This window comes from Phocoena sinus, chromosome 4 (genome assembly GCF_008692025.1).
Source record: "Phocoena sinus isolate mPhoSin1 chromosome 4, mPhoSin1.pri, whole genome shotgun sequence".
Taxonomy (NCBI): domain Eukaryota; kingdom Metazoa; phylum Chordata; class Mammalia; order Artiodactyla; family Phocoenidae; genus Phocoena; species Phocoena sinus.
This window is the reverse complement of record NC_045766.1, coordinates 2,876,743-3,019,902: the sequence shown is the minus strand read 5'-3', so window position 1 is coordinate 3,019,902 and position 143,160 is coordinate 2,876,743. Positions and strand designations below refer to the sequence as shown.

The window sequence follows — 143,160 nt, the reverse complement described above, 5'->3', positions numbered from 1 at the left end:
CCGTGACTTTTTCTAGAAAAGACAGGCACTATGGCCACAGTGTACCTGACAAAACACACAAGTAAGCAGCCCAAGGAGGGGGTCAATGGGCATCTTTAAGTCACTGCCTTTCAAATTTAAAAAAAGTTTATTTGCTCTCAACTTGCCTTCTTGTAGGTCTGGTTACATTTCTAAGTCTGTCAGCTGTGATATAGTTTTAAAAGGAGCTCTTATTTTGTACTGTTTAAGTCCTTTATACTCACCACAGAAAAGGTACAATACAGCACAGGAAAAGAAAAAAATCACTCATAATTCCCATCCAGAAATAATCACATAGGAACTTCCCTGGTGGTCCAGTAGTTAGGACTCCGTGCTTCCACTGCAGCGGGCATGGGTTCAATCCCTGGGAACTAAGATCTCACAAGCCACACCATACAGCCAAAAAACCTAACAAACAGAAATAATCATGTAGAAATGATTGGATATATGAAACTTTTAAGGCATGCTGTGTTCAATACATGTATGTGTGCAATACCCATGAACAATGAAAGCCCACCATCTCTCCCCCTGCCAAACCCCTGCCAAACCTTGTGTAGGTCCTCTGAGGCCCAACCAGAGAGCAAAGACAGCTTTTTCTACTCTTTGATTCCCAGTATATAAATAGGGGCTGTTCCTGCTGACCTCCCCGACTCCACCACTGGGCAGGCAGCAGGGGCGCCAGGCAGAAGCCACCCTGGCTGGTCAGTTACTGCATCTCAACTCCACACGGTAATAGTGATGTCTTCAAAATTGGGGGACGAAAAAAAGCAAGGCATGGGTCCCTCTCTTTAGACCCGCGTGTATTGGTGTTGAGGCACAAAGGCTCAGGGATCTCAAGGAAATAAAAGAAATGATGGAACAGCAAACAAAATTCTAGGGCAAAAACTGGATGGTCCCAGTAAAAATGGCCAACATTTAACAAGCACTGCTGTAGGCCACTCGTTGTGCTAAGGACCTAACTTTTTTTTTTTGCAGTATGCGGGCCTCTCACTGTTGTGGCCTCTCCTGTTGTGGAGCACAGGCTCCGGAGGCTCAGGCTCAGCAGCCATGAATCACGGGCCCAGCCGCTCCGTGGCATGTGGGATCTTCCTGGACCGGGGCACAAACCCGTGTCCCCTGCATCGGCAGGCGGACTCTCAACAGCTGCGCCACTAGGGAAGCCCCAGGACCTAACTTTTTATTCCATCCTTCCTACAAGATAAAAGCTGTGAGTACTCTCAGTTTTCCATAGTACAGGAGGCTTAGAGGGTATAGCAGACACTCCAGTCGCTCCACCCATATCTCCTTACCATTTGGGAGCAACTCAGCCTGGCTCCCAGTGGCCTGCCCCTGTATCTTTGTGAGAACCACCTTTAGGCTGCAAAAATCCACTTTGCCCATGAACATGACAGGCCAGAACTGCCTGGCAGTTGACTACCCCCTTGGGAGGCCCTTAACGGGTATCCAACATGTATGGGGTATACGTACCCCAGCCCCTTCACCCCTTGGCTGGGATGATTGTGAGTTTTGTGTTCCATACTGCTTCCTGGAGTTTCCCTGCAGGTTGAAGCTTCCGTTGCCCACTGCGGTAGCTGACTTAATAGTGCACCCTGTTGGCTGCTTCCATAGACTGAATGTTTGTGTCCTCCCCAAAATGTATATGTTGAAACCTAACCCCCAATGGGATGATATTTGGAGGTGGGGTCTTGGGGATGTGATTAGGTCATGAGGGTGGAGCCTTCATGAGTGGGATTAATGCCCTTATAAAAGAGACCCTTGGGAGTTCCCTGGTGGCCTAATGGTTAGGATTCCAGGCTTTCACTGTCATGGCCCAGGTTCAGTCCCTGGTCAGGGAACTGAGATCCCGCAAGACGCGTGGCATGGCCAAAAAAAAAAAAAAAAAAAGAGAGAGAGACACTAGTTGCAAACTTCCAGTTATGAGATAAATAAGTCATGGGAGCGTCATGTACAGCATGGTGACTATAGTTAATAATACTGTATTGTATATTTGAGAACTGCTAAGAGATTGGATCTTAAAAGTTCTCATCAGAAGAAAAAGAAATTGTCACTATGTGTGGTGATGGCTGTTAACTGAACTTACTGTGGAAATCATTTCACAATACATATATCAAATCATTATGTTGTATACCCCCAATACAATGTTATATGTCAATTATATCTCAAAAATTTTTTAAAAGGCCCTAGAGAGGGGCTTCCCTGGTGGCGCAGTGGTTGAGAGTCCACCTGCCGATGTAGGGGACACGGGTTCGTGACCTGGTCCGGGGAGATCCCACGTGCCGCGGAGCGGCTGGGCCCGTGAGCCATGGCCGCTGAGCCTGCGCGTCCAGAGCCTGTGCTCTGCAACAGGAGAGGCCACAACAGCGAGAGGCCCGTGTACCGCAAAAAAATAAAAAATAAAGATAAAAAAAGGCCCTAGAGAGCTCCGTTGCTCCTTCTGCCACGTGAGGACACAGTCTGTGACACAGGAGCAGGCTCTCATCAGACACTGAAGCTGCAGGCGCCTTGATCTTGGACTTCCAGCTTCCAGAACTGTGAGAAACAAGATTCTGTTGTTTATAGGTCACCCAGGAAATGGTACCCGTTAGGGCAGCCCAAATGCACTAAGACAGCTGCATTTCCCCCTTTCCCTGGCCTGTTCCTGCACGGACCAAGTCGCTACTGCCCCAACCACTCATCTGAGGTCGGCCTCTGCAGGGACTCGGCTACAGAAAAGGGGGACGGCCTGCCAAAGGCACCGGTGGTAACAGCGCCAAGGTTGCAATTGTGAGGTCTCTCCAGAGCCAGCTCCCATAACTTCAAAGATGAGTTGCTTCCCCAACTTGGGGAACCCCACGGGGCTGGCAGGGATCAAAGAGCTAGGGGGGAGGAAGTGGCTTTCTCAGGCTCTGTTCAGAGGCCCTGCTGCTCAGCCCGCAGACGCCACTACTTCAAGCCTCCCCCAGAGAAGGAGACACCCCTGGGCAGTCCTTGCGACACACCTGGCAGGCCACGCATGGTCCTCTGGTCTGTCAAACGAAGCTGCCTGTCCTGGCCTTTCTAACCTCACTCTGCGGTCCACGCCTATGTCTGGAGTCAAGCAGCCAGAGGGCGTGCGGGGACCCGAGGCTCACACCTGGGCCCTGGGCCCACTGCTGGGGCAGGAGCAGGGCTGTCTTTGTCCCCGAACAGTGTCCCCGTGGCCTGGGGCTGGCAGGATCCAGGGCTTTGCCCTCCGTCTGGCAGATGGGCAGAAAGTCTGGGCAGTCTGCGTGCCTGGCCCACAGCCTAAAAGGACACACAAATGTCTTTGTGGTGGATGCCAGGGCTGAGCCGTGCCACGGAGAGCCGTGCAATGCCTTTAGAAAAAAATGAGGCATCTTTCCTTTCAAAGGAAAGCCCGTGTTTCAGAACCTCTAGGGAGTGAGCAGCCGACAACATGAAATCATTACCCTCTGTCCCTCTGGGACAGGGAGTGAGGTGGCAAGTTTCCCAAGGAAAGCATGTGATTCCTTTCCTGAAGGCATGATTCATTCCAGAAAAGTCCACTTTGTTCTCCGAGTGATGGGGAATTAGAATCAGTATCTTGAACGTAGAAACCAGAGCAACGTCCCCCTGTTGTCACATAACAGAAAGCATCCGATTTGGTAGGACTCTTGGAGGGAGGAGGGATAACGGGGCTCAGGGTTTTCTGAACACTGTTACTATCTCAGATTGTGGGAAGAACCATTTTAGGCAAAAGTCTCTACCGTACATTAAAATCTGCTTTAGCGCGGGTTATTACCTGAAACCTATTGTGGCAGCCCTGACGGGAGCACCCAGTGGCACGTCTGAATTCGCAGGAAGGACCCAGGTCTGTGTGGAGCAGTCGGTGGCCCTCCACTCACAGGCCAGCCTGCCACCCGCCGCCTGGGCACCACCCCACTTCAGGATAAGCTTCAGCTGCAGGCAGCCAGGCCTTGCTCCTGGGAGAGACCACCTCCCGGGGCAGGTCCCAGCAGTCAGATCCTTTCCTCTCTCCCGCACCCCCCAGCACCGTCCTCTCTGGCTCGTAGCAGCGTCCCTGCCTCTCAAGCCTAGCACTGTCCTCCCAGCTTCCCTTTGCTTCTTGTCCTTTGGAAAAGCCCACGGGCCCTTTTCACAGGATGCTCTCATCACGAATTGCAGGGAGATGCACTAGGAGAAAGAAGATCAACAAACACGGGAAAGATTTTTTTTTTTAAACCATCATCGAATTACAGAATGGCTCTTGTGAGGATTAAGCAAGGTTATAGAGAAAAACTATTCAATGCAAGTAAGTAAAAGAAATGGTAGAATTGCAAGGTTCTGATATGGGCCATGCCAAGCTGAGCTGTCTCAGTACTAACGGCCACCTCTTTTTTTTTTTTTTTAAGGCCGCACCGTACGGCACGCGGGATCTTAGTTCCCCAACCAGGGATCGAACCTGTGCCCCCGGCGGTGGAAGTGCGGAGTCTTAACCGCTGGACCGCCAGGGAAGTCCCACTAATGGCCACCTCTTAATGTTCCCAGTCTAGAGGGCCAAATCAGAGCCATCCACAAGAAATATAATGCAAACCACATATATAATAAAATGTCTAGCAACCATATTTCCAAAAGTAAAAAGGAACAGGTAAAATCCATCTTAATAGCACATTTTTTAACCCAGTATTATCATCTCAACATGTATTCAATATAAAAAATTCTTGAGATTGTTTACCATCTTTTTTTCATACGAAGCCTCTGAAACCTGGTATTATGTTACACTGAGAGCATGTCCCAGTTTGGACCAACCACACGTGGTTAGTGGCTGTCACACCAGACAGCTCTGGTCTAACGTGTTATTTTATTTCTCCTCTCTTCGAGCTGAGAACAATTACCACTCCCATTTTACAAACGAGGAAACTGAGGCTAAGAGCTGTTTAGTAACCTGTCAAAGTGATCAGCAATGAACAATGGTTTGATCATTAAACAAGGTCCCGTTTGAATCGTGGTTTTGCCACTTCTGATTTCCGTAACCTCTAGCAGGCTGTTGCAAGTCTCCCAGCCTCAATTTCCCCGTAACTGAAGTAAAAGAGAAGAAATAACACTGACTCTTCGTTTGCAGGGATTAGAGGTCATGTACGTGGCTGGCACATTTTTAAAAAGTTGAAGGAATGTTGTCTATTCTGGTAGTAAGGACCGAGCAGAATATCTCCTCTCGGGGTAAGTGACTGACTGCTTCCCTAGGTCTGTGAGCCTAAATGGGCACCTCCCCCTTTGTCGATCTGTCCTCTGCGTCCTCGGCACCCTTGTGCAGACCCAGGCTGCCCCACCCACCGGTACCTGTCCCCCTGGCAGCTCCCATGCCTCCCCTGGGATGCAGGAATCTCCCCCATCCCTGTCTTTTTCCCTGTGAGACTCGCTTTCCACTGGGTGACCGTTAAGCCCATGAACCTCAGTATGTCTGGTCTAGTTGTATATGACTGCATAAAAATGACCATAAAACTTAGTGGCTTAAAATGACATTTATTTCGCTCACAAATCTGCAACTTCAGCATAAACTCAGCTACAAAATTTGAGAGTTTTGTGTGCCTATTCAGTGCCAGGCACCCTGAAGTTGTGGACATGGAAACGAGTCCTCCCCCAGGGGTGACTGCCCACTCCCCCTCTGGCAGGTGTTCTACTCCTCAGCGAGGACACGCCTCAGAAATTCCGGGTCCCTTTGTGGGGTGGGGTTTTAATCCAGGCAGCAGCTGTGTCTGCACTTCTAGGGACCTGCAAGCCCATGGCAAGGCAAGAAGCACTGAAGTGTGGAGAGGGTTTGGGTGGGACCTTTGTTTCAGAAATGTACCAACAGCAAGTCCCACTAAGTACTTTCATTTGAATCCTGAAGCTGGAATTTCTTTTCCTCAGTGTTTTGTTATTTTTTTAATTTTTGTTGAAATATAGTTGATTTACAATGCTGTGTTAGTTTCAGATGTGCAGCAAAGTGATTCATTTATACATGTATATAAATATATATATTCTTTTTATAAATTCTCTTCCATTATAGGTTATTATAAGATATTGAGTAGAGGGCTTCCCTGGTGGCGCAGTGGTTAAGACTCCGCCTGCCAATGTAGGGGACACGGGTTCGAGCCCACGTCCGGGAAGATCCCACATTCCGTGGAGCAACTAAGCCTGTGCGCCACAACTACTGAGCCTGCGCTCTAGAGCCCGTGAGCCACAACTACTAAGCCCATGCGCCACAACTACTGAGCCCATGCACCACAACTACTGAAACCCACACGCTCTAGACCCTGTGCTCTGCAACAAGAGAAGCCAACGCCATGAGAAGCCTGCGCACTGCCACGGAGAGTAGACCCCGCTCACCGCAACTAGAGAAAGCCCGTGTGCAGCGACAAAGACCCAACACAGCCAAAAATAAATAAATAAATAAATTTATTTTAAAAAAAGAAAAAAAAAGATTTTAAGCAGGACTTAAGGTTTAAAAAAAAAAAAAATCGAGTAGAGTTCCCTGTGCTGCACAGTGGGTCCTTGGTTTATCTATTTTATATATAGCAGTGTGCGTATGTTAATCTCAAATTCCTAATTTTCCCCTCCCCGCCCCCTTTCCCCTTTGGTAACCCTAAGTTTGTTTTCTATGTCTGTGAGTCTATTTCTGTTTTGTAAATAAGTTCATTTGCATTGCTGGAATTTTTTTTTAACTTAAGAAAACTTCGCTGTGCTGTTGAGAGAGGAAACCCTAGGAGTTCTCATCCCACATGAAGTCATACATAACAGGACAAATAGAGATCGTGATGAGTTCTGTGAAGGAATGAAGCGGGTGTTGAAAGAGAGTGACTGGGAAAGGGAAGGCTTCCTGGGAGAGGTGACATTTTTAAGAGACACTGAACCAGAGAATAATCCAGCAAAGTGGGGAGCTGTAAGACTCCCTCTTGGGTTGACAGAAAGTAAGCGCAAACTCCTGGAAGAGGAAAGGGGGCTTAGCATGTCCAAGCAAGAGAAAGAAGGAGCAGAGGGAAAGGCAGCTGGAGCAGGTGGGAGGTGTTGGTCTGAAAGCAGAGTGTTTGAAGTTGACCTTTGGTACCATGACTGGTGTTGCCAAGTCAAAGCTGCGACGGGGGATGGATGCCGGGGAGGGGGAACAAATTACTGACAGTCGGCGGTACTGAGAGACCCTGATGTGGGTGTCGAAATGACCAAGAATGGGAACAGGAGTCAAATGGAGAGGAAGACAGTACGCTGAGAAAGCAAACCTTCAGTGAATAAAGTACGGCAGGAAGGCAGCTGGTTGATGGCTGCGTGGGGTGATGCCAGGAACAGAGGGAAGCTGACAAGACCTTCCTAAGTCATTTAGGTCTTTGAGAGAGAAAGGAGGTGGGATGGTTCGGCCATAGCTCTGGGGAGTGAAATGGACATCTATTCCCCTCCCTGGCCTAATGGACATTTTTTTAACACCTCGAAAATGGTCTGGAATGACACACATCCACTAGAAAGGAGGGGCTCTCTGTGTGGCCCTAGACCAGGGGAGGGGTTGTGGGGATTGTCTCTTTTGACTCACATAGTTGTGTTTTGTTTGTTTCGAACAAGGAGTGTCTATGCACCACGTGCGCATTTTTAAAACAATGAAAACAAAAGATAGGATTCGTGGGGTGGGGGGAGCCAACATAAACACTACACCACCCCCATCACAATTAACAGCAGAATATTCACAGGCAATCAATGGGTCTCAGGGTAGACGGTAGGCAGGACAGGTTCCCCAGACCCTGGAAAATCAGCCACTAGACTTCTCTGACGGAGGAGCTGGGCTCGTCTCCAGGTCACTGTTTTCGTACCAGAAATGAGCAGTATGGAACCAGAATGGGTCCAGAGGGTCCACTATAATCGACTGGGTAGTTCAAGATAGTCTCAAATTTTAAAAGGAGGTGTCCTTATCAATCTATCATCTGAAAGCTTATCTTGACAAGATTAACAAGAATTATCTTCCCATCATCACCAAAGAGAGTCTGCGAAATGTTGGATGCTTCCGAGAGGGTCTATTAAAGTGCAGTATTTGGGGGTGTTTGCTTCTCTACAGTTCCCCATCTGCCCTCCTTTCTGGGGAGATTCCTTTGTTGGTTCCCAGGAGAACATTCCAGAAGAACTGTCTCAGTGCCAGAATCTCTAAGAAGCCTCGGGGTGGAGTTTGTGGTTTCGGGCCGCTTGGGAGGAGCTTGCATCTCACACTCCCAGGGCGCTGGCTTTGCAAGGCCACTCTCACCCCCAACCTGCCCCCAAATGTAAGGGATCCAGATCTTGGGGGGTGGGACCCAGGAATCTACACACTTTTAACAAGATTCCCTCGGTGATTTCCTCTGCACCATAAAGTTTGAGAAATATTGATGTAGGGGTTTGACTAAAGTTTTGAAGGGTAATTTCAGAGGCATGACATCAGTTCATGAAATAAATACCCTCCCTCCTTCTTGGGCTTGTAGCTTGACAGATGCCATTCCTGAAATTCAACGATACACTTAATAAATATAAAGACGGAAAGGAAACTGTTAGGCTGGTGCATCGCTAATGAACTTAGACAATTTTTGGTAAGGAAGCTAAATTTTTGGTAAGTAAGCTAAACTGAAACGCAGCCTAACTGTTACGTTGAGTTTTGCCTGAAGCTATGGATTTTCAAAAAAAAAAAATGTTTTAATCAAGTTAAGAAAAGTCATCTCCCAAACCCCTGAGTGTTTTGAACCCTGGCATTTAAACTTTAGCCCTGTCTGAGTTTGGATTTTCATTTGAAATAAAAAAAACTGTAATAAAGAATAATAGAGAGGAACACTGAACTGGAAGAATGGTGATGGAACTATAAAAAAATAAAATCATACCGTTGTTCTTTAAGAGTTATTCAATATTCACGAAAAAAACCCCAAACAAACAAGTAAGCTCCCCGCAAGGTTCTAGGCACTGGACCACAGCAGTAGAGGAAACTAAACAAGCATCCTTGTTCTAATGGAACTTCTATTCTAGTTGAGAAGGAGATACATAAACAAATACATTAAATGTCATGTGATGAGAAATGCTATGAAGAAAAATAAAGCAGGGTTGGGGGTAGAGAGTGGGGCAGGGGATTTTTTGGCAGGGAGAGGGAGGGAGAGTGTTATTATTTTTAGGTGGGCCAGGCAGGGCATTTGAGCAGAGCCCTGAGGGAAGCGAGGGAGTGAGGCAGGGTGGAACCTGGGGTGGGAACAGGGCAGATCTGTTCAGGCAGCTCAAGTACAGTGATCAAGGGGGAAAGAAGCAGGAGGTGGAATCAGAAAGGTGGCTGGGAATGCCAGATCGCACAGGACCATGTCGATTTAGATTCAGATTTTGCTCAGAGCCGGACAGCCACTGCAGGGTTTTGGGCAGAGCAGCGACCTGATCTGACTTGAGATTTGCAGATGCAGAATGTTTGGGGGCTACAGTGTGGCAGGAAGGCTAATGAAGGGGCCACTGCAGGAATCGGGGCACACGGTGATGACGGCTGTAGTGGGGTGGCTGTGAAGGCAGTGCGTGTTGCACTCCTCGCTTGCTGTTGGCTGTCAGCTGAAGAGCTGACTCAGAGCATTAAGATTCCCTATAAAGGGGACTTCCCTGGCCGTCCAGTGGTTAAGACTCCGAGCTTCCCATGCAGGGGGCCTGGGTTTGATCCCTGATTGGGGAATTAAGATCCCACATGCCGTGCGCACAGCCAAAAAAATTTAAAAAAGCAAAACAAAACAAAGATTTCCCTATAAAGACAAGGCACAGAGCAAGTCCAAGTTCACCGAACCCCTTCTCTATTCAGGTGTGCCGTCTACCCAGTTCTGCTTTTGCCACTAGCCCTTCCCGGAGCAAAGCCTCCAGGTTGTAAGGGTCACACTGCCCCATCCAGATTATTCCAGCCTTGCCAGGGGTAACAGTGTCACCCCCAAAGACCATTCACTGAGAAGATTCTACAGATCTCTCTGCTCCCGCCATTCCTGGAGCTTTTTAAGGTAAAGTCTCCTTGCTCCTGGGGACAACAGCCTTAATGGGCAGATAATTTATGAATATTCAAATGGACAGAAAACTTAGTTTAGGAAGCTGGCTTACCTAGAATATTATTGACCATGGTAAACCATAGGAAAACGCTTTCTTAAAATCCCAACATCAACATATTTGCAAAAGGCTAATAAATGACACAGGTAGCCCTCCCTGGGATGCTCGTTTGTGAGAACAGGCCTTCAAAGACTGCTGCAAGAAGTAATCTCATGGTGGAACTGGCGGTGTAGGTGGGACCAAGGAAGAGTGGCAGGAGATGCCTCAGCTGTAGCCTCAGGCGGCTGCCCACCTTCTCTGCTTCCTTCATCGTTCATTCACCAACTCATTTACTGACCCATTCATTCATCCATCAAATTTACTGCATCCCTACTCTGTGCCAGCACAGTGCTGAGAGCTGGGGCACAGAGACTTGAAAACAAAAACGAAAAGCAGACAGCTCCTACTTGGAAGGAATGTGCACAGCTGGAAGCCCAGCTTTCATTCCTCGTCCCACAGGCGGAGTCGCTGAGATGCCCAGAACAAACGTGGGTCCCCTGCAGGGCTCTGCAGTCTCCTGGGCCTGCCTGCAGAAGAGCTCACCACCTCTCTTGAGCTACTCGCTCGAAACACATGCGTTTATCTCTGAAACCCTCAAGCGCAGGGCAGTCCCGATCTTAATTCTTAAATCGAAGTAGAAGGAAATAAAACTAGATGGGAAGATATGATACAGCAATCCCACTCTGGGGCATATAGCCAGACAAAACTCTAATTTGAAGAGATACAGGCACCCCAATGTTCATAGCAGCACTATTTACAATAGCCAGGACATGGAAGCAACCTAAATGTCCATCGACAGAGGATTGGATAAAGGTGTGGTACCTATATACAGTGGAATATTACTCAGCCATAAAAAGAATGAAATGATGTCATTTGCAGCAACATGGATGGACCTAGAGATTATCATAGTAAGTGAAGTAAGTCAGACAGAGAAAGACAAATATCATATGATATCACTTATATGTGGAATCTAAAATGTGATACGAATCAACATATCTAGGAAACAAACAGACTCACAGACATAGAGAACAGACTCGTAGTTGAGGGTTGGGGGAGGTAGGGGAGGGCTGGAGTGGGAGTTTGGGATTAGCAGATGTAAACTATTGTATACAGAATGGATAAACAACAAGGTCCTACTGTATAGCACAGGGAACTATATTCAATATCCTGTGATAAACTATAATGGAAAAGAAGATGGAAAAGAATATATATATATATGTATAACTGAGTCACTTTGTTATACAGAAGAAATTAACACAACATTGTAAATCAACTATACTTCAATAAAATTTACCCAAATAAAAGCAAAAAACAAAAATAACTAGATGGAAAGAACTTTCTGACTCAGAGTCTGAGCCCAGGAAGGCAGCTTGTGTATTCACGAGCTTAAAGAATTTTTTCAATGAGAAGAGAAAAATTTCAGGGTGCAAACGTATACATACAGAATGATCCCTATTTGTAGAAATAGTATATTTAATCACAAACACATATACAGAGAGAAAATACTGGGGGAAAAAATGCAACTAAATGTTTCCACAGTTATCTCAGGATAGTGGATTTATGGGAGAATTTTATGTTTTCTGTATCTTTTCTTTATTTTCCAAATCTCCTATACTGAGTGTATATTACTTCTATTATCATTCCAAAGTAACTTTTTGAAAGTCAGATTTTAACTTTTTGAAAGTCAGGTTTTAATTATGCCATTTATGTAGCGCTGTTTACAGAAACTTCAAAAAAGCCTCACAGAGACCTTTAGAAAGCGGCTGCTAAGTGCCACTGACTTCTCCAATCTTGTGACCATCTTCATTGTAGAGATGAGCAACTGAGCCTCCGAAAGGTAAAAAGCAGGGCCCGTGAGGGTCAGAATAAGACCGTGGACCCAGGGCAGCAGGGGAAGGTGTAGGCAGATCGCCCAGGGGGAGAGGGTGGGTGAAAATGCAGATTGCAAACGCTGCAGGTCCAGGATCCCACAGGAGAAGCAGGGCCTGGGGTCAGAGGCCTGTGTTAGGACCCCGGCTCTAAGACTGATTAGTGGGAGACTCAGTCTAGATCCTTTGCTTCTTTCGGTCTCGGCTTCCTCATCTGTAGATCAGGAAGATTCATTTCTACCTCGTGGGGTGGTTATGAATATAAAACAGGAAGATGGTGTCCGCAGGGCATTTCACACAGTGCATGGTCCCCCGGTTACACCATACTCACTCCTCAATACCCGCCAGCCTTACTGGAATCTATCAATGCCTCTCTTATTCCAAGTGCCCCAAGCACAGTCTCAACTCACCCACATGTAGATGTAAATATTGTCTAAGGGGCCTCTGTTTGCAAGAAGGCCTGGGAAAATACTAGGTCTTTCTTTGCTGGAGAAACTTACTTTGCACTTTTTAAAAAAGGTAAGGGATCTTTGGTTGAAATGTTTGCTTCGGGGCTGAGAATTAAAATGTATGTTCCTGAACCCACCAAAATCATTTGCTGTGAAAATTCCAGTTTTAAAAATGAGTGCCAAGAACGTTGGAGGAAGAAAAGAAGACAGCGTTGTGGTTTGTTGGTTTGTTTCACAGATGCTTCAAGGGGTTTCCTCTTACACAGATGGAAGCAGGGGGTGGTGACAGGGAGCACAGCAGGGGATAGAAGAGGGCTACAGAAGACCCAAGGGAGAAGCATGGTTTATTCACAAGCTTCCCAGCTCACCGTGCTGTCCTTTCTCTAAGGTCTGCCTGTCGGCACAACGGGGCCTCCTGAGCAAAGGCTAATGGTCACGCGTGCTCAGGTAAATCCCAGCAAGGAGGAAAACAAGTTAGGATGGGCCGAGGACAAGTCACCTGAGTTTTGTTTTCCCTCGTTTTGCCCTATAAGGGTGGATGAGGAGGGGAAGGTGGGGCGCTGCCTCTCTTGGTTCCTGGACCAGCCACCTGGGCAGGTGCTGTGCTCAAGCCCAGCATTTCTCTTAGCGATTGCCGTCTCCAGGGTGATTGCATGGCTTGATTACACAATCAGGTTGTTGGCCATCCGTCTAGACAACCACGGTAGTGACGGCTGAAATGGAGACCAGGAAGAGCAAGGGGACTCCTAAGGTTTCTGGGGCAAAGAGCAGGGGTCAGTAAATGCAAGATGATGACAGCGTCAGAGCACTGCCCCACGTGACCTTATTTGATCCTTAGGACAACCTGGGAAGGATAACTCTTTTCTATCATAAATGGTTTATTTGCTTTTTTATATTATTATGGAAGTGTTGGAGACATAAAAAATAAATAAATCATTGTTAGTCAAAGGCAATAGCTGTCATTATTTTGGTATTTATGATTCCAGATTTTTATTTTATTTTATTCTTTTTGGCCACTTGGCTTGCGGGAGCTTAGTTCCCCGACCAGGGATCAAACCAGGGCTCTTGGCAGTGAAAGTGCCGAGTCCCAACCACTGGACTTCCAGGGAATTCCCAGTTCCAGATATTTTTAACGTTATAATGTAGGTTGGTTTTTTTTTGGCGGGGGGGTGCTTGCGGGAGGGAGGGATAACTTAATAGCATCGTCTTAGAGAGCAAGGATGAGATGTTGTGTCTGGACCCAATCACACAGAAAGTAAAGTGTGGAATAATATTGAGGTCTCCAAGTATGAAATGTGAATAAATCATATGATATCTAATACAGAAAAAAAAATAAACATTCCCCAATTTCATATGAAGTTTGGTGAAATTTATACTCTGGTCAGGCTGAGGCTGTTTTAGGCCGACAGCTTACTATTTATGGACCTCTGTGTACTTTTCCATTTGTGACTGGTTTGATAGTTGTTTGTCCATTCACTCATTCATTCATTCGTTTATTCATTGAACAAATAGTTACTGATTGGTTGCTGGGTGAAACGCGAGAGGATGGGAAAGGAAGACGCACTGCCTGCCAGAGCTTGGAGGGGGGGAGAGGAAAAGGGAGGGATGCCCAGCAGCTGCGGACACCCGGGTAGTGCTGAGTTCTCAGGGAGGATGCCCACAAGGGCTCCGGAGGGCGGGGCGCAGGGGGGCCCTCGGCAGTGCTGAGAATCCTCTTCACAGGAAATGTGAATCTAAGTCCAGCTTCTAGAAGCTCCGTTTTGCAACTCAATTCCTTGCGTGGAGTTGTTCTAGGTTCAGCACAAGGCACTCTGCTGCGTTAGGACGTTGCATGTTCCTAGGGGTTAAAATTCAGTTGATGGAAGTGGTAGTCACTATTCTCATCCATGGGCGGCCGGGGAAGTTGGGCCCTGGAGTCAGCCCTGAGTTTGAATTCCGACTCTGCCTCCCAACAGCTGGGTGACTCTGTTTGAGTTATTTAATCTCCCTAAGCCTCAGTGGTCTCATCTGTAAACTGGGGGTAATAAATGCATCTGCCTTAAAGAGCTGTTGTAAAGGCTAAGTGAAATAATGTAGATGAAGTGCTTAGGACATAGTAAGCAATCAGTACATCCCAGCTGGTATTTATAACACTGTACAGCCCCCCAAAAGATCATTTTTAGTAGCTTTAGAGTGGAAATAGGCTACGTGAAAATTTCAAGAAACCATGTGTTTCTTTTTATAACCATCCGGGCATGATAAATGATATTTTTTCAACTTTGTGATGCAGTTACCTTACCACAGCTTGCTGAGATCTTCACTGGTGATCTTCGTGTCTCTCTCCCATATTAGACTGATGTATATATATTTTAAATCTATTTCAAAGATCTTATTGGCTTTTATATGTTATTGTAAATATTTCCAGGGTTGGGATTATTACACTTACCAAATTCAACGTATTGTAATTCTGATATTTGAAGTAGAATGAAAAGGCTGGGGTGGGGGGAACTTCGTAGTGACTTCAGTGGCAAAAATCGTTTGAAGAATGCCCACAGTTTTCACAGCTATCTTTACTGTGTGTGGACATAAAATGTGATGGCTCTGGCTGAGGGTTCTGGGGGTTTAGATGCCATTTGCCAAGTATGATTTCACACCTTGGAGAGGACAGATGGTCATCTGAGAGGTTTAACCCAGAGGACCCACTGATGGCCATGCCTTTTTTAGATTGCCTTACGCACAGCCTTTAAAAAAGAAATCACGTGGTCATCATGTTTGGGTATGATTGACCAACTAATTCTCTTGATTCAAACATCCTGGGGAAAAAAAAAACCCCAAAACATCTTTTACAGAAACAGCAGAACAGATCCTTCCAGAAAGCACAGGGTCTGTTAATATTGTTTTAGGACCAAGTGAAGCCATTTGGAAATCGATATTTAAACATTTTTATGAAGTGAGCCATATGTCAAATGAAACAGGACACAAGGAGTAGAGCCACGAAGAAGCAAATACAGAGTATCTGTATATGGCATCACTTAACACGTCTTTTCCTCTAGGCAAAGTTTTTATTATTGTTGATGTGATACCTTTTATTCTGTTGTCAGAACCACCAGCGAGCGCAGGTAAGTAATAAGTGATTCTGATTGTTATTTTATATCCATGCTGTATGTCTTCCTGTGTAAATACCTGTTCATGTCGTGGCTATTCAAGTAATAGGATAACATCAGTGAGAGTCTGAAAGAAAACAGAAGAACATCCTCTCCATTCGCTAAGGCAACACCTGGTATTACTTGTGACGATACTTCGCTTTTCTACGGTACTTACGTGATTTCCCGTTTCCCACGTGGGCTCTGCAGTCAGGCTGATTGCGTTTACATCTCACCTCCTCTTCTCACCAGCTCTTTGACCTCAGACAAATTGCTTCAACGTGTGGTGTGTCAGTTTCTCACCTGTACAATGGAGATGATAGGAATAGTACCTCCCAGGTTTCGAATCCAGGGATCCAACCAATCGCAGAACAGAAATATCTGGGGGAAAAAATTCCAGAAAATTCCGAAAAGCAAAACTTGAATTTGCTGCGTCCTGGCAATTATCTACATAGCATTTACTTTGCATTTACAACTATTTCCATAGTAATTTACATGGTATTAGGCATTATAAGTAACCTAGAGATGATTTCAAGTATACGGGAGGATGAGTAGGTTGTATGCTTATACTACACCATTTTACATAAAGGAGTTGAGCATCCTTGATTTTGGTATCTGTAGGGATCCTGGAACCAATTCCTACTGACTGTATGGGTTTTGTCTCTAGCAAGAAATTTGAAGCGCAGTGAGGCTAAATGACCTTCACAGGTTCTGAATTCAGGGCCAGTGGTATTTTTTAAGACACACGAGAGGACTTCCCTGGTGGCGCAGTGGTTAAGAATCCGCCTGCCAGTGCACGGGACATGGGTTCGAGCCCTGGTCTGGGAAGATCCCACATGCCGCGGAGCAACTAAGCCCGTGCACCACAACTACTGAGCCTGCGTTTCTAGAGCCCGCGAGCCACAACTAGTGAAGCCCGTGCGCCTAGAGCCGAGCCCGTGCTCCGCAACAAGAGAAGCCACCGCAATGAGAAGCCCGCGCGCTGCAACGGAGAGTAGGCCCCACTCACCGCAACTAGAGAAAAGCCCACGCACAGCAACAAAGACCCAACGCAGCCAAAAATAAAATAAATAAAATTATTTTTAAAGAGACACATGAGAAATGGTACATGTTTCTGCTGCTCAAGAGATGCCTTTTAAGGGAGAAGTCATTGCCTCTTGATGCGATGCAACGGGAAGTATACAGGGTCACCTATGACTGGACTGTCTTGCCCCAAATGTTTAACTGGAATGAATCACACCTTTCTACGAAACCTCGAATTTACAGGATACAAAAGGGATCAAGGGGTCACGTAAACGGTACCACAAGAAAAAACAAGCAAATCCTGGACGTGGGAACATTCTGCAATACAAACTCGTTGTGTGTTTTCAACAAGCCAATGCTTCAGTTAAAGAAAGGCAGGAGACGTGGAACAGCTGAGGATGGTTCTGGGTTAAAAGAGACAAAACAAACCCAATGTGCGTGGTGTTGAATAGGATTCTGATTCGAACCTAAAGGGAAATCAGAGACTTGCCTGTGTACAGAATATTTAGACGATACTACAGAGTTATTGCTAGTTTTGTCAGTTGTGATAATGGTTATGTGGTTATTTTTTTGAAGAAGCAGGTTGAAGAATTTAGGGGTAAATTGTCCTGATATTAGTTTACTTTAAAATGTTTTAGCAAATAAAAATACATAACAGGGGAATTCCCTGGAGGTCCAGTGGTTAGGACTCCACTCTTTCACTGCCAAGAGCCTGGGTTCAATCCCTGGCCGGGGAACTAAGATTCCACAAGCAGTGCAGCACAGCCAAACAAACAAACAAACAAATATGAAAAATATGATCAATTCTTGAATGTAGGCAGTGAGGTGAGTGTACGGGGATACTTGTACTATTCTTTCTACTTTTATGAATGTTTGAAATATTCATAATAAAAAGGAAACAAACGAAAAAGACAAAAGTGGAGCTTTTTAGAAAGCAGAAGCTGTGTGTTAAAAGTTGTTGCAGAGATGGCCCAGCACAGCACACGTCCAGATGTCCACACAGTGATGGTGACACACAGGATAGCTCTGCCTGCCACATCTTACACATCATGTATGTTTCATAAGGCAAGGACACAAAAGTCCCATTTAAAAAACAAAACTGAACTAAAACACCCTATACTCCTAAGGAAAGCCTCTCTAGCCATTCCTATAAAGGGCCAAACCTAAACTGTCTGTAGTATTTAGATGTGCAATAAATAAACAGCGGGATGGTATCAATAATAATACGTGTGTTTTATGTAAACGTCTTGGAGCACCAAGCAATTTTTTTTTTTTTAAATTAAGAGGGTGGTTGATGATTTTGGTAAAGATGGATCCATAAGTGGGGACAGAACTAAGAAAAATCTATAGAATTTGAACTCCCGATTCTGGGCTCTGCTCTAAGCCACTCATTTACAAGTGAGAAAGTTTGAGCAAAGTAAATGTATTCACCTCCAGGTGCATAAAATCTTGATTTTACTCTCAAGCCAAGTTCAAGGAAAATCACAGGTTTTCATTTCATTCTCTAGCAGTTTCCAAAAATAACATCTCAGATATATACCTCTTAGACCAACCCACCATCCCAAGGATTTATTTTAAGCGAAGGCAAAACCGGAACTAAATAAATTCTAATTATCGGAGTGTAAATCTCAGTCTTCGGAAGGATCCTTCTAATTTTTCCGCCTCTATCACTCAAGGACACAGCAGTGCCAAGGAGTGACCCAGAGTTGTGAGTAACTAGCTTTTCCACTGTTGGAGGGTTTCTGAATATAAATCTCTACTTTATGTAATTATATGAAAAAAAATCTGTTTTCAAAGAAAAGGTATAGCTTTCAACCCCTGAATATAGTAAGAATTTAGAACTCTAAGAAGAGGACAAATATTACCCCAATTACCGAGTTCTAAATCTCTCTCCTAGGTTGGACAGAACCTCAATAGCTCATAGATGTTACCAAAAAATGACCTTTTCAAACCAAAACTGCCGATTATGATGGTGTTATTACTTCTGGGAATCCAATGTGTAACTCTTACAGGAGGGAAGAAACACGTAAGGAGACTAAACATTTGCACCAACATTGTCCATACTTGTCCATACTGTGATTGACAAGCTTCCTAGAGAAGTTCCTTGCGCTTTAAACTTCTTTGAAAATCCCAGCTTGCACACCATCGGTTTCCTTTCAGGACTCTTGATTTAACACTTTGAAGAGGCCGGACTAACCTGCCATCTAAAGAGAAAGAGAATGAATTCCGTGCAACAGACACAAATCCTCTGGAATGATCCTTCACCTGACAGTTTTCCAAACAATTTAAGTGGGAGCATCAGGTACTTGGGCCATTCTGACTCACTCATGGAAAGAAGAACGTTTCTGGTCAAACCCAGATGTTTTCTGACTTACCTGTTTGTTCGGGATTTTAGAGGCTCGTGCCACCCTGACCACCAATCAGCAGGTGGCCACACAGCTCCCAGGGCGTGGCCTTGGGCTGGAGCTGGAATAGGGCAGGGGTCCCCCCCTTGCAATTTCCCAAGCGACAGGAAACAACCCAAAATAGTATACAGGTTGGCTGCGTGTACTTCCAATTTATTAACTCTGGAACAGCCAAAGAAAGTCTGAGCTCACTGGATTAAGTCCTGAAAAATACTAATTAGACCAGGACAACGTGTTAGATTCGACCGATGATAGCTTAGGCCATGCCAGGCCCTGGACTAAGCAGTTTACAGACATTTCTCATTTAACCTTCTGAAAAATCTTTTTTTTTTTTTTTTTTTCTTTTGGCCGTGCCACGCGGCATGTGGGATCTTAGTTCCCCAGCCAGGGATCTAACCCGTGCCCCCTGCATTGGAAGGGCAGACTCTTAACCACTGGACCGTCAGGGAAGTTCCCCAAAAAATCTTACGTGGATAAACAACAAGGTCCTACTGTATAGCACAGAGAACTATATTCAATAGCCTATGATAAGCCATAATGGAAAAGAATATGAAAAAAGAGAATGTGTATAACTGAGTCACTTTGCTGTATAGCAGAAATTAACACAACACTGTAAATCAAATACACTTCAATTTAAAAAATGAAAAAAAGAACCTTATGAAATGGGTTTTATTATCCCAGTTTGTTCGGCAGGTTGGAGAACTTTCCAGAGTTCACTGCTAGTCAGAGGGAGTGTGGATCTGGAAAGAGGTCTGCTCCTTCCCTAACTGCCCAGCCCTGCACTCCTCCCTGAGGTGGTGGAGTGGGGAAGGGGGAGGCAGGGGAGGAAACTGGGCGAAGCTGAGTTACAGTGCTGTGTTCATCTCTGCTGTACAGCAAAGTGACTCAGTTATTCATATACATGCATTCTTTTCCATGATGGTTTATCAGAGGATATTGACTATAGTTCCCCGTGCTATACAGTAGGACCCTGTTGTTTATCCATCCTATATATACATCTGCTAATCCCAACCTCCCACTCCATCCCTCCCCCAACGCCCTCCCCCTTGACTACCACCAGTCTGTTCGTAAAGAGACTTCTTAAAGTCAGAAATGAGGAAGGGCATGTAGGAATCTTGGCTTGCAGCCTCACAGTCATGTGGGGCAAATGTCTATCCCCACTTCACTGTAAGATTAAGGATGGCCTTCAGTTCAGTGAGTGTAATTCAGGAAGCAAGGTGTGTGTATGTGTGTGGGTGTGTGTGTGTGTGCCCGCACACATGTGCTGGATTAATGATTCTGTGCCCGGCCTGATGTCCACGGCTGAGGGGATGTGGCAGACAATGACGCAGAGCAGGTCCACGGAGAGCAGTGCCGGGTGGACAGAATGAGAGCGCGCTCGCCTCCTTGGAGTTTACCTCTGGTTGCTGGGGTCCCCGCGGGCGCCCCATGTTTGAGGTGTGGATTTGGCTTCTGCAAGACCCCAAAGTCCACTTGCATTCCTCCAAGGGAGAGGTCTTGGTTCTGCTGTTAACTAGGTGCCTGACCTTAGGAAGCTCACCTAGCATTTCTGGACCTCAGCTTCCTCCCCTGTTAATACAACAGGGCACACTGTGTGTTGCTCTCCAGAGCTCTTCCAGGTCGGCATTCTGTAACCCTGATGTCAAGGCTGGGATTCCTTTCCATGCTGGGGGGCTAGGAGTCGCTTCAGGCCTCATCTTGGGGCCACTCGTGCTTCCCCGGGATCAGCAACACAGACCCCACACATCCCTTATCGAGGGCTTGATGGTGTAATCACACACCTGTGAATGATGGAACATTGGAGGAGGTGGGATAGGGGAGAACAACACTATTAAAGCCAAGGATGGTGGTCATTTCCTGCGTTCTTTTTTTTTTTTTGATGGTACGCGGGCCTCTCACTGTTGTGGCCTCTCCCGTTGCGGAGCACAGGCTCCGGTCGCGCAGGCTCAGCGGCCATGGCTCACGGGCCCAGCCGCTCCGCGGCATGTGGGATCTTCCCGGACCGGGGCACAAACCTGTGTCCCCTGCATCGGCAGGCGGACTCTCAACCACTGCACCACCAGGGAAGCCCATTTCCTGCCTTCTTTGGTTGTGTATTGCATGCCTACCAAGTGCCAGGCACTGTTCTAGAATAGTTCTAAGCAGACATGTTCTCCGCTATCACAGGATTTAAATTCCCAGAGCTTCAGCATTAAACAGTGATTAATGAGCACAGAGAATTAGGAATTAGGAGCTGCTTCCCTGAGCCCAGACTCCTCTAAGGGCTTCTTCCTGGTTTCCTGACTTCTTCCCCTCCTTCCTGGCTTTTCTATCGAACTAATCTTCTTAAAGCAGCCTTAGGCTAAAATACCTCTAATGTCTTTTTCTTGTACTTTTATCCTGTAATGAAATCCAGGCTTCTCAGCTCACCGTGGAGCCCTCTGCAAATTCGAGGTGACTACGTTTCACCCTTCCAGCCACCGCTCACTTTTCTAAGTCCTTCAAACAAATTTGTCTACTCACGGCCTCCCCAATCACTTCCTGAGTTTTTCTGCTTCCATATATTTTTCTTCTTTAAAGATTTATGTTTTCACCTTTTTTTTTTTTTGATGTGGACCATTTTTAAAGTCTTTATTGAATTTGTTACAATACTGCTTCTGTTTTATGTTTCAGTTTTTTGGCCTCCAGCCATGTAGGATCTCAACTCCCTGACCAGGGATCGAACCTGCACCCCCTTCACTGGAAGGCGAAGTCTTAACCACTGGACCACCAGGGAAGTCCCTGGTTGTTCGATTTTTAAAACGTACTAAAAGGCGGCACACTTCTGTTAAGAAGTGAAACAGTACAGGGATATGTAATGAGTTGGCAGTCTCACCTCCATTTTCCCCCATTTCATCCCTCTGAGGTAACCACAGTTTGTCCCTCCAAATTTACAGGAAAGTCACAAGAATAATTGATACAGAGAACATTCTTCCACATATCCTTTACCCAGATTCACCGATTTGTAACATTTTGGCACATTTGTTTTCTTCCTCTCTCTCTCTTTCTAACACACATATCGTCATCTGTTTTTCTGAGCTATTACAATAGTTTTCAGACATCCTGCCTCTTTACCCCTTGATGTTTCACTGGGTATCTCCTAAAAACAAGAATATCCTCAGTATAGTTGTCAACCTCAGGAAATTTCACATTGGTACAATACCTTTATCAAATCTAACTTCCATACTCCAATTTTTTCAGTGGACCCAATTATGTCCTTTATAATTGTCTTTTCCATTTTCCATCCAGTACAGGATCTGTTCCAGGATCATATATTACACTTAGTTCTCATGTTTCTTTAGTCTCCTTTCATCTGGAACCTCAATTTGTGTTTGTCTTTCATGCCAGCGACACTTTTGAAGAATAAGGGCCAATTTCTTTTAATTTCCGATAATAAAATATTTTGTATTTGATCATTTGTATATATTTATATTTTAAAAGTAAAATGTTTTGAATCTTCCTGATGTTTTCCATATCTTTTTAAATGTCATTTCAGTCCCTGGTGATGCCTCTCCATCTTTTCAAATCCTACTTGTTCTAGGTTCAGTTATAATCCTTTCTTCCCTGGCCTTTGCTAGAGGCCAGAGAATACCCTGTAGACTTTACGTCTGCCACGCACGGGCACTGTGCTTAGCATACACAGGGCCGTTAATACATATTTGTTGATTAATTGATTTGGGGCTGAGACATGGGTACCGTCTGCTGCAAAGACAGAACGCATCAAGCAGGCTTAGCAAGTCAAGATGGGTATCTTTGCTGCGAATTGCTTCTGGGCCTTGCAATTATCGAGGTAACTTTTGGATTCAAAACTGGATCCTTGATTGTAGATTTGCCACACCATGGAACGGTGGGGAAGTGGATCTTTTTTTTAAAAAGTTTTACAATAGATAATCAAGAGCGTGAAATAAAAGTAACTTTCCATACTATTCTATTCCTCCAAATTTCAGGAAACTGAAATAGTGTTCAGTTCAAGAAAAGGTTTCAGAGACTAATGAACCAAACAGTATATTCGAATACAGTCTGTGCTTACGTTATCAAAAACGTATAGGAGGTTGAAGGCTAGTGTGTTCAGAGGATAGGCCCCTCAGAGGAGATGCTAAATTATAAACCGAGAAGAAGGCTTTCATCCTAAGCACTATCCATTTGTCGACATCAAACCAACATTTTTGCCCTTGCCCAAGAAAGCTTTAGACTTATCAAGTCTTGGTAAATTGTGAAAATCACATGGCTGTTCAATGCCTCCATGTGGTAGAAAAAATAATTTAGCTCTGTCCTAGCTTCCTGTGATAGCAAGGTTCAGGACCAATACAGTCGCACAATGCTTAGGGTCCTTCAAAGGGATCAGTGCTTTTTGATAAAGAGGCCTGTGGAAGAACGACCCGAATTGAAGCTAAAAGCCCCAGATCTCATTAGGCTTCATGAATTGACCCTTCTTTGCAAACCTTCCTTATCCTTCTGTATAAGGAATGGCTTTTTCAGCAAAGGAGCATCATAAAATAAAACAAGTGGACTGAAATCCACAGTGAACCCACCTTTTCAGAAAAGCTTTACAGAAATTCTTTTTACGTGCCAAACGTAAGTTTTTTTCTTTTGACAAAAAACAACAAAAAAAAAGGAAATCCTTTCTATCCAGCCATAGGGTAACTTAAAAATACATATATGTATATTAACAAATGTTAATATATTATTAACAAATTTGCTTGGCGATTCTTTGGATGTGCAATTGGCCAAAGGTGCAGTTCACCTTTATGAAATATTTGAAGTTCCCTGTAAGCAACAAGCCAGAAATAGGTGTGCTAGAAAGTCAGACGGAGTCTCTTTCTTTTGAATCATCCGTGTCATTTCACCTCCTAGGGATCAGTCAATACCTTCATCTTCAAGGGCTTCTACTTAAACGTACTTGATACTCTAAAGATGGCTTGAAGAAGAGGATTGGATCACTCTGAGAATCCGGAATAGGCAGTAATAAAAACTGGAGCCCACTTTTTCAAAGCCCAGGGACGTCACAGTGTTGCACCACATGGCCTCTGTGGCTGAATGCGTCTTTTAAATGTAGATTGAGCCTTCCTATCAAAGCAGCCACTGTATATGGGCACGTTAGCCTGCACTTGACTTCCCCAGCGTTGGGGGCAGGGGCCGAGGGATATTGTCGTGGTATACCCTTTGGTTTCTTTAGGATAATATAGCATGAGAATGTATTACCTACTTAAAATATACCCGTCAATATGAAATAAAGAAATAATAAGGATTATTCTCAGAATGGGGAGTAGGGAACTTCAATAGGGGTCATTAGTTGATTCAAGTCAATGTTATAAATTCAGTGATTCCCTTCACTCGCTTCCATTTTTTTCCACTTTCCCACCTGTCTTGATTGTTAATATGTTCTTTAAAATATTATCAGAATTCTTTTATATTTAATATATTGTTCTTCAGTGTAATTGAGACTCTTTCCATCACCACCCCCGTCCCCCAGCATTGCCAGGACTGGCAAAGTCATCATGGGCCACAGTCACAATTCCGCCACTGACTTACTGCTTGACCTTGGACAAGACACGGTGGCTTCCTTTGCCTTAATTTCTTCGTCTGCAACATAAGGAGTCTGAACTCAAAGCTATCTTAGGCCCCTTCTTGGAAATAAAATCCTGTGATTCCTCAACCCGATCTTTCTCTTAGAAGGTTTCCTATGTTGTCATCAATTCTAAGTCATAAAGACACCGTGTCCTAACAAAATTCCTGAGAAGTAAAATAAGGGTGGGATTATTAATACTCTGAGTAACAGTTAATAAACCACTTTTTACTATAGATACACATTTGATCCTTCTTACAACCAACCAGCGAGTACAGCGCAGGTATTGCCCTTCTTAGCTGAGGAAAGGGAGGCTTAGAGAGGTCAATTTATCTCCTTAGGCCTTGCAGCTAATAAGTAGAGAGCTAGAAGATTACAAATGAATTATTATTTTTTTATGACGGAGACAACTGTATATGTAAAATAATCTGAATATAAAAGAATAGTCTTTCCAGAGCAGCGGATTCTTTTCTAAACATTTTGAGGTTATCATTCCCCCTCGGCAGGTCATTCCCGAACCATAAAGCACTAACCAGGGTTAGAGATAAGAAAGACTGGTACACAAAGGAGAGCTAGTGTCCCTCCAGACTAGCTTGGGAAAGCGCTTCCCTATAGAGGAGGGGCCCTCCCATTACATGATTTATTTCCCCAGGGACCAGTCTCATCCAAGCATCAACAATGCAACACAAAATACTACGTTCAGTTTTTTTTAAAAGTATTATTATAGTTAGTATCCAAATATATGATTTATGCCAACCAAAGTTAAAGAAAAAATTCATCCACCGTCCCAGTCACATCAGCAAATCAAACCTCTTCTTCTCCTGTATTCTCTGCCAGCTCTCGTCTTGATACATATATGAGTTTTTACTGGTTGTACTCACAGTGTGGACATGTATTTTAAAGTATCAGGAACCCAAATTTTTCGTAAGAGGAAGTCTCAATTTTAATAACTGTCTTCAGATTATGTTTTTCATGTTTGCTCATTGTTTTATCTCAAATTTATGGGTTTTTTTCGTCAGAAGTACAAAAAGTATACAACCTGGTTTTAAGGAGATTTGGGGGCGTTGTTTTCAAATAACATACAGCAGGGAATGTTATTATTTTTATATCCTCTACCAAGACTCCTGAAAGCAAACACACGCCTGGCATCTTTTCAAAATTTCTAGGCATTTGAGTGACTGAGGGACTGCTCCGAGGTAGGAGGCTGAAATGATGACGGGTTTTTCTCAGCTTTTGGACCCCTTGATTCTATGACAGTTCTTGGTAGATACAGCTTTCCTGGTAAGGATTGAACAAGAAGTCTGCACAATTACTTTGAGTCTTAATAAATGTGGAGTTTCCTGTTGAGTGCTAGAAGGGGTTGAGGTGGGTGGTAGTAAGAAGTGGATATGCCACGGGCTTTATAGCTTGTGTTGTCCTGTGGTAACTGAAGCCACACTGTTGCCATGGAAAAGGATGGTAATTTGAATGAGACAATTTAGAGTGGCCCATGGAAATCTGACTGGACAGCTGCTGAAAACACCAGACCTAGTATGCGTGACACCGCACCTATCTCTTCAATTCCCTTCAACTGAAATGACCAATGAGTGAGAAACTAAATTGTAATTTGATGTCTTAATCTTAAAAAAATCAATCTTCGTAAAAATACTAAATAAGGAACAATTCAGAAGAATTAGGACTATTATAGAAATATTATGATTACTTGAATAGCATTTATATCGCCGCTGCAGAAGGTACAGCAGGCCCCCAAACTTTAATCCAATTTCCGACACCAAAAATTCTAAATCCAGTCTCCTTCAGTAGTATAGGGTTTATTCCCATTGATTTCTCGCATTTGTGAGGCTGTCACAGTCGGTTGGTTTTACCTGTCACGAAATCCTTTGTATCCCTTTTATAAAACACCACCTCTTTCTATAAAAAGTGACTGGAAGAATCCACAATCGTAAAATTGCACGTGCCTGAGCAGAAAACTCCTATCTTGGGATTTTCTCACAGGCGTGCCTAAACCGACCTCTGCTCCTGGAAGGTAAGTTGCCAGAGGGAGAAGCCAGGGTCAGCCCACAGGAAACCCTGTTGCAGGATTTCTAATTTCCCCCTTAAGCTGATCACTTTTTTAGGAGTTCCCGGGCATTCTCTAGTCCAAAGTCCTGGCCACCAGATTACCATCATTTTTTTTTTTTTTTACCAATTTGCCATCCCCGCCCCTTCCACTAGCCCTTTTGGGAAGAACTGACTCTCGTGACTGCCCTATTCCATACAGTTCCCGGCGCCCCCCCGCCCCCCCCCCGTCTCGAAACGGCTTCCCCGCTCCAGCCCAGGAGCCGGGGGTCCGCAGACCACTTGAGAAGAAATTCACAGCCCTCGCCCCCTGGCTCGGCGTCCCGGGTGGTGAGGGCGCTGGACTTCCCGAGGTCCCCCGAGCGCTGCTCGCGACCCGCCGGAGGTGTCCAGGGGGCGGGGAGCGCGGGTGGGTGGGACCGGTCCAGTGGGGGAGGGGCGGGGAGGAGGAGGAGTGTGTGCGAGCGTGTGTGGCTGGGGGAAGCCATTGCCTGTTTAATAGTTGCTGTTGCTGCACTTCCGCTTCTCTCCCAGCGAGAGAGAGACACGAGTGGCCAGGCCCAGCCGCAGCCGCAGCAGCAGCCGCCGCGGCGGCACGGAGCAGCCAGACACAAAGAGAGGTACGGGGATCACCCCCGCCGCCAGCCGCCCCCCGGCCGCGCCGCCGGGCCTCGGGGACACTCCTCGCCGCCGGGTACGGGGCCGGAGGGTCGGAGAGGGGCCGGGCCCGCCCGCGGGGGATGGGCAGGGAACCCCGGGCCGCATGGGGTGCGGGGGCAGCCCGCGTCGGGGCCGGGGGGGGGGTGCCGAGGCTCGAACTGTCAGCGCTGCCCCGGGAGCCCCCCGCTGGCCGCCGAGGGGGCCGGGAGCGGGGGAGGGGAGGCGGGGGAGCCCCGTTTTCCCCCGGGGCGGGGGCCCGCGGGGATTAACCCCTTCTGGGCTGACGGGCTCATTGTTATTCCTCCGCCGAGGAGGCCGAGTCCCCCCCCAACCGGGGGTGCCGATCGGGCGTGTGCTCGGGACCCCCGCCCCGGCCGCGCAGCCCCGAGCCGGACGGCCGAGGGACGGGCGGCGCGGAGGGGCGTCGGGGCGCGGCGGGGGCCTCGGGCCTCGCCGCCTCGGCCCCCCCCCCCCCCGCTGGCGTCTCCCTTCCCCCACCCGGGCACCCGCTCCCCGTCTCCGACCCCACCCCCTTTCGGCTTCCTCTCCGCCCTCCTCTCTTCCCGACCTCGCCAAACTCCGCTCCCGGCCCCCCGGTCCCCCGCGACCCCCGGAAAGCCGCCGAAAAAACAGCCCGAGGCCGGCCGGCCGGCCGCCGGGACCTTCCCTGCCCGCTCCGGCCGGGCGCCCCGCGCCCGCGCCCGGCTGGCTGCTCCCCTCCCTGCCCCGAGGGGAGCCCCGGGGGGCGAGGGAGGGGCTGCTCGCTACGCCTCCGACCGTTTTCCCACTGCGTCCCCCAGTTGAGGCCAGAGATAAGCAACGTCCGATTTGCAAAAGCCGTGATGGGCCTGAAGACTTTGGAAAGCGAGTGGCGGGCGGTGGGCGGCCGGGTGCACCCCGGGCCAAAGCCCTCCTGACAGCACCCGAGTTCCTTCTGTACACTGGCTGCATGGTTTTTGTGTTTCTGTTTTGTTTCCCTCCCCCTGCAGGGGCTGTTTGCGGGGTGGGGTGGGGGGTTCGCTATGTCGGATGACGATTCGAGGGCCAGCACCAGCTCCTCCTCATCTTCGTCCTCCAACCAGCAAACCGAGAAAGAAACAAACACCCCCAAGAAGAAGGAGAGTAAAGTCAGCATGAGCAAAAACTCCAAACTCCTCTCCACCAGCGCCAAGAGGTACCGTACCCCACCCCCCAACGCCAGCAGGCTTCCTATTTCCCGAACGGACTGCCTCTTACTGCATTTGGTCTGCCTCCAAGGAGGGTAGCTTAAACGCTCCCCAAGGGTTATGTGTTTTTAAAAAGGAAAAAGAGGGCCTTGGAAGCCCTAATGGTTTTTCTCTGTTGCTTCTTCTGTTTTCTCTTTTAATCATGGTCCACATGCAGCTGTTGTGGCTTGCCTTTCCCATATCTTCCTGCAGTTTGTAAGAATCCTTGTTAGTATTATTAGTGACCCCTAAATCTGATTTCAGATGATTTGTCCTATTATAATCACTAATCTGTGACCCTCCCCAAGGCTGGCATCCACTTTATTACTAATACCTGCCCGGACAGCTCTATCACAGCGAATTCTATTGCCATTTTACTTCCTTCTCACCTGTTGCACATATGATCTGTTTCACAAATTGCATGAGGAATAACTAACTCACATTAGCAGAGTAAAACATGTAATAGGTGGAGATAGATGTTTTCGGATGGAATTTAAAGAGATGTTTCTGATTTAGAGAGTTGAGGCAAGTGGATGAATAAATAAACGATGTAAAATGGTTATTTAGGCTATTTGGGGGATTCTTTTTTGTTCTCTTTCAGAACTTCAGTTTACCAAATTTCAGGGGAACTCACATTTTTTTCATGCTATTTTCTCTTAGGCTGTACAGTTGTTTTTTGGTTTTTGTTTACAAGATGAATTCAAGCAGTGGCTCTTTTTCTTTCCTCTCTTCCTCTTACGTCTCTGGAAGAAGCTACCTTTTACCTTAATCTTTTTTCAGTAGCAGTATCCTCTGATCCCATGACCCTTAAAGTAATCTCTAGCAGATTCCTGGGAACCCTCATACCTTTTCATAAATCCTTCTGCTGTCAGGTGTACAGTCATTAAACTTTAAAGTGGCAAACCAGAAAGATAGTAAGGAATCCAAATGGTAGGTTAGAGAGAGATATCTGTCTTAAAGAATGTAAAATAAAATGGAACGTGAGGCTTTAGATCTCTCCACTGAGTAGTGAGCCAAAACTCTCAGAGTTTGAAAGTTTGTCCTGTCATTCTCCCTGACTTGAAATTTGGAAAGTTGGTAAAGTGCTTTGGTGACCTGACCATAGGAGGTTGAAGGAATGACTTCAGCTTATTGTAAACAGCGTAGAGGTGTAGAGTTAAGTGGCAAGATGTCTTGGCAAGATTGTTCTCATTTTCAGAGGGTTAGTTTGATTGCGTCTCAGCTTCCCAGGAGTCCTGACTGGCTCTCCTTGATTAGCCCTGTGCTGGTTCTCCCCCAGAATTTTGGCTTCTACCCTGCCCACTTTGGATGGGGCTTTCCTTAGTCACCGCCCCCCCTCGCCCCAGCTTCTGGGCTCCCTGTCCAAGCTGGGGCAGCTTTTGGCCTGACCTAAAGGTACAATATGTGCTTTAGGTCATTAGTATTTTCATATTTTGCTGCATATCCCTGGTGTACATGAATATATTTGGGGATAAAGGCACAGGCATCAAATATAAAATAGTCTGCTTTGTGTCAGCAAATTACAGAGGGGATTTTTTTCATTAGACACAATTTGTCCATATATGCTAAGGAGGTTAAAAACTCATTTGGAAATGCTTGAGAAAGAGATGGTAGGTGTAAAACAAATGAAAGGTGGGAAGCTACCAACGGTACTTTTATGTATAAAGTTAACATCAGCTTCAGCTCCCTGGGAATCTTGCTGAGAGAGTGGCTGTTAGTGCAAAGCAGAGCTATGGTTAATGGTAAAGGTAAAGAAGTGGAGAGGAACAGTGTATCCAGGAAAGAATAAGGGGAAAAGTGATGGTAGTGGGACCCTGTAGATGCTGCTCTGGGAAATGGGTTAATGATTTGGAAGGTGGGTGTTGCCCATAGAATTGGAAAAGGCACATACACCAGGAGATAGAATGAAAGAGAAACCTGAATTGGCAGACGGAAGGTTACTTAACTGCATGTTGGAAACGGCATGTTGGTTTTGAGTCCACGCATAAAGGAAAAGCCCCCATCAAGGGTGGTGTGGACAAGAATGACTTTGGAACGTATGTGTGGGTTACTCTTACGAATCTTTTACAAGTACTCTAGAAACGGTGCGGGTGTTGGTTGTAGAGATGAAGTGGACAAAGCTGTCTGGCATTATACTTTTTAGGTATTAAAGAAGCAGCTACCTTTTCAGTGATGAATGTTTTATAGGGAGAGGTTGGGTTGACAAGGAGAAGTGAAGTCAATGTGTGTTTTTATAAAAGTTGTGCTCAGGGGGAGGTTATTTTGGCCCGTGTACATAGGTCTTAACATATACAGTTATTCTAGTAGATAAAGCAGGTAAAGAATCAGGAAGCCAGGGTTCCAAACTTTTAGTCTGACATGCAATAATGAGTCAAACAGCAGGGATGCCAAGGTCTCCGAACTGAAAAGATAATTGATAGCAATAGAATTGAGCAGGACACAGCTAAGTAGGTATCAGAGATAGTAGTGAGCAAAGCCCTTTCTAAAGTTAACCAGAATTTGTAGGGGACAGGAAATGTCCTTCAATAGGAAAGTTGAAAGAACTTCCCTAATCAGCACCCCAATCAGAATTAAATTTCTCTTTACTTATAAATGGAAAGAACAGTGTCTTCTGAAACCTATATTCCTCATTGCATCTAGCCAGCCTTTCTACCTTCAGAAAACCTCTGGGAAGAGAAAAGCATCCATTTGCGATTTTATGTATGTGTGTGTGTGTGTGTTAGTTTTTTACTACTGTTATGCCTCGGTGAGATTTTTAAGTTGTAACGTAGCCTTTTAGGGCTTTATATGATAGGAGCAGGAAAGGTTATAAAAGTAGAAGGCTCCATTTAGAAGGTGGAGGAGGCTTAAAGTGCTCAAACTTTGTCGTAGGAATTGATGCTCGAAGCGCCTAGGTAAGCTGAAGACAAAGGCCATGGCTCGGTGTGAACTGCCGGGTGGCGTCGGCCTAGGGGTGGGGGATGGGCTCTTTGTAGAGTCGAGGGCCGTTGCGGAGATGGGAAACTGGGTGGGGGTCCCGGGTTCTGAGCCGGTGTGGGGTGCAAGCCCAAGAGAAGTGAGAGGGTGTCCGGGCTAGAGCAGGGCCGGGCAGGTGAGCCGAGAGGGCGGCCGGTGCACCTGTGCGGGCCGCGGGCCGGGGTGTCCGGGAGGCAGGCGGCGGGCGAGCTGTGGGATCCCCATCCTGGCCCGAGGCTTCGTCCGCGGCCGGCGTGCGCGCGGGCAGGGGGGCGGGGTCGCCGGCGGGGGCGGGGCGGCCCACCGGGGTCCGCCGTGCGGCTCGCGCCGCCCCCAGCCCGACGGCGGCGGCTGGTCAGCCAGCGCCCGCGGGCCTCGCCGGGAGCGGCCATGTTGGCTTCGTCCCCGGGGACGCGGGCGGCCTGGGGGTGGCGCTCTGGGGGGGGAAGGGGGAAGCACCCGAGGTGCCGGACGGCCTGGGGGGGCGCTCTGCGGTGGGGGAGCACCCGAGGTGCCCGTGCCCGGTTGCCGGGGTGGGGGGGCGCTCTGCGGGGTGGGAGCACCCGAGGTGCCCGGCGGCCCGGGGTGGGGGGAGGGAACCTGAGGTGCTGGGTGGGGGGGGGCGACCGCGGGCTCCGGGGTGGTGGTGGGGACGTGCTCTCTCGCCCCCCCGCCCCGCACACATTGTGATACAATTCCGGAAACTAGCTGCGAGTGAGGAGCTTCGAAACGATTTCCTAAGTGGAAATTGGTGAGAAATAGCCCTGCCGTAGTGCGTGAGGCGGGATTCGAACCCAGGGCGGTGGAGGGCCGGTTCTTTTCTCGCGGGGTGCAGGTCCTGTTCCCCGCTAGCTCGGTCCGCGGCGGCGGGGTGGGGGGGGTTGTCTGCCCTGCGGGGCGGCCGCCCACCCCTGATTCTCTCCCCCCCCCCCTTCCTGTCTCCAGGATTCAGAAGGAGCTGGCGGACATCACTTTAGACCCTCCACCCAACTGCAGGTGAGTTCCTTTTACGTTTTTTTTCTGTTTAAACTTCTAGGGTTTTTTTCTTGTCATTATAAACTTTTGCTTCTGTTGTTTGGTTAATGCTTGTTTGGGTGCTGACATAAAGTTAACAGCTGAAATTGAATAACCTGAGTATAACGTTTTGATGAGCGTCTGACCATGCAGTCTCATGTCGAAGAGAAGTGGTGGATTTATTTGGAGTGGATCCTTGTACGTATGTGTAAAGTGAATTCAAAGATGTATGATCGCCTGGTCAGGGATCTTTGATAGGTCATTAAGGATGATGTAAAACCTTTTAGATGCTTAGGTACATTTTAGTTTAGAAAATTGCTTTGCTGTCTTAATCTGTTATTCATGCTCTCTACTAAGCTGATAGAGTATAGAGTTAAATCAAGCACTGGATCCTCAAACTTCTATAAATTTTGTTGGACTTTGGGCAGACCTATTCAGGACATAATTTGTGGCTTTGATAAAAAGGTTTTGCCTTAAATTATTGTATAGATTTAAACTCTTCCATGGGGATATTCTTCCTCGAAATTGCTTTACTCAGACTGTATACATAATGTGTGTTTCAGTTTCAAAACAATTTGATACCAGCTTTTGAAGGATTTGGTGATGACTTGATTTTATTTAAAATAGCCATTTGGTTACTGTTGAGTCAAGGTGGAAGACTTGATGATTGTACTAAATCAACAGTGAAGTGAGGAGGGACTTAAATTACAACAGAGCCATTTGAGAGAGATTAATTGTTCCATTCTATTACTCCCATAGTTTAAAAATTAAGTATAACAGTTAATCTAATTCTCAGTTCTTAGGATTGTTATTGGAATGGGATGTGAGGTTTCAGAAGTGTCCTAAACTTGTAGAGGTAGAGGAAGAATTTGTTACCCACAAGAAAATATTTAGTGGCTTTACACAGAATTTAAAGGGAGCCTGTGGAAATATTCAGGAATATTGAAAAGCGAAATGAAATATTTTGCTTATGAACACTGAACTTTATAAACTATGGTTAATGGAGTAAATGGAAGCTTTAATACTGCCATTTTGGTAACATGTTCTTAATGTTGGTCAGATGTGGGATGTTCTTTAGTAAAATTTTGTCCCTGTTTTATAAGGAAAGTAAGTCATTTTCAGTTTGAAATGCTCTTAAACTATAGTTTGTAACCAGTTAATCGTTCTGGAGGATTTTTCTTATGGCTGTTAAGAATCTTTTCAGACTGTCGTCCTGAACAGTGGAGAAATGGGTCAGGCTTAGGGCTGGGATGGTTTCGTTTTTCATTTTAGTGTCATCGTTGTTCTGATGGAGGCCTGGAGCTTCCCTTGGTTGGTTGTGTTGAATCCATGGGCTTTCCCTGTGGTAGATCTGCGCTGTGTACTTATTGCCCCTGTCTGGTATGACGTCTCTTCCATGTGTCTCTTGTGAGTTCAGACAGCTTTAGCTGGTCAAGTTATCAAGTTTTTAAAGCATGGTTTCAAAACTTATAACATATATCAAGGCATAAATGGCTTTCTTATAAGTGCAATGAAATTTAAAATTGTAAGCAATTTGAAGGTTTTCATGGAATTAATCACTTAAAAAAATCAGATAAGTATACTTTTATTTCATACCATTTTAGCTGAGTTCACATGTGAGAGATATGTGCTGCTGAACATGTAGAACTTCTTATCCCTGGAAAACCCTCCTAATTACCCCTTCAAGGTGAAACCTCTGATCATCACCTGTGGGTCAGGCGAAGCACCAAACTGGATGGATATTGGGTTGGGGGGGGGAGGAGACAAACTTCGACATACTTAAAACATTTGAAAAAATATCTCTGATTTCAGAGAGAACACCAGGCATTTTTATTTTGTGAGAGAAGCGTGTGTTATGTAGACTTTTAAAAGTAAAACCTGCTTTATTTTCTGAAGACTTTTTCAGTAGGGCTGCTTAAGTCATATGAACTGCAGTTTCCACTTTTGGCTGGCTTACTAGCGTTACTGACAGAATGGTATGTAGTAACCCCGATATTCAGCTAACTTAGGTGAGTTTGGTTTTATGTTTTGTGTTGGTACCTTATAGGATGGAGTTATTTACTCTTTTAATGTACATTGTTTCAGATGGAAATGGATAATTTACGGATACTTTTTGAAGTTAGCTTCCAGTTAAAATGTGAATTAAGTGATCTGTTGAATGTGTGCATTTTTTTGTACTTAATGTCATTCTACATGAAAGCTTGGTTCTTATGAAGTTGTAATTTCACCAATTGTAAATTATATTTTGAATGAGTTAAATAATTAGCTTTCAATTAACGTGTTTTATCCCCTAAGCTTTTGTAGAACTGCCTTTCTTCAGTCAGTATTCAGTGTGTGGTTTTAAATTTAAACACGTTACTTTATTAAAATACAGCAGTGGACACATAGGAACCTCTCAATAAACCATTGATTGTTGCGAATCAATGGGAGAGTGCCTTCTCCTGAAGGTGTACTGGATGTGTTCAGTAATTTTAGCACTTGGCAAAAATATTTGAATTCGAAGTTATTGAACTTCAAAGCTTGTGTGAAGTGCAATTTCTAAAGAAGTTATAATGTATGAGCACATCAAGTTAAATCCTCAGTGTTTTATATTATGTCAAGTAGATTTTTTTAGAACAAAATGTGGAATATAGGGCTTCCTGGTGGCGCAGTGGTTGAGAGTCCGCCTGCCGAGGCAGGGGACACGGGTTCGTGCCCCGGTCCGGGAAGATCCCACATGCCGCAGAACGGCTGGGCCCGTGAGCCATGGCCGCGGAGCCTGCGCGTCCGGAGCCTGTGCTCCGCAACGGGAGAGGCCACAACAGTGAGAGGCCCGCGTATCGCAACAAAAATAAATAAGTAAAATAAAATGTGCTGTGTCCCTTTAGGCTGTACTTACTAAAAAAAAAATGTGGAATATATTCAATGATGAGGTCAGAAGTATTTTAAGTGAATTTTAAAAGTTGCTGTATATTGCCATTTAAGTCACATTCCTTGGTATCTCTGGACTGTTTGGTTATATTTATATGTACAGATGTAATAGTCTCTCAACTCATGTACCATGCTTTTGGTTTGTTAGGCTTTTTTCCCTGCATTTTGACTCTTAATCATTTAGGAAAAAAATGCTGTTTTAATTACTGTAATGATTTCCTACAGCATTGGATTGTAAAATTATGCCTTTTAGATAGCTGGTGAACTCTGGGCCACTACATTTGGTTTTTTTTTTTTTTTTTTTTTTTGCGGTACGCGGGCCTCTCACTGTTGTGGCTTCTCCCGTTGCGGAGCACAGGCTCCGGACGCGCAGGCTCAGTGGCCATGGCTCACGGGCCCAGCCGCTCTGCGGCATGTGGGATCTTCCCGGACCGGGGCACAAACCTGTGTCCCCTGCTTCCGCAGGCGGACTCTCAACCACTGCGCCACCAGGGAAGCCCTACATTCGGTTTTGAAGCTATTATTTATAGCCTGGGGCTCAAGCTTTGCTTAATTGACTAGTTATAGCTATGTAACTAACCTGTAGCCATAAATGTCTGTAGGCAGTATGTCTGCACATAATAAATGACACATTTTGCCCAAGTCCTTTAAACTTCAGATTTCACTTAATAGATATATTGGAATTATGAGTAAATGCTCACTTAGTGCCTCGAAACCTAAAAATTAAGATTGGGAGGGGGTTCTGTTTAGGACAAAGTGTCTTCAAGAAGTCATTAAACACTTCAAGCATGGTGGAGAATAATAAAAGTAAGATTTCCTTTTATATGACTTTATTACATTTTGACCATTATTTTTCTGTTTCCTAAATATATAAACCTAACTAAGTCAATGCTTTTTATTTTGGGGGGAGAACTAGAATGTAATCAGATATAGTTGGTTTTAAAGTTTTACAGCTAAATCGCCCATTTTTAAAGATGATGTAAAGGTTCACATGAAGAGCATTAAAAAAAAATGTCAGGCAGTTGTCTAAGAAGCTTTTTCTCAACCATCTTTTCCTCATTTACTAAAAGGGCTGAATACCTGGCTGGCCTACCTCATAGCATTGTAAAGTTCAAATGAGATTAGAGTTTTCTGACTGTGTTAGGTGGTGACATTGTTGGAACTGCCCATTTAGCTCTTTTTAATAGCTCATCTTTTTTCCTAACATTGCCTTTTATTGCTTGTATTTTAAATACAATTTTAGGCCATTACACAATTATGATAAGAATGTGTGTTTTTGAAAAGCTGAAATGCAGAAGTTGTGGAGTAAAAAGTGGGAGGATCCCCCTCATGAGCTCTTCTGATCCTGCCCCTTGCACAGAGATGCTCCAAGTTAGCACAGATCGTTTCTGTGAATTTACATTGTCATATTTTGTGGTTTTATAAAACCTCCTGGCATTGGTGGTAATAATCATGAGATGTCAGTTTAGAAATCCCAGGCTGCTAACCTTGGAGTGAAAAGAGATGATCCTTTTCTCACAACAGTAAAGGCTTATACATCTCGTCCAAGTTTAGCATGTTTTGTATGCTTGTTTGGGTTTAAGAAGTGGGTTCAGCAGAAGTCATCCTGTACAAAACCCTGTATCATCTTACCTGCTAAAAAATATCCTTCCTTTTAAATATCTTTCATTCATCTGCTAATGCCTTAAGGATATCAGTGTGACTTCCAGCATCTGAATGATGTTTAGTATCATCATAATTGTCATTTGGAGTTACTGCTACAGTGTGCTTCCCTGTGTGTGCAAAAGGTAGTGTGGAAAAATAGTGAGAACTGGGAGACTGGCGTGGCAACAGATCAAAGTGGCACCCAGAGCAGGGTCAGGTTCCTGAAATTAGATCATCACCTGGGGCCCCAGTGGGTAGGGAGGAAGGAAATCTGTCTAAAAGTGAATTGTTTCCTAAGTGAGTAGGAACTCTTGTGGCTGTTGTGCTTTACCGAATGACCACGTGTGTGGATTGTAAAACTGTACTGCTGCTGTTTCTCATAAAGTGAAAAAGAACTACCGTAGGGGGACTTCCTTGGCGGTCCAGTGGTTCGGACTCCACGCTTCCACCGCAGCGGACTGGGTTCCATCCCTGGTCGGGGAACTAAGGTCCCGCGTGCCGAGAGGCGCGGCCAAAAAAAAAAAAATTACTGTATGACCCAGCATTCTACTCCTAGGTGTAGTCCCAAAAGGATTGAAACCAGGGACTCAAACAAATATCGAGTCAGTGTTCCTAGCTTCTCATAGTAGCCAAAAAGTGGAAACAACCAAGGTCCGTCGACTGACGAGTGGATAAACAAAATGTGGTCTATACACATGATGCAACATTATTCAGCCATTAAAAAGAATGATTTTTTTTTTTGGCCGCACAGCATGGCAGGCAGGATCTTGGTTCCCTGACTAGGTATTGGACCCACACCTCCTGCAGTGGAAGCGCAGAGTCTTAACCACGGGACCACCAGGGGAGGTCCCACGGAATGAAGTTCTGATACATGCTATACCATGAATGAACTTGAAAATACTACGCTGGGGAAAATAAGCCAGACAAAAGGACAAATATTGTATGACTCCACTTACATGAAATACCCAGAATAGGCAAATTCATAGTGACAGAAAGATGAGAGGTTTCCGGGGAGGGCGAGGGGAGAATGGGTAGTTATTTCTTAATGGGGACAGGGTTTCTGTTTGGGGTGATGAAAATTTTGCAAACAGATAGTGGTGATCGTTGCACAGCATTGTCAGAGTGATTAATGGCACTGAATTTTACACTCTCAAATGGTTAAAAATGGCAAATGTTTTATATTTTACCACTCCAAGAAAGTAAAAATAATAAATAAATAAGACTATACTGCTGTTAAAATGTTATCGGTATTTTGAGGGAAAATTGCTTATAGTTTAGGAGGCAACACTTCAGTTTTTTGGGATTCGTGTACAGGATGCTAACGTTAGGTTCCTGTCACAGACCATGAGTGCCTGTCACGTGTGAAAAGTCACTTCCTTCAAGGAGTTCGTTGTCTAGTAAGCATGGTGAGAAATGCCCGTACAGATTTGGGATCGTACTTGGAAACGCGAAAGTTACTTGGAAAGTATTAGTAAATGCAGATAACGTATTTTAAAGGTTCAGAGGAGTGACGTATTGCTCTGACCCGGGTGCGGGGGGTGTGTCTGGAGCAGGGGAGGAGATGAGAAGTGGGTGGGAAGAGTGAGGGACACCTGTGGGGGGAGACCAGCGCAAGCAAAGGCATCGCAGAGGAAAGGCACGAGGGTGCTGCTGGGCGGCAGGGAATCAACCTGCGGCCAAGGACAGGAAAGAGCGGGGGAACCAACGGATAAAACGTGCGTCCTCAGTGTCACCGGGGGGCCTTGACGTGTTTTACTGATACTGGAGAATAGCTGACACCCTTTTGAGCTGGAAGTGTAATCCAGTTAGAGCTGAGCATCTGGACAGAGACAGAGCAAGGGCTGCGTGGAGCTGCTGCTGCAGTAGTCCAGGTGGGAGGCCAGGTGGGCCTGGGTTGGGGACAGGTGGTGGCCAGCAAAGTGGAGAGGGGAGAGAGGTGGGTGGGCAGCAGTAGAATCAGAGAACTTGGCCGCTGATCTACATGTGGAGGACTTGAAAGGATCAGGGGTCTTCGGGGGTCGGGGACGGTGGTGGCGCCCTTAGCAGCCGTAGACGAGGTGTAGTAATGTGCTTTGTTGGCCGCGCAGAGCATGTTGCTGCTGCTCAGTAGGCGCTCGGGAAGTACTTGGTTTCGATTGTACATTTGAGCTTATTATGAATCCGTCATTGAACGCGCAGATCCACCTAGCCTACCTTTAGATTAGACAAATTAAATAGGTTATAAACTCCCTAAAAGGCATGAACCATGATTTCTGTCTTTGATTCTGATCCTACCTGTTTTTTCCCTCAACTTTTTAAATTTGAAAAATTCCAAACCACAGGAGAGTTGAAAGAATACTGCAGGGAACAGCAGCCTTCACCCTGATGCATCAGCCGTGCACGTTTCACCTTGTTTGCTTTGCCTCGGTCCCATCTCCATATATTTACTTTTGCGGAACCATTTGAAAGTGAGGCACAGGCATCGTGACGCTCGTGTGTTTAGGTTTCCATGCGTTGAATCTGAGGTGGGCTGGCTGGGGGCTGAGGCTGGAACCGGCCTTGAGTGTCTACATTAGATTTGAAAGTGGGTGATAAAGTACATACACCCTGTCGCCCAGGGAAGAGGAGAATTGAGACTTGTGCTCTGAAGGATGCCGCAGACGAGGGATGGGAAAGCAGAGAGGACCTGGAGAAAAAAGATGCAAGGTAGGAGGAGAGCTGTGAGCCCTAGGGGAGGTTAAGGTTAAAGTTATGCTTTGCAGACTGAGAGGAAAAAAATGAAAAGGCGAGAGAGGGAGATGCAGTGTTTTTTGAACACGATTGTAGAGAAGGTAGTAGAATATAGAATTGAGGCTGTAAGTGGAGAGCGTGTATTTTGGAAGGCTGGTGGCCTGAACTTGATGATGGAGGAACAGTTTCTAGAGGACTGGAAGCCTTCGTGGTCCTTGACTAACAGTCCAGCTACTTGAAAAGCAACATCTGTCCCCAGTGTTCTTTGGTTTGTTCTTTCCTGGGAGACTTCAAGTTCCTTGAGAGCAGGGGTTATGTCTTTGCATCCCGACATTATCCGAGAGAGTGGATAAACAATAATACATATTTGTTAAATTAAAATACAAACACAAAAACCTAATTTGGGTCTGATGATTTAATGGAACGTCCTCATTACCCTCTTCAGAAAATAATGGCAAGAGCTGGGGAAATTGCTGTTGCATTTTACTGCTGTCCGTCGCTGGCAGTCTTTCCAAGTTGGCACCCAAGCGCTTTTGGCAATTTTCACCTTCCCGGAATCACAGAGGAGCTCTGGACTGCAGTGTGATACAAAAGATGGTGCTGTGGGCTAGATTGGGAAGATGTATACAGAAAATGCCAGTACCTGTGATTTGCATGCTTTGACTTTTTAGGATTATTGTTTGCCAACAAATGAGCATGGGTTTAGGGGTGCTAAGTAAATTGGGCTTTCCGGAGACGTTCCTCACATCCCAGGGCTGTTCCAGAGTGGGTTATGTCGGAGATGCTGGCACCGCCTGAGACATCTGACACATTCCCCATCATCAGTGGAGTGAGACAGGGCTTCATAATGGGCCCATTCTTATCCAGCCTCTTTTTTTTTTTTTTTTTTTTTAATCCAGCCTCTCTTATGCAGTCATGCTCTAACGTGAAACAAAGGGCCTAGTAACTGGTGTCAGAATACGCTTCTAATCCTCTGGGAAACTTCCTACTCTAAAGGCTAAGAAGCTCATCAGAGCTCCTTGCTGGAGAACTGTAATCCAGGAACTGCTGTGTGCTAATGGTTCCTTTCTTGAAACATACATGCGAGTGACAGTGAATTGCTTGTAGAGTCCATGCCACACTGCATAGATGACAGACTTGTAGGCCAGAGTGATGTCTCACTCAGTCAGGAAAGTCCTACAAAGCCAACAGTTTTCATATGCCAGACATAACTGAAAGCTATCACCGGGTTTTGCTACTTGAAGCAGCATACTGTACCCTAATACTTGAATTAACAAAGTAGTCAAAAACTGACCTCTGTCTGCTTTCTGAAGAACCTGAACATGAGAAAGTGAACCAGAACGTGACCAGGCCAGAATAGAGAGACTGTGTTATCCAGCTCTTACATAGCATCAGCATTGCATTTGTTGCAGGTGTCACCTCTGATTGTCTATAATGACCTGTGTCAGTACTAAGTTTTAAATAGTAATAGTCAGTGAGAGGTCCCAGTAGGGTCGACCACCGTTGAAATGATGACCGCTATGTGTAAGACCAGGAAATTGGGTGTTTGTATCTATTTAACTTGATAGATGGAAAATTGATGTGGGATGGACCCAAAATAAGTTCTATAGAAAAAGACATTGAAGCACATTTTCAAATAGCAATAGATGGAGCAGCTTGGAATGACTCAAAAGTTTTAGAGAGGGTACAGCTCAAGGAGTCAGAATTATAATCAGGAAGCAGTGCTGTGGAAGAGTGACAGCAGTGTGAGTGAATGAGATCGGATTCCTTTCAAATGCAGGCAGACCTTTTATTGCGCTTCACGGATACCACGGCTTTTACAGATTGAAGATTGTGACAACCTCGCGTTGTCAAGTGATGATCAGCATTTTTTAGCAATTAAGTATTGTTTAGGGTGTTTACGTGGCTTTTTTGGACACGATGCTGTTACACACTTAGACTACAGTGTAGTGTAAACGTAACTTATGTATGCTCTGGGAAGCCAGACAGTGTGTGTGACTCTCTGTGTTGCGATAATTGCTTTATGGCAGTGGTCTGGATCTGAACCTGCAGTATCTCCAAGGTGTGTCTTCTGTGTGCTAGGCTCTGTGGGTGACTCCACAGACCTGGCCTCTGGCTTGTGCAGCTTGAGTTTTAGTAGGCAGTACAGACATTAACCAAGTTAGAGGATTAGTAAGTACAGGTTGTATTGACTTGTAGGAGAGAAATTAACAGTGCGGTGGTAGAGAAAAATTGCGGAGGAGGTTACTTAGAGAAGGCTTAGAAAGACATTTAGGCAAACACCTGAAAGATGAGAAGAAAGGAGATGTCCTTGTGAAAATCAGAACACATCCTTGGGAAGAGCATCCCAGAGGGAAGCACACTCACAGGCTGTGGGCTGCGGGAATCACATGATGCGGGATCTTGTAAACTGTTTCATTCCAAGAACAGTGGGAAGCCATTCAAGGTTTGGAAGCAGGGAAGTGACATTATTTAAGTAACGATTTAAAAGTCTTTCCCCACCCTCCTTGCTATGTGGGAAATAGCTGGGAGGAAGGCACGAGTTGGATAAAAGGTGACCAGGAAGGAAGGTGTGGCTTTATTCCAGGCAGCTGGTGAAGGTAGTTGGGACTTGGGTAGTGGCAGTGGAGGTGGGCTTAGAACCCCTGGACCTGTTGATGGGTTGCATTTGGCAGGTGAGAGAGGACTGAGAATGGCTCCAGGTTTCTGTGGTTTTAGAAACTAGGTAGATGATGGTGATGTTTTACTGGAATAAAGCGTGTGTGTGTGTGTGTGTGTGTGTGTGTGTGTGTGTGTTGGGATGAAGCAGGAAAGGAAAATGAGGTTTTTTTGGATGTGTTAGGTTAGGTTTGAGATAGATGCCAGTGATACATCCAAATGAAGGTGTCAAGTAGATGTTAGCTGTAAGTAATTGGAGTTCAGAGGAATATGGTGAACTCTAGACACATTAAAACTTGAGATAGGTATACACTTGGGGGACGTCAGTATATAGAGGCTCTTGAATGTTTGGGGAACACCTCTAGCTCGCCTGGAGAGGAAAGGTATAGTGAGAAGAGGGCTCAGGATAAAGACTTGGACATCTTTAGTTAGAGGTTGTAGACTCTGAAGGAGAAGCCAGCAAAGAAGGCTGAGAGAAAGGAGGAAAATCAGGAGAACATGGGGTCAGAAAGCAGCGAGTGGACAGGGTTTTGAGGTAGAGTGATGATCAGCTCTGAAGTAATCCTGCTTGAGGTGGAAGAACATGAAGACCAGCAAGTACCCATTGGATTTTATGACTTCACATTGGTTGGTGACCTTCACAAGACAGATCCAACAGAGGGGCTGATTTTTGAGACGGAAAAGATGTTTGTGTTACTGTTCCCAACTAGAAGATTTCGTTGTGTTTATCAGGGAAGTGATTCAGTATTACCAGATTTTTTACACTAGTGTAGAATTTCTTAACGTATATTATTTCTCTTGGAGGCGGGGGTCTGTCATATTCAGTGAATTCTCAAAGGATTGGAGGGGGGTTCCTTTTCTCTCCCCCTACCAGAAAAAGTTCTACTTTACTGGATTCAAGGCTTTTGTGATCTTTACTGCTAACATTGTGGTATGGATACCATATGTAAATAGTGCAGGATTCATATATTATATCTTGATGAATCCCTTTTGCTGGACCTAATTTGAAAATACTAGGCAGTGGATAAATTGGAAAATCAGTGCATTGCTGCTGCCATCCTTAAGCGTTTTTACATGCTTTGATTTGCATCAATATTGTGTGCTCTTCACACTTGTGAATGCACTAGAATGAGGGGATTATATGTGTTTACTTTTTAAAAAAATTAATTATGTATTTATTTTTGGCTGCATTAGGTCTTTGTTGCTGTGCGTGGACTTTCTCTAGCTGCGGCGAGCGGGGGCTACTCTTCCTGGTGGTGTGTGGGCTTCTCATTACGGTGGCTTCTCTTGTTGTGGAGCTGGGCTCTAGGCGCATGGGCTTCAGTAATTGTGGCACGTGGGCTCAGCAGTTGTGGCTCACGGGCTCTAGAGCACAGGCTCAGTAGTTGTGGTGCACGGGCTTAGTTGCTCTGCGGCATGTGGGATCTTCCCGGACCAGGGTTCGAACCTGTGTCCCCTGCATTGGCACGCGGATTCTTAACCACTGCGCCACCAGTGAAGCCCTACGTATTTACTTTTTAACACTGCATAAGTTATTCATCATAGTATTTTTTCATCCTTTTCAGATTGACTGTTAATGTTTTGGTACATTAACTAAAATTGGATAATTCCAGGTACATTGAATGTACCTAGAACTCTTAAAGCATCATGTAAGCATCATCTTTCCAGTCATCTACCCGTCACGTTTTATTAATTTGTTTCAGATTATCCCAGGCACTCTGGGTCCTGTGTAACTTGATAATTGATATCCCGTTTTCAGAGATTGGTTCTCAAGGCACGTAATTGTAAATTACAGTCAGCCAGGGGACGTCAGGACACCTAGAGTGATTGCTGAATGTGGTTAATAGTTTCATATGAGAGAATGTCCCACAGTGCAAATGTTTATCTTAGTTCTTCCCATCAGCGCAGTGCGGTTAAATAGCAGCTGTGTAGAGCAGTCCGACGCCAGATTCCCGTTCAGGTTTGGGGGTGAGGTTGGGGGAAGCGCTGCACAAGCACCCTGGTGACCTGCTTGCTGTCTTTGTAGTCACGTCACAGAAGTTGTCAGTCGAAGCACTACATTGTAGCGTCACAAATACGTTACACTTCATTGACATTAGCTGTGTTCAAAGGTGGGTCCTTTGGGTTATGTATTTATTTCGCATCTTCAGACAATTAGAGGTTATTTTCTCGTATGCCCTTTTAGCAGGTAAGTATTTGGAGGAGAAATTTTTCATGATCTCTCCTATTCAAATAACTTCGACAAATTTATGAGTTAAAATTGACGATGCAGAGGAATCCGTTTTTATTTGTATGACGTGAAGCTTCAGACTTCAGTCCTGTTGCTGGGTCCACCTGGTGAGATGCGGGTAGCCAGTAATGGTGTCCTTTGGGTGAGTCGGTGACTCAGGCTGTCTGGAGAAGTGAGAGCAGAGGTCTGGGAGTGTTGACCGTAGAATTTAGAAATTTTCAGGATTGGGAGACATTCTGCTAGTTCAGAGTATTCGTTGGAATCGCAAAAGCATTAGGTACTGCCAGAGAAAAGCAAATGGTACCTTGTGGAGCTGCAAGTGTTTTGGCTACATGGCGCTTTGCTCCCCAAATAACTTAAATTTCTCCTACCACCACTCATAACCCTTCCTCCTTTATGGGAATACATCTCAGTTTTTTAAGGAAATTTATTGGAATTGGCTTTGTAGAATTTTATTTCTTAGCAGACTTTGCTAGAACACATTTATCCTAAAGAAAAGGAGATCGTTGAAATTGGTGTACATCAAAGACTCTGAAAGAAAGCATTTGTTTTACAACAAGCACCCAGGAGGATTTTTTATATAAACATGAAAGATAACTTTCCTCTAACCTAAGTAAATAGTTCAGTAAATGTGTGTTAAGTATTTATAGTAATGTGTGAGCAGAGACTGGGAGTAAAGATAGCAATGCCTTCTGTTATTTAATAGTATATGATATTGCTTTGGCCTTGGTCCTTTTTCTGAATAACTTTAGGAAAGTCCTCAATGCATAGCTTTATTCTTCAGATTGGCAGCCCCCCCAGAAAGTGCTGCTTCTTTGTAGCTCAGCATACTGAGATGTTTCCACATCCAAAATGTATTTATTACATAGTAGACATTGCCGAGTGATATGGACCAGTCCTAAAATAAACCACATATTAAGGACGCAATTCTTGTTAGAACCAAAAATTGAAATTGGTTTTCATTCTGTCCGGCCACACTGCTGGATTCCGTGTAGATGTAAGGATTTCTTCTACTGTATTTTACTGTAACTATTTGCATTTAGGTATATTGGGAGGAAATTCTGTACCTGTAGTACCTGCAAGTTAAAACACATGACTGAAAAAAACCCTAAAAAGTATTAAGGTCTTGGAGCCCAAATTAATTGTTATGATGGAAATTTTGTAGCTTGGAGGATTGGATGCTCCCTCTCTCTGTTTCTGTGTCCTGTTTACTATGAGATGAGTGAATTTTCATCCACAGATGACTGGTGGTATGTTTGTCTTTTTCCAGCGCCATTCTTGAAACCTTTCTACATTTAGAGGTTTGTTACAGTCCAACTCTCATTGCTTTCCAAAGGTTTATTAAACTTCCCAGCCTGGTAGTGAGGCCCTCCAGTTCTGAAGCTTCTCTGAGATCCCACAAGCCCCTAGAGAAGTGTAAGGTTTGCTGATGGTAACATTTACTCCTTGTCATTTGACCTGGAAGTGCAGGAGAAGAAATGCTGTCTTGTTGCTGAAAGGGCTAACTCAAGTCTCCGATACTAATGACATTGCCGCAGGCTTAATTTGCGATTCCCTTTCTGGTTGCAGTCTTTGTCGGTTCACTCTGGCATCTCTGGCCCCTCGTAGCCTGCTGTGCTGCCTTCTCTCCCGGTCCCTTCAGAACAAAACAGCCAGTTGGGTGAAGTTTTCTTGGTCTATTCTGAACATACTCACTCGAGCCAGAAAACAGATAGTTTGTGACACTTGACTTTTTGAGGAAGAGATACGATTGTGTGCATCCAGATTATATATGTGAATTGCTGTTGACCTAAACTTTGAAAGTATGATTCATTCCCCAACAGGTATTTACCAGGCCCAGTAGATTAGTAATTGTGTTTCTTGAATGAGTTTTTAAAATAATGTAACATACTGAAAGCACATGATTTGCATCATGAGAATTGTCTGTAATAATAACAGATTTTTGTTTGTTCCAGTTCAGTCTTATTACTAGTTTTGCAAGTACATGAGGCCTGGCTTGGTTATCAGTGACTCAGCTGGGGTGGGCAAGGCGTCTCCTGCCTGCCCCACCTGTGTTCCCCGCCTGCCTGTCTCCCTGTGACCCAGGCTGAGCAGTACAGCTCATTGACAACACTGCCGGCGCCTTGGTCTGCGTCTGCCTTGGCGTGTTCCATGCATGGCCCTCTGACTTAAGACAGAGCTGTGATCAGCTGCTCCTCAACCATATTCAGTCGCTCATCCTAACATATCGTGGGCATTTCCTGTCGTGCCAGGTACACAAGATCAGTGGAAAAGCTCTCGTGGAGGTTACATTCATATGGAGGGAGGGACAGTTTTAAAAACGTACAAAACAGTTCTCATCACAAGAAAAAAACTTTTTTCTGTTTCCTTGATTTTATGTCTGTATGAGATGGTGGGTGTTCACTCAACTTGTGTGATAGTATTTCATGATGTGTGTAAGTCAAATCATTATACTGTACACCTTAAACTTATACAGTGCTGTATGCCAATTATATATCAAAGAAACTGGAAGGAAAAATGTACCAAAAAGTAATTTCAGGTAACAATACTAAGAAATTAAAACAGAGAAATGGCATTAGTGAGTGACAGGGCAGGTGGGAGCCTTGGTGATGCCACTTGGGGGAGATGGCCCTGAGTGATGACAAGGACCCAGCCATGAGAATGGCATTTTTAGGCCCAAAGACAACAAATAGAAGACTGGACGTGTTATGAGTGAGGGTGAAGAGTAGTAGAAGATGAGGTAGGCAGGGGTCCGATCTTAGTGATTTCGGTAGAAGGCCATTGAAAGTTTTAAGTAGAGGAGTGATCTACCACTGTGCTTGGCCTGTATTCAGACAAAATTTCCAACTCATAAAAAGAGAGCTTACGGAGATACTCTTTGTAAATATCCTTGGTTTTTGTTTTTTCTGTTTCTTTGGGTTTTTTCGGCCTTATGAACAGATTCACTGACATTTCTTTATATAGCAGTTCTGTTTCATCTGAATGTAATAGATCTATCATACCTATTACATCTAGACGTAATACATAGAATATGTAATACATAGAATATTCTATGCTGTGCAGACTTCAAAAATAGAATAAAGCTTAAATAGTGATTATAGCAGCTAACACTTATGTCATTATTATTGTTACTCCCCTTTTTACAGATGAGGAAGGAGAGGCTTAAAGCAGTTACCCAGCTTGCCCAAGGTCACTTAACTGGGGGAGCTGTGTTTAGGCCCCAGCCTTTCAAAGCCTGCATGCCTAACCGTCCTGCTCATACAGTAGCCCTGAATTGAACCTTACGTCACGATATCGCCTGTTCAGTTTTTACTCCACAGAACTGTGTTTAGATTAAAACACAGCTTATTTCACAACTTAGCCACTGACATTGTTGCATCAGGCTGGCCACTTACCCCTCTGTATGTTCTCCAATGTAGGTTTCATCATCATGACATTCCTCTTTTAAAAATCGAAGGACTCCAACTGCCCTTAGAGTTAAGTACCCCAGTTCTTTATGTGATGTAGAAATCCTTTACAGCCTGATTCCAGTCCACTTGATCCTCATCTTGTTACTTCTGCACCCTCACCCCGCCCGTAACTTAACTACATTCAGCCTGCTCCCTGGAGCGTTCTTTCTCCCAATTTCTATCCTTATTATTTTTCAAAGCACAGACGAAGGGGCTTCACCCCACACAGCTCTCTCATCTGTCCCCCATTGGCACTTTATACTTACCTCTTTACAGCATTTATCACACTCACCATTATTTGTGTTTTCTTTAAAATGCAACTGTTTTATTTCTTGAGCCTAACACCAGGAGATGCCTAAAAAGTTTGAATGATTACTGAAACAAATTATTTGACTAGCAGTAGTTGTATAAATGTTTCTTCAGATGTTAACATCAGTCACTAAGAAATTACATAGTCAAGTTGAAGTGATGAAACCAGTTTTAATCTTTCATTGGTAGAAACAAAACAAAGTTATTTCTGCTACTTTGTGTAAATGTAATGTTTGTCCTTAAGATTTTAAATATAGGTGTAATTTTTAAGAAAATTAAAGAAAATATGCACTATACCTAGTGATTTAAAATTTAGATCAAAATGAGAAGATGGAATCATGCTTTGGATATTTACCAGTGTTAGGTGATGCACCTGCTGGTAAAGGCATTGAAGTTGCTGCATTACAGATAGATGTAAAGTTACTTTTGCAGTAAAATATTAGAGTAACGGCCACCATCAGAAAAAAAGATTTGAAAAGTTTTTTAAAGATGTTGGGGGTAGGAGTTTATTAATTTATTTATTTTTGCTGTGTTGGGTCTTCACTTCTGTGCGAGGGCTTTCTCTAGTTGTGGCAAGCGGGGGGCCACTCTTCATCGCGGTGCGCGGGCCTCTGAAAAGTTTTGACTAAAATGATAAGCTGAGCATTTATTTATGTGTCTCTCTCTGTGTGTATAGCACTGAATTAGATTGTGTGCCGATAGATGCTCTCAACATAAAACGACATGAAACAGGTAGTGAACAAGACACTGTATATATTAAGGTTCGTTAGTGACCTAAGATATTACTGTTTGATTTTTTTCTAACCATAGTTCCCTTTCATCTAAACCTTCTGTCCAGTGATCTGCAGTGATTGCCAGTTGAGCCCCTGTTGCAGCACACCTGCAGGAGAGGGACTAGCCTGCCTATACCGGCCTTGCTTTCAGTGCTGAGTGGAGGGGAAGGGAGAGGAGCAGTTAGCTGGGGGCTGGGAGGTAAAAGCTCTGCAGTGGTTCTGAGGGGCCTTGGAGAGGGAGGGGGGTGGCCTGAGAGGCAGCTGCTCCTTCTTCTCTTCTCCTCTCAGGGTGAACCAGGGGAAGGCAGTATGAACTGAAGGGTTTACAGACCGAGGGAGTCGAAGGGAAAGGTGGTCCTTGGGAGGCTCTGAACCGAGAAGGGAAAGGGGTCTAAAGAGAGGTGACCTATTTCTCTCGAGGTCAGAAATGGGGTCTCGCTTGTTTTTCCCCACAGGCTACATTTACATCCCCACATTTGCTATTTTGTACAAAAAAGATACATCTGAAAGAGAAGCAGAAAAAAGCAAAGGAGAAACCGTGGATTGATTGGCTCTGCTGGACCTGGGTTCCTGGGAAGAGGAGCCCCAGAGTTTGCCATTATTTCAGAATTCCTAGAGAAGCCCCAGCGCTGTAAGATTGTGGACATGCTACACGCTTCCCGTCTCCCCTCTCCTTTTTACTACCTCGATGGCTGCACACCTGGAATTTTGGCTCTAGAATAATTTAAAACACATTTTTGCCAAGAAAATATCTTTGGAAAAAATCATGTATGTATGATTTTTTTTTTAAAAACTACTTCCTGGCCCTTCAGAACTCTTTGTTTTTTCCCCTTTGCCTTTCTTCCTCCCTCCCTCCCTCCCTCCTTCCTTCCTTCCTTCCTTCCTTCCTTTCTTTCTTTCTCTCTCTCCTCCCCCTCCCGTATGTCTTTCTGAGGTATAACTGACATACAACATTATATTAGCTTCATGGGACTTCCCTGGTGATCCAGTGGTTAGGACTCCAAGCTCCCAATGCAAGGGGCACAGGTTCGATCCCTGGTCGGGGAACTAAGATCCTGCGTGCCACACGGCCAAAAAAAAACACAAAAAACAAAACGTTATATTAGCTTCAGGCATACAGTGTGATGATTGGATATTTGTATATGTTTTGAAATGATCACCACAGTAAGCCCAGTTAACATTTGTCACCGTACATACTTACGGAATTTTTTTCTTGTAATGAGAACTTCTGAGATATACTCTATTAGCAGCTTTCAGCATGCAGTAGTGTTAACTGTAGTCGCCATGCTGTGTATTGCATCCCTATGACTTATTTATTATTGAAAGTTTGTGCTTTCTGACCACCTTCACCCATCTCCCCCTATCCCCCAATCACCGATCTGTTCTTTGCAGCTATGAGCTTGGTTTTGGGGTTTTTGATTCCACATAAAAGTGAGATCATATGGTATTTGTCTTTCTCTGTCTGACTTATTTCACTCAGCATACTGCCCTCAGGGTCCATTCACATGATTGCAAATGGAAGATTTCATTCTTTTTTATGGCAGAGTAATATTCCAGTGTGTGTGTGTGTGTGTGTGTGTGTGTGTGTGTGTGTGTGTGTGTACACATCCCACATCTTTCTTCATTCATCTGTCAGTGGGCACTTGGGTTGTCTCTGTATCTTGGCTGTTGTGAATAATGCTGCAGTGGATGTGGAGGTGTAGATATCTTTTCAAATTAGTGTTTTCATTTTCTTTGGATAATACCCAGAAGTGGAATTCCCAGATCATATGATAGTTCTGTTTTTAGTTTTTGGAGGAACCACCATCCTCACCAAATGTTTTCATTCCCACCAACAGTGCACAAGGTGGAACCCTTGATTTCTTTCTTTTTTTAAAAATTGAAGTATAGGGCTTCCCTGGTGGCGCAGTGGTTGAGAGTCCGCCTGCCGATGCAGGGGACACGGGTTCGTGCCCCGGTCCGGGAAGATCCCACATGCTGCAGAGCGGCTGGGCCCGTGAGCCATGGCCGCTGAGCCTGCGCGTCCGGAGCCTGTGCTCCGCAGTGGGAGAGGCCACAACAGTGAGAGGCCCACATACTGCCAAAAAAAAAAAAAAAAAAAAAAAATTGAAGTATAGTTGATTCATGATATTGTATTAGTTTCAGGTATACAACATCATAATTCAATATTTTTATAAATTATACTTCATTTAAAGTTATTACAAAATAATGCTATGTTCCCTGTGCTGTCCAATATATCCTGTTGCTTATCTGTTTTATACATAGTAGTTTGTATCTCTTAACCCCACACCCTAACTTGCTCTCCCCCATCCCCCCTCCCCTCTGGTAACCACTAGTTTGTTCTCTGTGTCTGTGAGTCTGTTCCTGTTTTGTTAATTCGTTTGTTGTATTTTTTAGATTCCACATATAAGTGGTAACGTAGAATATTTGTCTTTCCCTGTCTGACTTACTTCATTTAGCATAATACCCTCTGGTCCATCCATGTTGTTGCAAATGGCAGAATTTCATTCTTTTTTATGGCTGAGTCATATTCCATGTGTGTGTGTATATTATATATACATACATTATATATATATATATATATATATATACACACACACACACACCATATCTTCTTTATTTTTTCATCTGTTGATGGACACTTTGGTTGCTTCCGTATCTTGGCTATTGTAAATACTGCTGCAGTGAACACTGGGGCGCATGTATATTTTTGAATTGGTGTTTTTGTTTTCTTTGGATGAATACCCAGGAGTGGAAATGCTGGATCACAGGGTAGTTCTATTTTTAGTTTTTTAAGGAACCTCCATACTGTTCTCCATAGTGGCTGCACCCATTTACATTCCCACCAACAGTGCAGGAGGGTTCCCTTTCCTCCACACCCTCTCCAGCATTTGTTATTTGTGGACTTTCTGGTGATGGCCATTCTTACAGGTGTGAGGTGATATCTCATTGTGGTTTTGATTTGCATTTCTCGAATGATTAGTGATGTTGAGCATCTTTTCATGTACCTGTTGGCCATAAGTATGTCTTTGGAAGGATATCTGTTCAGGTCTTCTGCCCGTTTTTTTGTTTTGTTTGTTTTTTGCAGTACGCGGGCCTCTCACTGCTGTGGCCTCTCCCGTTGCAGAGCACAGGCTCCAGACGCGCAGGCCCAGCGGCCACGGCTCACAGGCCCAGCCGCTCCGCGGCATGTGGGATCTTCCCGGACCGGGGCACGAACCTGTGTCCCCTGCATCGGCAGGCGGACTCTCAACCACTGCGCCACCAGGGAAGCCCAGAGCCCTCTATTTCTTAAAGGCAGGTGCTTGATCTCTGGGCTGCACTTGGGCCATGCTTAGTCCTAGTTCATTGAGCCCTTCGGGATGGTGTTCAAATTTATTCCAAACTCTTTACATCGAGTCTTCTAATATCCCCCTGACAGGACCACGGATGGGTTTAGTATCTCAGTTGTTACCTATTATCAATAGATTTAAGTTTCACAGATGTTGGTAGCCTGACTGCCCGATCCCCATTACATGCGAAAGTAAAAATCACAAATAATGAAGAATTGTAAAGTTTGTACCGGTCGGGGTGATTGTTTTGGCAAGCTGAAATCATCTGCTGAATCTGAAAGCATGCAGAAGCCTTTAGGTTTAGAAGATGAGCGGAGCAGAAGGGAGGGCCGTGGTGGGGTCTGGCTGGGTGGTGCCTGGGGCTGTGGGTCACCCAGTACTGCTTTTCTGTCTCCTGTACTGCTCTTCCCCACTCAGCAGTCGCGGAACCTGCCCCAGCCCCTGCGTGAGGGTGGCCCTGCCCCCCCCCCCAACCCCATGCTGTAGGGAACGTGTGGAGGGAGCCAGGTGAGGGGTCTCAGTTGGAGCATTAGCTCCTCCGTGGAGTTGTGCTAATGGAACAACAAAAGCAGTAACTCCTGTCAGCAGTTACTATGGGGCAAGCTTTGTTTGCTTTGAGTGTAGAAACTCATTTAAAAGATTTAAACCATTCCTAGTGGTGGGTACTGTTGGGCCCATTTTACAGATGTTAAAGTCAGGGCCCAGGCTCTGTGTAGCTAGTGCGTGGAGGGGCCAGGAGAGGTGCCCAGGCAGTCTGGCTCAGGGGCCGTGTTCTCAGCAGCTCTACTCTGGGGGGGGGAGTCAGGGAGTCCGGTCTGATTCCACTTTTGTTATTGGTTAAGACTCTTTATGTTGCAGGTAACAAAGTCCAGTTTCAACTGGTTTAAATAAAAAGAGGAGATTATTGTAAGGACATGCGAGTGTGTGACTCTATCAGATAACTCAAGGCCTGAGCTGTTCTGGGTCACAAACAGCAGAAGCAGGGATTCTTTCGGCTTCTCACCTCTGCTGCTCTCTGCACGTGCGCCTTGTTCTTTGTCACCTGCCTGGAAAACAGAACCACAGGCACTCAGAGAAGCTGACTTTTTTTTTTTTGGCCAATTCTGAAACTTCTGGATGGGGGGCCGGTTAGTGCAGTTTGATTGACTTCTGGGCCAAGCAGCTAATTTGGTGACTGGTGCAGAGGACACCAGCGCTGATGGTTAATTTAACAAGATGGAAGAACCCTGTTCCCTTGGCTCTTCATAACTGGCCGTGGAGGTTCCTCAGTACTGAACGCTACGTGCTAGCCCCCTAGCCGCGGAGCGCTTGGGAAATGGTAGCTGCCCAAGTGTTTACTGAATGAAGGAAGGAAGAAGTGAACGGTTGTCCTGAAAAAGGAACACTTCTAAAGACAGCATTTGGCTTTCTGATGATTGCCCACGGCGTGGCATAGATGCAGATAGTCTGTTTGGAAGACTTTCCAAACAGGGGGGAAGGGGCTGTTTTTCCCGGCTGGGAAGTGTTAAGGTGTCTTTTTTTTTTTTTTTTTTACGTCTTTATTGGAGTATAATTGCTTTACAATGGTGTGTTAGTTTCTGCTTTATAACAAAGTGACTCAGTTATACATATACATATGTTCCCACATCTCTTCTCTCTTGCGTCTCCCTCCCTCCCACCCTCCTTATCTCACCCCTCTAGGTGGTCACAAAGCACCGAGCTGATCTCCCTGTGCTATGTGGCTGCTTCCCACTAGCTATCTATTTTACGTTTGGTAGTATATATATGTCCATGCCTGTCTCTCACTTTGTAACAGCTTACCCTTCCCCCTCCCCATGTCCTCAAGTCCATTCTCTAGTAGGTCTGCATCTGTATTCCCGTCTTACCCCTAGGTTCTTCATGACCTTTTTTTTTTTTTAGATTCCACATATATGTGTTAGCGTACAATGTTTGTTCTTCTCTTTCTGACTTACTTCACTTATATGACAGACTCTAGGTCCATACACCTCACTACAAATAACTCAGTTTCGTTTCTTTTTATGGCTGAGTAATATTCCATTGTATATATGTGCCACATCTTCTTTATCCATTCATCTGTCGATGGACACTTAGGTTGCTTCCATGTCCTGGCTATTGTAAATAGAGCTGCAGTGAACATTGTGGTACATGACTCTTTTTGAATTTTGGTTTTCTCAGGGTATATGCCGTCTTTTAACTCCGTAGCACCACAGCTCCCGTTTCTTTCCTCTTCCTCTGCTTTTTGCTCAGTCTCTGCATGTTCACCTCTCAGCACTGCCTTAGTATACAGTGGAGATAATTTGGTTTTCATTTTGTATTTCTTAAATAGAAGTTTTGTGCTGCCTGTTTCTAACCTAAAAAAAGAGTAGTGGGTGTGCCTCCCTTGAAAATGAACCATTTGATAGTCAGATACTAAAAAGTAAGAATGTAATAGACTATCCCAGCAAGGAGGATTTGTTTCCTAGACACCTTTGGAAGCAGCTACATTAGTTAATTAATTTACAGGTAATACGTAAATGAATTTAATTTATGATGGTTTATTCTTTTTGACAATCATTTCTTTTCCCCATTTTGAGATTATTGGTAGTGATTCAGAAAACCGCGTGCCATGTGGTCTGAAAGCCGTCCTGGATCAGTTGTTAAAGTATTAAAAGTCATGGGGTAGAAAAGGATGCTGGAAAGCAGTGGCAGTGTGAGCAAAACTGGAGGGAGGGTGAGCTTCTGCAGTTAACAGCAAATTTTGTTGCCGATGTAAAGAAAATTACAGGCGTGACTGTGAAGAAAGAGGCTGATTCAAGATATCAAAAGCTTTATATCAGGAAATGTCAACTTTTGGTATTTATGACTTAACAGCTTGACTCCTGGTCCGTGTGCGGACGTTTTTTGAAAGATCTTTCGGCAAGGCCTACACTGCTTCGTTGTTACAGAGCTGTGCAGTTACCTTTGCTGTAATAAGAGCTTGGTTTTGAGTCTCACAAAATGTTCATTCAGGTCTTAACTCTGCTTCTTGGTAGCACTGTAACCTGGGGCAGATTCACTTAACCCCTCACAACTTTATTTTCTTACGCATAAATTGGAGATAATAACCCCTATCAAAGTCTCCTTCAGAGGGCAAATCTTTGTCACCATTTAGGGTGGTTTTTCTAAAACCTGTCAAGTTGTTTTACTTTCGCACTTAAGGTCCTTCCTCTCCCCTTCAGGAACCTGGAGCAGGTCTCCACCCCGCAGCTCTTCTGAGGTCACTGCTGACGTCCCTTCCTCTAGTCTTCTGTTCCCTTTGAGATGAGGAATTGGATAATTTTTTTTCTTACACTTTTATGTTTTACATGTTTTAACTTAAACTGTTTTTATGATGGGAGAGTGCCCTTCGGGGACAGTTCTTCAAGTAGGACACTCTCTGGGTGCTGACTGCATGCAACGCTCACAGCTTTTCGGTTGAGTCACTGTGCCTTTACCTAATATGTAAGCAGAAAGACAGGCCAGGGCTCGAACCTCTTGCTTTTCTGACTTTGTAATGGACGAGGAGGACATGTTTCAGAAACTCAGTTTTAGTGAGTATTATTCCCTTTCTCTTCTTTTAAATTAAGGAATTTCTTTTTAAAGTTAAATTTGTACTGAATTTTGTTTTAAGACTTGTGGTATTCCCTGGAATGCACACAAAGCAGTGTGAGGAGGCACTACTCCAGTTGATAGTACTCAAGTTTAGAAAAAGACACTGAGTTAATTACTTGCCGGAAGTAATTGCTTAAAGCAGTCTAGCATTAAGTGTCGTAGTTTAGTGCAGTGGTTCTCAACTTCGTTGCTGTCTCAGTTACATGTAGCATTTAAAAAAATATTCAGAGGCCAGAGCCCACCCCAGTGAAGCATCATCCATCTCCAGGGGGAGGCCCAGACGTCTGCATTAAGACAAAACGCACAAGCCAGGGTAAGAAGGCATGTAGTATGTATTTTGCATAGAGTATACTTCTGGCCCTAATTTCTGTTTCTATAATGTAATCATAAGTTATTAAAACAAAGTAAAAAGGTAGTCATTCAACTTTAGAAACTTATTTCATTTTTCAGGCTTTTACAAGGAAAACCTCAGGGCGTAAAGATGTATAGCTTTATCAATTCATAAATAATTGTTTCAAGAACCCTGGTTAATTGAGACTGCGTTAAATTTGAGTGTGTGGTTCTGTGCATAATCTACGGAAATAAACCTCAAAGTAAATGGTTTATTTCAACATTGTAATAGCTTTATACTTAAAGGCATTAGGAAAAAGGTTGGCAGGCTGGGGGCGGGGTTCAGTACCTGTTCCTCTGAGTTTTAAGCTGTGTCTGGTGACTTTTCAGCTGCTGCTTTTATGATCTAGTTGTAGCATAGACAAGGTATATGTATTTCAGAAAAAAGTTTTGAGTGTTTACTGTTGATGTTATGATGACTTTTTATGCTCCATGGGTCTTCTGGAACAAAAGCTGCTTTAGATGTAGGTGAAAAATATTGAAACAGCAAGAACTAAAGCATTTTTAAGTCCTGTGAACGAGTCTTTAAAGCACAGTTTTTGTAACTAAAGTAAATAGATATATCTAAAATGAACATCCAGCTAATAAAATTAGCCATCCATTCATAGGATTTAGGAAACAGCTGATTTAGAGTGCTACATAAAAATATTTCCTCGTTTCACTTACTGCTCACAAGTTTTCACCTGTAGTGCATTCACTCATTAAACATCAGATATCTTCCACAAATCAGGTACATTGTTGGGGGAGCACATGTAAACAAGACAGGCTAGGCCCAGGCCCAGTAGGAGCTCTTATTCTGGGGGAGCAAGGGAATTTAAACAAGAAATAAAAGGGCTCTAAATGTTGCTCTGAAAACTACAAGGTGCTTCGATTCTCCTGGTCAGAGGCAACTCTTTAGTTCTTTTTTCTGAAGAGCGATATTGGCTTTTAGAGCTGAATGGAAACTTAGACCTAGTGCAGTTCTTCATTTTACAGATGGGAACACTCAGGTCTAGGGAGGTGATGTGACCTTCCTACAGCAGCAGAGCTGAGGACTGGTGTGGTTGGGAGAGAGCACCAGCCTTCTGATTCCTGCCGGAGTGCATCCAGCACCTTCCGTGGACCTGCTTTATACTCTGTGCTGGCTGCTGGGATTACTCAAAATGAAGGGGATAGAGCTCTTGTTGCTAAATAGTTCACAGTTTAGAGTGAAAGACAGGCAGCTTTGAAAAAACGTTTATAAAGGAGTTACTCGTTAAGCATATGGATTAAGATGACAAGTTCTGAAATTAGACTGAGTTAAAATCGTAGCTCCCCCCTTATTAGATATGTAAATTTGGGAGAAACATAAATCTCTGCACCTCAGTTTCCTTATCTGTAAATTGGAGATAAAAATGCTTATTACTGGGGGCTTCCCTGGTGGCGCAGTGGTTGACAGTCCACCTGCCGATGCAGGGGACATGGGTTTGTGCCCCGGTCCGGGAAGATCCCACATGCCACAGAGCGGCTGGGCCCGTGAGCCATGGCCGCTGAGCCTGCGCGTCCGGAGCCTGCGCTCCGCAACAGGAGAGGCCACAACAGTGAGAGGCCCGCGTACCGCAAAAAAAAAAAAAAGCTTATTACTGGGTTCACCAAAAGGTTCGTCCAGTTTTTTCCGTACGATGGCTCTAGTAGCACTTAGTTGTCTTTAACTTTATTCGAAATAGTTTTGTTAGATTGCACGTGACAGCTGTCATATCAGCGTGCATTTAAAAAAAGACCACAATTGGTGAATTTTTGTGCAGCCATTGTAATACAGAAGATGGAAGAAAAGCAACATTTTCGGCATATTATGCTTTATTATTTCAAGAAAGGTAAAAACGCAACTGAAACACAAAAAAAGATTTGTGCAGTGTACGGAGAAGGTGCTGTGACTGATCAAACGTGTCAAAAGTGGTTTGCGAAGTTTCTTCTGGAAATTTCTTGCTGGACGATGCTCCATGCTCAGGTAGACCAGTTGAAGTTCCTAGCGATCAAATCGAGACATTAATTGAGAAAAATCAATGTCATACCACGCGGGAGAGAGCCGACATACTCAAAATATCCAAATCAAGCATTGAAAAGCACTTGCACCAGCTTGGTTATGCTAAATCGCCTTGATGTTTGGGTTCCACGTAAGTTAAGGGAAAAAAAACCTTCTTGACTGTATTTTTGCATGCGATTCTCTACTTAAACGTAATGAAAACGTTCCGTTTTTAGAGCAAATTGTGACGGGCGATGGATACTGTACAATAATGTGGAATGGAAGGGATTGTGGGGCAAGCAAAATGAACCACCACCAACTACACCAAAGGCTGGTCTTCATCCAAAGAAGGTGATGTTGAGTATATGGTGGGATTGGAAGAGAGTCCTCTATTATGAGCTCCTTGCAGAAAACCAAACGATTAATTCCAACAAGTACTGCTCCCAGTTAGACCAACTGAAAGCAGCACTCAACGAAAAGGGTCCCGAATTAGTCAACAGAAAACGCATTATCTTCCATCAGGATAATGCAAGACTGCATGTTTCTTTGATGACCAGGCAAAAACTGTTACAGCTTGGCTGGGAAGTTCTGATTCATCCGCCGTATTCACCAGATATGACACCTTCGGATTTCCCTTTATTTCCCTTATTTATTTAGAAAATTCTCTTAATGGAAAAAATTTCAATTCCCTGGAAGACTATAAAAGGCACCTGGAACAGTTCTTTGCTCAAAAAGATAAAAAGTTTTGGGAAGATGGAATTATGAAGTTGCCTGGGAAATGGCAGAAGGTAGTGGAACAAAAGGGTGAATACAGTGTTCAATGAATTTCTTGGTGAAAATGAAAAACGTGTCTTTTATTTTTTCCTTAAAAACTGAAGGCACTTTTTGGCCAACCCAATATGTCATAGGTTTTTAGTATTTAAATACATAATTGTATGCAAAACACTTGGAACAGTGCTGTGCTCATGGTGAGCACTCAATACGCAATAGCTATTATCTGTTTTTTAAAAATTTTTATTGGAGTATAGTTGATTTATAATGTTGCATTAGTTTCAGGTGTACAGCAAAGTGAATCCGTTATACATATACATCTGTCCACTCTTTTTTAGATTCTTTCCCCATATAGGTCATTACGGAGTATTGAGTAGAGTTCGCTGTGCTATACAGTAGGTCCTTAAATAGATAACTAATAAAAGCATTCTCTTTAAAAAGTTACACTCTTCTGGTTGTCCTCCGCTTTACAGAAGAGGAGGCTGAAAGCATAAAGTTAGGTAACTTGCCCGTGATCACACAGCTAGAAATTTTGGGAGCCAGGATTTAAAAACAGGAAGTCTAACCACGTGCTCTGTGTAGATTTAGGGGGCTGAGCCCGAGTGTGTTCCAAACTTACTACCGATACTAGAAAAGCTCTCAAAATTCTAAGCATCCAGGATATTGGTGTCACAAAAAGATAGTAATGTGTTAACTGTGAAGTGTTTAGTGATACATCTGCTTTCTTCTGAAGAGAGGAGGGACTATATTTGGGGAATATTGCCTGCTTCACCCAAGTCCAACTTGCCATGTATTTTATTTTTAGCTGTTGGTTTATCCCAACTTGAAATTCAGAGGATTTCTAGTGTGTTAAAAATTGCGTCTTGTTGGATTTTCTAAATCATTGGACATAGTACTTGGTTGGTTTTGGTTTTGGCTTTTGTTTTTTAATAGTAGTAGCCTACATCTGATTTGAGTGAGAATGGTTTAAAATAGCTTTTTTTTTGGAGGAACTTTTGACAAAAAGAGGATTAGATAGTATGTAGTAGTATGTACTTTCAGTAGAAGACAGACTCTGGTAATATAGAGAATTGAATATTATAAATCTTTATCATTCTCTTATAAATTTCCCTTTCTTTCCACCCGCCCATTAATCCGTGTTGCTTTATACTACACGTTGATACTTTTAAGTCCCTGCAGGAGAAGTTTTTCATATTGATTAGTACGTGTCTAATAAGTGATAGCTGGTACATGAGTTTTTAATATTTAAATATTTCTTTTAAGCAGCATGTAGGGACTTCTTTTCCAATTTGACACTCTTTGTATTTAAATCGGAATGTTCAGACCATTTACACTTAATGTTATTGTTGATGTGATAGGGTTGAAATCTGCTGTCTTACTATTGGTTTTCAGGTTATCCCCTCTGTTCTTTATTCCCTGTTTGTTTTCTTCATGCTTTCTTTTGGGTTGAGTTTATCTTTTAATGATCACATATGCTTTGTTGGGTTACTGGCTGTAACTCTTTTTTTTTTAGTGGTTGCTTTAGAGTTTGTAAAATATGTCTTGAGCATACTATAGTCTGCCTTCAAGTGATGTTATGCCCCTTCCTTATAGTACAGGATCCTTCATCATTTATTCCTCCTAGCAGATGTGCTATTGGTATCATAAATTTTATTTCTACAGATTATAAACCCCATAATACTTTGTTACTATTTTTGCTTTAAATACTTATCTTTTAAAGCGATTTAAGAAATAAAAATTTATATTTTCCAAATATGTTACTATTCCTGGTGTTCTTTATTCCCTTGTGTAATGCCAGATACACACCTATTATCATTTCCTTCCACCTGAGAGATTGCTGATGAATTCTTTCAGTTTTTGAATATCTGGAAAAAAAATATTTTGCCTTTGTTTTTGAAACATTTTTGCTGAGTATAGAATTCTGTGGTAACAGTTTTTTTCTTCATGTATTAAGGATCTTGCTCATCTGTCTTCTGGCTTGCGTTGTTTCCTACGAGAAGTCTTATAGGAAAGACTTATCCTTGTTCTTCCATGTATTGTCTTCCCCCCCCCCCCCCCCCATGTATTGTCTTTTTTCTCTGTGACTGCTTTTAGGATTTACTCTTTATTACTGGTTTTATGCAGTTTAATTATGATCTGCCTTGTGTAGTTGTCTTCATGTTTCTTGTGCTTATGGGTTGTTGAGCTTTTTGTATCTATGTGTTCATAGATTTCATCAGATTTGGAAATTTTTTTGGCCCTTAATTTCTTTCAAATATTTTTTCTGCCCTTTCCCCCTTTGTATATTAGGCTATTTGAAGTTGTTCTGCAGCTCACTGATGCTCTCTTCAAAGTCTTTAATTTTTTTATTTTTGTCTGTTTCATTTTGAATAATTTCTATTGATGTGTTTTCAAGTGTATTCATCTTTCCTTTTGCAGTGTTTAACATGCTGTTAATCCCATCCAGTGTAATTTTCGTCTCAGATACTGTATTTTTATGTCTAGAAGTTTGACTTGGGTCTTTTTATAATTTCCTAAATTATAATTATATATTTATAATATGTAAATTTTTAATAATATTATAATTTATAATTATATATTACCTAACACTCAGGTATTTGTCAGTCATTTAGAACTTAGAGAATAGTCATAAATGTTTATTGTCTTTGTCAATTAATTTTATTATCTATGTCATTTCTGGGTTTGTTTCTGTTGATTAGTTTTTCTCCTCGCATTTTCAAACTTTTCCATATCTGGTAATTTTTTATTGAATACCAGCCGTTGTGAATTTTACCTTTTTGGGTGCTGGGTATTTTTGTGTTCTTAATATATTCTTGAGCTTCATGGTTGAGATGCTAAGTTACTTGGAATTAGTCTGATCCTTTTGAGACTTGCTTTTTAAGTTTTGTTTAGAGTGATCAGAACAGCTGTGAAGCTTACTTTTCCCCTTTGCTGAGGCAGTACCATTCTGAGTATTTTACCCAGTGCCCCGCCTTCTCTAGCAAGTGGGAATGCAGACTATTAACCCTGAGGGAGCCCCGGGGCTGTCCCCTCTTTCCCTTGTGGGTGTTCTTTCCCTGCAATTGCGTGTGCCGATAAGTACTCATTCGGACCTCTGGAGCTCTCTTCCTGGGCACCTCTTCTTTTCCAGCAGTTGTGTGCTCTGGCCACCTGGGTTCTGTCTCTGTATCACAGGGACAACTGTAGCTCTCCGTGTGTGTATGTTTCTTTCTCAGGAATCAGCTGCCCTGAGATGCCTGACATCCAGTGTTTAGAAACTATTGTTGTTTCATGTATTCTGTTTTTTTTTTCTTTCCGAGTTGTTTAAAGCGGTAGGGTAAACTTGGTCCCTTGTTACCCATCTTGGCCAGAAGCTGAAGTGACTTAACAAGGCCAGGACATTTTTTTTTTTTTTTTTTGCAGTACGTGGGCCTCTCACTGTTGTGGCCCCTCCTGTTGCGGAGCACAGGCTCCGGACGCGCAGGCTCAGCAGCCATGGCTCACGGGCCCAGCCGCTCCGCGGCATGTGGGATCTTCCAGGACCGGGGCACGAACCCGTGTCCCCTGCATCGGCAGGCGGACTCTCAACCACTGCGCCACCAGGGAAGCCCCAGGACATTTTTTTGTAAATAAAAGTTAGTCATTAGAAAGCAGTACATTTATGTTATTCCAGTTTTTATACATTTATTATAGTAATACTTTTAGAAATGTGGGTGAACTGTTTGAAGATTGGAAAGATATAAAGTTACTGGATTCTTGTCATAATGATTGGGGGAGGTGGAAATTAAGTTCATCTAAAATGGCTTGTGTTTCAAGGTTTATCTGCTATAAATGAATAAGAGATTTTATTTAAAATTTGTCTTGACATTTGGAGACTGGTACTATTTCTAGCCATATCAACTGCACTTTGCAATTAGAGTTTTTAGTTGTTTCAGACTGTTGGTTTATTTATACTCCTCTACTCTTATTGACTTAGGGTTAAGTGTGCTTTGAGTACATACTAATTCTAACATGATTATAGGTCAGGCCACATCAGAAAAATATTATGTGTTGATTATAATAGGACTTAAATGGCTACATTGTTACAGATTACACTTCTGTTTTCCACAAATTTCTGTTGGATTTGCAGATGAAATATTCTGAATCTGATAGGGAGAAAATGTAAAGGCCATATATTCACCTCTTGCACTTCTTTCATTTTTAAAAATTGCCTTTTCTAAACCAGTGCCATTCAGTTGTGGGATTGTGGAGCTACGTTTGTAGTCACCATTAGCCAACTACTTTGAGCACAGTGTTGTACTGTACTGTTCTGACACAAATTTGAAATCCTGTTGGTTGCTGAGTGAAAGAGCCACATGCAGCTTAGAGTCCCAGTTTTATATCATTGTCCTAGATCTTCTTGTTTTGTGGAAGTGTGTTTGGGTGGTGGTGGTGGTTTGCGGTTCCGGTGGGAGAGGGCTGAGGGCATTCTGGGGGAACTGCTGTTGGGGGGCAAAGAAGACTTGAGGCACACGGTTTAGTACTGTGATTATTCTAGCAACTGTTAACACTGTTAACTGTTAACAACTGTTAATTTACCCTAAAACGTTTACTGTAACCAGATAAAAGTAAATCTGGTTATATAACTTTTCGTTTGACTGTAATGGGTGGTAAACCTCAGACTTAATAGGCTTTATGTTGGGATCAGGTAAGAAGGTAGATTTGAACTATTTCGTAGCTCATTGGGGATTTTTTTGATTTTGGGTGAATAGCAATTTTTATGGCATGATGTCGCAAAAGTTTAAGTATATTTTTAGATTATTAAAATTGGATTGTTAAAGTCATACATAAGATTTTATACTTTTTGAGGAAGGGAAAATTCCTTATTGCAGAGGACTAAATGGAATAGATGCTTACAACTTAGACTTTCCTGGAATAGCTGCTCAAAAGCTTTATTTTTCTTTACCTGATTTACGACCTCTGAGGAAAGCAGTGGCTTATTTTAGTTACGTAAAGAACCTTATCATACTATAGTTATGGTAAAACTACCATAAAGTATACTGTGTGCTATTATAACATAGTATATATTCTATATGTATAAATATGTGTAAATATATAAATATAATACTATACACTATCGTATACAATACTAATTATTATTGTAATACACCATAGTATATATACTATATTATAGGTAAATATATATTTGAAAGTATGTATTATAGCAATATAAAGTATGGTATAAAGCTGTTTTTCTGGCAAGAGCACAGTTTGAGGACAGCTTCCTTCAGATTTCTAAGATTACAATTGACTTTCTGTCTCCCCAGAGTAGGTTTCGTTGGGGGTGGATAGAGGGGCAGAGGGGTGTCCATAACACCTTGACTTAGTCTGTATAATTGTGAGGTTCATGCCAGTCTTGTTAACCACAGGCTGTGCAATTCCTAACATATTGTCTAGCACATAGTAGATGTTAAATATTTATTGACTGACATTCTGAACTGTGCACAGTATTTGCTGTCAGTAAGAGTGAGTCAGGGCCACTGCATCGCACAACTCTGGAGCACCATTCACATAGTAACACTCTAGATTTTCTCAGTTCTTTGTTTGCTTGCAGAAATCTGTCTTAAATCTTTGGCGCCTACTGCTGTTAAAGTAGAATATAATGGCATGTGAACACAGAGTTATGTATTTAGTCTTTATTACACGTGGTCAACTTTGAGTAAATGAGAGCTGCAATAATTTACTCCCTGCCTTCACTCTCACGTTCCACAGTCATTTCCTGCTCTGCCTCCTAGTGGTTTGTTTTGTTTGAAAACCTCCCCGAGCATCCGTATCATTAGCATCCTGTACGTCTTCCACACCACCGTCATCTTTAATAACTCTGTGGCAGGTAGAACAACGGGCAATCCAGATGACTCTCAAATGCATGTCCAGCCATCCTTGACTGTCCTCTGGAGTCGGTGCTTTCAAGCAAACATTGGAACTTAAAAGCAAAACATGTCTAAAATTATCTAATTCTTCTTTCACCCAAATACCATTCTGTTGTTCCTTTATCTCTTAACCAGTATCATATTGTTTACCCAAGTTAACAGATACTGCCGTCTTTATCCTGCATTCTGGTTATACCAGTACCAGTTCAAGGTGTCTTTTTGATATTTCTTTTTACCATTTATACTTTCTTATGCTTAGGGCTCCTTTAATAAAAGTCTGTTAGACGTGAAACTGGAGTATGTAGAAATACCCAGCGGTAGAGCTGTGGTGTGTGCCTGTGTTGCTGTGGTTGGGTGGCGTCTGCAAGGTGCAGGCTACAGCAGCTAACTTGGTGGGTGTTAGCGCTCTCCCACCCCAGAGTCGAGGGTTCGTATAAGCTAGGTTCCTTTTTCTCCTCGTCTCTTCTTGCTTGTTTTATTCCATTTTATCCTCATTTTCCACCCGTGTTAACCCCCAGAGCACCCATTCTGATGTGTTTCAATATATCATGGGTAAGTGCTCTTGCCAGTGTATTCAGTGAGTTTGTGTTTTTAACTTACGTAAATGACGATGTCATTTACGTAAGCACAATGCTTTAGGCTCTCTCGCTGTTGCTGTGCACAGGTCTGAGTCATTGCTTTGGTCCGCTGCGTGGCACTCCGTAGGGTGTATCCATTCTGTCCCCACAAGCCCAGCTTGCCTGGGCAGCTCTGTCCCCACCGGCAGGGCCACAGCAAGCGTTCAGTATGCATCCTTTCATGGGCCTCCGTAAGAGTTCAGCCAGGCTGCAGGGGATCGTAGGGTCGGCTTTAATTTAATTTAAGTGGTGCCAGGTAGCTCTGCAGAATGGCTGTCCCCATCTCCATGCCCAGCAGTAGCAGGGCGTGGCAGTTCTTGTAGCCCCGTATCTCCTGGGAGGGCTCTGATTTTCTAATTTTTGCCAGTCTGCAAATGTAAGGTGGTATCTTGTAGTCTGATATGTATTTCTTGGATTATGCCACTTGCTAGCCTCTTGTCCTGTACTCGTCACATTCTTAGGCATCCTAGTCTGTATATTGCCTGGTCACCATTTGTCCACTTTTCTACTGAAGTGCTGTCTGATGCCTCGGATATTAAACCTTTGTTCCACATTTTGTAAATATCTTCTCTCTGACCACTGTTAACTTTATAATATAGAGATGTTAATTCTCCCCCTTATAAATTTAATTCAATCCCAATTTAAATTCCAGTTGGAATTTTTTTTTTTTTTGAGGCAACTCTATAAACTTAGTCTAAACTTATATATGGAGAATATATCCAGACAACTAGGTCAGTCTTAGGAAAAAAAAAAAGCAGCAGTTGGGTGGAGGGCAGGAATTGTTGCTTTACCAGATGTGAAGACGTGCCCCAGTACTACACTGTTTCCCCCCGGCCTTGTGGTTAGGTAGAGCACTGTGGTAGGTTTAGAGTGCTTAGAGATAGACACATGCACATGTAGGATTTTCATATGTGATTACAGTGGCACTGGAAAACCAGTGGGGGAAAGGATGGATTGCTTAATAGATGGTGCAGGGGAAACCAACTCACCCTGTGGAGGCAAATAAAACTGGATTCCTACCTAATACCATATATGGGGAGAGAGCAAGATGGATTAAAGGCCTACCTTGGAGATGTAAACTATAAAGTTAAAGAAGAAAATGGGACCCATGGGCTAGGAAGGACCTTTTAAGCACAGACCTTAAGGTGAAATGAAATTAATTTATCACATGAAATTAAAACGTCCCGCTTAGTGGACTTCTCTCTCCCTCAGACCTTATAAGTGCCTGGCAGCGTGCATGGCGTGTTCTTTTGGAGAGGGGGCCGGGTTGGCTGTGCGTGTATGTACTGTTGGCAAAGGGCAGGAAGCCTCTGCACTAAGTTCTCCCATCTTGCTCAACTACGAAATTAGAAGTCTCCACGTGACACGTCCCCCTTCACCTGGGCATCTGTAGAGGGATAGTGTGCAGAGCAGTGTTTTCGGAATAATACAAGGTCTACAACAGAATTACCCGCGGTGGCTGTTTAAGATGAAAAGGCCTCTTTTCTCCATCTCTCCCTCCCCTGTTGTTTCAGTAAATGGAGTGGAGAGGATCTGCCTTTTCCTGAAAGCCTCTAGAGCAGGGGATGACAAACTTGCAAAGTAAAGGTCCAAATGGTAAATATTTTAGGCTTTGCAGGCCGTGTGGTCTCTATTAAAACTATTCAACTCTAACCATAGTATAAAAGCAGCCATAGAAAATAATTCATAAATGAAAGAGCATGGTGGTGTTCCAATAAAAATTTATTTATAAACACTGATAAAATATTAGTGTCACAAAATGTTCTTTAAAAATTTTTTTCAATTATTTAAAAATTGTAAAATTCTCCATTCTTAGCTTGCAGATGGAACAAAAACAGGCAGTAGGCCCGATTTGCCCCGTGTGTGTGTGTGTGTGTGTGTGTGTGTGTCATAGTTTGTCAACCCTGCTCCAGAGTGGTCCATAGGCAACTGAAGTTTGAAAACTGGTGCTGTAAATTACCTGATATAATTGTTATTGTTGGGGGAAATGTCTTATTTCATTATAACAAGAACTTCCAGGACCTCTGAGGGGGAAGTATTATATTGTTTTTGTTTTTGTTTTGAGTATAATTGCTTTACGCTGCTGTTAGTTTCTGCCGCACAGTGAAGTGAATCAGCCACACGCATACACACACACCCTCCCTCTTGGACCTCCCTCCCCGCCCATCCCACCCAACTAGGCCATCGCAGAGCACGGAGCTGAGCTCCCTGTGCTATACAGCAGGTTCCCACGAGCTATCTATTTTCCACATGGTAGTGTATTTATGTCAGTCCTAACCTCCCAGTTCATCCCACCCTCCCCTTACCCCACTGTGTCCACACCTGTTCTCTACGTCTGCCTTTCTCTTCCTGCCCTGCAGATAGGTTCATCTGTACCAGTTTTCTAGATTTCACATATATGCGTTAATATACGATATTTGTTTTTCTCTTTCTGACTTACTTCACTCTGTATGACAGACTCCAGGTCCGTCCACCTCACTACAAATAACTCAACTTCGTTTCTTTTTATGGCGAGTAATGTTCCATTGTATATATGTGCCGCATCTTCTTTATCCATTCATCTGTCGATGGACACGTAGGTTGCTTCCATGTCCTGGCTATTGTAAATAGTGCTGCAATGAACATTGGGGTACATGTGTCCATTTGAATTATGGTTTTCTCAGGGTATATGCCCAGTAGTGAGATTTCTGGGTCATATGTAGTTCTATTTTTAGTTTTTTTGAGGAACCTCCATACTGTTCTCCACAGTGGCTGTATCAATTTACATTCCCACTAACAGTGCAAGAGGTTCCCTTTTCTCTGTACCCTCTCCAGCATTTATTGTTTCTAGATTTTTTGATGGTGACCATTCTGACTGTTGTGAGGTGATACCTCATTGTAGTTTTTTTTTTTACATCTTTATTGGAGTATAATTGCTTTACAGTGGTGTGTTAGTTTCTGCTTTATAACAAAGTGAATCAGTTATACATATACATATGTTCCCATATCTCTTCCCTCTTGCGTCTCCCTCCCTCCCAACCTCCCTATCCCACCCCTCCAGTCACAAAGCACCGAGCTGATCTCCATGTGCTATGCGGCTGCTTCCCACTAGCTATCTACCTTACGTTTGGTAATGTATATATGTCCATGCCACTCTCTCACTTCGTCCCAACTTACCCTTCCACTTCCCCATGTCCTCAAGTCCATTCTCTGGTAGGTCTGTGTCTTTATTCCTGTCTTACCCCCCTAGGTTCTTCATGACATTTTTTTTTTTTAATTTGCATTTCTCTAATGATTGGTGATGTTGAGCATCTTTTCATGGGCCTCTTAGCCATCTATGTCTTCTTTGCTGAAATGTCTGTTTAGGTCTTCCACCCATTTTTTGATTGTGTTTGTTTTTTTGATATTGAGCTGCGTGAGCTGCTTGTATATTTTGGCGATTAATCCTTTGTCTGTGCTTCGTTTGCAGATATTTTCTCCCATTCTGTGGGTTGTCTTTTCGTCTTGTTTATGGTTTCCTCTGCTGTGCAAAAACTGTTAAGTTTAATTAGGTTCATTTGCTTACTTTTATTTTTATTTTCATTACTCTGGGTTATGGGTCATAAAAGATCTTGCTGTGATTTTTGTCAAAAAATGTTTTTCCTATGTTTTCCTCTAAGAGTTCTATAGTGTGTGGTCTTAACATTTAGGTCTTTAATCCATTTTGAGTTTATTTTTCTCTATGGTGTTAGGGAGTGTTCTAATTTCATTCTTTTACATGTAGGTGTCCAGTTTTCCCAGCACTGTTTATTGAAGAGACTGTATTGTCTCCATTGTATGTCCTTGCCTTGTTTGTCATAGATTAGTTGACCATAGGTGCGTGGGTTTATCTCTGGGCTTTCTGTCCTGTACCACTGATCTAAATTTCTGTTTTTGTGCCAGTACCATACTATCTTAATTACTGTAGCTTTGTAGTATAGTCAGAAGTCAGGGAGCCTGATTCCTCCAGCTCCATTTTTCTTTCTCAGGGTTGCTTTGGCTATTCGAGATCTTTTGTGTTTCTATACAAAATGTATAATTTTTTGTTCTAATTCTGTCAAAAATGCCACTGGTAATTTGATAGGGATTGCATTAAACCTATAGATTGCTTTGGGTAGTATAGTCATTTTCACACTGTTAATTCTTCCAATCCAAGAACATGGTATATCTCTCCATCTGTTTGTGTCATCTTTGATTCCTTTCATCAGTATCTTATAGTTTTCTGAGTACAGGTCTTTTGTCTCCTTAGGTAGGTTTATTCCTAGGCACTTTATTCTTTTTGTTGCAATGGTAAATGGGATTGTTTCCTTAATTACTCTTTCTGATCGTTTGTTGTTAGTGTATAGGAATGCAAGAGATTTCCGTGCATTAATTTTGTATCCTGCAACTTTACCAAATTCATTGATTAGCTCTGGTAGTTTTCTGGTGGCATCTTTAGTATTTTCTATGTATAGTATTGTGTCATCTGCAAACAGTGACAGTTTTACTTCCTCTTTTCCAATTTGTATTCTTTTTATTTCTTTCTCTTCTCTGGTTGCCATGGCTACGACTTCCAAAACTATGTTGAATAAGAGTGGTGAGAGTGAACATCCTTGTCTTGTTCCTGACCTTAGAGGAAATGCTTTCAGTTTTTCACCATTGGGAATAATGTTTTCTGTGTGGGTTTGTTGTGTATGGCCTTTATTATGTTGAGGTAGCTCTGTGCTCACTTTCTGGAGAGTTTTTTTTTGTTGTTGTTGTATGCGGGCCTCTCACTGTTGTGGCCTCTCCCGTTGCGGAACACAGGCTCCGGACGTGTGGGCTCAGCGGCCATGGCTCACGGGCCCAGCCGCTCCACGGCATGTGGGATCTTCCTGGACCGGGGCACGAACCCGTGTCCCCTGCATCGGCAGTCGGACTCTCAACCACTGCGCCACCAGGGAAGCCCATCTGGAGAGTTTTTATCACAAATGGGTGTTGAATTTTGTCAAAAGCTTTTTCTGCATCTGTTGAGATGATCATATAGTTTTTATTCTTTAATTTGTTAATATGGTGTATCACATTGACTGCTTTGCGTATACTGAAGAATCCTTGCATCCCTGGATAATTCCCACTTGATCATGGTGTATGATCTTTTTAATGTGTTGTTGGATTCTGTTTGCTGGTATTTTGTTGAGGATTTTTGCATCTGTTTTTATCAGTGATCCTGGTCTGCAATTTTCTTTTCTTGTGATATCTTTGTCTGGTTTTGGTATCAGGGTGATGGTGGCCACATAAATTGAGTTTGGGAGTGTTCCTCCCTCTGCAGTTTTTTGGAATAGCTTGAGAAGGATAGGTGTCAACTCTTCTCTAAATGTTTAATAGAATTCGCCTGTGAAGCCATCTGGTCCTGGACTTGTGTTTGTTTGAAGATTTTAAATTACAGTTTCAATTTCATTACCTGTGATTGGTCTGTTTTTATATTTTCCAATTCTTCCTGGTTCAGTCTTGGAAAGATTTATCTTTCCAAGAATTTGTGCATTTCTTCCAGGTTGTCCATTTTACTGGCATATAGTTGTTTGTAGTGGTCTCTTATGATCCTTTGTGTTTCTGTGATGTCACTTATAATCTCTCCTTTTTCATTTCTAATTTTATTGATTTGAGTCCTCTCCCTTTTTTTTTCTTGATGAGTCTGGCTAAAGGTTTATCAATTTTGTTTATCTTCTCAAAGAACCAGCTTTTAGTTTTATTGATCTTTGCTATTGTTTTCTTCGTTTCTGTTTCATTTATTTCTGCTCTGATCTTTATGATTTCTTTCCTTCTGCTAGCTTTGGGTTTTCTTTGTTCTTCTTTTTCTAGTTGCTTTAAGTGTAAGATTAGACTTTTTATTTGAGATTTTTCTTGTTTCTTGAGTTGAGCTTGAATTGCTATAAACTTCCCTCTTAGAATGGCTTTTGCTGCGTCCCATAGGTTTTGGATCATCGTGTTTTCATTGTCTTTTTTGTTTCTAGGTATTTTTAAAATTTCTTCTTTGATTTCTTCAGTGATCTCTTGGTTATTTAGCAGTGCACTGTTTAGCCTCAGTGTGTTCGTGTTTTCTACAGTTTTCTTCCTGTAATTGATTTCTGATCTCATAGTGTTGTGGTCAGAAAAGATGCTTGATATGATTTCAGTTTTCTTAAATTTTCCAAGGCTTGATTTGTGACCCAAGATGTGATCTATCCTGGAGAATGTTCTGTACGCACTTGAGAAGAAAATGTATTCTTTTGCTTTTGGATGGAATGTCCTAAAAATAGTAATTAAGTCTGCCTGGTCTATTGTGTCACTTAAAGCTTGTGTTTCCTTATTTATTTTCTGCCTGGGTGACCTATTGGTGTAAATGGGGTGTTAAAGTCCCTCACTGTTATTGTGTTACTGTCCATTTCCCCTTTTATGGCTGTTAGCATTTGCCTTATATATTGAGGTGCTCCTATGTTGGGTGCATAAATGTTCATAATTGTTATGTTTTCTTCTTCGGTTGATCCCTTGATCATTACGTAGTGTCCTTTCTTATCTCTTGTAACAGTCTTTATTTTAAAGTCTATTTTATCTGATACGAGCATTTGCTACTCCAGCTTTCTTGTGATTTCCGTTTGCATGGAATATCTTTTTCCATCCTCTCATTTTCAGTCTGTATGTGTCCCTAGGTCTGAAGTGGGCTTCTTGCAGACAGCATACATAAAGGTCTTGTTTTCGTATCCATTCAGCCAGTCTGTGTCTTTTGTTTGGAGCATTTAACCATTTACATTCAAGGTGATTATCACTATGTATATTCCTATTACCTCCTATTACCATTTGCTTAATTGATTTGGGTTTGTTTTTGTGGGTCTTCTTTTTTTATATAAATTTATTTATTTATGGCTGGGTTGGGTCTTCTTTTTTATGTATAAATTTATTAATGGCTGCGTTGGGTCTTCTTTGCTGCGCGCGGGCTTTCTCTAGTTGCCGCAAGCAGGGGCTTCTCGTTGCGGTGGCTTCTCTTGTTGCATAGCACGGGCTCTAGGCATGTGAGCTCAGTAGTTGTGGCTCATGGGCTCTAGAGCACAGGCTTAGTAGTTGTGGCGTGTGGGCTTAGTTGCTCCGTGGCATGTGGGATCTTCCCGGACCAGGGCTTGAACCCATGTCCCCTGCATTGGCAGGTGGATTCTTAACCACTGCGCTACTAGGGAAGTCCTGTGGGTGTTTTTCTTCTCTTATGTTTCCCGCTTAGACAAGTTCCTTTACCATTGGTTGTAAAGCTGGTTTGGTGGTGCTGAATTCTTATAGCTTTTGCTTGTCTGTAAAGCTTTTTGATTTCTCCGTCGAATCTGAATGAGATCCTTGTTGGGTAGAGTAATCTTGGTTGTAGGCTTTTCCCTTTCATCACTTTGAATATATCCTGCCACTCCCTTCTGGCCTGTAGAGTTTCTGCTGAGACGTCAGCTGATAACCTTATGGGGATTCCCTTGTATGTTATTTTTGCTTCTCCTTTTGCTGCTTTTAATATTTTTTCTTTGAATTTAATTTTTGTTACTTTGATTAATAGGTGTGTTGATGTATTTCTCCTTGGATTTATCCTGTATGGGACTCTCTGTGCTTCCTGGACTTGATTGACTACTTCCTTTGCCATGTTAGGGAAGTTTTCAACTATAATCTCTTTAGATATTTACTCATACCATTTCTCTTTCTCGTCTTCTTCTGGGACCCCTATAATGTTGGTGTGTTTAATGTTGTCCCAGAGGTCTCTGAGACTGTCTTGAATTCTTTTTTCTTTATTCTGCTCTGCTGCAGTTATTTCCATTATTCCATCTTCCAGGTCACTTATCCATTCTTCTGCCTCAGTTATTCTGCTGTTGATTCCTTCTAGAGAATTTTTTATTTCATTTATTGTGTTGTTCATCATTGTTTGTCTGCTCTTTAGTTCTTCTAGGTCCTTGGTAAACATTTCTCATGTTTTCTTCATTCTGTTTCCAAGATTTTGCATCATCTTTATTATCATTACTCTGAATTCTTTTTCAGGTAGTTTGCCGATTTCATCTTCATTTATTTGGTCTTGTAGGTTTTTACCTTGATCCTTCGTCTGTAACCTTTTTTTGTCGTTTCTTTTTTTTTTTTTTTTTTTTTGATGGGTGGGGCTGTATTCTTGTCTTACTGGTTGTTTGGCGTGAGGTGTCCCACACTGGAGCTGGCAGGCAGTTGGGTAGAGCCGGGTCTTGGTGCTGAGATGAGGACCTCCAGTAGGCCTCACTCTGATAATTATTCCCTGGAGTCTGAGGTTCTCATTCCAGTGGTTTGGACTCAGCGCTCCCACCACCGGAGCTCAGGCCTGACCCCTGGCCTGGGAACCAAGATCCCACAAGCTGCATGACGTGGCAGAAGAAAAAGAAAAAAAGGAGCAGTACAATAACAAAGAATAAAAAATAAAATAAAATTAGAAAGGTAAGAAATATATTAGGAAAAATAAAAAATAATTGAAACATCTGCAGCAAGGTAAAACAAAACCACAACAGAAAAAAGAAAGGAAAGAAAAAAAGGGAACAAGCCAAAAGGAGCAGAACAATAGCAAAGTATAAAGAATAAAATTAGAAAAGTAAAAGATTTATTAGAAAAAATAAAAATATAAATGAATCAACAACAAGGTAAAACATAACTACAGCCTAGAAGAGGAAAAAAAATAGAAAAATAAAATAAGGAAAAGGCTTTGGCTGTGGGGGGGCGGAGCTTAGGCAGGGGGTGGATCTTAGGCAGAGGTGGGGTTTAGGGTGGGGTGGGGCCTAGGTGGGGCGACGTTCAAGCGTGGGGCAGGGCCTAGGCTTAGGACCTTCGAGGCAGGGGAGAGGCAGCATGTCCAGAGGGGTCCTGAGTGTGGAGTTCTGGACTTTGGAGGTAAGGCCTGGGTGAGGGTGTGGGCTTAGGCCCAGCGCAGTTGGAGGGAGGGGGTCTCCAAGTGCAGAGGTGGGGCCCGGGGGGTGGTGTAGGGGCAGGGCTTGGGCTCTGCATGGCAGGAGAGGGGCTCCCAGGGCAGAGGATTAGGCCTGGGAGCCTGACATGCTCCCTGGTGCCCAGATGGGCAGGGAAAGCGCTGGCCACCCTCGCCTCCTTTCCTCCACTCTCCCGAGGGTTTCTCCCATTGCTGCTGGACCCCTAACCCTGGGTGGGTCCCGCTGGGTGTAGGAACTCCTCCCCTCCCCCAGCCGCCCCTCAGTGGTGCAGGTCCCGGAGGTCCTGCCTTTACTTTTGCTCCCCCTTCCCTCCCTCCTGCTCCCTCAGGACCCGCGCGGCTGGAGGGGGCCTCGTTGGGCAGAGGATCAGGCCTAGGATCTCAGCAGGTTCCCAGGGGCCCAAGCAGGCAGGAGAAATCTGGCCATGCTCCCTTTTGATCCTCTGCCCTCCCAACGGTCCCCCGTTGGGGATCCTTTCCCCTCCCCCAGCCTCCCCTCCGGCGCTGGTTCCGTCCCACCTCCACTCCTCCTCCCCGTTCACTGCCCCCACGCCCCACGTCCTACCCAGTCGCTGGGGGTTCCTCCCATCCCCTTAGGTGTCAGCGGCCCCCCACCGGTGCCTGGTAGGTGCCCTGGTTGTGCGGAGACACGAATTCTGCGTCCTCCTAGTCTGCCATCTTGACTCCGCCCCCTTTAATATTAAATATTAAGCAGGTATTTAGTGAATGTTAGGTCCCATCATGTTCCTTTGCCCAAGTATGTCCTTATACTTGAGGAGCTGGGAGGAAGATAAATCACAGTATAACTTGATGAAAAACAATAAGACTACTAGTTAAATGCCCAAATATGTGATATAATCAGACACTGGCCTGGCAGATCAGACATGGGAGACATCAGAGTATAGTCAGGGAAAATCTTTAGATGAAAGTAGTGAGATGGGGGAAGGATTTACACAGAAGGCCAAAGCGGAGGACACATAAAAAAGGAAGAGAGAGTAGCGTTAGCAAGAAGGCCCTAACTGGAGCCAGAGTGGGAGGTGCTGGTAAGCAGTGGGGTGCCATCAATGCCGTGTGGTCATTTGTGACTCGCCCTTCCCTTAGCACAAGGCTGTCAGAGTTCATCAATGTTTTAGCAGGTATCAGTTCTTTATTCCTTTTTATGGGTGAATAATATTCCCCCTGTAAGGTTATACCACATTTTATCCGTTCGTCATTTCATGGATGTTTAGGTTATTTCTACCCGTGGTTATTCTGAATGATGTTACTGTGAACATTGATGTGCAAGTTTTTGTGTGTTCATGCTTGATTTCTCTTGGGTATATATCTAGGAGTGGAGTTGGTGGGTCAGATGGTAACTCTGCTTAACATTTTGAGGAATTGCAAAATTATTTTCCAAAGTGGCTGCACTATTTGACATTCTCATCTAGGCAATACTTGTTATGTGTTTCATTATAGCCAACCTAGTGGGTGTGAAGTGGTATACATTCAGTGTGGCTTTGATTTGAGTTTTTTTATTGAAGTATAGCTGATTTACAATATTATAATGAGGTGTACAGCATAGTGATTCAGTAATTCTACAGATAATTGATCTGCATTTTTCTAATAGCTAATGATGTTGAGCATCTTCCCATGTGCTTTTTGGCCATCTGTATGTCTTTGGAGAAATGTCGATTTAGGTCTTTTGCCCATTTTTTGATTGGGTTGTTTCATTTTTTGATATTGAACTCTATGAGCTGTTTGTATATTTTAGAAATTAACCCCTTGGCGGTTGCGTCATTTGCAAATGTTTTCTCTTATTCCCTAGGTTGCCTTTTCATTTTGTTTATGGTCTTCGTTGCTGTGCAAAAGCTTTTAAGTTTAACTAGGTCCCATGTGTTTATTTTTGCTTTTATTTTCATTATTCTAGGAGATGGATCCAAAAAAATATTGCATAATGTTCTGCCTATATCTTCCTCTAGGAGTTTCATAGTATCCGGTCTTACATTTAGATCTTTAGTCCATTTTGAGTTTATTTTTTATTTTTTATTTTTTTTTAATTTATTATTTATTTTATTTATTTATTTTTGGCTGCATTGCATTCCCGTTGCTGCGCGCGGGCTTTCTCCAGCTGCGGCTCGTGGGCTGTAGGCACGCAGGCTTCAGTAGTTGTGGCGCACGGGCTTCGTTGCTCCGCGGCATGTGGGATCTTCCCGGACCAGGGCTTGAACCCGTGTCCCCTGCATTGGCAGGCGGATTCCCAACCACTGCGCCACCAGGGAAGCCCTTGAGTTTATTTTTGTATATAGTGTTAGAGAATGTTCTGATTTCATTCTTTTACATATAGCTGTCTATTTTTCCGAGCACCACTTATTGAAGAGACTTTTTCTCCATTGTATATTCGTGCCTCCTTTGTTAAAGATTAATTGACCATAGGTATTTGGGGTTATTTTTGGGCTCTCTATTCTGTTCCATTGATCCATATGTCTGTCTTTGTGCTAATACCATGCTGTTTTGATTACTTTGGCTTTGTAGTATTGTCTGAAGTCTGGGAGGGTTATGCCTCCAGCTTTGTTCTTTTTCCTCAGAACTGCTTTGGTAATTTGGGATCTTTGATGGTTACATATAAATTTTAGGATTATTTGTTCTAGTTCTGTGAAAAGTGTCATGGGTAATTTGATAGGGATCACATTAATAATATCTGGCCATTTAAACTATATTAATTCTTCCAGTTCAGGAGCATGGGGTATCTTTCCATTTCTTGGAATCATCTTCAGTTTCCTTTACAGGTGTTTTATAGTTCTTCATGTATAAGTCAATAGTGTCTTTTTAAGAGCCAAATTTAAAAAGATTTTTTTTTAAGTCCAGTTTGTTAGTTTTTTCTTATGCGGCTCATGTTTTTTGTATTCTAGGAATTCTTTACCTACCCCAGGATTATAAAGATTTCTCATATGCTTTCCTCTAGAAGTTTTGTAGTTGTAACTCTTAAATTTTGGTCTTTTCATTTCTGTTCATGAATCAGTCTTTAAGATAAAATGCATATAGGAGAGTTGGCAGGGGAAGGGAAGTACCCGTCACTGATGACTTGTTTTTTTAGTAATGAGTAAATTGGTGAGAACAGCTAACTACATGTAAACCTGTAGGCCTGCTTGGTATAATTTTTGCATTTGATAGTCTGCCGGTGCTCCTCAAAAAACCCTGGTGGTGTTCGTTGAGGAATACTATCCATGACCGTCTCTGATGGCCGTATGTCATTTGTACACCTAACATCCCCTTGGGGTACCAGTACCTCTCATTTTATAACAATCTTTCCTGTTCCGTCAAGAGTCTCCCCTTCCCCTAGTAGTGGTTGGTGTGTGACTCAAGCCCAGCCCTCCAGAGCTGCAGTGATGGCCTCAGAGCGGGGTGTTGGACCCAGTCTGAACTGGTTGGAGCTGTGGCAGAAGTATTGGGGAGGGCTGTTTTCAAAGGTCGTCCCTTTTCCTGAGGTCGCTGTCAGTTGGATGTGAATCTTAAGCTTCTGTTATCTGTCTGTTCCAAGGCATCATGTGTGGAGAGCCTGTCTCAAAAGGAAGTCACCCAGAGTCACGGTGAGACGCTCCTAATGACCCTGGTGGGCCACGTGGGTCCGCCCTTGCCCGACCTTTTCAGTTACAGGGGCCAACGAATTCTGCTTTAGGCGTAGGCTCGTTTAAGTCAGGTGCCTGCGCTTGTAACTGAAGAAGTCCTGATAAATCTTCGCAAGTAAGTGTCTCGTGTAGGGATTTCAAGTAAGTGAGGATTCATTTTATTGATAGAGAGATGGTAGAGGAACAGTAACTTCTCTGTGTGCTGTGGGCCGAAGCAGCTCCTGGTGGTTTTTACAAAAGCTAGGAAAGCCTGTTAAATACCTAGGATCGTGATACTGCTTTTGCAGAAGACTGAATTTAAGTCCTAAGGTTAAATGAGAATTAACTGAGAAGTACATCTTAAAGTTTCTGCTTTTAATGAATATATGGATTAATTATTCATTTGACCAACTCCTTGATGGTATTTTATGGGAGAACTGGATGCATAATAGAGGCTTGGCATTTATGAAGGCAGATTGTTCCCTGAACAGGTTAGGACTTTTGAGTGTAATTTTTATTACTTTAGAGTAATTATTTTGTGAGACTATAGCTTGAAATTAAAATGAGGACTATTTTTCAACTTACAGAATCACAGAGCAGTTATTTTGGGATATGTAGCTAATGTAAGAATACAGAGTTCACTGTGTGGTGGTGAAGTCAAAGCATGCTTAGAGCAGTCTTCGGGCTTAGAAAGGTATATGTCTAAAACATCGCCTTTCCCGTATTTGGGCAACTAAGGGGTGTGAATATGCAGCCTTCTATAGCAGTCACTTCCACGTTCTTACTAGTTTATGTTTTTTATTTAAAATTTTATTGAATTAGTACATATCTTAATAATCCATGTAATATAAGTTAATTTTTGTGTTATTTGATTTCAGTATAATGACTCCATTAATTACGTGGAATTCTACTATAATTTTGAAATTTGAAGTGAGAAGATTAACTTGATTATTGGAAAGCCAAATGTAGCTTTAGATTTTTGTGATAGCTGTTACTGATACTCAAGTAAGCAGTCACTATTTCTATGGAAATTTTATCACTTACTGTTTTTAAAATAATTGTGTGGGTTTAATAGTGCTTTATGCAGTCCTTCCTTTACTTCCCAGGGCCCAGCAGTGCCGTGGTGTGTACGCTCCCATGAGCCACACTCTCCAGATGAGGCTTGAACTGGGATTTGCACACGACTCTGATTTTCACGTTTCCTGTGTGTTTAGTTATATCATGCTATTAAGTGTATTTTTCAAGCTTTTTGAAAGCAGCGTAACCCTTCCTTAAAACAGATTCAGGGAAGTGAAGCATTTAAAACATAAAGCCTTCTCTCCATTTGGAGTACAGTTTTGAACATCGTTGCTTTTTAGTAGGTATTTCTAGTGTGTTATCAAGGCCCACGAACTTGCTAATACGACAGCACGCTAAGATTTCTCACTAAATTTGTATCAGGTTCTGACTTGCCTTCTCCCTTTCTCCTTCCATTGATGCCCATTAAAGCCGCTCTAGACCCTGTGTTTTCTTTTTGCATTGGAAAGTTTGAACTTTTTGTAACCAAGTGTTAGATTCATTGATATAGTATGAAGGAGAAATGTGATAGACCACACATTTGTCTTTGAAAGAAGCACATACTCTGAAATGAAAGGGGAAAAGAAGAAAGAGGAGTGAAGATAGAAATTCTCACATTCGAGGACTTCCCTGGCGGTCCAGTGGTTAGAACTCCACGCTCTCACTGCCCAGGGCCTGGGTTCAATCCCTGGTCAGGGAACTGAAATCCGACAAGCCATGGGGTGCGGCCAAAAAAAGAAAAGAAATTTTCACGTGGAAGAATTGAAGTCTGAGGGAGCAAGAGACACCAAGATAAGTGAGAAGTCCTTATAAGTAACGCATTCAACACTGTAAGATGTTTTTCCCTGGGCTTCCCTGGTGGCGCAGTGGTTGAGAGTCCGCCTGCCGATGCAGGGGACACGGGTTCGTGCCCCGGTCTGGGAAGATCCCACATGCTGCGGAGCGGCTGGGCCCGTGAGCCACGGCCGCTGAGCCTGTGCATCTGGGCCCTGTGCTCCGCAACGGGAGAGGCCACAGCGGTGAGAGGCCTGCGTATCGCAAAAAAAAAAAAGATGTTTTCCCCCAAACCCGTACCTTTCGGTTGCCCATCAGACTGGAGATGTGCACCAGCCAAGACCAAGTTACTCTATTTAGGACGGAGTCTGGCCACAGAGGCTCCGCCTCCCTGTCAGCTGGCTGGTGGTTTGGAAGCCCCTCGTGCACGGAACCTGCTTCTGGTGTGGGTCCCTTTGAGGACCAGGTCTGGGTGATGGAGGTGCCAGTGACCGTGCGGGGAGACAGGCCTTGCCTGGGTCTCAAGTGAGAGGCGCTGGCCAGTGGAGCCACAGGCCTGGGGCCAGGCCTCTCCTCCGCGGAAACTGCTGCAGAAGCTGTCACTGCAGTAGTGAACTTGGAGCTTCAGCGCGTAGAGGGCTGATGCAGGGCTGCGGATTTTAGCTCACCTTGCAAGGACGTTGAACACAAAATCACAAAAGAGGGAGAACTTGACAACAGAACGAAGGACAGCCCTTTAGTGAATAATTAAAATTTATGAAAAACATGATACTTGATTCCTTCCCTCTCTTCGTTACCCTTTGGTGAAAACTTTGTCTGGGACTTGCATGTAAGGAGCCCTGACCTGTATCAGGGAGGCTGCTCAGTTTGGGAAACTTGTTCTCAGGACTTGTCCCCTTTCTCCACTCTCCACGTCGCGAGTCTGGCGTGTGTGCGTGGGGAGGGGGAGGGAGGGTCGCTGCGTGAACTGTGTGGGGGGCCCACTTTGCTTTCGCCCATCTCCTCTGACGGCTCACCTGGCACTGTAACTGCCATGGCAGTAGGCACCAGCTCTCACGCTCTCATGACTCTTGTAAGAATTTGTATCCCGCGTAATATTGAACAGCTGTTCGTGACTAAACAGGTGTTTAAACGGGCTGTACGTAAGACGCAAGACGCGTTGGGATTGTTTACGTTCTGCCCTCACCGCCCCACGCCCGGAGGCCCTGACTGCCAGAGCCGCTGAAATCTTCCTCCGCTTCCTGCTGAGGAGCCGCCTCTCCCCCAGAAACGCCTCTCCCCCAGAGCCGCGTCCTCTGTGTCACATCTGTGTGCTCAGAGCACACGTGCCCGGGTCTCCTGAAGAGGAGGGTGGCTCCGGCAGCTGTCCCCGCGGCTCCCGGGTGCCGTCACCCTGCCTGAGTGCACGCACGTTCCTCCCCCAGGTCGGGTTTCCGGGGCGTCGGGACTGCGCTCTGGGGGCCGGTGACCAGCCGAAGGCCCTGGTCTTGTTTCGTCTTTGCAGCCGTGCCTGTGCGGGTGCACCGTCCCCTCAGCGCCCACTGACAAAGCTGGCTAAACGTCCCGAGTTGATGTGGGTGTTCTTTTATCTCATGCTGATGCCGTGTGGACCGTGCCTGTTTGTGAGTCTTTAAACTTGTGAGCCCTGGTTCTTAATCGGAGCACAACCCTATCGAGCTGTCAGATAAACTGATTAAAAGTATTCATTTTGCTTAAAAGTGTTTCCTTCCAATATCTGCTTTATTTGCTATAAGGCACAAACCCATTTAAATAAAACCACAAACGCATTTAAATAGGGTTTTTAAAGGAATGCTAAACCTGATATTTTTTAACTTCTTGAAATAAACATAGTGCCCAAAATAGCATGTTCACTATATTTTTTAACTATTGCAAGCAAATCAAACAAGCATATAGCTAATAATTTTCTGAGCTAAAATCAGGGTGTGTAGTTTTCTGAAATGTTAAGGTATTAAATGTACAAAGTTATATACATAAACTCAACATTTTGTTTTTTAGCAAATAAAATGACTTAACCAAGTGGTAGTTAGTACCTAACTACCAGCACTACCATGTAGTTAGTTAACTAAGTACATGGTAGTGCTGAGAAAGGTGCTTGGGATTTTTAGTCAACAATACTGCGGAGAAAGAGGCTGGGAAGGCTGGGGAGAGACAGTTTGGATTCTGTATTTGTGTGTGTGTGTGTGTGTGTGTGTGTGTGTCTGTGTGCGCGCGTTGATCAGAGGATCTGTGCTTTATCGGTAACCCTTCAGGATTGTTACTGTGAAGTACTTCCCCAGAGACAATTCTGTTCTCGCTGTCGCTGCTCTAATCCAGGTTCTTAGGTTCCCATAGCCTCTTAGTTAGGCGCTCTGCTTTGTTCATTGAAGGTTGAATGTGTAGCTTCCGATTTCTAAATAGGTTGATGTTTTCAGTGTTTGGGGTTTTCTACTTCTTAAAACAGTGACTTTTTTCACTACACTCCTGTAGGCAATGCAAAGCTATTAAAATCTAAATTGCTTGGTAGGTATTTAAGGTCCTTCGTGATTGGTTCTTCTCATTTAGTCTCTCCAGCTCCATTTTCAGCTCCATTCCTGCAGGAGACGCACATCACACACATGTCTGTACCATAAGTTCTCCATTTCGGTAACCCCTCCCCTGGAAAAAAAGCCTAATTGGGCTCTCTAAGCATAACTTAGATACCACTACACTATGGAACCTTCCCAGGTCTCCCTAGAAGGAACTTATGTACCATCTCTGTTCCTGTTTCTCATTTTTGTTTACCATTTTAGTTTGCGTTTTACTATATGTGGTACAGGGTGCATTAAACTGTATGTAGTGAATCCATGATGTTAAGCCAGTATTTTATGCTTAATTTCTTGTAGTTAAGTGGATGATCCTTTGGCAAAATAGCTCACACACACACTGTTGTACTTGGAGGGCCTTGAATCGGTAAAAAGGAGCTCTGTCACATGGTTTTAAAGTTTTTGGTTTTCCTTTCCATCTTTTCTTGGTTTTTAACAACATAGTTTAATATTTCTTTAAGGTATGTTTCAAAGGAACGACTGTTCCCAGCAGCTTTCCCCATGTTTAGCTTTCCAGAGGCAGCTACTTGCGCCTCTTGAGCTGGTTATTTTGCTGTTCACCTCCCCATTTTTAGGTAGTATGTCCAAATTGACTCGCTGTTTCAATTTTTGGCAGTAACTCATTCACAACAATGAATGGTGATGATTTAGTTATTTCCTCCCCAGCTACCCCCCATACTCTTTCTGTTTATATCTTTTGTTTATATTTTGATATACGCTGTATATCAAAATATCCCTGTGTATATTACGTGAACATTATTCACAGCTGTACGTGGTACTGTGGACCACGGTAGCAAACTGCGATTACTTTTTTCACCTGCATAACCTTTTCCCTCCTCTGGAGTTAGTTTTTCTCTCTCTCGTCTTCTCTTTCCCTCTCCACCCCAGAGCTTTCCATACTTACCACTTCACATGCTTTCATGATCTTCTACATCTCCTGAAAAGACAGGCAGATGCATTGGGTAGTTTATGAATTTCATGATTTTTTTTTTTTTTTTTGCGGTACATGGGTCCCTCACTGCCGTGGCCCCTCTCGCCGCGGAGCACAGGCTCCGGACGCGCAGGTTCAATGGCCATGTCCCATGGGCCCAGCCGCTCCGCGGCACGCGGGATCCTCCCGGACCGGGGCACGAACCCGCGTCCCCTGCATCGGCAGGCAGACTCCCAACCACCGCGCCACCAGGGAAGCCCGAATTTCATGATTTTGGAAGAAGTCTCTCCTGGAGCCTCCTGACCTGCTCCGGTCTAGACAGACGACACTAAGTCTACACACAGCAGTCGCGCCGGGCTCTTCACATGGTCTTTTGGGGGATTCTCTCTACTCTCCACTCTCCATTGAATCTTGTTTCCTTTCTCTTTCTTCTTCACTCACTCCCAGTGTTGCTGTGGAAATCCAAAGTCAAGCGGATTGATTCATTGTACCTTATCTTTTTTCCTCGCTGAGTACTTGATGTGTCTGTTTTCCCCAAGTGTACTGTGCCCTTTCAATCTGAAAACTTAAGTCCTGGGAAGTTTTCTGAAGTTACGTTTCATGCTCCTCTCTGTTTACTCCTTTCGGATCACTGTTAAATCTATTCAAATCTTGGACCCTCTTATGATCCTTTAATTTTTATATGTTTTCTCTCCTAATTTTTACCTGTCTTTTTTCTACTTTCTTGGAAGATTTCAACTTTACCCTTCATTACAGTTTTGAAGTCTTTTGTTTGCTTGTTTTTAATTTCCAAAGGCTCCTTTTCTTCTCCCCCTGCCCCGTTTTATTGAGCTGTAATTGACATAAACACTGTGTTAGTTTAAGGTGTACAGCGTGATGCGTGATGTATGTGTATATTGCATACTGTTTACTATGAAGAGTTAACATCCATCACCACACACAGTGACAGACTTTTTCTTGTGACGAGAACTTTTAGGATCTACTTTCTTAGCAGCTCTCGAACATACAGTATTGTTGACTGTGGTCCTTGTGACTTATTTATTCTGTTATTGGAAGTTTGTGCTGCTTGACCACCTCACCCATTAATCCCACCCCTTTGTCCTTTCCGAACGTTGTTTCGTTTTAGCCATGTTCTTCTTTCATTGATGCAGTATCTTCTGTCTCTCTGGATATGAACGATAAGTTTATTTTGAAATTTCTTTTGTCATTTCTCTCGTCTCTGACTGGCCACCTTGCAGTCTGTCTTGATCTTTGTTTGCCATGTGAGAGGAGCCGCGCCCCTTGGTTCTGTTCCTGTCCGAGGTCCTCCCCCGGCCATCCCTGCTGCCCTGGCGCCCAGGAGGAGGGCTGGGGTCTTGCTTTCTGGCCCGCGGCGGGTGCGGAAGCTCCCTTCAGCTCAGCATCTACCTCTGCCCTCGGCCAGGGTAGGTCCCCTGCTTCAGAGACCCTCAGTTTTAGCCTCTCCAGAAAGTAAACTGCAGTCCGGCGGGATTTCTGTCTCTGTGTAGCAATGACTGTGACTTGAGCAGCTCAGAACAGTGCACACATTCAGTACTGTGGTGAGTGTGGGTGTGGAGTTGGGGCACCGCGCTCCTGGGTCCTGGGTTCAGGGTCTCTGGAGGCCGCGGTCGAGGGTGCCCGGGGTCCTCTTCCAGCTCACGTGGCCGGGAGAGAGGTCGGCTCCTGCCGCCGTGGCACCAAAGCCGCCGCTCCTTCCAGGCCAGCGGGGGAGCCTCAGTCTTAGGGGAGCCGGATGGAGACACGGCCTGACCCGGGCGGTGGCGCCCACCAGCGTGGCCTTACTCTGCGGGGAGGGACGGTGCTGCCCAGCTCGGGAGTGGCCTCACAGCCGGTCTTGGGACGCAGCTGCCGCTTGTGTGCACTTCACCCGTCCTCACCGCACAGCCTGTCCCTGCCCCGCCCTGCCCTTGCACAGGCGCCACGGCGCCTAGTCTTCTGGGGGCTTTACGTGGGTCACTGGGCTTGATCTCAGCCTCCCGACCGCCGCTGTAGGATTCAGTCTTGGATGCCAAATCCTTGACCACTTGGCTATTTATTTGCCTTCTTGCTTCCAGACTTCTGTTGGCCCCATCTTCGTAGGTTTTTGCCTTTTTAGGAAATCCCTTTCCGGTTCTGTGGGTGGTGCTTGAAGAAGGAATAAATGTTGGTACATGTGTGCAGTCTGCCATCTTGATGCACATGTTCTGAGACAGCCTTTTCCCTCCTCTGGTCCGGCACTTAAATTAGGTTTGGGTTGGTTTTTTTTTTTTTTCTCTTCCATAAAAGAAGGGAAAAATGAGAAATTAAAAATTTCCCACTTCAGGGGCTTCCCTGGTGGCGCAGTGGTTGAGAGTCCGCCTGCCGATGCAGGGGACACGGGTTCGTGCCCCGGTCCGGGAAGATCCCACATGCCGCGGAGCGGCTGGGCCCGTGAGCCATGGCCGCTGAGCCTGCACGTCCAGAGCCTGTGCTCCGCAATGGGAGAGGCCACAGCAGTGAGAGGCCCGCGTACTGCAAAAAAAAAAAAAAAAAAAAAAAAAAATTCCCCACTTCATATTTGTCTATTCTTTAATCTTATTTTCCAGTCATGTATGTGGGCTAAGTCTTAGCACGCATTACGTGCCCCTGAGCGAAACTCCTCACCTTGGGCTTGGAGCAATTGCCGCCTCTTCTCTTAATCAGAATCTTGCCTTTTGGCCTTTTCTGTAAAACTTATCCTGAATAGATAGGCATATCCTTCAGCAGTTAGTTCTCTGAGCGTATATCTCATATAAAATTGGAAATCACTAGCTGACATTTTTGGTAGGACCCTTTTCTGTTTGGGAAGAATGCCCTTTGGTATTAAATGATTAGAATCATTGTAGGAGGCAACTGATGCTAACATGAGGAAGCGCATATGTGCGCTGCATGTGTTCATTTACGGGCCAGAGTGTCGGCTGGCCAGTGGCCCCTGGTGAAAGTCCCAGTACTGGATGTGTGAGACTTGGGCAGCCGTGAAATGTCACATGTGAATGCTACACCTGGGCGTCTTTAGCAGCTGCTGCAGTACCTGACTCGATGAAAGCTTTTATCTCTGCTGCTCAACCAGAAGGCGTGTGTAGCTAGCAGGACAGAGATTCGGCTGTGACATTTCGCAGTGGGAAAGAAACCAGACCCTCCCCTCCAAGTCCAGCCTTGTACTTTTGAGTTATAGGGCATAGCCTCGCTCATTCAGTCTCTCAGCCCTTTGCAAATATAAACAGCCTTCTTCCACTTCTGTCCTGGCCAGCTGGGGCTGAGCAAGAAGCCAGCGACTCTCCAAATGCAGTACATAGCTGTGCTCACATCCTGACCCTGTGATTTCCTGGTGGTTCTGAGTTGCAGTGGAGACGGAACAAGGAGGCTGCAGGGGCCCCGGCTTCACAGAGCACTGAGCAGGGGTGGTGGGTGTTGTATCCTCAGGCGGGGGTTGACCTGCCTCTCAGTGCAAGTCAGTTCGGTGATGGCCGGCCCTCCTGGTGCCGTGTGAGCTGGAGTGGAGTGGATCGGAGCTCCGGCACTGTGTCTGGGACCAGACGAACTTCTCAGCTGCGGAAGTAGGTGTCACGTTCTATCCCTGCTTTTTAGCTTTTGTCTTCGCCTGAAGAATTGCGTTTATTTCTTTTTTCTCTTTGCAATTTAGGAGCATAACATTTGGACTGTTCTTCAATTGAACTGATTCTTGTTTCCCACAACCATCTTTGGTTTTCATTAAGCGGGGGGTTCTCATCATTTTTGGAGTTGTCACGTCATCAGCAAAATCCCCTCTCTCCACACTAAGTAGGTACTGTGTGGTGTGTATGTATTTCCAGTTAATTCATTTCTACAAATGAAATGAATCAGTTTTTGCTTTAAGAAATTTTAATAACACCTCTTAGCAGATCACAGGATTTTCTTGTTCCTGTTTAATTCCAGCCTCCATCCAAATGAGAAAGAGAAATAAAATAATAAGGTAGGAGAGGCAGACTAGTAAATGTGATTAAATGAAATTGGTGGTGAGTCTGAAGACAGATGATTTTATCAGAAGCTCCATGGGTGTAGTGGAAAGAATATCAATGTAGGAAAGCCTGGATTGCATTGGCCAGAACTGTGACTTTCTAGCTTTAGGACTTTGTACAGGCACATACATCGCTTAACCTCCTGAATCTGTTTCCCCATCTTTAAAATGGGGATAATGCTACCTTTCCTGATACAGAAGGTTTGGGTAAAGATCGAAAACGTCAAAGTTTATGAAAGAATTGTGGAAATGATAATGTTTCTCTGCAAATGTTGGGTGTTTTTCTGCTTTTGATTTATGTTGGTTCTTGGAGTGGAATTTTAAATGTGCATATATTAGGTTAGAACAAAACCGATACCTAGTAAAATTCTGGAGAATTGAATTCAAAACATTATTTTGCTTGTTATACTTGGATAAATTTCTGTCTGCTTATTGAGGAGTACTTTGCATACAGTTAAATCCACCCACTTCAGAGTCTTTCATGTTTTTGACTCTTTAGGTACACTGAGTACTTAGATAGATATTTAGGTAAATTGAACAGGATCATCTTAGCTAACAGTCAGTATGTGGTATGTGTATGCCGAGTGGTCTATCAGATCCCCCTGCCTTGATCTGAAAAGTGTTTGCTTCCTGCTGTTGGTGTGTATGTGAGCTGCTTTGGTTTACACTGCTGTGGGGTTTGTAATCTCTCGCTGAACTAGTCTAGTGTCTCAGCTCCTGGTTGGGGGCGCGGTGCAGAGGAGAGGCTAAGAGGGAGCCCTGAGTTGAAGGGAGGAGGGAGGAGGACAGGCTGGCGGCGCCCGTCGGTCTCCAAGCTAAAGGTCGGGGAAGCCTCTGTCATAGGGCTGTAAGTTGGAGGCAGGAGCGCTCACAGTCATTTCCTGTGAAAGACTATTTTACATATTCACCCGAAGGTGCAGTAAGTCAGTGGGTCCCTGTGGAAAATGTCCTTGGGCTCTGAAGAGCAGGCGTGAATTCGTCTGAAGTCTCTCTACGACTCTGTTCTAAACCACAGGCTTTGAAAACTGGGCCTCAGTAGCCCAGATGGAGGACCCCCATCCCCTAAACCCTTAAAGGGCTCGCTTTCTCCTCAGAAGCCCTGTTTACCCCAGGGTAACCACAGTTAACTTGCCTTCTCTGTTACTAGGTGGGTTAGATTCCATTTCTTCTTCTACCCTTTGTAGAACAGTAACACACTGTAATCATGAAAGTTAAAGATGATCGTTTTTAAAAATCCCAGTAATTTAGATCTGTTTAAAGGAGAAAATAAATCCCCCGTCTCTCATCCTGCAGGTGTAGTCACTATTAACAGTTTGGTTGTATGGTATGTCTTATAAAAAATGAGATTGCTTTACATACTGTTATGGAACCTGCTTTTTCAGTTACGTACATTATGGATTTCTTTAAACCCTGTTCAGGATGCATACTTCATCTCATTTAAGAGCTGTAGAGTGTACCATTATATGCTTTACCACGATTTATTTAACCTATCTTCTAGTGATGGTTCAGCTCGTTCCAAATTTTTATTTATCATACATAAGGTTCTTATAAATATCCTAATACTATAGCCATGTGCACATGTCCAGTTATTTCCTTAGGTTAAGTTCTGAGAAGCAGAATCTCTGTGTCAAAGGGTATACTGGATTTATATTTGAATATCTTATACCTAATCACAGTCTAAAAGAGCTACTAATTTACTGTCCCACAAACAGTGGAAGTGAGCACCTGTTTCCTCATAAGTTAACACAGAAGGTTTTCAGTGTTTTAAATTTTTGCCAGTCCTTAGAGGTAAAATGTGTCTCATGTTTAATTTGCATTTCTTTGAGTCTAAGCAAGATTGACAGTTTGTTTATTGGCCATATGGGTTTCTTTTGAGAAATGCCTGTGTACTTTAATCCATTGCTGTTAGTATGTTCAGCGTTTTCCCAAAGTCAGGATATTAACCCTCGATCACGTACCCCAGCCTTTGATAAACTGTTGATGACATCTTTCTCTTAAGGGTCTTCGGTTTTTGTGTAGTCACATATGTTCATCTTTCCCTGTGTGTGTGTGTAACTTCATTGGTGTCTCAGCCTTGGTTCCCGCAGAAGGAGACTCTTGAGATGAGAATTCGAGCACAAGTAGTTTTTGTAGTGTAAGGAACAAAGGTAGAGGTGGGGAGTGAGACGGAAGGAAAGACTGCCCGTGAAGGACGGACACCTACTTGCCAGCTCCCACCGTGCGAGGTGCCGAAGGGGACACTGGAGAACTGTCCCAGCCAGCACTCCGCCGATGGCTGAGGGTGCTCTTGAGGAAGTGTTCAGTAGTTTATTCCTGCCTTACGAGAACATCGCAAACTAAACGCTGTGAAACAGCTACCAGCATGTGTGTCTGCAGGCTTCCTGACGGCTGTCGGCCGGGCTGCGGAGGCTCGGGCCTGAGGGCTGGGACGCCGAGCCTTCCCAGGCCTCCCGCGCTTGCTGCGGTTTGTCCGCAGCGTCCCAGTGTTCAGGTGCCCGTTAGTTCAGGTTTTCCTAGATGCACAGAGAGAGTGCCAGACAGCTGCGGCGGAGGGGGGTCTCACCACCAAAAGAAAGGACCCAGCTTGGGGAGTCTCGCTGTGCCACTTAGCTGTCACTCTGACCGGCCCTATTCAGAGGGAGGGGAATTGGACTCCGCCGCTGGGAGCGGTGTCAGAGGATGGGTGGATTGTGTTGTACAAGTGCCACAGGTTGTTACTTAGCTGCACTTCCTGCCTGCTGGCCCCGACCGAGCAGCTTTTAGGCACCAAGTCGCAGACGGGCAGCTGGGAGTGGACCGGAGCCGGAACGGCGAGGCAGGAGGCTGTGCATGAGACACTGGCGGCCTCTGTGCAGGGCGGCAGGTTGAGAGGTCCCCAGCCCCACATAGCAGACTCCTCGCTCACATTGCTTTCTAGTTCCTGTTGAAAGCTCTTAGGGTGTTTTCTGTTTTGTTTTGTTTTTTAAATATCTGATGGGAGTAAGAGTCAAACACTTATTTTAGTGGTTAGCCAATTGTGCTAATATTATTTTAAAATAATCTACCCAACAGTTCTCAAACTTTTTAAAAAGTTTCAGGACCCCGTTACGTTCTTAAAAAATTATTACGAATAGCAACAAAGCTCTTGTTAATAATTATGGATTTTTGCTGCATTCAAAATTATAGCTGAAACATTAAAAATATTAATAGTTCGTTTAAAAATCATAAAAGACAGGTTCACATGTAACTCTATTTTCCAAATCTAAAAGAACCTAGAAGAGTGACAGTGTTTTATATATTTGCAAATTGCTTTAATGTCTGACTTGAGAAAACAGCTGGATTACCCTATCTGCTTCTGCATTCAGACTGTCCCCGTATCACCCCTCGTGCAGTCTCAGGAAAACTTCACGGTGCAAATGGGGGAGATAGAGAGGGAAGAAAGGCCAATCATGTGTTAGAATTAGGAAAGTAGTCGTGCTCTGTGGGCCTGTTGAAGGGGTCTCGGGGAAACTGCCGATCTAGTCGTTTTGCCTGATGATGTCAACGCCAGCTTGAGCCGAAGGCGTTTTTACCCTCCAAACCCACCTGGGTTCTGTGCTGAGGGAAGAGGTAGGGGCTGGACCTAGGATGGGGAACACCTGCTTGGGGTGTTGTACTCAGAGTCCCAGAAAGAGGGTGCAGGTTGAGGATGGAGACCCAGCGGCAAGATTGCTAGAAGTCGGAGACCGCGGGGGAGTCTGCTCCAAACTGATGGGCCAGTGCAGGAATGTGGTCTGAGATCCCCTCATACGTTGATTAACCATGTAACCTCCAAAGTGGAACACTTTAAAGGACAGTAAAAATTTTAAATTATTATTAAATAAAAGCTGTATCAGACAATAAAATAATTATATAATTCACACCACGTAATAAGCGACCCCAAAAATCCCCTGCAGCAGGATAGTTCAGGCAAGTCTGTCTCTGGTGGATGGTGAGCCTCGTTTCGTGAGCACTTCCACTTAATGTCACTGCCCACGTTTCCCACTGTGAGGCCGTCCCCTGCTTGCCCACCTGCAGCCGGAGGTGGCCAGCAGCTGTAGAGTGGAGCCTGCGCAGAAGGTGATGAGAGTGAGTGGATAGGAAACCTTTCTGAGAGAGCGCTGCAGCCAGAGATGTGTTCCAGAATCTCTTCTTGGGATTGAGTGGAACCTGGTAAGTTCTTTGTTGAGAATTTTGGTGTCCTTTAAATAGCTCTTCCTTGTGGCACTGTTGCTTTTGAGCGTCAGTGCTAAGGTGTGGAGCGTACAGGTGTGAACAAGTGTGCCTCATCCCCCCAGAAGTCTAAATGAGAGGCTCTCTTTCCCCCCAACTGCCTCTCATTTACCCACAACAGAGTCACCATCCCGACAGGTGAGCTGGTTGTGCTCAGTAGACCCTGTGGACTGATGAGTGTAAGAGCCAGACGAATATAACTGATTTCTGTTTACAGTCGCCCCTTGAACAACGCAGTGGTTGGGGGGTCCCAAGTGTAACGTTCGACTCCCCCCAGAACTCAACTACTAATAGCCTGCTGGTGACCGGAAGCCTTACCAATAACATCGACATCGATCAACACATATTTTGTATGTTGTATGTGTATATACATTTATTTTATGCCTTCGTGACATACCTAATTTGTCCTTAATTTTTTCGATGTTTCTAGGCTATGCAGTTCGGCTGCGAGTTTTTTTCAAGCTGTCGCAAATCCCCCCAGATTTTTTTTAATATATTGATTGAAAAAAATACATAAGTGGACCCTCACAGTCAAAGCTCGTGTTGTTCAATGGTCAGCGGTACTCAGCAGTTTTACATCAGTATATGCTGATGTAAGCACTGCACCTGAAAACTCAGGACTCAGCCACGGGACTCTACGGCTTCTTTCAGTGGCAATAGAGGAGTAAGAGCCTTAGAACTTGACCTGCTCTGACCATTTCTCTTACCTCTCTGGGGAAAAAAACCAAATTAGAATTGTTCTAAGTCAGGCTTGTGTGGCTCCTGCAGAAAAGAGCTCTAGGCTGATCCACTTTAATCCTGAATAGCACCTGTTTAACGTGTTATAGGAACACGGCTTGTGAGACACGGGGCGTGCTGATCTTTCAGTTCTCTGCACTCTTTCCTGTGTCGTTCTCCCTGCCTCCCCAGTGTGATGTTCTAGTCCCTTGACTTGGGACTAGTTTATCATTTCACTTGCTCGCTACCTACCCCGCACTCTATACCCAAGAGTTCAGAAGTTAAAGCACGATTCTTGGCTCAGTTAACTAAAAACTCTCATTACTCAGCCGTCCCCCGTTGGGAGTAAGGAACCCCTGAGGGCCATGGTTTTTTAGGTCTGCAATTCTTTCACTATCCCTAAGGGGGTCTCTTTCAAATTATCTTGAAACTAGTTTTAACTAATTTTCTTTTAAAAATTGTGTCTTTATGTGCATCTGATTTTTTTCAATATTGGAATGTGAATTTCCAGAAGGACCTGTGGCTTTTTTCTAAAGCAGTTGTGTAAGATAAAACTATAATCGAATGGCTAGCTGGGCAGGATTGAGCTTTCGTGGTGTTTTGTTATTTCACCTAATTTGGAAACGTTGTCATATAACCCTAAACAGTGGTACGTATTTTGACCAGATAATTAAACACTGTTAACCACTATCAGGCCTACAGACCTGTAGTATGTGTGGGAAATTACTAATCTCTAGAGATTTACAATCTGATGTAAGAGAGGTCGTGCACCCACATAGCTGTAGCAGTCTGTGTAAATCATCCACAGACAAATCTGTTCTCTTGTGAGAACAGGACTTCGGGGGGCTTTGTGGGAAGGCTTCCTGGGGGACATGGATCGTGTTGTTTTCGATCCTGAGTTTGAGTTCGTTTCCCTCCCATATGTAGGAAAAGGTACCCGCTATTTGGACCCACTGTCTTCCAGAGTAACTGCCTAGACACACAGGATACCACTGATGTGAGTTCTTACCCATGTGGGCACCAGCTTTTCTGGCGAGTACTTTAGGTTGGCCCTTGGCCTAGAAGTTCTTCATGAGGGACAGTAGCCAGAACGGTGTGTGCGAAGCAGCCCTGCCTTGTCCTCGTGTGAGGAGGCCTCTCAGAGCTACCAGGAAGGATGCACAGGGGAGTGCCCCAATTCTTCATAGCGCTGCCCAGGCCGCGTCACTAGCCTGCTGGTCACTTGAGTGAGATCTGCTGATCTTTCGCGTTCCTTCTGCCACTCACTTCTAGGTTACGTGGTTACTGTTTTACGAAGGGGTGCCCAGGACAACACAGTTTTTGGTTTTGTTTTTATAAAATTCCTCTGGGTGTGTTAAGCAGATCTCACGGAGAAGGCGGCTTTCATTCCCTAGAGCGTCTGTCTGTTGAGAGGTAGTTGTGGGAGATGAGGATTCCCTCTGGTAAATTGATAAAATAGATTCATGCTATTTTATCGTATTCTTCTTGAATTTCTTAGGAAAAGGAGAGTAAATTAAGAATGGATTTTGAGTAGTATGCTTTGTTGTAGGGAGCGTAGATTTGATTGTGGATCTCTTCCTATAAGCATTTTCTGAGTTCTGTGTGTATGGTATTGATTTTACAGTCTTAACAGAGCAAGGCATCACCAGGGTTAATACTTGTTTCTTACTACAGAGGATTACAGACAGACAAGGAGAGAGCTAGATAATACAAATAAATGGTCCTCTGAGTCTAGAAGACTGGAGAGGAGAGTTGCTGTTCACTGCCTCTTAGTTTCTCCACAGCTGGCTTCTCAGGCTTCAACGCGGTTAGGCGTCGTCTGGAGTCTGTTAAAATGCAAATTCTGATGCCTTAGGTCTGGGGTGGAGTCTGAGAGTCTGCATTTCTAACAGACACCCAGGGGATGCTGGTGTTGCTTTATTCAGGGACCACATTTTGAGTAGCAAGGTCTATAGAACACTAGAACACGTGCAAATCTAACTTTTTTGGGTTTGTTTTGTTTTGGCTGAGCTGCCTGCCTTTGCCTTTGGGGATCTCAGTTCCCCCGACCAGGGATGGAACCTGGGCCACGGCAGTGAAAACGCCGAACCCTAACCACCAGGGAAGTCCCGCAAACCTAACTTATAATAATGACAGCCATATATGTTGAATGTTTTTTCTGTACCAGGCACTGAGCAGTGGGACGGAGACCAGAGGGTGGGCACTGGAGTCTGACAGTAGGGGTTCAAGCTGAAGCTCTTCTCTTTCCTATCTGATTTTGGGCACATTTTCTCTAAGGCAGGATTCTCAGCCTTGGCGCCGTTGACCTTTTGGCCAAGAGAAGTCTCTATTGCGAGGGCTCTCTGGGGCATCGTAGTATGTTGAGCAGCACCTAGCATCTACCCACAAGGTGCCAGTAGCGCCCCCCGCGCCCCATCCTGTTGTGACATCCAAAACTGCCTCGGAGGCAGCATCACCCCCCCCCGCCCGCCCCCGCCGTGGGGAACCACTGCTCTAAGGCTGCTGTTGAAATGGGGGAATTGGGGGATTTTGTGACGTGCGTGATGCACTTTACATAAGCAACTAGTTTTGCTTTATCGTGTCGCTCCTACAGAGAAGAGGAGGAAAGACACATGGACTAGCCAGTCCACAGTCTCTGCCGCATCCCGTTTCCTGGGGACTATCGTTGGATACTCCAAGCGCCAGTTCTTTATTTTTATGAAACGTTACTCATTGTACTGCGGGATAATAGCAGGGATTCCTTGGGATGTTTAGGTGGGAAGAACCGAGCTGGTAACCAGCTGGTCCTGAGCCCCTCCCCTTTCTCGGGGTGCGCCGGCACACGCTCCGGCCTGCTGCTGCCGTCCACACGGTCGCCTGCGGCGTGTTTCTTATCTTTCTGTCTCCGGACCTCTCATCCCTCACTTTTTTCTGGGGTGTGAGACTAGATAACTAAGTCGTCTTTCAGGATTATGCCTAAAAGAACATCTGAGTTAGGGTTTTCTATGTGTGTAAGCAAGGGTCATCTCTCCCAATAACAATTAAAAAATTGATCAGGTAGAAATACCATTTCTTAAAATCGATTATAATTTTTGCCTTGCTTTCAGGATATTCTTTATAAGAAATCGGTGATACCTTTTGAAAACTGAAGTGCAACTTTGGTTTCTAACTGTTGAAATGGCAGCTAAGTCTTTAATAAACTAATACTGAGGATGCGAATGGGGGAGGATGGAGAAAAGCATGATTTTAAGACAAAACAAAACGAAGCTTAAACGTTGGCTTGTGCAGTTTTCTTGGAGAAGTCGGTCCAGAGGGCACATTTAGATGCCAGTAGTTAGACTGCTCTAATGACAGTTTTTAAGAGTTGGTTTTATTAATTTCTTTGGATGATACCTTGAATGACTTGTTAATTACTTTTTATACTGTTCAGATTCTATTTAGGACCATATGTGCTAAGCGTTAGTTACACCCGTCAGCAGCTCTGTGCTTCGTGTAGCTCCCCAGAGAGTATCTGGGAGACAGGAGAGCTGCAGCGTTTAGCGGCCCTTCCCAGCGCTCACTGCTGGGAGGCCCTCGAAGGCGGGAGGCCTGGACCACGGTGAGTGCCTGCCAGCCGGCGGGCTTCATACGACCCCCGCTCCCACTGTTGATGGGTCCGTAGGGCATCAGAAACCACTACAGAAATAAGAAAATACTGTGTCAAAAGTAGAAGTTACTATCTATCATTTTTCTTAAAATGTTTACTGCGGCTGTATTTATTTTGACCAGAAGGGAAAAAACAGAATTAAGGGCACAGACAGTTCTTTCTTTTTGCCTTGTATAAGGGTTCTGTGTGTTACACTTTTTTTTTTTTTTCCCTTGTCTGTTCCGCGACCAGGGATTGAACCCCGACCCTCGGCAGTGAAAGCACGGAGTCCTAACCACTGGACCACCAGGGAATTCTTTTGAAAAGTGTTTGTGTTGCAGATAAATGTTATGTCCCTGTTTAACAGAATCTGGAAGGCAAAGGCATGGGCTCGTTTTCCCTTCTCAGTCTCAGCTGCCTGCAGAGATTCCAATCACAGTTGGGTTTCACTGTCTCCAAACAGGGATGTGTATTTTTTGTTGTTGTTCCCATCTTTCCTTAATGTCTTAGATTCAGTCCCCCCATCTCCCAATTCAGAAGTTTCCATCCCTTCTAATCACTTAGACTGATTAGATAATACTTCAACCGGTATTTAAAACTGGAGTTACGTTTCTTATTGTGAAACCAGAAGTATCTTCTGTTACAGGGAGGGGGTTGGAAGGCAGGGGAAGACATGTGCTGACCTGAGGGGTCCAGCCGGTCACTTTATGGAGGGAGGGGTGGGGTGCTTGGACACACTCCCCCCGGAACAGCCTCACGTAGCTTCTCCCTGACAGTGGCCTTCTGAGAGCCAGGGACTTGTGCCCTCGCCCCCTCCCGTGCCCCCCGCCCCCTGCCATGGGTCTGTCTACCCACCTTCTGGACAAGTAGAGCCCAAATTTTCCAGTGAGAATTAGAAGGAAGGGAAAAAAAAAGCAAAAGCTTTGCAGGCCCCATATCATAATTTTTGTTTTATTCTGTGATTAAGAAAATGCATAAGACGAAAAGCTACGTGGATTCATCCAATAACAGCCTCCGAATAGCTGAAGTTTTTTCAGGCAGCGTTGCTTGGTCTTCCCAGCGGGTTCTCAGACCCCTCACAGTAACTTCCAAGCCTCCTGGTTGAGGACCCACAGGTTAGGGATCTGTGCTGTTGAATCTCTTGCAAAGCTTTAGCATTTCAACTACATTGGATATTGTTTCACTCATTACTTTTCTTACTATAACCCACCTTCATTCTCCACTTTTTTGAAGCTTATGTTGTGTACTTGATTCTTGAACTCTCCTTCTCCGTACTTTTTTCTGAACTTTCAGGAAGGTTCACAGCCGAACTGAAAGCTGATTACAGACAAGTAGCGATCCTGATTTGGATTTCTAGCTGTATCACAGGTGACAAGCGTGAAATGTTAAAGCTCGCGTTCGCAGCTGATCGTCCTACTCCCAGTAACCTGTACGAGGGGGTCCCAAATGCAGACCACCTGCTCAGAGGTCCCCAGAGGAGCTTTTTAAATATGTAGATTCTCGGGTTTAAGCTCAGGAGGCCTGGGCTTAAAGGTCAGGAATCTGTAATTTTTAAAGTTCCATAGATTATTTTGATGATGAAATTTCTGTACAGTCATAAAATCTGCTTGTAGTAGCATGTTGTTAGACCTTTGATCTTCTTTTATCGTTTTTTCTGTACTAAGGGGCCAGCGGAATCGGGCCTCTGCGAACATATCCCCGCCAGGGTTGGACTGACTTTACTGTTACTTTTTTCTGGGTCTCTCAGCGTCACCAGGCTGACTGGGGAAAACAGTATGGCTGCTGATGCGCTAGTGTTCTGGGTGGCCTAGCTTCTGCTCTTGGCCTTGGTTCCTGTCTGTAAGAAGAGGGCTTCACAGTAAATGATAGCCTCTTGCCTTTAAGTCTTAGATGCCGTGAGTTCTTATCTAGTGGGATAAGAGAGAATAGTTTGTCTTTTTATCCGCAGCCTCTGTGTCAGTGTCGTCTTCATCTGCTCAGTCCACTTTTCAGTTAACTCCAGGCTGGTAATCAGGTATCATAGCTGCATCAGCCATGGTTTGTGGACTTTCTGTTCAAGTACATATGCTGGATGCAGACATATAAGCAGGGCAGCAAACTTCAGATGGCCAAGGACCAGTTCTAATCTCAGGCTATGAAGCAGCAGCAATCAGAGTTGCATCCTTTCACTTGGAGGGGTTACTGCATGTTTTTAGAGGGAGAGGGTGGGTTAAGAGTGCTCCCTACCTTGCACCTCCTGAGAACTGTGGTCAGATGTCGTGCAGAATCGGAAGTCGGCGAGATGGATTTAAACTCGAAGATTGGTGTCTGCATATACGTGTGACTTAATATTAGAGACAGTGTTAATTAAACGAGCTCTCTTCCCGTATCTGTCCAGTGTAAAACAGGTTTTTAATAGTTGTTGGGAATACCCATCACAAGGATATATTCAGGGACCATAGTATTTGAGCCAGTGGGAACAATCAGATAATTGGAAACGGAGGTGACAGCTGCCATTTAATGGGAGATTACTGTGGGCCTGTTGTTCTGCAGAGATAGTCACGCGCCCCCCCCCCCCAATATTATCAGTATTTTAGTTCTCAGAACATTCCTGTGAGGTGGGTGCTCTAAGCTGAGTAACTTGCTCGAGGTCACACAGCCAGCAAGTGCTCAGTGAGTGTCTGAACGATTTCTACCTCTTGACCAGTTTGGGCCCTAACCCTCCCCATTGGCCCCTATCCTTTGTCCATATCTTCTCCCTCCTTTTTTGCCACAGCATGTTTTCCCCCCGAACCTGTTTTCTTCGGGTTCTCTTTTACAAGCTCATTCCCCTAACCTATGTTGCTGTTGTTTCTCCCACTCCAAATTTCAGGTTGAAAGAAAAAAATCTCTGGTGGGTTTGAGGAAAGTATAGGGCCACAGGTAGGTTTTCTCTTTTCCTTTTTTTTTTTCCCCCTCTCCCTTCCTCTTCATCTCCTCTTTCTCTTAGAAGGACTTGAACCCTATCTCTAACCAGTTAGCAGCGGGCATGTTGAAGACAAGCAGTTCTTGTCTTGCGCGTTAGGGAACCTTGGCATCTAGCATCTGCGTTGGGCATGGGCCGTCCGTGAGTGTGTGGGGAGTGGATCCAGTTCACACCATAACGTTTGTTGAAAAGAGCCTTGCCTGCTCTGTAGAAATTATGCTGTGTATCCACTGGGATCTACAAGCCTCTCTAAGCGAAGACCTTTTGTTGTTTGGCCAAAACACACTGCTGTCCTCGAAGCGGCTGTTAATAGTTAGGCTTGAGCGTCTCAAGTGAAGCCGTGTCAGCGAAGCCGTCCACGCCGTTACACGTTACCCCGCGCTGCGGGCAGGTCTGTCTGCATCGGCACCAAGACCGTCACCCAGACTTGCGTCTTCTCTCTCGGTAGCGGAGCTTTACGCTTACTTGTGTGGACAGATGTGTTAGCTAGCCCTCGGAGGTCTTGCTTGTATTTTTGTTTATTAATATGCTTGACTGCAGAGCACTCTGTGAGCCGACACAGTGCTGTGGCTATGCGTGAAGAGCGCTGATCTCACAGGTGAGGGTAGCTTAACGTGTAGAGAGAGAACCTGATTGCGGAATCTAATGTGTGCAGAAGTGAAAACTGAATGACTGGTAACCGGATCCTTTGTCCCCCTCCTGCCCCACCCAGCACGGTTTCTGCTGTAAAGAGAACTGCAATCTGTTGGACTCCTTTTAGGGTAAGATTATGGAGAAACAAGGACAAGGAGGAAGAGCCCCAGGCAGAGGGTCAGAAAGGAAGCTTTGGTGCTTAAAATGGTCCTCAAAGATGATGTAGCCGTGAGCAAAACTTTGTCACTAATTTAATGAGTTCTGGTGTGCTGAGAGGCATTTCTCTTTTTGTAAAGTATCGTTTACGTTTACATTTTCTTATGATGTATCAAGGAGAGGGTTAGAAGTGAGGGGTTTATTGCTTCTTCACGGTTGAGAGGGCATAGACTGGTTTCAGCGTCCTTTTTTACCATATACTTGACCTAAGGCTTGTTGGAGGCCTGCATCAGAGGCCTGTCTGAAAGATACCTGTGTTTTGTGGAGAGAATCCACACACCAAACAAAAAGGAAGGAGAAGCGACCTTTCCCCCTTTGGGGACACACTGTAAACATGGGGATGCCCCGCCATCTACTCACCTTCTGGTGTATTATTTCACAGCGCTGGTCCCAAAGGCGATAACATCTATGAATGGAGATCAACCATCCTAGGGCCTCCAGGGTCCGTGTATGAGGGTGGTGTGTTCTTCCTTGATATCACTTTCACACCAGAATATCCCTTCAAGCCTCCAAAGGTAAGAAATTCCCCGATTTATGCTAAAATTTACATACTCCCATGAAAGGTTATTCAGGCTTTTAAAATTGAGTTGTTAATCGCAAAAAAATAGATTTCTGTTATATCTTGACAAATCTCTAAGTACACTTGAACATACACAAAACACTTCTTTGGGTTGACTTTGCCTCTTTTGGCATTTCTAAGAGTACGTGCTTTGTTTTGATGGGGCTTAAAATCCTGCTAATATTTACAGTAACACAGTCAGCAACCTGTAAATAATCCCCTATTTCCCACTCAACAGAAAAAGTTTCTGAACAGATAAAAACGGTGTCAGAATATCCACGCACTAAAGCAGTTAGAGAATCTCCTAGCAAACGAGCCTCGGATTCCGCTCCTTGTCGTCTTTTGGTCTTGTTCAGATCCTGCCCCAGGCTCGCGCTTTCTCGTCCAGGATGGGCAGGGGTTGCGCAGTCATTGTCTCCTGTAACTCTCAACACTGATTCTCATTCGCCCAGTCTTCTCGGGGATGGGGTGGACTGCTAGGGAAAAAGGTACAATTGCAGCCCAAGAGGTGACCGCCAGTCTGTCACTTAAAAAAAAAAAGTGGTAAAGTGATAGGGTTTTTTCACTTTTGAATGAGTCTGTGTATTTCACAAATAAAAAGTAGGAGACCAGACAAAGTAACCCAGGTTCGTGGGGCTGTTGATTCGTCTGCTGCTGTGGTCCTTACCCACTTGTAGCTCCTTACCTGTGGAGATTCCTTTTAAGTGAATTCTCTGATTTAGGTAGGCACGATTATCTGCAAGATCTGATATATAAAGGTCAGAAAAAGCTGAAACTTCATCTTCCAATATATTTTTCAGCCTTTTAGGTGTGTGATCATTGTTTGCTAAGCACTTTGTCTTTATGTACCCACTGTGTTTGTTTGAATTAGATTCTAAAGCTTGCTTTGAGGCCATGTAGTACTACCAGCTAACACAAGAGGTCAGCAATTAGCTGTTCAAACTTGGAAACGTTTGGAAAATACTTAATACATTAAAACTGCTAAAGATGAATTCAAGAACTATACAGGGAACTATATCCGATCTCCTGGGATAAACCATAATGGAAAAGACTATTTTAAAAAGAACGTGGGGCTTCCCTGGTGGCGCCAGTGGTTGAGAGTCCGCCTGCCGATGCAGAGGACACAGGTTCATGCCCCGGTCCGGGAAGATCCCACATGCCGCGGAGCGGCTGGGCCCGTGAGCCATGGCCGCTGAGCCTGCGCGTCCGGAGCCTGTGCTCCGCAACGGGAGAGGCCACAACAGTGAGAGGCCCACGTACCGCAAAAACAAAACAAAACATATATATGTATAACTGAGTCACTCTGCTGTGCAGGGATTAGCACAGCATTGTAAATCAACTATACTTCAATTTAAAAAAAAATATTGAGGTTACCTTGCTTTTTGTTGATGGATATTACTTTTTAAATGAAATTGAAAATCCCTGAGATTGTATCAGTGAACACTTTCTAATCTCAATTTCATGAAATAGTCTCTTACCCTATCTCTTATCAGCAGCCTTAGTTAAACTGTTTTAAAAACAGTTCACTTTTTAAAAAGACCAAATGTCTCTTTCTTTAAAAGTTTTAATTAGGACCATTTAATTGAAGAGGCAATGTAGTAAAATGTTTGCTGTTCAGATTTCATTTAACACTGTCTTGTTTTTTAGGTTACATTTCGGACAAGAATCTATCACTGTAATATTAACAGTCAAGGAGTTATTTGCTTGGACATATTGAAAGATAACTGGAGTCCAGCACTAACCATTTCTAAAGTCCTTCTTTCTATCTGCTCACTTCTTACAGACTGTAATCCTGGTAAGGTTAATAATTCTTTACCTTGTTTTATTCCTCCTCACCTGGAAAATGGTTATTTTCCACGTAAACTAAGATTTTCTAAAGATAAAGTCCAGATTTTATTTTTGAACGGGCTTTCAAGGGACAAAAACTCATTGCTTTTCAAAGCAAGCTCTTATCAAGAGTTCAATCTACTAGGTGAAAAATGCAGCGGACTTCACCATTACCTGACGTGTTCTAGCAACAAGGTGTTATAAACTGAAGACTTACAAAGATTGCCTTAGGTTTTTACATCTTCATTCTCTGCCCTTTACTTTTTTTCCCTTTTTGCGTGTTTCCCATACAGAAACGGCACGCACACTTGTGAACGTTGCGTCACCCACCCTCTGCCTGCGGGTCTGCTCAGCACCTGCCCACAACTGCTTACTGACGTGGCGTTGTTTCTCTGCTGTACACTTAGTGATTACCAGACCGTGGTTTCGTCTGGGCCTTAATTCCCTCTTATTAAAAACTTTTTTTCTAGATAAAGAAATATAAATGTAATTACTGAAGATTTTATTTAGGTTTCAGAGGAACACTGTACTTAATCGGAAGTACAGGTTTTGACCTGGCAGCTTTGGGTCTTTGCGGGTCAACAGAGTAGAGAGGTAAATAGCGTTCGCTTGCAGTAGCCCTGAGGACTTCACAGCGCTCAGTGTCACAAGTGGTGCCATCGAGCGGGTGGTCCTGTGAACACAGCTGGGTGTTCACTGCAGCCTAGGGCCTTGCGCGTTCCATGCCCTGACACGCAGGAGCAAAACCCTTCCCGTGGGGGTGGTGGTTGGGGGAGAGATGGAATGAACTAAGGAGAAGGGGCCAGACCGCGCTGTCTGGATCAGGATCCCCCTGCATCCATGCTGTTTTTTAAAGGCCAGGAGGAAAAGTATCCCAAATGGTGGAGTGGTTTGATCACAGCTACCCTGTCCATTTCCTCGCAAGCTGTCACTAGCTTATTTGCTGAAACTTAACAACAATGTTCCCTTTCCCTTCTTCGAAGTAACGTACATTCTTTTCTTCCAGCCGACCCCTTGGTGGGAAGTATTGCCACTCAGTATATGACCAACAGAGCAGAACATGACAGAATGGCCAGACAGTGGACCAAGAGATACGCTACATAAATTGGGTTGTCACAATTCTCTACATTCTTTGTCTGTCACAGAGAGAGCTGCTTATGATTTTGAAGGGGTGGGGGAGGGTGGGCGTTGGTGAAGAGTAGGGTATTTCTATAACAGATATTATTCAGTCTTATTTCCTAAGATTTTGTTGTAACTTAAGGTATCTTGCTACAGTAGACAGAATTGGTAATAGCAACTTTTAAAACCGTCATTAGTTCTGCGGTATGAGCTGAAGTGCAGTACAGAGAAGAATAGACGTTTGGGCTCAGTTGCTTGTAGTCTGTAAATCCGAAACAGCTTAATTTGTACAGGTCACACACCTGGCCATTTATGTAAAGTCCTTCCAAGACTACAGTCTTTTGTTTTAAAAAATTGGAATTTGTTTTCCCTTCTTGGAGGAGAACAGTGATATTTAACAGCTTTTAGAGACTGTCATCTCATATATACAATGGACACATGGCTATAAGACACCATAGAGGAAATATGAGTAGTTATGTACTTATTTTATATGCCAGTCTACTTCCTTGTGAAAAGATAGAGGTTGAATCAGGACTTGTGAAAACCTGTAGTAAAATACCTTAAGCTGTTAACTGTAAGGCGTGGAATAGGAGTTGCTCAGTGGATTGGTTCTATGTTGCGGACTGCCTAAGTCTGCATTTGTTACTGTGCTAATAAACAATATTAAAACCACCGCCTAACGCTGCTGTATTCATTTACTTCCTTTTGCCTTTTTTGTAGTTTCTTTCTTCTTGGTAGATCTTCGCTACTCAAACAGCCTAGAGGTAATGCAGACTGTACGTGCTGGTGTTGTCTACCCAGCACGTGTGTTAGGATTGGTTCGTTACTCTGGATTTATCCAACAGCCTTGCAAGATAGGTGCCTTAGGGAAGGTTAGATAATCTAACTCATATCTTGCAAAGGCAGAGTTCCGCTGTATCTTCGTCAAAGCATTTTCCAACTTGGAAGCGCTGTGGTGGTAAGTGCGTGCGTGAGAAGTGGGCTCTCATGGATAAACACCCCCCGCCACAGTGGAGGGAGCCTGGCAGGACCTAGGTGCACACACCTGCTCCAGGGAAGCTCGTCCAGGGCCCAGGGCGGAGGTACCTGCACTCTCAGGACACATTTAAAAAGAACACGGTCACTCCGTGTACTCACGGATCTAAGCTGCATTCAGCAGACGAGCAAACTGCAGCATCTATTATATTATTTTTAAAAAACTGTAAAAGTATCCATTAAAAAAAGAAAAAGAAAAAACAAAAAAAAAAAGCTAGAAGCCCAACACTGGGAGAGAAGGCAGGAAATGACCTGACCATATCTGAGTGACAATTGTTTTACCCAAAGAAACATGATGAGAAATTTTAAATAATTCTAAATCGGCTAGTGCGGTCGCCATGTAAGTAAGTTTTCTGTCTATCTTTATATACAGTAGTTCTTGGCTTGCACTCATTGAACTGAGCCAATTGAGTTTTTTTTTGTGTGTGGGAGGGGGGCCGCACTGGGTCTTCATTGCTGCACGTGGGCTTTCTCTAGCTGTGCCGAGCGGGGGCTACTCTTCGTTGCGGTGCGCGGGCTTCTCATCGCGGTGGCTTCTCTTGTTGCGGAGCACGGGCTCTAGGCGCGCGGGCTTCAGTAGTTGTGGAACGTGGGCTCAGTAGTTGTGGCCCACGGGCTCTAGAGCGCAGGCTCAGTAGCTGTGGCGCACGGGCCTAGTTGCCCCGCGGCATGTGGGATCTTCCCGGCCCAGGGCTCTAACCCGTGTCCCCTGCATTGGCAGGAGGATTCTTAACCACCGCGCCCCCAGGGAGGTCCCACCAAGTGAGTGAGTTCGAATTCACTGAACCGCGCCTTAAATGTATTCAAGATACTGCTATTTACTAGACGTTTTAACATTTCTTTGCTGGACAGCTTATCTCATACTTTATATTGAAAACTAATAGTGCACTGTTTTCACGGTCAAAACCACTAAGTAGCTTGCTTCCGACTTTACAGTTAGCAAAATTATTGTCAACTTGCTCAACACAGTCAGCCCCGCTACTCAGATCTTGCCAAAATCTTCAGAGAACCACAGCACAAACTCAGATACCTAACTAACTTGAAGACTACTCCAGAAGGTATGGTATGCCTTGTGGGAAATGGAAGCTTCACTGTCCACAAGTGTTCAGCAGTTGCCTACAGAAGGAAGCACCAGCTGGAACATACTTACACCACCTACTCCATTCATGCTAAACATAATTTGAACAAAGCTAAATCACAGGTTTAGCAAGATCCCTACCAGATAAAATTTAGCTTAACTCAGTACCCAAATTGTTTACTGTTTGTGATCCAATTTGGACACACAAAAAATGTCCTTTCATAATCCTAGACCTTAGATGATGAGTGAACTTTTCAAAAAATTAACATTTGAGCGAGTAAGTCTGCATAAAGTTACACAGAATGACAGCTTCTGAAACGGGTTAAAGGGGAGGGGAGCTACTCACAGGTACACGTGCATACCACCCAAATTTTATTTTATTCTTTTGGCAAATGCAATATAATACAGATAACAAAGGTGCTCATTTTAGGGACAAGTCTGAAACAGGGAGAATGCAAATATATTATTACTTCATGTCAGGGAACAGTAACTGAATTATAACTGGAAGTGCATTAAATTACTTCCCTAGGGTCTTCCTGAGGACCAAAGGTAGACAGAAATGGCCTGTTTTACATAAGTTCACAGACACCTCGAGGCAGTCACCATTCAAGGGACAGTTGTGCAACCCTAGGGTTTAGTTCTCAGAGCTGGAGTTGCCTTTGCTTCTCCTCCCAGGCAGAGGGAAGCTCGGTTTGCTCTGGGGCTGGGAGAGTTTGCGGGCTAGCAGGGTGAAGGGCTCGATCAGGGTCTTGCGGTCTGTGACCGTCACCTCCCACAGATGCACCTTCTCACTCCTGGCCCACCGCTGTGCCACTTCGGCGTCCACTTGTCTCTGCTCAGAAAGGTCAGTTTTGTTTCCTAACACGACAATGGCCACCTGAAAGAAACGGGTAAAAAAGATCACACTTTGCCAGCATCAGTTCCTAGACAAAACGGAGGAATAAAACTCCCGTTTAACAAAGTGCTTCGTCCAAACTGATCCTCAGGCGTGAGGCTGAAGGGTAAAGGGCATTACCTCACCCCTCCTCGCTCCGTGTATCTCCTCAAAAACGCAGATGCTCTCCAGGCTGCTGACGACGCAACAGTTGAAGTTACTCCGGGTACGGCTGGAAGACAGACTTGGGGAAATCACTATCGAGGGTACAGATAACGGTTTGAGGTGTGTCTACGTTTCAGTTTAGCTCTACTACCTGCGATACGTACTTGAAGATACAACCACGGAACTTCTGGAGCCGTGAGAGGTCTGCAGCCCTGGGGCCTGAGTTCCTTGAGAACGGGAATTGTTCTGTTCACGTCACTCCTAAACATAGCAAAGCACCTGACACAAGCACTAAATATGTGTTGAACGTACCACCCAATAGGTACCTTTTACCCTAAATGCAAGGCAATCGATCCTTCTCTCGCTACCCCCAGGCACTGTTTCAGGCGACCAGAAGGGCGGTCACAGTCCGCGGGAGGGGAGACGCGTGGTGACCTCCAGACGCTGAGAGAGTGCCTGGAAAGGCACCTAAAGCAGGAGGCCGGGGAGGTGGAAGGGGGCTCCTCTGCGCCACGGCCGGGCCACGGCCGGGCTCCCGCCTTCGAGACGTGCGCACGCTCCGGTGGGAGGACGGAGCGGGATGGGGCGGCACGGAGCGGCAGGCAGGGCTCTCCTCCGTCTCTCAGCAGGAGCCAGCCCTCCCGTTGCCCCCCACCACCCACCCCGTCTCTGCGGCGAAGGTTCCCTTCCCCTCTGGCTTGGCTGCGCGTGGTCACCCGGCCGCCCGCAGGGTACAGCGGAGGAGGTGTCCTAGGCTCGGGGCCACCTCCAACACGATACCTCCCTAGAAACCCTCGGGCCGAGGGCTGCTGCTTCTGCCCTGCGCCCCCTGCCCCCTGCTCCCCCGCCCGGCTGTTGCTGCCCATCCCAGCGCTGGCCCGTGGTCACCCCACACGCTACTCCCGTCATACTGGTGGTGGTTTCAGCAGCCCTGGGGGTGACCCGGTAACCTCATCCCTCAGCTCCTTGACTTCAGAGATCCTAACTGCCCTCCTGACCTCAGCCACTCGCTCCCACGAACCAGGACAACCGGTTACTCTCCTCTCTGACCTCGAGTGCGGGAATCCCGCTCCGCCCGCTGCCTTCCTGGTTCATCCCCCGCACCCCTCTGCAGCGACCCCGCAAGCACCGCAGGGACCCACGAGCCCCAGCGCTACCACCTCTGTCTCAGTCCTGCAACCCCGCTGCTGCCCTCGGCGCTCCCCCCGCCGAGCTTCTCCTCGTTCGCTCCCTCGCCATCGTCATCACGCCGTACGCCCCCCGCCGCCACCTCGGTTAAGTTGAACTCCTAACTGTACCTTTTGCCGACACCATTTACCGAACGTGGCGGGAGAAAACACAACCCCGCTGGCCGGTCCCGGTTCGTAACCACCGACCTCCAGCGCGCTGCTGTTCTCCAGCAAACACATCACGTTCCCGCCACTTCCCCTGGAAGGACGGCATCTCCTACCTTGGTCCTCCTCCAACCTCCACCGTTCCCTCTGCCTTCCCCGTCTCACCCTCAGCTGATGTCCACACTACGTCAGCAAGAAGACAGGAGCAATGAGAAGGGAACTGTCAGGTGCTTCCACCGCCACGTCTACCAGCCCCACGGTCCTCTAAGCCCACGTCCCCACCCTCTTCAACCTGGACAAGGTGTCACTCCATCGGCTATCCCCTCACCTGCGTCTCTCCGCTGAATCATCCCACTGCGTACAACCCATCTCTCTCATCTGAAAAACAAAACCCTCTGATACATCCTTCTCCAGTTCCTCTCTGTCCCCCTTTTAGGGGACAATATATTTACCCTTTGACTCAAAACTCTTTCAAAGAGCTAGGTTTGCTGTGCTCAACTCTCTCACATCCAGGCCATCAGACTCTGTCTCACCGTTTCACTAAAACTGTCGTCGTTGAGATCTCCCAAGTTACTAAAGCTGGCCACCTCTCGGCTCTTTTGATCTGCCTTTAGTATCTGACATAGCTTGGTCACTTCCTACCTTTTAAAGTGCCGACTTTACTTGCCTTCTGGGTCACCCTTATCTCTTGGTGTTCCTCGTACTTCAAAGGCCACTTTGTAGACTCCTTTGCTGCCTTCTCACTTCTCCAGCCGGTAAATGTCAAAGTGCTCTAGAGCGAGAGCATCTGAACTAAACTCTGCTTCTCACCTTGTCCCTCAAGGTGAAAGTCAACAGAGTGATTTTTTTTTTTTTTTTGGCCGCACAGCATGGGGGATCTTAGTTCCCCAACCAGGGATCAAACATACGCCCCCTATAGTGGAAGTGTGGAGTCTTAACCACTGGACCACCAGGGAAGCCCCAGAGTGATCATTTTAAAACAAATCAAAAGATGAGACTTCCTGAGAGAGTGGCATGGACATACGTACGCTACCAAACGTAAAATAGACAGCTAGTGGGAAGCAGCCGCATAGCACAGGGAGATCAGCTCGGTGCTTTGTGACCACCTAGAGGGGTGGGATAGGGAGGGTGGGAGGGAGACGCAAGAGGGAGGGGATATGGGGATATATGTATACGTATAGCTGATTCACTTTGTTATACAGCAGAAACTAACACCATTGTAAAGCAATTATACTCCAATGCAGGGGGCCTGGGTTCAATCCCTGGTCAGGGAACTAGATCCCACATGCATGCCGCAACTAAGGAGCCCGCCTGCAGCAACTAAGACTTGGTGCAACCAAATAAATATTAAAATAATAATAAAAATAAGTCAAAGGAGGTTCAACTTCGTTCACTTTAAGGACAAAAGAAACTATGAAAATACCATTTTACCCAGAAGAGTCACAAAATCCAAAAATTTAACCACACATTGTTGTCAGGACTGAAGAAACAGGCATTTTCATACCATTCCTATGGACAGTAACTTGTCGCTATATTTACCTTTAACGCAAGAACCTAACTTCTGCTGGTTGATCTTTCAACTCTACGTTAAAATGTACAAAATAACAAATGTCTAAGATTCTTCACTGCAGCGTAGTTCATGCTAGCAAATGACCAGAGAAAACCTAAGTCTCCATCAATCTGAGACTGGTTAAATAAGTATGGTACATCTACAGACACACAGTAAATACTATGCATCAGTTAAAAAAAAAAAAAAAAAGGAATCCAAGTACTGCTGTGTATGGAAAGGGCTCCAAGATACATTGCATGAAAAATACAAGGTGTACAACAGTATGCTACCTTTGGTACGAGAGAAAAATAAGAAAAAATTATATACATTTCTATCTGCTTGTATTTACACAGAGAAACTCTGGAAGGATGCCCCCAGACTAGGAAAGGGGTAAAACATTAAAACAGCATGCTTGAGGTACAGGAAACAGACGGTTGAACCCAGGGGTGGGAACAAGTTCACTAGAGTCCTCTCTATAGATCATTTTTATTTTTGAACCATGTGCAACCATTACCCTTTCAATTTTTTAAAACAGACATGAAAACAAGTAAGTGCCACCCAAGCTAGACCCTGCCATCCCTTTGCCTCCCATCCCGAGGTGCCCTCAGCTCTGCCTCCCCCCAGCCCCGCCCACTCTGGCCTCAATGCTGCTCCTGGCGCAACATGGTCCCGCCCCCGCCCCTGCTCAGCTGGGGCCTCCGCCTGGAGCAGCCTCCTCTAGACATCGGCTTGCGCCCTTCCCTCACATCCTTCAAATCTCTGCTGCAAGTCACCTCACCAGGCCTTCCCATATCACCTACAGAAAGCAGTGCCCTCACTCCCCACTCTGCTCGACTTTTCTTCCTACACTGCCTCACTCCTCACAATACATACTTGTTCTTTGTCCCTCTCTCCCCCACCCCCCAGACAGAAGCTTTATGGCAACAGGGACTCTGTTCTATTCTCTACTGTATTCCCTCCGCCTCACCTAGAACAGTGCCAGGCACATAGCCCAGTAAGCATCTGCCATCAAAACTACAACGAGGTGTCACCTCACACGGGTCAGAATGGCCATCATCAAAAAATCTACAAACAATAAGTGCTGGAGGACAGGGAACCCTCCTACACTGTTGGTGGGAATGGAAATTGATACAGCCACTATGGAGAACAGTATGGAGGTTCCTTAAAAAACTAAAAATAGAACTACGGTATGATCCCGCAATCTCACTCCTGGGTGTATATCCGGAGAAAACTCTAATTCGAAAAAATACATGCACCCCAGTGTTCACTGCAGCACTATATGCACAGTAGCCAAAACCTGGAAACGACCTAAATGCCCATCAACAGATGAATGGATAAAGTTAGACATGGTACATATACACAATGGAATATTACTCAGCCGTAAAAAGAAACAAAATAATGCCATCTGCAGCAACATGCATGCAGCTAGAGATTATCGTACTAAGTGAAGTAAGTCAGAGTAAGACAGATATCACTTATATGTGGAATCTAAAGTATGACACAAGTGAATGTATCTATGAAACAGAAACAGACTCACATAGAGAACAGACTGGTGGTTGCCAAGGGGGAGGGGGTGGGGGAGGGATGGAGTGGGAGTTTGGGGTTAGCAGATGCGAACTATTATATACAGGATGGATAAACAACAAGGTCCTACTGGATAGCACAGGGACCTATATTCAATATCCTGTGATAAACCAAAATGGAAAAGAATTTTTTAAAGTATATGCATGTATAACTGAATCATTTTGCTGTATGGCAGTAATTGACACAACATTGTAAATCAACTCTACTTCAATAAAAAAATTAAAAAATAAGCATTTGCTGAATGAATGTGCTTCTTAAATCCCCATAATAACCACATGAGAAAGGTACTATTATTATCCTTATTTTATAGATAAGGAAACTAAGGCAGAAAAGTTGAGAAGCAGAGCTAAGATTCAAGTACATGAGTTCACTGAACTATACTTTTCACTTTAGGGGGGCAGGGAGGGAAATCTGGGGGATTCTCCCCCAAATAATAACAGCACTTATCTGTCTCAGTGAGAAAGATGGGAAACAGGTGGAGAGGAGCCTTCATTACTTACCTTTTTATATCTTTTGAAGACTGAACCTTGTGAATGTTGTTATCTATTCACAAAGTAAGTTAGTATTCCAAATAATAAAAATAATTAAAATATCAACAACCCAGAGGTCCTTGAACAGGTGAGTGGTTAAATAAACTTCGGTACATACACACCATGGAAAACCACCCAGCAAGAAAAAAGGAATGAACGACTCATACACGCAGTTACCTGGCTGACTCTCCAGAGAATTATGCTGAGTGAAAAGGGCCGATACCAAAAGGTTCCAAACTGCGATTCCATTTACGTTAACACTCTTGAAATGACAAGGTTACAGAAGTGGAGAACAGATAACGGTTAAGGAGGGAGAGGGGATGGGAGGGGAATGCGTGAGGCCGTAGAAGGCCCCATGAGGGGTCCCCGCAGTGCTGGAAAGGTTCCCTCACTGTATAAATGTCAGTACCTCGGTTGTGTTATTTTACTGTAGTTTTGCAGTGTTATTACCATTGGGGGAAACTGAGTTAGGGATCTCTATTATTTCTTAAAATTGCATGTGAATCTACAATTACCTCAAAATTAAAAGTATGACATAAAAAATACATAAAAATGAGGTTAAGTAAAAATTAGGTTAAGAACACCTAGCCAGTGCTGTTAATGGGTTCATGACACGGTTCCCTAAACCCTGAGGAGTCAGCCATGCCAAGACCCAGAGAAAGACCTGCGACGAGAGAGTTCCAGGCAGGGGAACGAGCCATTGAGAAGGACTTCACAGGGGGACAAAATCATCATGCTGGAAAAGCAGAAAGTTGACCACTGGAGTACAGTGACAGAGGAACAGAATGCTAAAGGTGAAAGGACAGCCATGGGCCAGATCATCTAAAACTTTACAGACCATAGTAAGAATCTTATTTTCAAATGGTAAGTGGATAGAAGCCAGTAATTATTTATTAGTTTTTTTACACTTCTTTTCTTTTTTTTTTTTTAAGGCTAAGGACAATCCTATTTCTCCAAGAAGACAATAAAAAGCCCTAGGAAACGATGATCCCAAATAACGTGAAATGAACTATGTAGTATTTGCAATATGGGGTCATTAAAATTCAAGTTGTACATGGGAAGAAGCAAAGGCAGAAAGTCAAACGCTGGTCCTGGTTGAACTCAGTCCTGTATTTCCTGGGCTAGGGAAAAAAATCATGAAGATTACAGATACTGTGAATATAATTTAATGCTTTTAAAATATTTTAATTGCCCAAAAGCCCATGCTTACAATTTCAACGTTATAATTCATAGCTGGCATTTTTTAACATACCCACTTACCTCTTTTTTGTCTTTGAACTTATCAATTTCTTTTTTCAGAAGCTCCACTCTTTGAAAGGATTCAAGGTTATTCACACTGTACACAAGAACAAAGCCATCAGCAAATGAAAAATAATGCTTTGGCAGCTCCACGCCTTCCTGTAGGCCTCTGGTGTCGTAAAGATGTAACTGTTCCTTGACTCCCCGATCTGTTTCCACTGAAGCCATATACACATCTTCCATTGTTTCACAGTCCTCCATTCCTGGGGTTAAAAAAGAAATTACTTTTACATATACAAATATCGAATTATTATGTTATTCACCTGAAGCTAATACAATGTTATGTCAATTATGCCTCAATTAAAAAAAAAGCTTTTACTCTTTCTGGATAACTCAATACCAATTGTTGAGTATTTTCTCATCCTTTAGAAGGTGGCTTTCTAGGTTCCTTATTTACTACACGTAAGAATCATATTTCCATTTACTAGCTTCTTTAAAATGAAAGGTAATTGTTACAGTAAATGAACAAAGTGCTTTTAAAGATTATTTCTTCCATATAGACATAAAAAAAATTAAAATTTGGCAGTGAGATTTACTATTACTTATTTTTCAGAAGTAACTTACAAGAGTCAAAGAACTTACTATCTCAATTGGAGAATTAAGGGCTGATTTTTAAAGTACCTTCAACAACTAAGTGGCTCCATTTTCTTTTCTTTTTTTTTTTTTTTGCGGTACACGGGTTTCTCACTGTTGTGGCCTCTCCCGTTGCGGAGCACAGGCTCCGGACATGCAGGCTCAGCGGCCATGGCTCACGGGCCCAGCCGCTCCGCGGCATGTGGGATCCTCCCGGACCGGGGCACGAACCCGTGTCCCCTGCATCGGCAGGCGGACTCTCAACCATTGCGCCACCAGGGAAGCCCCCCATTTTCTTTTTCATCAGCGCCAAGGACAGGACCTCGGTAAGTTTGATTTTTCTCTGTACAATTTCCACTGTTTCCAAGGTCTGTTTCAAGGACTCAGAAATGTACATGTCCAGTCTGGGTCTAGGCACCAGGCCTTAATTCCCAAGTACGTACTGTGCACTTTTGTGTGAATGTCCTCCAAGTCCTTCAAACTAACAAGACTTAGTATCTTTCCTGCCCCACCTGTCCCTCCTCCTTGCTTTTGTCCCTTGATCACCATCCACCTGGTCAGTCTTCAGCGTTCTCTTTAAACAAGGAAAGTATGGGTGAATGTGGTCCTAAATCAGCCACTCTACACCTGAGACATCTGCTCGATCCACTGCCTGCTTCCACTCCCCCTGGCTTGCTCCCTTCACCTGAACGACTGCAACAGCTCAGGAAACACCTGGTCAACGCCTCATCCTTTCCAGGCTCTGTAGATTTTCTTCGGATTATCCACTTCCCTCCATCCTGCTCTTACTGTGCCTTGTACAGGTAATACCACTTCACCCTAAACTCTTTTCGTATCTGTCCCCTCCGGAGCTGCAGTGGAAACTCCTCGAGAGCCAGGACTGTGGCTAATCTCTCTTCGGAGCTCTGAGGACTAACGAATTGACTTACATACATAGAACGTCCTTAGTAAACGTCTGAATGAATGAATGAATGCGTGAGCTCATAACTGGTGCCCCAATTTCATTCCCCTGCTCGCCTGAACGATGAGCCCTGGAAAATCCATTTGACTTTGCTCCATTTCTGTGGGTTTTGTCTCTTCAACTCACCTAGAACTTCCTCAAGAGAAACAACACCTCTGTGTACACAGCAAGTATGCAACAACCATTTGTGGATGAGGGGATTAAGGTGAGAAGATGAACACTTTGAATGTTAATGACTAGTGCAAGAGGTAGTCTATGGAGACATAAACTTATTGGGCTTCGATTACAAAAAATTTAAAAGCAAAAACTACCAAGACTTTTGTCATGGTGGATGTTCTGTCCACCAAAAGCCAGTCTGGTTCCCTTCCTTCTCCCATGAAGCTTAGACCTTTTGAGATTTTCTCACCCTATGCATCAAGTGAAGTTACGACTCTGCATCTCCTCTGCCACTCCACGCCACCTCTGTCCTAGCAGGAGACTAAGGCTGCACTTCTAGAAAGGGTAAAACAGAGGCTGCTGAGATGTGGGACAGAGGGTATGAGTTCTGCAGTGAAAACAAGGGGCAACTCAGTGACGTGCCCCCTCTGCTCCCAAAACTTTGGCGGCCAACTCTTTATCCTCTAGGCGGAGGGATCTGGGGAATCTGGCCAGTGAAAACGGAGAAATCCTAAATATGCTAACCTCTGAGGTAAACCAACAAATGCCCCACCCAGGTCACCTTATAATGAAGCAAAGTCATGAACCCTATCCACATGCTTAGAGCTTTAAATTAGCTTTTCAGTTCTCCATTCTTAATTACAAGCAGACAATCAAGGATTACCAGATACCTGAGAAAGAGACCAAAATTCAGGAAAGAGCACCTGAAAAGAAAAAGACTGTGCAAAGAAAAGAAAACAGACCAAAAAACTACCAAATATTATCCTCAAAGAGATAAGACAGTGCATTCATGAAATAACAGGATACTAAGAAATGAAAACTCAATAGAAGGGCTGAAAAATAAAGATGGGGAAAATTCCCATAGAGTGGAACAAAGTGCTGAGAAATTTCAAACAGAGGAGAAATTTTAAAAATCAGAGGACGAGTCCAGAAGATCCAGCATCCAAAAAGAGAGCTCCAGAAAGAGAGAACACAGAAGAGAAATAATTCAGAGCTGAAGAACACACATTTCCATACTGAAAGGGAGTTCCAGAAAGAGAGAACAGAGAACACAGGAGAGAAATAATTCAGAGCTGAAGAACACACATTTCCATATTGAAAAGGGCCCACCAGGTGCCCAGCACCGTGAATGAACACAGACTGATCCTATGATACACCACTGCGAATTTCAGAGCACTGGGGAGAGCCTACAAGAGCGTCCACATCCGAAGCAACAAGAATCACGATGGCTTCTGGCTTCTCAGGAGCACTGGAAGAAGATATTAGAATCTGGTAAACTGAAGATACACATGGTCTATGAGCCTGCGATTTCATTCCTAGGTATATCCCCCCAGACCTCGTCCAAATCATAGCTGGGATACGTGTATAAGACTCTTCACAGCAGCGCTATCTCTAATAGCCCCAAACTGGAAACAACCCAAATGTTCATCAAGATACAGGAGGTAAATAGGGACTTCCATGGCGGTCCAGTGGATAAGACGCCACGCTCCCAATGCAGGTGACACGGGTTTGATCCCTGGTCAGGGAACCAAGATCCCACATGCCACATGCCACACGGGGCGGGCAAAAAAACAAAACAAAAAAAGATACAAGAGGTAAATAAATGGAGGTATATTGAGACCATATACCTATCGTGAAAATTACACCACACCTACTTAAAACAATATGGATGAGTCTTACAAATATAATGTTGAGTGAAAAAAACAAACACTGAAAAATTGATACGGTATGATTCCGTTGATATCAAGTCAGTAAGAGGCAAAAATAAACGGTGTCATCCAGTGATACATACATGGGGGCAAAACGATAAAGAAAAGAAGGGATTAACCAAAAGTCAAGGGAAGGGCTGAGTTTTGATTGAAGAGAGGAACATGGGGAGCTGACGAGAGTACCTGCGGTCTTCTACCTTTTGACCTGTGTGGAGGTTATGCAAAGGTTTTGTAATTATTCATTAAACCACATGCGTGTTTTATGCCCTTTTCTATACATATGATGCATTTTATAATAAAAGAGGGAGAAAAGATGGTAATGGACCGATGCTTTCAAAATTTTGGAAGGAACTTATTCTCCATCTAGAATTCTATACCCATCAAAACTGTAACTCAACTGTGAATGAAAGTAAAGACATTTTCAAACACGTGAAGCCTCAGAATATGTATCATGCACATTTTCTCAGGAAACTCTTTGAGGGAGGCCCGCCATCAAAATTAGCATGTAATCATAGAAAGAGGAAGACACCAGATTCGGAAAACAAAACCTCACATGAGAGTAAAGGGAAGCATAGGGACAATAGCAAATACCTTTATTCAGAAGCCCCAGGATTACTACTGGGCACCAGGCATAGAGGGCATTCTGAGGGCTGTCATCGCCCGATGCCTCATCCCATTGTGCAACCTTTTCAACCCCCAAAAGAGTACTGCAAGATGTGCTCCACCGAAAGAAGGGCGTAAACAGAAGATGACAGGAGATCTAGAAAACAGGAAATCAAACCCAGGAAGAAAGAAAAAGTAAAGGGAAGTTCTATGGTGACAGCTGTACAACAGGCCCAGATAAGAGAATGCTAGCTCCTGGAAAAATATCTCCAAAAGAAAGGGCGGGGTGGATTATCTGATATGATTGACCTCCTGGAGAACCGAGAACCATCTGGACATGTGGAAGAATCAGCAAAAGGTATGAACAAAACTAAAGAAGTGATAGAGCAAATATAAGCCTCCATAAGAAGAAAAAGAAAGAAAAGAAACAATTATAGTACATAATACTGCTCAGCTGAGAATATTTACATGTGCCAGCAGTTGTCAAAGTGTGGTCTACAGAGATCCCTTGAGGTCTCCTTTCAGGGAACCCATATGGGCAAAACTATCTTCATAAAAATATAAGACATTCGTCTTTTTCACTGTGTTGACATTTGCGCTGATGATATAAAAGTAATGATGGGTAAAACTGCTGGTGCCAGGACTTCCCTGGTGGCACAGTGGTTAAGAATCCGCCTGCCAATGCAGGGGACACGGGTTCGAGCCCCCGTCTGGGAAGATCCCACATGCCGTGGAGCGACTCAGCCCGTGCGCCACGACCACTAAGCCTGCGCTCTAGAGCTCACGTGCCACAACTACTGAAGCCCGTGCTCCGCAACAAGAAGCCACCGCAATGAGAAGCCCGTGCAAAGAAGAGCGGCCCCTGCTCGCCGCAACTAGAGAAAGCCTGCACGAAGCAACGAAGACCCAACGCAGCCAAAAATAAAAGTAATTAATTAATTGGAAAAAAATGCTCTAAAAAAAAAACTGCTGAGGGCTTAGTACAAATCAAGGCAGTGGCACCAACTGTATTAGAGGTTGAATTCCTCAACACCTCATACTCGCGGTTTCAAAAGAAAAAGCCAGTTTCACTTAAGAATGTCCTTGATGAAGCAGGAAAAATGACCAAACTTATTAAATCCTCATCTATGAGTATGTATCTTTACATCTCTTTAATATTCTATGTGATTAATGAGAAGTATACATGAAGTATTTCTGCTTAATGCATAATGGTAACTGACTGGAGGAAAAGCTCTTGCGTTTGAGTTTCAAGCTGAAATAGCTTTTTTTTTCTTTTTTTTGGGGCTGTGTTGGGTCTTCCCTGCTACGCACAGGCTATCTCTAGTTGCGGTGTGCGGGCTTCTCATTGCAGTGGCTTCTCTTGTTGCGGAGCACGGGCTCTAGGTGTGGGCTTCAGTAGTTGCAGCGCATGGGCTCAGTAGTTGTGGCTCGCGGGCTCTAGAGCGCAGGCTCAGTTGTCATGGCACATGAGCTTAGTTGCTCCACGGCATGTGGGATCCTCCCGGACCAGGGATCGAACCAGTGTCCCCCTCTATTGGCATGAGGATTCTTAACCAATGCACCACCAGGGAAGTCCCACTTTTTTTTTTTTTTAAAGAAGGGATAACAGAAACAAACCATGGTTATTCAGGGTATCTGACATTTTCTCAAAGATGAATAACGAGAGCCTATCATTTCAAGGAAAATAACTGATAGTATCTGTTGTTAAAGATAAAATTTGAGCTTTCAAGCAAAAATGAGAATTGTATCCATCAGCAGAAACTTGAGAGCTTCCCAATACCGATGAGACTGGTGATGATATTAATAAATGGTATTTGGAAGATCTGCTTACCTCAGTTAACCAGTACTTTCCAAATGACCAATTCATAAATGTTAAGAAACCATGCATGGGTAAAAATCCCATTTGAAGTGCAAGATAAATCAATGAGATTTTAATGTAATAGAACAGGAGAAGCTCACTGATGTGGCTTCAGACTCCACACTGCAATAACCTTTAAGTAACCATCACTGATTGAGTTTTAGTGAAATACCAAAGAAGAAAGTCCACAGTTATCTGCAAAGCTATTAAAATATTCCTACCTTTTTCAACCACATATTTGTGTGAGGCCATATTTTCTTCACATATTTCAACTAAAAAAACATATAACAACAGATTGAATGCAAAGGCAAGCAGATATGATAATCCAGCTGCCTTCTATCAGGCTGGACATTCGATTTTCAAAAACGTAAATCAACACTCATCTTCTCACTAAATTTTTTTGAAAATGTAACTATTTTTCATTAAAATGTGTTACCTTTACCTTAGCATATAATAAGTTTATTGTTATTATTTTACGTGATAAGTTTTTTTTTTTAATTTCCTCAGGTTTAATCTCTAATACGATAAAAATATTGTAAGACATAGCCTACAGAAACAAAATCTGTTGGGGTTTTAAGAGGGGAAAGGGATTCTTTTTTTCCCCCTTTGGGCATAATTTACTTTTTCACTGGCATAAATTAGAATCCGAAGGTGAAAAATTCAGAACCAATAGTGCAGCACTGTGATAGGTTTTCAGACCTTCTGGCACAGGCATCGTTATTAATAAAAACCAAATATGGATTTAACCGAAGTTGTTAAATATTATTCTGGGAAGGTGGAAGAGGATCAGAGTTCATCAAAATGGTTAATAAAAGACAGAAATGTGCTTGAAGCCACCTGCCAGCGATAAATACTTCAAAGATCTATGATTCTACGTATATCTCTAAGATAAGCCTTGTTTCATTCTAACGTGTTATGTCTGTCCTTCCTTACCGAACTGTGACCTCCTTAAAGCCAGAGATGCTTCTCCACCTCTAAATCCTCACAGCCTGTATCAGAGAGCGTACTGAACAATTATTTAACTCAATGAATGAATAAATGAATGAGATAATCCGATTCACAAAAGTAGGTCATATTGCAGCAAACAGCTGTCTCTTCCATTCTTAAAACCTATACAGCAGTACTGGAAAGTCATGTTTGAAATGAGAATGAGAGACCATTCAATGTATTCTGAAGTCAGTGAGTCTGTGATTCCAAGACCACTCTTCATCATGTAAACACACTGGAAACCACATAGAGACAACATTTTTCTTACCTGTTATAACTCTTGTTCTAACAGAGTTAAGTGCAAGCACTCTGGAATTTCAACAACATAAAGATGTTTTTTTCCTTGCCCCTACTTTCCCCCCCCATCTCTGTCAATTTCTATGACCCTTTTGGTCCCTCTCGATGACACCTCACTTTTGTGCACCACTGCCCATCTTTAAGTTAGCACGACCAACAAAAGACCCTGACCAGTTCCCAGAACCTGCAGGTAAACTAGGGAAAAATAATCTTACCAATAGTGTGATTTCCATAAAGGAGCTGCTCCAAAATTGCCGTTTTCCCCACAGATAACAAGCCACAAACCACAACCTTACAGCCCTTTCCCATCTTCCCTTAGGATATCACTGTGAAGAAAAGAGAAGATCTTTAAAACTGTGTACAGTTAAAAAAAAAAGAAAAAAAAAAATCAACCTTTCCTTTTTCTTTCTTTCTGTGTTTAAATTTAATTAGTAATACATACACAGGGGGAAACTGCAAGTATAAAAAGAAATGTAGAATACGGTACATCCTTCCAAACCCCATTCCTGGTTCCCGTCCTCCCTTAATCAGTGTTACTAGTTTCCTATATATCTCTGCAGAGGTGACCTAGAGAAACATAAGAATACATGGATAGATATATGTTTGTCTTCAAACAGCATAAACACATCTTATACAAGGACTATTCCAATACTAATTAAGTCTATAGGAATCTGAACCGAATCCTAGATGAAGCAATCCTTGAAAGACTGCCTGCTCGTCAATGTTTACCTGGAAAAATAAGCATTTAAGTAAAAATTTAAGGAGGCATGAAGATAAAAATTTGGACAGAGAGTAGACATCATTTTTTAAAGAAGTATTAACACCATCAATGCAAACGTCAGTCTTTTCTCAGGAGAGTGAGAAACTGGGTGTGGGGCTGTCTTAGTCGTACTTCTTTTTGCATCACAGTTCTTCATGCTAGAAAAATTGCTCAGGTACTTTAAACTGAAAGAAAGGAAAACTCATTTCTCCTCGCTTCCTCACATATGCATGGAAGAGCAAGACTGGGTAACACTTTCTTGAATTTTCCTCAAAGTTTTTATTTTCCAGACGGCAAGGTACCAGCAGACAAGACAGAAAGGGAAAGGGGGCTCATAAAATACAACAGAAAAACTTGGGAAGAGAAGTTAAAGTTCCACATTGTCTTTTGCCTCCTTTCCTCCAGTTCTCTTACCTAGAAGTGTGAACATGCAATAGCTCTGACGAAAAAGCACGCCACAACGCCTTCAAGTCAGTAAACAAGAAAGTCCAAATGAGCATTCAAATAAAAGGGACGGTGGGCATCCTTCTGTATGTGTGTGCGCACGTGTGTCACACATCACTTTTTTTTTATCAACACCTAAAACATTAACAAATGAAGTTCCTGTAAGTCTTCTCTACTCTGTTTTCCCAAAGTCTGTAAATTTTTTTTTTATCGAGGTATAGCTGATTTCCAGTGTTATGTTAGTTTCAGGTGTACAAAAGAGTCAAAAATTTTATAGATTATACTCCATGTATAGTTATTATAAAATATTGGCTGTCTTCTCTGTGCTGTACAATATATCCTTGTAGCTTATTTATTTTATATATAGGAGTATAATCCCCTACCCCTACTTGCCCCTCCCCCCTCTCTCCCCCCACTGGTAACCACTAGTTTGTTCTATCTCTGAGTCTGTTTCTTTTTTGTTATATCCACTAGTTTCTTGTATTTTTTTAAATTCCACATATAAATGATAACATACAATATTTATCTTTTCTCTGACTTATTTCAATACGCATAATACCCTCCAGGTCCATCCACGTTGTTGCAAATAGCAAAATTTCATTCTCTTATGGCTGAGTAGTATTCCATTGTATATATTGATATCTTCTTTATCCATTCCTCTGTTGATGGACACTTAGGTTGCTTCCACATCTTGGCTGCTGTAAATAGTGCTGCAACAAACATTGGAATGTAGGTATCTTTTCAAATTTGCATGTTTGTTTTCTTCAGATATATACCCAGGAGTGGAAATGCTGGATCATATGGTAGCTCTATGTTTAGGTTTTTGAAGAACCTCCATATTGTTTTCCACAGTGGCTGCACCAGTTTACATTGCCACCAACAGTGCAAGGGGGTCCCCCCTCCTCCACATCCTTGCCTACGTTTGTTATTTGTAGACTTTTGGATGATAGCCACTCTAACAGGTGTGAGGTGATATCTCATTGTGGTTTTGATTTGCATTTCTCTAATGATGAACGACGTTGAGCATCTTTTCATGTGCCTGTTGGCCATCAGTGTGTCTTCTTTGAAAAAGTGTCTATTTAGGTCCGCCGCCCATTTTTAAATTGGGGTCTTTTTTATATTGAATTGTATGAGTTGTATTTTGGATATTAAGCCCTTAGCAGTCATATCATGTGCAAATATTTTCTCCCATTCAGTAGGTTGTCTTCATTTTGTTGATGGTTTTCTTTGCTATGCAAAACCTTTTAAGTTTAATTCGGTGCCATTTGTTTATTTTTGCTTTTGTTTCCTTTGCCTTAGGAAACAGATTCAAAAAAGTATTTCTAAGATTTATGTCAAAGAGTGTTCTGCCTATGTTTTCCTCTAAGAGTTTTATAGTGTCTGGCCTTATATTTAGGTCTTTAATCCATTTTGAGTTTATTTTTGTGTATGGGGTTACGGAGGGTTCTAATTTCATTCTTTTCTGTGTAGCTGTCCAGTTTTCCCAGCACCACTTACTGAAGAGGCTGTCTTTTCTCCATTGTATAGCCTTGCCTCCTTTGTCGTAGATTAGTTGTCAAAGTCCATAATTTCTTATGACCCAGATCAGCCATGACACTTATCTCCTGACATGAAAAAAAAAATTTTTTTTTGGCTGTGTTGGGCCTTTGTTGCTGTGCATGGTCTTTCTCTAGTGGCAGCCAGCGGGGCTGCTCTTCATTGTGGTACGTGGGCTTCTCACTGCGGTGGCTTCTCTTGTTGCGGAGCACAGGCTCTAGCTGTGCGGGCTTCAGTAGTTGGGGCATATGGGCTCAGTAGTTGTGGTGCGCAAGCTCTAGAGCGCAGGCTCAGTAGTTGTGGCATACGGGCTTACTTGCTCTGCGGCATGTGGGATCTTCCCGGACCAGGGCTCGAACCCGTGTCCCCTGCAATGGCAGGTGGATTCTTAACCACTGCGCCACCGGGGAAGTCCCAAAGTGGATTTATTTAGAGAGAAACATGCTCCACAGACAATGTGGGCCATCTCAGAAGGCGAGAGCAGCCTTCGGACAAACACACTACACAGACAGGATGTGGGTCATCTCAGAAGGTGAGAAAGGCCCAAAGGGCTTTTAATAATAGTTAAAATTTAAAGGAAGTTGCCACCTAACTACATGAGAAGAGGATAAGAAAGCGATGATGGCACGCAGAACAATTCTGTTGTCAGAAAAGGTTGCCGTTGGAATCTAAATTCTGATTTTTCTATTGTTATTTTCTATTGTTATTTCCCTTCCTCTGAAATAATATTAGGATCAGCAGATAAAGTCTGTTAAAAATATGCACTAGGGCTTCCCTGGTGGCGCAGTGGTTGAGAGTCCGCCTGCCGATGCAGGGGACGCGGGTTCGTGCCCCGGTCCGGGAAGATCCCACATGCCGCGGAGCGGCTGGGCCTGTGAGCCATGGCCGCTGGGCCTGTGCGTCCGGAGCCTGTGCTCTGCAACGGGAGAGGCCACAACAGTGAGAGGCCCGCGTACCACAAAAAAAAAAAAAAAAAAAAAAAAAAAAAAAAAAATGCACTATTTTGTATTTGTGTTTGTATAAGATAAATTGGGGGATTTGTTCCAGTATTTCAGAGAAGACTCCAAGGGCAAAGAGTAAAAGCAACTGAAAAGAGGTAACTCAAACACTAGGTAAGGATTTTAAGGTTTTTTAGGATGGTGAGAGAAGGAAAGAAATAAAACAGATCTTGGTAAATATTTTATACCATCAAAAAGAAAACAAAGATGAGAGGGTAAGTGTGATTAATCAAAGCACACCTGAAGCATTCTAGCTTCCTAGTTGTCTTCAAGTGGGAAACAATAATACTACATAAATCTGAAGATGAGGACTTCCCTGGTGGTGCAGTAGTTAAGAATCCGCCCGCCAATGCAGGGGACACAGGTTCGAGTCCTGGTCTGGGAAGATGCCACATGCCGCAGGGCAACTAAGCCCGTGCACCACAACTACTGAGCCCACGCACCACAACTACCGAAGCCCCTGTACCTAGAGCTCATGCTGTGCAACAAGAAGCCACAGTAATGAGAAGCCCATGCACTGCAATGAAGAGTAGCAATGAAGAGTAGCCCCTGCTCTCGCCGCAACTAGAGTAAAAACTAAAGATTAGTGACCTGCTTTACCATCAATTAAAAAATATGAATTCTTGGGACTTCCCTGGAAGTCCAGTGGGTAAGACTTCACCTTCTAATGCAGGGGATGAGGGTTCGATCCCTGGTCAGGGAGCTAAGATCCAACATGCCTCTCAGCCAAAACACCAAAACAGAAGCAATATTGTAACAAATTCAATAAAGACTTTAAAAATGGTCCACATCAAAAAATCTGTTAAAAAAAAAAAAAAAGAATTCTTGAGGTATAAACTACTGTGTATAAAATAAATAAGCTACAAGGCTACATTGTACAGCACAGGGAATATAGCCAATATTTTATAATAACTATAAATGGAATATAATTTAAAACTGTGAATCACTAAGTTGTACACATGAAACGCATATAATACTGTACATCAACTATACTTCCATAAAATTATTATTATTATTATTTTTTTTGCAGTATGCGGGCCTCTCACTGTTGTGGCCTCTCCCGTTGCGGAGCACAGGCTCCGGACGCGCAGGCTCAGCGGCCATGGCTCACGGGCCCAGCTGCTCTGCGGCATGTGGGATCCTCCCGGACCGGGGCACGAACCCGCGTCCCCTGCATCGGCAGGCAGGACTCTCAACCACTGCGCCACCAGGGAAGCCCCATAAAATTAATTTTTTAAAAGTATGTGTTCTGTAAAAAAAAAAAAAAATATATCTAATGTAAGATTTTGAATGAATAACATTAAATACACATACAAAAACACTTTATTTTCCATATATGATCATGATGGCAGGGGCTCACATTACATATAAGATAGTTGTTCTCACACATATATATTCAATATCTACAAATAAAACCTACTAAAAGCTTAGTTCTATAAGCATTATAATATTTCATAATTCCCAAACACAATAAATAGGCACCATTCCCTTCCAAATATAAAGAGAGGTCATCTGCGGCACCCTGAAAGGGCAGAGAATCACATGAATAGATCCTGGGGGTGGCCACGCCTCTTACTAAACCCAGGTTTCCAGAGTTTGAAAGGCCCCAGAGTAGATGGATGACCTTTAAGGTCACTTCTAATACTGTAACGCTATGAGAGCAGAAACTACTTACCCGGAAACTGCATCAACACGAGGTTAATACAAAAAGCGGTAGCTACAGCTACCTGTATAGTCCCTACCCTAAGAAACTGGTGGACAATACAATTCAATCTGTGACCTATTAATCCCTGACAGTCTGATGTAAATGACTAAGAGTATATGCTTAACAGGCAAAATCCAATGCAGTCTAAATACATATTGCTTTGCTTTCCAGGCTATTCAATAATGTGTCTAGGGACTTCCCTGGTGGCGCAGTGGTTGAGAGTCCGCCTGCCGATGCAGGGGACACGGGTTCGTGCCCCGGTCCGGGAGGATCCCACATGCCGCGGAGCGGCTGGGCCCGTGAGCCATGGCCGCTGAGCCTGCGCGTCCGGAGCCTGTGCTCCGCAGCGGGAGAGGCCACAACACTGAGAGGCCCGCGTACCGCAAAAACAAACAAACAAACAAATAATGTGTCTAGAGAATAAAAATTGATCTGATCCATTCTGCTGAAAACACTCAGCTTGGTCAGTATTCTCTTTGAAAAGCCATCAGAAAGAGCTACCCAGAATTGTCAGTACTTCTGTTCTTCCTCTGTTCTTCTAAGGAAATCATTCTAGTTTTAAAGTTAAACACAATTTTTTAATGCAAACTGAAAAATATTATCACCACAACACTGTTAACATCATAAAGAGATGTTATAGATCTTATTATGCAAGCATTACAGGAAGAAAACCTCTACACTCCGTATTTGTTTATGTAAACATCATGGATTGTGTGCAATGCTTTCACTTAGCCATAGATGAATACACTTTGCATACATAAACACATATTAAAAGAGTTTTGCAAACAATACTGCCCAAAATGAAATACAATAAACAGATTCCAGTAACCATTCTTTTACTCATTCACTAAATACTTACTGAGAGATGATCCTAATGCCAGGCATTAGGGACAAACTAGGAGGCAAAATCAGAAATGATCCCTGCCCTCAGGAATCTCAAAATCAATTGAAAATACCAATCCAAATCTTGCAAAATTGCTAATTGAGAAACTGCAAACTGCAAATCAACAAACAAAACTGCAAAACCTAATTAAGAAATAGCAGTGATTAATCACATTGCCAGAATCTTCTTTCCAAATGATTATTCCACCTTTGTAGTCAATCGTCCTTGACTAATTTTCCTCATAACCCACATCTGATCCATCAATAAACCCTCTACCTTTCAAACACATCCAAGGCTGGACCACTTAGCACCTCCATCACTCATGAAGTAGTCCAAGGCACTATAGTCTCTCATCTGATCTCTCAAAGATGTCCACATCGTAATCCCCCAAATCCATGAGTATTCTACTTTACATGGTAAAAAAAAAAAAAGACTTTGTGGTTGTGACTAAATGAAGAACCTTGAGATGGGGAGATTATCCTGGATTATCTGAGTGAACTCAATGTAATCACAAGTGTCTTTATAAGGCGGAGACAAGAGTGGCAGAAGTGAAAGAGACAGAGATTTTAAGATGCTATAATGCTGGCTTTGAAGATGAAGAGGCCAGAAACCAAGGGATGCAGGTGGCCTCCAGAAGCTGTAAAAGTTAAGGAAATGGAGTCCCCCCTAGCACCCCTAAAAGGAACACAGCTCGACTGACAACTTGATATTAGCCTAGTGAGATTTCTGACCTACAGACCTATAAGATGATAAACGTGTACTTTTTTTTTTCTTTATTGTTTAATTTTTTGGCCGTGCCACATGGCATGTGCGATCCTAGTTCCCCAACCAGAGATCGAACCCATGCCCCCTGCATTTGAGGTGCAGAGTCCTAACCACTGGACCACCAGGGAAGTCCCTTTGTACTCTTTTAAGCCAGTAAATTTGCTGTAATTTGTTATAACAGCAACAGGAAAATGAATACAACCTCCTAACCGTCCACACTTTTTCCCTTCTTCCTTTTAGCCTCAAATAATCCTTTTTCTTTTTTTCCTTTGGCCACGCTGCGCAAGCTTGAGGGATCTTAGTTCCCCAACCAGGGATCAAACCCAGGCCAAGGCAGAGAAAGCTCTGAGTCCTAACCACTGGACAACCAGGGAATTCCCCAAGTGATCCTTTTAAAATGTAGGTCACATGAAGTCACCCTTCTGCTCAACATCGTCCCATGGTTTCCAATCTCAGAAAGTTTGAAAACCCAAAGTCCATAAGAACGTTCGTCTCTTTGATGTCACGGGCCAGTTTCCCCTCTGCCTCCTTGCTGGTCCTGTATTAACACAGGAACGCTCCAGCCCTGGCGCTGTTCTCCCTGACTGAAATCAGTCCCCACACCTCCAAGGTGTTTTCTCAAATGCCACTTCTCAACACTTACCTGAATATTCCACCCAAAGTTTCCACCCCTGCCCCAACACGTCCTACCCGTCCCCTCCCCTTAATATTTGTCCTTAACACTTATCACAGAGCATAATATACATTTTATGTCTATTGTCCTTTTCCAAGAAGCTAGAATTGCTGCGACGACCACTGCTACCATCCCAGCAGCTGGGCACATATGAGGCCCTTCAGAAATACCTGTTGAGGGGCTTCCCTGGTGGCGCAGTGGTTGAGAGTCTGCCTGCCAATGCAGGGGACACGGGTTCGGGCCCTGGTCTGGGAGGATCCCACATGTCGCGTAGCGGCTGGTCCCGTGAGCCACAACTACTGAGCCTGCGTGTCTGGAGCCTGTGCTCCGCAACAGGAGAGGCTGCGACAGTGAGAGGCCCACGCACCGCAATGAAGAGTGGTCCCTGCTTGCCGCAACTAGAGAAAGCCCTCACGCAGAAACGAAGACCCAACACAGCCATAAATAAATAAATTTAAAAAAAAAAAAAAAAAAAAAAAGAAATACCTGTTGAATGAATCAATGCACCTGTGAGGGCTTTTACAACGGTAAAGCTGCAATTAAAAAAACAACAACAAAGGATATTAGGAAATGGGGTAAAAAAAAATAACCAAACCCACTAATTTAGAAGATAAGAGTCTCTTAAACCTTCGCCACATTTAAACTTATAATTCGTAAGAGAATTAAACCACATGACTTATCTAAAATGAAAATATTCTGGAGATGCAAAAAAGCTAGTAAATAAACTATCAATAAAGAACGCAACAAAAAACGCCTGCATTTTCTCGGCTTTTTTCCCCAAAACACTCGCACCTGACGACCAGATTTGGGCATATAATTATTTCGCCTTCCTAAAAAGATCGTGGTTCTTACGTAGCAAATGTGGGACCAGATCTGCAAGCAGGAAAGGCACGGACCTGGGAAGGCGAGGACCCGCCTGCAACACCCTCTCCCCTCCCCGCCATCCTTTTGGTGCAAAATTCCTCGGAGCGGGGCCTGCAGCCTCAATTGCTCCGGGGGGGACAGAGCGGCTCCCACCGCCAAGCCCCCGTACCTCGAGCGCCCCACCTGCCGGCTGGGGCAGCGCCGCCGGAGCCCCCAGTTTCTGCCAGCGTCCGGGGAAAGCGGGGAGCCCACAGCGGCCCCCACCCCAGGTGAGACGCCCGCAGCGCAAAGCGGCCCCGCCGAACGCCCCCGACAGACCCGCAGGCCCAGAGGGAAGCGGCGCGCGGGCTGCACGGCAGCACCGCGGGCTGCGGCCCCGGGAGCCCCGCCCCCAACTTGCCTCCTCGCGGCGGCGGGATGTCGGGACGCTCTCCAGCCCAGGCCTTGCCGCGGACGGTCGCCGCCGGCTCGCCTCTGCCTCTCAGGCTCGAATCCCGGGGAGCGGGGGACAGGACCCTGGGGCAGGTTGCGCCGGCCTAACTCCGCCCAGCGGGCTCTCTGCTGGAACTACGTGACCCATGAGGCTCTGCGCGGCCGCCGCTTTCCACCGGAAGGAGGCTCGCAGAAGAGGGGGAGGAGCGCGGAAGGGATTGTGGGAGAAAGGGTCGTTCCTTTCCGTTTGGCGGCAGCCATCAGGTAGGTGGTGGTGGGTTATAGGCTATTCTATCCGCCGCGGATCTCTCTTTATTTCCGCCATCCAGGCTCGGGGACCCTGCGACCTCGGAGCTCCTCCTGTCACCTGTGCGGCGCGGGTTCGGTCGGGATGCGGGGCAGCGCGGGCGTGGAGAGGCGGCTCCCCGAGCGGGCTGGGGGGAATGCTGTGATGGCGGCGCGAATCCGAGCTGGGGCCAGAGCGTGGAGGAGAGGGAGGCGTGGGGGCTGAGGGATGGGCGGCCGGGCCTGGGGCGTCCGAAAGCGAAGCCGGGGGGCTGGGGGGAGGGAGAGTTTTTCTTCGAGGAGTAACCCTTGGCGGTGGCGGCGGCACCTTCCCCTTGGGGGTCCCGGCAAGGCCTCTGCAGGCCGGGCCTGGGGCGCCGCCCGCCTCGGTCCCCCGCCCCCGGGCGCCCAGGGCCTGCTCGGTTCCTTCGTCCGGCAGCAGCGTGCGGGGCGCCGGGCTGGGCCGGCTGCGCCCCGCGTTCGTGCAAAGCCGTTTTTTCTTCATTGGGGCTTTCCTGGTGGTCGGTGGGGACTCGGGCGGGCGGACGGGGGCTTGTCGTTTACACGTGAAAAGGATGATGTGTTTCTAATACCTGGCTTACGTCAAAGGTGAGCCGAGATGGGCGCTTACAAGTACATCCAGGAGCTGTGGAGGAAGAAGCAGTCGGACGTGATGCGCTTTCTGCTTAGGGTGCGCTGCTGGCAGTACCGCCAGCTCTCGGCGCTGCACCGGGCCCCGCGCCCCACCCGGCCCGACAAGGCGCGCAGGCTGGGCTACAAGGCCAAGCAAGGTGAGCGGGCCCCGCGCGCAAGCCGGGAGGAGATGGTGTCCCCCGGGAAGAGCCGGGAAGCGGTCTTCGGGGAGCCGTCCCCCTCGCCCAGGGCCTCGGCAGAAGCCGGCTGCTGGCCTGAGATAACGGTCGGTGTCGGCGCGTTAGAGACAAGGCACTGAGTCCTTCGCGCCCTTCAGTGGCCCTTTTCTCTAAACAGGTTATGTGATCTATCGCGTTCGCGTGCGCCGCGGTGGCCGCAAACGCCCGGTCCCGAAGGGCGCCACCTACGGCAAGCCCGTCCACCATGGCGTCAACCAGCTCAAGTTTGCCCGGAGCCTTCAGTCTGTTGCCGAGGTAAGTGGGTTTCGAGTCGCGCTTGCGTTGGCCGCCTCCCGGAGGAGGATTTGAGCACCTTTCCTCGTGGTTCGTTTGTACCCAGGCGAGTCCTGTTGCGTTTAAAATGGGGTTGGGTGATTTTTTTGTGTTTTTGACTAATCCCAGCGAGGAGTTGGTATCGGACTTCGTCAGTTGTTTGTTGGGAACCTGTCTTTGCTTACGTAGAGAAAGTGCTTTATGATTAGCGTGCATCCGTGGAGCCTTCGCTTTTAAAGGGCAGTGAACGTTGTCTTGAAGAGCGCGTCTCCGCAGGTGTTAGAGAAGCTGTGTTTGTTCGCACCGCTGATTTCCTGTGCTCGGTAGGAAGCTGTCTTTCTCGGCTAGTCAGTTCAGCTGTGCTCTGTTGTAGAGGTTGGCAACAAGGGCCTGTTGCCCTCCCCTAACTAAAAAGGTTTTGTGTTTCAAAGAAAAGGCAAAGAAGACCATCCGAAAGAGACTCGTGGCCTTCACAGTTCTCTGTAAGAGTTGGCTAGCCCTTCTATTGTGCTAGAAAAATGCATGGTTCCAGAGTACCAGATTTGGTTAGCCAGATACTAGCATTCATGTTTTACTTGGGAAGGAGGCAGTAAGAGAGAACGGTTTCAGATCTGAGCCTGTGTGCTTTGTTTTATAGTAAGTCTCTGCTTTATTGTACTTAGGGTCCCAGCCTCTGGGGAGCAGATCAGTCTGAGGATATTTATGTGTGTTGCATAGTATGTACATCTACCTTATCATAATGGTCCCTGCCTCTGGGGAGAATTCTTGCCGCCTTATTGGCCACTAGGATGTGTGGGATGCTGACCTTGGACCTTTGTTTCCTGTTCTAGGAGCGAGCTGGACGCCACTGTGGGGCCCTGAGGGTCCTGAATTCTTACTGGGTGGGTGAAGATTCTACGTACAAATTTTTTGAGGTTATCCTCATTGATCCCTTCCATAAAGCTATCAGAAGAAACCCTGACACCCAGTGGATCACCAAACCAGTCCACAAGCACAGGGAGATGCGGGGGCTGACGTCTGCAGGCAGGAAGAGCCGCGGCCTCGGCAAGGGCCACAAGTTCCACCACACGATCGGTGGTTCTCGCCGCGCAGCCTGGAGAAGGCGCAATACTCTGCAGCTCCACCGCTACCGCTAATATAAGTAATGTTTGTAAAATTCTTAATAAACAGTTTAGGACATCCACGTCTGCTTAAAAGTGTTTTTTAATCTGTCTGTTAAAACTAGTTGTCTGCAGATTGCTTCATTGAATGCATTGTCAAATTCTGAAAGTTAAAGTGCAATAATGTTTGAAGATTTTAAGTGATGGTGTGTCTTGTTTCTAATAAGGGAAATGCCTTTGTTTTTGCTTTATTAGGCAGTTGATATGTCCGTGTGTAAAATGCTGTCTGGTAACAATAGGTGTAAAATTCTGTAAAAGAGGAGCGCAGAAACTAGCCGTGTAGATTTGTTGGTGCATGTGATGAAACCTACAGCTTTATTGGGGTGAGGCAATGCTCTGCTGGTTTACTCTAAAGTGGCTGTTTTATGGCGTTTGGCAAGGACAAACTTTAAATTGGGTTTTCCTTGGAAATGTGAAGGATGTCGTGATCGTTTACCATGGTCATTATGCCAAAAAATACAGTTGACTAGGGCCCACATTTTTAGACTTAATCTGCTATTCCATATATGTAACTGCTGCTGCCAAGAGGCAGAAAGTAAAGGAATGCCACCATTTTTTAAGAGAATTGGATAAACCTGTTGCAAGATGTTTCTCTTACAAATAGAAACAAATCCTGGTTAGCCTAAATTAAATTGCCTTGGCCTCCGTGGTACCACTGAAGCTCACATAAAAGGTGGGAGCTCCTGGTCAATCCCGTGACTGTTCTGTAGAATACTTAACTTCATGCAAAATAGTCATGGTATTTACACTAGTGTATATTGAAACTGATGGAAATTGAACATTGGGTAAATGAGGAGGGAGTTTTTAACCCTAAGGTTTGTAAGCTAGTGATGCTAGGATTGGGAAATTGGTGTTCATAAGGTCCCTTTCAAGTGTGGGAGGATAGAAGGGGCTTGGATCAAAAATTTAAATGTTTTATTTGTAGTATTAGTTTGTGACCCATTATGAAATCTAAGCCACCTTGGGGAAAATAGGGTTGGTTTTATTTAAAAGTAACATTGCTAAGTCTAATCAGTGTTATCTTGGCTCATCACTTTATCCATTCCCATAAGGCTACTAAGAAGAGGCGTGTGGTTGGGGTCAATACAAGTTCAGCTGGTTTCCGATTTTATGTGTGGTCTACAGTTATTTTCTCATCCCTGCTCAAACTACCCCCAAGAGCCTCACCATTCCACAAACGTGCCAGGCCACCCACCGGTTGTGGTTGGGCGTACCACCATATTCTGCTGGCATCATGACTTCCCCTAGACTGAGCTTCTGTTTCCCAGGGTGGAGTTGAGTGCGTAGGAAATATGGAAGAGGAGTTGCCCCAGTTCTTTCCAATTCTTGGTTTGCTATCTTAATAGGTAGTTTAATTTGGAAATCTAATTGCTGGTTTTCTTGCAAACCAATTTTCCTTGTATTTTCTTCAAGGGTCTTATAAGGCCCACTTAAATGATTTCCAGAAAACATGTAGCAGGCTCGCAAAACCTTCTGAGACCCAAATTCCTTCCCACTCAGAAAATCTTAAACCATATTACTTTGTGTGTAGAGGTGGTTCAACTATATATAATGATAGAATAAACGTCTTATTAAACTAAAACAACTGGACCTCCTGTTATCTTTTGTGATCTAATACTAATAATGTGCTTTAAAGCAAACAATGCCCTGCAAAAAGATACAAAACACGGCAGCAACAGTCAGGAATTTCAGGGAAAATAAAATGTTTAGTCTCGAGTTTTTCTCTCTTGGTTCTTTGGTCCTTGCATGAATTAGAAAAACTCATTTAGAAGTTTTTTCCCAACTATTGCAGGATGCCGACTTGGGGAGGGGAGGGAGGATTCAGGCTGAAGGTCAGCATTTACGAATCTCCCAGAAGGGCTTGCTGCCCTACAGGTAGTCTACACACAGCAGCTAGGGGATCACAGGAAACTAAAACGCAAATGGCTTCTTCCATGGTCTTCCCACTCCCACCCTGAGATCTCGTGTACCTAGTGCTGTCCTCATTCCATCTCATCCACCCTCCTTAAAGTTTCTCAGACGCACCAAGCGCTCTCTAATGCCTTTATCATGGGAAAACCCACCAGGCTTTCCCTGACTGCCTCACAAGCTGCACCTATTTAATAGTTCTAGATCAGCAGGTGGTTCAAACATACCCCAATTGATTCTGTTAGAATTTTCTTCAGAAGTAGAGCAAGAGGTTTCTTACAACCCCACAAGATGGAGGCACCGATTCGAATCCCCCTTTTGTCGATTAACAGACATAAAGATGAAGCAGTTTGCTCACGGTCACACAGTGGCAGTCTGAATTCATAACCTCCATATAAACATGTTAAAATGTGGTGGGGCTTTCCTGCTGGTCCGGTGGTTAAGACTCCAAGTCCTAATGCAGGGGGCCCGGGTTCAGTTCCTGGTCAGGGAACTAGATCCCACATGCATGCCACAGCTAAGACCTAGTGCAGCCAGATATATTTTTTTAAATAAAATTTTGATTAGGTAATAACATAGGCATGGCTAAAAATCCAAAAGATAAAATAGGGACTACAATAGAAGTCCCTGCCCACCGCCATCCCCCCAGTTCCCCTTCTGGAGGCAAGCAATGTGATCAGTTTGTTTTTTCCTGATCATCAGGAAAGATTTTCATAAATATACAAACATAATACATATGTATTTTTTTCGTTTTTACCCAAATGGTAGGATATTATACACATTGATTTTTTTCATGTGGTTATGTATCTCAGAGCTTATTCTATCTCAATTAATGAAGAGCTTCCGCATTCTTTTTTATGACTGCATGGTATTCCATCATATGGATGTACCATAAGTTTGTTTAATGTGGACCCTGCTGATGATTATTTAAGATTTTTTCCAACCTCTTGCTTTTACAAAAAGTTTTTTACGTATATCTTAGTTCATCTGTAGGATAAATTCCTAGAAGTAGAATGGCAGAGTTAAAAATTGTTGTGTATCAACAGATTCTGCTCTGCAGCCTGATAGAATAATATTGTTCTCTAGTTTTATTTTTGCACTTCTGAGTGTGGCAGAGGCAAAGCCACACACACACACCCTGTATCTTCTTCCCTCTCCCCCCAGGCGTACAGCTGAACTATGTTTACCAGGTGCCTCGTACATTTAGGTAGGGGTCTTAATGACATTCTTGCTAACAGAATGGGAGCAGAAGTGACATATTACCTCCTTCAAGGCAATCAAGGGTTGGTATGCCAATGGAGGTCAATGATTCGTAGCTACAAGATGGAAGAAAAAGCTGCTCAACCCCTATCAGCCTGCACAAGTGAGAAAACTTTGTTAAGCTACTGAGTTAGGTGCATTTGTTGTTATGGTAGCATGGCCTAGTTTGACCCTAACCAATTCAATAACTTGAGCATGCTTTTTATATTTAAGAGTCTTATGTTTGCCTTACGGTGACCTTCCATTGTAATCCTTTGTCCATTTTTCTGTCAAAATCCATACATCTGGACTTCCCTGGTAGCGAGTGGTTAAGAATCCGCCTGCCAATACAGGGGACACAGGTTTGAGCCCTGGTCCAGGGAGATCCCACATGCCGCGGAGCAGCTAAGCTCGTGTGCCATGACTACTGAGCCTGCGCTCTAGAGCCCAGCGAGCCACAACTACTGAGACCATGTGCCACAACTACTGGAGCCTGCACACCTGGAACCTGCACACCTAGCGCCTGTGCTCCACAGCAAGAGAAGCCACCGCAGTGAGAAGCCCATGCACCGCAACAAAGACCCAATGCAGCCAAAAAATAAATAAAAAATAAAATTTTAAAATGATAAAAAAAACACATAAAAACAAAAATCTATGCACCTTTAAGTACCATGCCATATGAAATGAATTGGAGGGTGGCTGCTACCTTGTTGCTGCCATGCTTCATCATTTCCCTGCTCTTAAGTTTCTTAAAGGTGACTTTATGTAGAATAAGTTCTTGAAAGTTCAACTCTTCATTTTATCCTTTCAATTCTAAGATCTCATTCCATCTCTAAATTCTGAAATTCCTAAGGGAAATTAGTAGGTATACTGCATCAGTCAGGTAGACTAGATTAGGCTACAGTAACAAACAACCCCCAAATCTCGGTGGCTTAAAATAATAAAGGTTTATTTCTTGAACAAACTACATGTTCATTGATGGTTGGTCGTGGTCCTCATTCCAGAAACAAGGCTACTGGAATAGCCACTGCCTGGAACATCGCCAGGTGCCCATACATACAGCATGCCCCTGGCTTTTAGAGCTTTTTCTCAGAAAGTTGTCTGAAAACAAGTCCCAAGGCTACACCTGAGTTCAAAGTGTGGGGAAGTGAAGTCTCACCAGTAAGAGGGAGAACCAAATATTTGTGAACAGCCCAACGGCTAATCCATTTGATTTCCTTTTGTCCTTGTACACACTTGAGGTGTTGAGAACAGTTTGTATACCAAGAGGGGAGCAGGAACCGCTACATTCCACACTGGCAGAGAGGGGTACTTTATCACTGATATTGCTTAGAACTGTCAGCATGTGACGATAATAAAAACAGACTTTTAATCAGCTTTTGTTGGTTTTAAATTCTCTACAGCCAGCCCTCTGGTTCAGTTGATTCATTTGGCAAAAGACGATTATCCGCACACAACTCTGCAACCAATTTCCCTGCCTCTTTGTTATGTGACAGCTTCTTTCCTATAAACCACAGACATATTTACTGAAAAATACATTAGCATTGTTGCACTATCCCACACGGTAGCCGTTAATCACCTGTGACTAAATTTAGATCTAGATTAAATATCGTTTAGAAGTCAGTTCTTGGGTCACACTAGCCGCATTTCAAGTGCTCAGTGGCTGCTTTGACTACCATATTGGACAGCACAGAAAACATTTTGGCGATCACAGCAAGTTCTATTATATAGTGCTACTGTAAACGCTTGACATTCTTTTCTCCTTTTTTGTGGTATTTCTCAGTAGATAAAGATGAGGCATCTGAAGTCTGGTTTTCCCACACACGATGTATTTGAAGCTTAGATTTCATATTAGAATAGTATTTGTTGCTACAGATTTTTAAAGGGTGTAATGATCACTTCCTTCGCCCAGTTGGTATTTGGGTTTTTAGAAGTTTTTAACGAGAGTTGTATCCCAACGGTACTAACTACAAAAAAAAGAAGGAACCGCTACTACACCTTTTCTAACAATAAAGGTTTTGGTCTAAAAAGACCTAGTTTCCCACTGGCTTCCACTGCCGGATACTCAAGTTTTATAAATACGCATCATTGGGAGAAAAAACAATTCTTTGTTTTTGTCCTGGAAGCGTCAAGCTGCCTGACACCAGGAGTGAGGTGACATGCAGCCTCCAGCTACATCTTGATGATCCCACAGAGACTCACCAGAAGTGGAAGTTTTTACCCAGGAACCCTTTCCCCATAGCCCACCACCAGCCTCCAGTTCAGCCTTGGGAATGTTGGCTGGACATTTAGAGCGTTCATAGATTTTAGCTCTTGTTACTCATGCTGCAGTGAATATCATCATTATACATATAGTTTTTCAAAGTAAATAAATAAATTTATTTATTTTTGGCTGCGTTGGGTCTCCGTTGCTGCACGCGGGCTTTCTCTAGTGGCGGCCAGCGGGGGCTACTCTTCATTGCGGTGCGCGGGCTTCTCACCGCGGTGGCTTCTCTTGTTGCGGAGCACGGGCTCTAGGTCTGCGGGCTCCAGTAGTTGTGGCGTGTGGGGTCAGTAGTTGTGGCTCGCGGGCTCTAGAGCGCAGGCTCAGTAGTTGTGGCGCACAGGCTTAGCTGCTCTGCGGCATGTGGGATCTTCCCGGACCAGGGCTTGAACCCGTGTCCCCTGCATTGGCAGGTGGATTCTTAACCACTGCACCGCCAGAGAAGTCCCTATACATATAGTTTTCAACAATTTTTATGTAGGAAAAATAAACTTACAGCCTGTTAGTAGGAAACACTGATCAATTTCCTTAAAAAAAAAAATCTGCTGAAAAGGTAGTATAGTTAGCCTGTACCTTTAAAACTCATCATCAAAGCACTCAAATTTAATGAAGCAGTCAGAAAACACACCTCACAGCTCGCTCTCAAATCCTGGTAAAGGGCAACTCACCATCCCTCTGAAACTGATTAATCATTTAATTAGTATGCTATCAACCTCTGAACTCATTTATTTGCAATTCTCATTGTCATTTAGAGAGAGGTTCATTATCTGGCAGTCCTAGTTGATTTAGAAACAGTAATTGATGGCTAATGTAATTACCAGTCATCTAATCACTAAACTTCTTTCTATGAGACCGTGAACATACTATTTAGGTTCCAGAGGTCGATTATTAACTAAGTGAGGAAATTTCACTTATCAGATAGACAGGAAAATTCAAAAAATGATCATCCACATTAAAGAATTCAGCCCATTGGCTCCCGGTTAGATTCTGTGGGGAGGACCTGTTAGAATCCATTGCTGTCAACACATCTAGTATAATATTGTGATTAGAATGAAAAATGTTTAAATGCTCAGCCCCTCCTCCCAATTTAGTAGTTCTCTAATTTGTTCATTCTTGGTATAATGACTGCTCATAGATTTTACCCCTCTATGCCCCATTCTGTTCTTTTTCTTCTCTCTTCTTACAGTCAGTCAGTGGAGAACTGGAGGCCCCCAGAGTCAGATCAAGAACAAAGCTGAGGACAAGACCAAGAGGGGCCAACCCCAAAGATAGAAGCCACCACGAAAGCTGTTAGCTGCCAACTGAAAAGCTTTCCTGATGGAACAATGTAACAGTAGAAATTAATATGTCTAGTTATGCCACAGTATCATTGATTATTTTTATGTGATTTGTAAAACACGTCTGAAGTTCTGAAAATGCTTTATTTAAGCAACAGCGTTCTCACGGTTTCACGATGGTGGTCCTCGTCACGTGACTCTTCATGAATGTCACCAGGTGTCAGAAAAGCCACTGCCTTCTTTAGTAGAATAGAAGTTCATCTCAAGATCTGGTAGATTTGGAACGGGCTTTAAGTGGGGTTGGGTACCTGGATTGGTCAAGACTCCTTTGACTTTCTAGGTAGGGCTCTTAGTGGTCACCACCACGGCCTCCCCTCAATACTCTGCAGTGTGGCTGGGACCAGGAGAAATTATTTAAAGAGGATTTTATTGAATCTAGAGGGTAACAGGAAGGAAAGAACTAGGCAGACAGCCGACCAGATAGTCTAGTTTTACAAGATAAGGAATACCTTCGGGGACCCACTCTGATGCCTTAGGCAAGCTCCTTAGTCTGTCTTGGGCCTGTCCTTCTCACAATAAACACAAGAGACAATGCTGTGCATTTGGGGCAGCAGTCAAGGGCGAGGGTGCTGGAGAGAAGTTGCTTGAGTTTAGACCCCTGCACTCCCATTTCCTGAACAAACTGTCTCGGGGAAGTGGCTTCAAGCCTTTAAGTGTAAATTCTGTCATCTGTAAAGTAGGTCAAACAGTACACCCAGTGTTTGTCAGTATTTTTCCAGTTCCACCTGGGGAGGGGAGTACTCCAAGAGCCTGGATGTCTAGATCAGACTTTGTAGGACATAAATACTTCTGTAGAGGAACAAAAGGGTCTATTCGGTCATGACGGCTTGAGTGAAATTCCTCTTCGGAGCCAATGACCTTCAGCATCCTGCATTTCTCCAAGCCACCACTTTACTTAATCGATAATTCGATCTTCCAGGAATAGCCCTTTTTCTGCAGACCACAGATCTAGATTGCCAGTTTATATATCACGGATGTAAAATGTAGTTACCTGAATACTGTTAGTTCCCACTAACCCTCCAGTCCCTCATAGTTCCTCAGTGAACTAACATTAAGTGGCTAAATATGTAAAGTGTCTTTAACTCCAATGTATGTCATAACTGACTTGTATATAAAAATAAATCCTGCTGCATCCTTGATAGGATCAGAAAAAAATTTTTATACTAATATTTTCCCCTAAAGAAGTTGAAATTTGAGATAGAAACGGATTCCAAATCAGGGATTCCTGTGCCAGTGGTTTATCACAGAAGTGCTCTCAGGGGAAGTCGACAGGGAAAGAGAAGCCAAGTCCCAGGGTGATTTCACTCTTACAGGGAGTGGTTTCTGCCTGATCGCACCGGGAACACTGGAGTGGAAGTTCTGCCTCGGAGTTTGTCTCAGCTTATGGCAAGGAAGCTGGGCTTTCACACTTTTCCTGCACTGGCCATGGGCTGGGGCTGCCCAGGGGGAGGGTAAACCAGTAGGCCAAGTGGTCCCTGTAGCTCCAGGGCGGCCTCCTGTGAGAGTCACAGGCGCCCAGAAACTGAGGAGTGCAACTAGAAGCTGTAACAGGATCCAGCGGGATCTGAGTACCCACAACGTCTGTCTCACAAAAGCACAGAGATTTCATTATCCTCTCTCTAGCTGGTTTTGTTTTTGTTTCTTCACGAGACCACTGTCATCATCAACAATTTCTTTGGCCGATGTTTCAAGTATAATAAAATCAGCTAACAGTTTTGCATAAATTAACTAGCCTTGGATGTTTGGGAACCGTTCTTAAAATAGAACCAGTTTTAGGTAAATGTTACAGTGTGGTGTTTCAAAGTACATTGGTACCTCTAGTGGGGGCATAATTATTTAATTACATGTAGTCTTTCCTATCGAAAATGATTTTCTATTTTATTTATTTATTTTTTAATTGAAGTAGAGTTGATTTACAATGTTGTGTTAGTTTCAGGTGCACAGCAAAGTGATTCAGTTATACATAGACATATATATTCTGCTTCATATTCTCTTCCATTATGGTTTATCACAGGATATTGAATATAGTTCCCTGTGCTATACGGTAGGACCTCGTTGTTATCCATACAATGATTTTCTAATAGTCAACTAAATATTGTAATTTCCAGGCCAAGGATATTCACAAAGCTCTCACATATCTTAAAATGAATGAGAACATTCCTAAGAGGCTTATCCTAAATCACTTTTAAAAAATTTTTTTTGATGACTTTTTTTATAATAACTTTACTTTTTAAATTGTTTTTGTAATTTTGGGCTGCGTTGGGTCTTCGTTGCTATGTGCGGGCTTTCTCTAATTGGGGTGAGCGGGGGCTACTCTTCGTTGCGGTTCGCGGGCTTCTCATTGTGGTGGCTTCTCTTATTGCGGAGCATGGGCTCTAGGCACGTGGGCTCAGTAGTTGTGGCACGCGGGCTCTAGAGCACAGGCTCAGTAGTTGTGGTGCTCGGGCTTAGTTGCTCCGCGGCATGTGGGATCTTCCCCGACCAGGGCTCGAACCTGTGTTCCCTGCATTGGCAGGTGGATTCTTAACCACTGTGCCACCAGGGAAGCCTAGCCTTCTATTTTTTTTTTTTTTTTTTGCGGTACGCGGGCCTCTCACTGCTGGGGCTTCTCCCACTGCGGAGCACAGGCTCCGGACGCACAGGCTCAGCGGCCCAGCCGCTCCGCGGCATGTGGGATCTTCCCAGACCGGGGCACGAACCCATGTCCGCTGCATCGGCAGGCGGACTCTCAACCACTGCGCCACCAGGGAAGCCCTAGCCTTCTATTTTTAAATATGCTTACAATGTGCGGGACTCTCAGACTTCTTAAACATAATGCTAACAAGCAAGAATTTTTTTTAATTACAGAAAATTTGAAAAATACAGAAAATAAAAAATTATCTGAATTCCACTATTCAGAGAAAGACATGTTATTTTGGTTTCTTTTCTTCCAGTTTCTTTTTTTTTAATTAAAAAAATTATAGAATTTCCACTTAATAATGGTGGAATCAATAATTGGTGGAATAGGTAATCTGGATGACTCTCTCTCCAAGGACAGCTAGAAAGGTAGAATACATTTTACATCTATATAATATTCTCTCTCTCTCTCTCTCCATACACACATAAGTATATAAAATAAATATAAGTATATAAAATAAAGTAAATATATATATACACACATATGTACACACTTTATATATATGTATATATATGAGCTAACAAGCAATGGAGAATCACAGAACTCAGATCCAGGACGACACAGGGAATCCAGAGAGTGGGTAGCATTCAGAGCTGCTTCTGGAAGGGGTAGCTGAGACGCAGAGCAGCTTAATGACACTCCGACATTCTCGCTGGGCTACGGGGACAAAGATGAAGCATCTAGTTCCAAGCAGTACAGGAGGAGGGTGCTGATAAACCCTCTAAACTAGGGTTGGTGTTCCCCTGCATCTGTTCTCCACAGAGCAGCAAGAGTGACGACGTTTCTGAAACTAACCGCATCAGGCACTCTTTTGCTCAAAACTCTCCAGTGACTTTAAGTCTCAGAGTAAAAAATAAGAAACAAAAAAAAAATTTTAGAGAACAAAAGGACTGCAAGACTCGTACGCTAGCCGTTTTCAACCCTGTTTTTGTGTCAAAAGGACCCAACACCCTCTTTTTACAATAGGGATTTATAATGCTCTCTTGACTACCATGATATGAAATTTATATATCACAGCTAGTCTACACATATAATTTCAGAAAAATCAACATAATGCCCAAACTGTAATATGAAGGAAAAATAAAAGTAATCTATAATAAAACAATATGTATTGCAATATGTAAATTTCTGCATACAACTAGATCAGAAAGTATTACAAACTAGTAAGAAGGTGTTTATACCTTTATGCAGAATTCCTGTGAATACAACCTGATGCACGTGTTTATTCTATCAGCCTCTCAAATACCATAAACAGTGTTGCCTTCCGTGATCTGATTTCTGAATGGTTTAAAAACTTTTGGTAAAGTTCTAAACAAAACCAACAGCAAGCTTCCCTTCCTTCACAAGGTAGTTACATTCCCAGAAAACACAGTATATATTCAAACTGTGCAAAAAGCGGTTTGTGTTTATATGTGGAATGAAGTTAAGTTCTAGGCTCATATAATAAAACAGATTTTTCAACTTATCTACAAAACAGAAACAGAGTCACAGATGTAGAAAACAATCTTACGTTTACCAGGGGGGAAAGGGGGGAGGGATAAACTGGGAGATTGGGATTAACATATATACACTAATATATATAAAATAAGTTACTAATAACCTACTGTACAGCACAGGGAACTCAATACTCTGTTAACAGCCTAAATGGGAAAAGAATCTCAAAAGGAGTTGATATACGTATATGTATAACTGAATCCCTTTGCTGTACTGTACGCCTGAAACTAACACAACATTGTAAATCAACTATACTTCAATAAAAAAATTTTAATTTAATTTAATTTAAAAAAAAAAGAAAAAAGTAACACAGTGGCTATTCGTTCCTGGCCCCAAAGACTGTCTCATTTTTCCTCCTACTGGGAAATGTGCAGAGACAGGGTGTTTTCTATCTAGTCTTCGCCTGACACTGTGATGTTTATTCTTAGTCGGTGGGGCCTGCCACTGGTTTTTGAAGTTTTTGTGAATGGAGAAGTTAATTTTGAGGGGAGAGATAGCTAAGAACCTCTGTAAGTTATATCACCCCAAAGCCAATTGACTACAGACGGTTAGAAATCAGCTTGGCTTAGAGCCCTCAATTCTCTTTGTAATGTGAGGTGTTTATGGACCCCAAACCTCACAACTAAATG

The 143,160-nt window shown here is 44.2% G+C and overlaps 3 protein-coding genes across 16 annotated transcripts; 2 read left to right on the top strand and 1 right to left on the bottom strand.

Moving 5' to 3' along the window:
• The first annotated feature begins 27,019 nt into the window (after positions 1-27,019).
• UBE2E1 (ubiquitin conjugating enzyme E2 E1) lies at positions 27,020-104,048 on the top strand. 2 transcript variants are annotated; one of them, XM_032630462.1, is made up of 6 exons: positions 27,056-27,182; positions 28,212-28,396; positions 32,328-32,378; positions 100,249-100,381; positions 102,073-102,220; positions 103,259-104,048. In XM_032630462.1, exons 2-6 carry the CDS (start codon positions 28,245-28,247, stop codon positions 103,354-103,356), a joined length of 582 nt encoding a protein of 193 aa, XP_032486353.1. In that variant the 5' UTR covers positions 27,056-27,182; positions 28,212-28,244; the 3' UTR covers positions 103,357-104,048. The 2 variants fall into 2 exon arrangements, with proteins under 2 accessions (XP_032486352.1, XP_032486353.1); XM_032630461.1 differs by having other exon boundaries at positions 27,020-27,182; positions 102,073-104,045.
• Positions 104,049-105,839: 1,791 nt separating this feature from the next.
• NKIRAS1 (NFKB inhibitor interacting Ras like 1) lies at positions 105,840-129,146 on the bottom strand. Of its 12 annotated transcripts, XR_004349663.1 has the most exons (6): positions 128,992-129,137; positions 120,179-120,289; positions 112,781-113,022; positions 108,186-108,235; positions 106,500-108,040; positions 105,844-106,361 (listed from the first exon to the last, which is right to left on the bottom strand). XR_004349663.1 is itself a non-coding variant. In XM_032630304.1 (5 exons), the coding sequence occupies exons 3-5, from the start codon at positions 120,270-120,272 to the stop codon at positions 106,119-106,121; spliced, it is 579 nt and encodes a 192-aa protein (XP_032486195.1). In that variant the 5' UTR covers positions 120,273-120,289; positions 128,214-128,260; positions 128,992-129,134; the 3' UTR covers positions 105,840-106,118. The 12 variants fall into 12 exon arrangements, 7 of the variants coding, with proteins under 7 accessions (XP_032486195.1, XP_032486199.1, XP_032486196.1 ...); XM_032630304.1 differs by lacking the exons at positions 106,500-108,040; positions 108,186-108,235 and adding an exon at positions 128,214-128,260 and having other exon boundaries at positions 105,840-106,361; positions 128,992-129,134; XM_032630308.1 differs by lacking the exons at positions 106,500-108,040; positions 108,186-108,235; positions 128,992-129,137 and adding exons at positions 128,214-128,260; positions 128,761-128,776 and having other exon boundaries at positions 105,840-106,361.
• Positions 129,147-129,201: 55 nt separating this feature from the next.
• Positions 129,202-133,195, top strand: RPL15 (ribosomal protein L15). 2 transcript variants are annotated; one of them, XM_032630302.1, is made up of 4 exons: positions 129,202-129,287; positions 129,918-130,099; positions 130,299-130,435; positions 131,284-133,195. In XM_032630302.1, the coding sequence occupies exons 2-4, from the start codon at positions 129,928-129,930 to the stop codon at positions 131,587-131,589; spliced, it is 615 nt and encodes a 204-aa protein (XP_032486193.1). In that variant the 5' UTR covers positions 129,202-129,287; positions 129,918-129,927; the 3' UTR covers positions 131,590-133,195. The 2 variants fall into 2 exon arrangements, with proteins under 2 accessions (XP_032486193.1, XP_032486194.1); XM_032630303.1 differs by having other exon boundaries at positions 129,252-130,099.
• The last annotated feature ends 9,965 nt before the right edge of the window (positions 133,196-143,160 follow it).

Coding starts and splice junctions, on each gene's coding strand:
- RPL15 (XM_032630302.1), top strand. CDS start 129,928: ATGGGCGCTTACAAGTACATCCAGGAGCTGTGGAGGAAGAAGCAGTCG. Junction 130,100..130,298: donor GGGCTACAAGGCCAAGCAAG/GTGAGCGGGCCC, acceptor TTCTCTAAACAG/GTTATGTGATCTATCGCGTT. Junction 130,436..131,283: donor GCCTTCAGTCTGTTGCCGAG/GTAAGTGGGTTT, acceptor TTCCTGTTCTAG/GAGCGAGCTGGACGCCACTG.
- UBE2E1 (XM_032630461.1), top strand. CDS start 28,245: ATGTCGGATGACGATTCGAGGGCCAGCACCAGCTCCTCCTCATCTTCG. Junction 28,397..32,327: donor CTCTCCACCAGCGCCAAGAG/GTACCGTACCCC, acceptor TCCTGTCTCCAG/GATTCAGAAGGAGCTGGCGG. Junction 100,382..102,072: donor ATCCCTTCAAGCCTCCAAAG/GTAAGAAATTCC, acceptor CTTGTTTTTTAG/GTTACATTTCGGACAAGAAT.
- NKIRAS1 (XM_032630304.1), bottom strand. CDS start 120,272: ATGGGAAAGGGCTGTAAGGTTGTGGTTTGTGGCTTGTTATCTGTGGGG. Junction 113,023..120,178: donor TTATGGAAATCACACTATTG/GTAAGATTATTT, acceptor TTTTAACCCCAG/GAATGGAGGACTGTGAAACA. Junction 106,362..112,780: donor AGTTCAAAGACAAAAAAGAG/GTAAGTGGGTAT, acceptor CGTTTCTTTCAG/GTGGCCATTGTCGTGTTAGG.